A 143596-nucleotide genomic window follows, 5' to 3' on the forward strand; every position below is an offset into this window, starting at 1 on the left:
TGGGTCCCACCAACCCTACTAGCACTGAATATACTAGTGTGTGAGGGCAGGCTGGGGGGTGGGGGGGGTGGGCTTGAGTATGAGAGGAGCGTTGAGGAGAAGGGTTTGTGGGAAGAGGAGGCACAGTGCTTGCCGTGGGCCAGATCAAATGTTTCTGGGCTGGACGTTCCCCACCCCTGCTTTAAGCATTCCAGACCCCACTGTGACGACACCGCGGCCCCCCAGGGGTCTGCAGACCGCAGGTGGAGAACCACTGCTTTAAGCTACACAAGAAGATTAAGACCCTTCTCAGGTAACCTTTCCTCATGAGAGGAGTATTTTTACTCTTGCCACAGAACAGCTGAAATCACATGAGTCACCTCCATGAGTAGGGATTGCAAGACCAACCCTAACAGGAGATAAAATTGCACGTGTAAGTGCACGAGCACTCAGAGAGTTGCAAGTACAGGGACAGTCATGGATACTGAACTCAGGTGTCCAGGCATTCCCTCCCCGAAGACAGAATAAGGGCTAAGTTTCCCACACTGACAGTAGAGGAACATGCTGAACAAAATCTGCAAAAAACCCTGGGAAATGCACTGTTTTGCATTCCCAGTTGTAATATTACATTATATTCTGACATTTGAAGATTTCCTAAAAGTTCTGTACGTTGTTGCTGGGTTTTCTGTTGTTATGTACTGTGTGAAGTCAGCTTTTTCTACTCCAGTGCCCGCTAGCAGAAACAAGTGTTTTCAAAAGAGGCTTTATGTCGAACCTTGCAAGACAAAAGCCCTGGCGGTTTTATGGATCAGTTTTAAAAACAGTCTATTATAAATTGTTAGCTACTTTATGCTTCAATGGGGTGTATTATCTTTCTATTCTAGTCTGTCAGAGCATAGAAAGTAATATAAAAAACCACTGTAAATAAAATCATCTCTTTCATGAAAAAAATTACATATCCGAGTGTTATGATATACAGCAATTTGGAAGAACAAAATATATCCTGAGCCAAATTCAGCTTACCATTTATATGAATGGACATCAAAAGTAGTCCTACTGAGTTAGTCCTAATTTATATCAATATAAGCAAAAGGGAAATTTAGCCCATTAATTACCACATGCACTGATTTAAGATGCAATACACTACTGTGTGTTTTCTTACACTTCAAGTACAAATATCACAGCCCTGGAACTTTTGAGTGAAGAAGAGAAGGAGGAAGGAAATAAGACAAACAAGGAGGAAGACCAAGGTCCACCAAGGCCGGGTCATTCTAGACCAGGTATTAAAACCAGTTCTAAAAAGAACCCCAGAAGAGTCATTGCAGTGGGTGACTCCATTCTGAGGGGTACCGAAGGCCCCATATGCAGAGCAGACCCGTTTCATAGGGAAGTCTGCTGCCTCCCTGGGGCCCGCGTCAAGGACCTCAAGGCAAAACTCCCCGCTCTAGTGAGACCCAAGGACTACTACCCTCTCCTGGTTTTTCAGGTCGGTAGTGACGACATTACAAGGAGAAGTCCTAGAGCAATGAAGAGAGATTTCAGGTCCTTGGGGAAACTGATTAAGGGGTCGGGGGCACAAATTGTGTTCTCCTCCATCCCTTCAGTTGGGGGGATGGATGAAGAAGAATACCGGAGAAGTCAACAGATGAACTTGTGGATCCAAGACTGATGTTACCTTCAGGGCTTTGGATTCTTCAATCATGGGTTGGTATACAGGGCACCAGACCTTTTGGCATTAGATGGAATGCACCTGTCCCAGAGGGGGAAGAGGATCTTGGGGCAGGAGTTAGCTGGGCTCATTGACAGAGCTTTAAACTAGATTTGAAGGGGGAAGGGGACAAAACATCAGCCCATCTGAAGTGCATGTATACCAATTCACACAGCATGGGTAACAAACAGGAGGAGCTTGAAGCCATGATGAAACAGGAAAAATATCATGTTGTGGCTATTACAGAAACATGGTGGGATGTCTCCCATGACTGGAGTGCACCTGTTGACGGCTACAAGCTCTTTAGGAGGGACAGACAAGGTAGGAGAGGTGGTGGGGTGGCGCTGTATGTTAGGGACTGTTACGATTGCTTTGAGCACAAGTGTAGTGAAGACAGGGTAAAGTGTCTTTGCGTTAGAATCAGGGGGAAGGCCAACAGTGCTGATGTTGTAGTAGGAATCTACTATAGGCCACCCAACCAGGACAGAGAGGTGGATGGAATATTCTGTAGGCATTTAGGAGAAATCTCACGATTGCTTGCCCTTGTTCTTGTGGGAGACTTTAACTTCCCAGACATCTGCTGGAAATACAACACAGCAGAGCGGGACCAGTCCCGGAGATTCCTGGAATGTGTGGGAGACAACTTCCTGACGCAACTGGTGAGAGAACCAACCAGAGAAGGTGCCCTACTGGATCTCCTCCTTGTGAACAGAGAAGGACTGGTGGATGATGTGGCGGTCGGAGGACGACTAGGGCACAGCGATCATGAAATATAATAGAGTTCTCTATTGTTAGAGAGGCCAGTAGAGGGCTAAGCAGAACCGACATCCTGGACTTCCAAAGGGCTGACTTTGTCTTGTTTAGGCACCTGCTTGAAAGGATACCTTGGGAGACGATCCTGAAGGGTATAGGGGTCCAGGAAGGCTGGGCACTCTTTAAGAAGGAAGTGTTAATGGCTCAGGAACAGGCAGTCCCCAGGTGCTGTAAGAGAAACCGGCGACAGAGAAGACCACCCTGGCTGAACAGGGAGCTTTGGCTGGAACTCAGGGAGAAAAGGAAAGTTTACCTCCTTTGGAAGAAGGGACTAGCCACTCACAGTGATTACAAAGATGCTGTGAGGCTATGCAGGGCAGAAATCAGGAGGTCTAAAGCCCAGCTGGAAATTACCCTGGCTTCAGCAATCAAGGATAACAAGAAATGTTTCTGTAAGTATATGAGCAGCAAAAGAAAGACCAGGGAGAGTATCCATCCCCTGCTAGACACAGGTTGAAACATGTTAACAAGTGACAAGGAAAAGGCTGAGGTGCTTAATGCCTTCTTTGCCTCAGTCTTTAATAACAAGACTAGTTGTACTGAGGGAACCCAGCCTCCTCAGCCAGAAGACAGAGACTGGGAGAACGACCCCCCCCGCAATCCAGGAGACAGCCAGTGACCTACTGCATCACATAGACATACACAAGTCTATGGGACCTGATGGGATACACCCGAGGGTGCTGAAGGAGCTGGCTGGGGTGCTCACCAAGCCGCTTTCCATCATTTACCAGCAGTCCTGGCTGACCGGGGAGGTCCCGACAGATTGGAAACTGGCCAATGTGACGCCCATATATAAGAAGGGTCGGAAGGATGATCCAGGAAATTACAGGCCTGTCAGCTTGACGTCGGTGCCTGGGAAGCTGATGGAGCAGCTCATCCAGAGTACCATCATACAACACATGCGGGACAACCAGATGATCAGGCCCAGTCAGCATGGGTTTATGAAAGGCAGGTCCTGCTTGACAAACCTGATCTCCTTCTACGACAGGGTGACCTGCTTATTGGATGAGGGAAAGGCTGTGGATGTAGTTTACCTCCACTTCAGTAAGGCCTTTGACACCGTTTCCCACAGCATTCTCCTGGCGAAACTGGCTGCTCGAGGCTTGGATGATCGCACGCTTTGCTGGGTAAAAAACTGGCTGGATGGCCGGGCCCAAAGAGTTGTGGTGAATGGAGTTAAATCCAGTTGGCGGCCGGTCATGAGTGGTGTCCCCCAGGGCTCAGTTTTGGGGCCACTCCTGTTTAACATCTTTATTGATGATCTAGATGAGGAGATCGAGTGCACCCTCAGTAAGTTTGCAGACGACACCAAGTTGGGTGGGAGTGTTGATCTGCTCAAGGGTAGGGAGGCTCTGCAGAGAGACCTGGACAGGCTGGAGCGATGGGCTAAGGCCAACTGGATGAGCTTCAATAAGGCCAAATGCCGGGTGCTGCAGTTCGGCCACAACAACCCCCAGCAGCGCTACAGGCTTGGGGAGGAGTGGCTGGAGAGCTGCCAGTCAGAGAGGGACCTGGGGGTGTTGATTGACAGCCAGCTGAACATGAGCCAGCAGTGTGCCCAGGTGGCCAAGAAGGCCAATGGAATCCTGGCTTGTGTCAGAAATAGCGTGGCCAGCAGGGACAGGGAAGGGATCTTACCCCTGTACTCGGCACTGGTGAGGCTGCACCTCGATGACTGTGTTCAGTTTTGGGCCCCTCACTACAAAAAGGACATTGAATTACTCGAGCGTGTCCAGAGAAGGGCAACGAAGCTGGTGCAGGGTCTGGAGCACATGTCGTACGAGGAGCGGCTGAGGGAACTGGGGTTGTTTAGTCTGGAGATGAGGAGGCTGAGGGGAGACCTCATCGCTCTCTACAACTACCTGAAAGGAGGTTGCAGAGAGCTGGGGATGAGTCTCTTTAACCAAGTAATAAGTGATAGGACAAGAGGTAATGGCCTCAATTTGCGCCAGGGAAGGTTTAGACTAGATATTAGGAAGTATTTCTTTACAGAACGGGTTGTTAGGCGTTGGAATGGGCTGCCCAGGGAGGTGGTGTGGTCCCCATCCCTGGAGGTGTTCAAGAGTCGGGTTGACATAGCACTTAGGGATATGGTGTAGTTGGGATCTGTCAGTGCTTGGTTAACGGTTGGACTAGATGATCTTCAAGGTCCCTTCCAATCTAGATGACTCTGTGATTCTGTGATCTCCTTGCGATGGGGTATGGCTGCCGCAGCCTCGCAGGCCACTTGCCAACATTGAAAAAATTGCAATTTTTGGGAAGCTGTTAATAAGGTTTGTATAATCATGCACACGTCATACAGAGTCAATAAGTGTGCTGTAAAAATATGCTGAATGACTGAATTAGTATATGGTGATTTTAACCCATATTGTGCTACTGCTAATTTTGCCTCCTTAATCATTTTCCAATCCCAGGCCTCCCACTCATTGCTGTATGGGGTTACTATTACCGGAAACACCATTGGTCCAAGCTCGTTAAACTGCCCCTCAATTATTGCATCCCGAATAACTCCCTGCCATCAGTGTGCTGGATTACCATTACCACCTGCGCCTCCCAGTGTCGCCCTCCCATTTGAGCCAGCAGCCCGATTGCCACTGTTTCCCCCTGACCAACCACCCTCCCCCCCAGTGTCATGAAAAAAGGTGTTAATAGGAAGAGGGGGTGGCGGCGGTGCCGTAGGAATAGGCTGAGCTGATTCCTTCATTCACATTTCAAGTTGCTCTAGTTTTCTCGTTAGTTCTCACAAGTGTGGATTTTGTAAGCCAGAACGAGATTGTTCATGCACCAATCGGGGTGATGGAGGCGAGGACGGGGGCAGGGGTGGGTCGGCGCCTTCCTCTGGCGAGGCGGCAGCGCGCGCGGGGTCGGGCAGGAGGCGGCGGGAGTGGGGTGGGGTGCTCAGGTGATTGTTCCCTTGAGCTTGAAAGGGGGGACTCAAGCGGTGGTGAATCTGTTGATTTTTGCTCTTGACTTTCCTGACGCACAGGTGCTGCGCGTGAAGCGTCCCCGTCCCTCCTTTTAGGAGCCGCCTTGGGGAACAGGGATCCCGCGAACGTCACAGCAGTAGCGGAATCCTGAGCGCCAGCGCTTTCTGCCTCTGCTGACAAGGCAGCGAAAGCAGAGGCGGGGGTCTGCCGTTCTGCTTTCAGTTCTGTCAGAGTCTCTAGGATCAATCTCCACAGGGTGGAAAATTTCCCACTGTCTTTAGAGCCTGAGCTAATGTCGTCCCACAGTGCCGCGCCGATCTTTTCCCAAGTAGCTAATTCAAAGGCTGCGCTCACTGAGGGGATTAATCCATGCTGCCGAGCCCATGACAACAACTTCCTCAGGTTTCCCTCATCATCCCTCTTAGAGAGTATATGTTGGAGGAGCTTAACCACTGCCGCTTCTTCTTTGCTTAGCCTGGACCCCATCTCCTCCCCAGCCGCTCACCTGATCAGGGCGAGATACCCGACGATTGCACGTGCGTCTTCCCAGGCGCCGGGGCAGCACCTGCTACGGCTGCTTCTGCCCCCTCTGGGCCGTCTTCTCTTGCTCGGGCGAGCACCGACAGGAGGGTCCCTGTTCAAGTACCACTTGCTGATGTGGAAGTCCCGGACACAATTTATACAACCAATGTGATCGAGTTAATGCCACTTTATTAAAGGACACACAGCCCTTTATACAATAGCATAAAGTAGACATGTTGCTATTTTATCGCGATATAGACAATTTCCAGCCATTCCACATCTCTCCATCAGCTCCCTGGAGCACACCAAGTCTTCACCCGATATTCAGGCCGAAAACGTTCCAGAGGTTCTTTGCCACATGCTGAGGCTGAGTGGCGGCGTGGTCCCTCAGGCTCAAGCCCATCACTTGGTTGAGGGTCTTTGCAAGCTTGGCAACCACAGCCCTGACAAGCTTCCGACAGGCAGGGCTCTGTTTCCCAGGAAGGACCAGAGTATGGGCAGGGCATAGTGCTTGACAGCTTGGGGTTTCGAGGGATAAAGAGATGCCACGAGCACTGCCAAGTGAGAGAGACAAGCTTCTTAACAACCTTAATGCAAACAAGAACCTACCTTTATTTTTGGCTCTTGGAAGCCTTTTCTGGCTAATATCAGCAAGCACAAAGAGCCCGATGATCCAGAAACAGGCAACAGTGGTTGATCATCCACTGAACAGAACAACCAACTGCTGAGGACCTTTAATTTTTCCAAATCAGAGGCTTTGCATCCGTGACAGACTTAGTAAAGTGAATCACACACATTTTGTAAATCATTTCACTATCCACTTCTGCATTACAAATGACAAAAATGTCAAATCGCTGTTTCCTTCCATTCAGAAGTTGTCTAAACCAGCTGCTGAAGATTCTGAAATGCAGCTTAGAGAGGTAATTGAAAGATTTCTAATAAAAAGGATGATTACTCTTTTGGTGACCTTTGATGAAAAATGCCAACAGTCTAATCTGGCAGTTCCCTTTGCTCAGTGGCACACAGTAAACGGCAGTGTAATAACACACTTCAAAACTCCAGCCCACAAAAGATGTGTGCCACTTGACAGTTTTATTAGAAACATCAGTGACTAACTGATGTCTTTGGCACAATGGTCTAACCTGAGGTTTTTTCCCTTCATACTTGGTGGTTTCTAATGAACAGCTGTTTCAAACGTCAGGATGTCTTAGATAATTACCCAGACCCCATTGCCATGGCATTTGGACATCTCGCAATTTTAATGGCATTTACCCTCACAATGTTCCCTGAAATAGGGATATAGAGATAGAAAAAAATCTTACGCAGGGAGCTGAAATCTAACAAAAACCAAGCGTTCCCTCTCATTCTCTCTGAAGTCTGCTCTCAGCTCATTTTCTGAACTGAACTATATTGAATACAAACAAAAATTTACGACCAATAGGCTCCTTGCACGGCAGATTTTGCTGAGAGATCAAAATCTGAAATGGTCTGGAGACAGAGTTCTTATTTTCTTTTCAGTGGAAATGTTAATGTGATTCTGTTATAAAGTAACCATTTCTTATTCTGTAGTGGAAGGACCGCAATTTTCTCTATGCTGTTAATCTAGCATAAGTCATCAACATTTAAACAGCTCCTGAAAGTACCTAAAAACAATTCTGCTAAGAAGGGTTATGGTACCTATTTTAAAATGGGAGTTAATTTGAGTTTAAATGCTATTAAACACAGCGGTCACTATGGAGCTTCAGAAGAGACAGAGCTCTCTGTTTCCAGTAAATCGTAGAGAGAACATCTGCTCCCTCTAAAGCAGTCCCAATTTATGTTCAGATGCTTTATTTGAAAAAAGATTAAAATAACTGTAAAACTAATTCGATGTTTATGGAGATTTACTTTATGCAAATGATCTTTAAAGGCCCTTCCACATTCGCTATGGCTAAGCATGCCCTTTTGAGATTCATAATGAAGAAGCAAAGTGTATTAAACCTTGGATTAAAAGATGCTGGCATAATTAGCAGTGGATTCAGCCCTAACTGAAGCAAGGGTATAAATAGTCTTTTCTAGTATATATTGAGATTATCATTTTTTCCATTCCCTGGCTATTGCTGACATAGCAAGCTACTATTCTAAATCAATTATCAGCTGCCTTTGTAGTGTGTCGGGCACCACTGATATAGAAATAGACTGTTTGCACACCCTGAAATGCTCGGAGTCCAATGTCATATCTGCAACACGGGCAGGGAGCCTCAGTGGGTTGGGCTAAATGGGTTGGGCTTCTGCCCCTCCGTCCCCAAATTCTGCCTTGCGCAAAATCCTTGCCTGTAACATGTGTGTTGAGTTTTCACCTACGCTATGACCCCCAGGCTCTGCAGAACTCAGCGTCAAAAGTTTCCGACAGAAAAATGAGAATCCCGTGATGACAAACCAAACTGATTGTCAGAAATACCAGTGACCACAATTTTTTCTGAAGGATGGTTGTTCACGTTAGAAAAGGGACCTCTTCCAGGTCCACGACATTTACGGTACTGTCCTTCAAAGAGAGGAGCCAGCCAGGGTATTTTTAGCCCCTCTTTTTCCTGGAGGCAGCTCCTGAGATGCCCCAGTGAGAGCTCAGCGCCGGAGCCCGAGTGCTGTCCTCATCTCACATGCTGCACACCTCTGCAGCAGCCAGGCAAACCCCTGCCAAATACACCTATTACGTGTATCTCACAGGAGAGACAAGCTCAGAACCTTCCAGTGTTTGATGAGCTACTGCACCGTCTATTCAGAGGCTTTCCCTCTAAATGTTCCCTCTGAAGACTTCTTCATTTAGAAGTGGAGATTAGCTGAAGCAGGCAATACCTGAGAGATGTTCTGTGACATCCAGCAGAGCCTGGCCGCTGAGGAAACGCACTCGGTGGCCAAAAGCTTGCAGCATCAGTCTGTTATCTGAAAGAGAAACATTTCTTTCTGCTCACACTGCTGAGGTTACAAGAAAAAAAAGAAAGAGGGAGGGGGAAGGGCAGAGGTAACTGCATTTTGTAAAATAAAGTAAATTTCAATCATTTTCTGAGTTCTTTTCTTCTTCTCTCCTTCCAGCTTTACTTGGGGGGATTTTAAATTCAAAAAGAAAAGCTTTCATTTCACATTTGTAAATACAAAGTTGGCCGCTGTACAAGGAGCTATGTTAAACATTTCACATCAGGGCCCTCAAAATTTAAGTCCCAAGTAAGCAGTGAAAAGGTTTTGTGTCCCGGAGCTTTGCAGAAGTGACCTCCTCCCTCCTCTAAGGAGAAGGGTGAGAAGGCTCAGAAGTCCACACATCCATTCACACTTTAAAGATAAGCTGGTGTTAAAGATTTAAGTTACCTGTTGGGATCTATGGACAAGACTCCCAAGTTACTCTTACAACAGAGAATTACTGCTTATTGCCAACACCATCCACTCTCAGGGGCTCCTGTAACATCTCTCAAATCAGATCTTGGCAGAGAGACTGGAAAACAAACTCATTTTCCAATACTTGACTATCATATGTATTTTAGTTTTCCTATGCTGCCTGTTGTTGATTTGGGGTCTTGTTTGAATTTATGAACTGTTGCCCGGATTGGTCTGCAAGCCTCCCATCTTACTGCTTCGATAAGCCAAGCAAAGCTTTTCTTGGAGGCAGAACGCACGTGGGATGCGCTACGATACCTCGCAGTGTCACCAGGAGTGGCACCGATAAAGTGAGCAACCTACTTCTTTGTGAACCGCTACAGAGACAAATCCCAAAGTGGTTTTAAGTAGCACTGTGCTATTAAGTGCTCCTTTCTGCATGAGATATAAAAAGGAAGACCCTAATGATCTTCTTGCAAGCATGCAGTAAAGAAGTGATCCCGCTATCCTAATTAAGCTTCTGCTTTGGTAATTACCCTCTTCTCATTCACCTTTTTAAACACTTCACTTTTTGCTTCACACACTTGCAGCATTGGCAGACACAGTTTCATACTTGCTGTTCCTCCCCAGAAAGTTACCTTACAGCTGCTGCTTTGAAAAAAACACCCTGACATCTGGAGATCTTGAAGGAGCACAAAATGTTAATTAGTCGTTAATATCAGGATCTACACAGATTTTCAGGGGAACACTTGGGTTTTGGGCGGGGGAGGGGGAACTGTTTGTTTCCTTGGTTTTTAGGAATCTAAGCGTATAGGCACTATTGACCTTTCAATTTAAGGGTTTCAAATGCCCCATGCATTTTGAAACACTAAAGCTCGAGTCAATAACAAATTTACCCAACCATTACTTTCGCTGCCTTGAGAGACCTAAAGACAGAGCAGCTTTTAATGGCTGTTAGAGAAAACAAGGCAGCAGGCAGTTCAATTCTTATTAACTCAGCTTTAATTCTCTGCGCTACGTAGTAGCTAAACCTGCTGGCTACAGGACAGGCAGCCCAGCATTTGCAATAAAAGCAAAAGAAGAATCTGCTTCTCCACACTCTCACTTTCACTGTGTCCCCCTCTTTGCTACCTTAACACCTACAGGAGAAACATCCTTCCCCTCTTGTAGAGGGCTGGTTCCTCCGGGAGCTACTCGGGCTGCTGGCCTGATTCCGCACCCTGGGGTCAGGCAGTGGCCATCTGAAGGGCATTTCTCTCATGACAGAGAACAGGGTAAGACAGATGTCAGAGCAGAGCAAGATCTACGTCATGGTCCCATTGCAGTTGGGCTTGATTTGCTGATTTGCCCCCATCTACAAGGTGGCTCCCTTGAGTGGGAATAGGTTCCCAAGTCACAGCTAAGGAATGTGTGTGGCCTTCAGCTGCAGACATTCAAGCCAATGTCACAGTCAAGCTAAACAAATTATTCAGGAGTTATTTGGAAGCAAATTAGTGTGTTTGTAGGTAGAATTTTGGTCTTGGGGATGGGGGGTTTTGTTTTGGGTTTTTTATTGGGTTTTTGGTTTTGTTTTTACATCAAGTGATCAAGGCATTTTCTAATCAGCTTGCATTTTTGCATGGATGATTAAAGGTGATAAATGAGGAAGCCTCAGAATCTGAGGCATGACAACCCAGTCTCAAAGCAATAGCTGGGCTCTTAGCTATGAAACTCAGTGGAGCAACAGGACAAGACATTGCGCTCACTTATTCTAAGCTACGAGCGCTGCACAATCCTTTAGAGTTCTGGGGGGGGGGGGGTGTCATTTGCCACTTGATTTTCAATTGTAAAGGCAGACAATTTTAAAGCATATGGGAAGGTTTCGCTTGTGCATTTTTCCAGTAGAGCCTTCTTTCCACCACTAACTGAATTTTGAATTATTTGAGATTCAGCTGCCTGTTTGAATTTTTGCAAACATTCACAAAAATGAGCAGAACCAAAAAAATCTATCCCACCTTGTTTGCTTGAACGTGTCTCTGGGTAAAGGCAGTGTGATGCGAGACAGATGTGCCTTGCTCCTGTTCTGACATCTACCAGCACGGAAAATTTACAGTGCTCTCTCAGAATTGGTGAGAAGGGAATGACAGAAAGCTCCATACAAAACCCTGAAGGGATCTGTTTGCCACAACCTCTGTTAGCAGGATTCTGCAACTTTTCCCCAACCTTCTACCAGGCACCACAAAAAATGGGTAAGGGCCAAAAGCAGTACAGATCTCACACCCTTCTCCCCGCTTCATGATTGGGAACAAACCTATACTTGGGACACAGAAAGGCGGTGGGTCAGCAAATTCACTGAGTTCACAAAGCAGCTGGTGTGGAGGAAGTTGTTCATTCCCCTTTAAGACCTGCCTCTTCAACACTAAATTTTTCAGGCATATTCACCCAGTGCTGCATTTTCACAGCTGACATAAATCTGCGTGGCAAGGGAATTTACAGCAGACCTTGGCTATGTAGTTATTGGCTATAGCAATCTTGCCCCATGCAGAACAACATGTGGAACAAGCCATCATTTACAGCTGGATTTATACCTGTTTGTTCTAAAGAAATGAACTTGGCAAATCATAAATTCCCTTTTATAAAAAGAAGACAAAGAAGAAAGGTGGGAAATAGATGGGACCAGCTAATGCCTGTAATGTAAAGCCTTCCAGAAAGCAGTTCTGCAGAAGCTCTGATGGGTCAGTGTCCCTTCATGCCAACAGCAAAGCAGTTCATTTGGGAAGTCAAATTGGGGCCAAACAACCTCCAAAAATCCCTTCGTCCCTGAATTCCAGCAAAGTTGTACTCCAGGATTTATTGTTCAGCTCCTTCTGCACCAAAGCAGACAAGCAGCGTAGAGCCGAAGGCTCCTGGGACTTTGGGGAAACGCTGGCACACAGTCAAGCCTGTCTGGGAACTGGTGCATAAGGACTGCATCACCACAGTTGCTGGTTACCCAGCTCACCAGTTACAGCTGGCAGGAATTCAGGTCCTTTGAAATATGGCATAAATGACACGAGTGAGTCGCAAACCTGTCATCAACCATAGAACCCAAACACTTCATGTGGAACCTGCTTGTCTATAGTAGATCTTAATCAGTGTAAAAACACTCCTGGTGAACACTTCTATTGATGGCATTCATCTTTCCAAAACCAAATTCCTTGCATGCCTAGGTATGCACACACCAGCTCTCATCTCACATTTCAACAGAAGTTAGAGCTGGAGTAAACAGCACATGAAGAGCCCCAGGGACCACAAACTTCTGGTCACAGCTGCAGCGATGACAGTGGTAACACAAGTATTGCCAGTGTGCTGCTGAATCTACACCAGAAGATCAAAAGGGAAATTCAGGCCTGGATTCCTCTCACCAAACGTTAAACACTTCACTGGGGTTTCAGTGGGCAGACGTAAACACCTCCAGCAAGCTACACAGAGCAGTCTGAGTCTCCCTACACAATGGAAATGTGTGCGAAAAGAAAACCAGTGAATGTCAACACCTCTCCACTACATCCTTGCAGCTGGATTCTCCAGGGGATCCAGCTGCCTAAAACAAAGTGCCTAAGAATAACCTACGAGTCACAGAGAACACCACTTGCTACACACTTGGGTCCGGTTTTCAACCGTGTCCCCTGGCTGCAACCAACCCCATCAGACCCTTCTGTACTCACTGTTGTGAATCATCAATATCAACCATAAAACTGGTGTGAGAGAAAAAAATCTTAGTATAATCCCGTTCTAGTTTACTCCTGTTCTTTCATTTCTGCTTTTCTGACTCCCTTCTTTTTAGGTTACTGCCTCCAAATCAAGGCAAATTGAAACCTGTGGCAGGTGAGGGAAAGCAGGGAGCTAACTTCAGGATAGCTTCTAAGAAATACATCCTACCCACATGCGTACAATCAGTTTCTAGAGCAGATCACAAGGGAACAATTCCAAATACACTGACCAAAAAGTAGCTGTTAAAAACTCTTTTGATGAACTATGAAGACACCAACGTAGACTTCTGTAGTACTACCCATGAAGGTGTTACTGAAAATCCGGAATAAAGAATTTATCAACACCAATTTGATGCAGATAAGCAGACACTTCTTTATTGATGGCCGGGCGCGCAGGGGAGTATTCTCACCAACAACGCGCACCAAGCACTGAAATCACACATCTTATATAGAACTTACTCATATACAATTCCCAAGGACACAGTTTCATACACAAACACAATTCCCAAGGACACAGTTTCATACACAAACATAATTCCCAAGGACACGGTTTCCTTGGCAGGTACTTGTAAACTGTTACCGTTGTTTCCCCCAGTTCCTGTTAATCCTAAACTTTGACAACTACTTGTATTCTCCTGGTCCTATATATATATATTATAAATCAACTTACAGATCAGTTTGTATTTGGTTACCTAGGTCCCAAACGTTTCTACTAAATGATTATGACCAATCTCTTCGGCCTTGGTATGGGACTGTATAGGTGATTTTAAAGCAGCAATTGGTTGCTAATACAAACCACAACAAGTAAAAAATTTACTAACTATTTCTTATGATTTTATATTTCTATTAAATCAAACACAATTTCTTCTACTTATTGGTAAATCGATAACATTTCCCCCCTTTGAAAGTGTTGAAAATTATTTCAATACTTTCACATTTTATTCATTTTCATTTTCAAAGTTAGTATTTGTTTCACCATATTTTGGTGGCGGACTGTATTCAGGTGGCATATGTGGTACTTCTCTCATAATCCTTCGGTGGGCTGCAAGTCTATTAATAAACTGTCTTTTAAGACAGGCATAAATTAACATGATCATCACAAAGACAATTAACAGCAAAAACAAGGTCTTGATTAGGGATTTCAGCCAAGAGCTCAGGTTCTATCCTAATCCACTAAAAATCTTTCCCAACCAATCTTCGGACATATCTTCTCGAATTGTTTCTGTTTCTTTTTCAATTTTGCCTAAGAGATCTAAATCATGCTCTACATCCTGAGTGACATTAGGAATATGAATGCAGCAATGATCTAAGCTATCCTTGAGAGATCCACACGCTCCATGCTCCTTTGGCAGAAGCATGTCTAATGCCATCCTATTCTGAAGTGTCATTCGGGAAGTTGCCTGTAATTGAATGTTTAATTCTTTAAATCCTTTCCTTGTGACGTTGGCCAATTTTTCTACTTGTCCTGTTAACTGATAGAGCCGTTCCCTGTTTCTATATGAAGCTATTGGGTTCAAAAGGGACTCTAAGGCCCAGCCAATTTTCACTCCTGTTGATGGTTCATTCCATGTGTCATCATCTGTTTCAGACCTCTTGGTTCGTTTTAATCTTAAATCTTCTAAGGGTCCTTTGAATGGTGATTTCTTCCAACTTGGACACAATGTTGACAGGCCTAAAGTAACTTGTTTCACCTTACCGTCTACTGGTAAGTGAGTTCTCCAGGTTCCATCACTTAATGCCCAAACTAAATGTCCTGGACTCTGAATGGTAGATTTCTTACAACTAAAAAGGTATCCTCTCCTGGGTATAAATATACTTGTCAAAGTGAGGTTATTATGAAAACCTCGACAGTAACAACCAAACTTCAAAGCAGCTGCTAAGGGAGGAATTCTTTGAATTATTGAGTCTGCGTTGCTGCAATCATACACCTTTTCACACTTCCACCATGGTACTACATGTTCCTTTTCTATTTGTGTAGTACCTTTATCTACTACTGAAGGAAGAATTGCGAGTACACCTTTAATCCAAGTACCATCCCAAGTAAAACACCAGGGAGTTCTTATGTTCCAGGTTGGTCAAATTCACAGTTGAAATTCCCCAAGGAATAGATTCACCTACTGCTCTTGGTATTGGTAAACAAGCAGTAATCTGTGTAACATTCTGCAAATTGGCAAATCCCTTAATCAATCCTAACATCAAATTTTCTTCAGACATTTCTTTGGGAATGTTAATCAATTGTTCTGTGTCTTGTCTTTTGTTTCTCACCACCAAATCAGTCCACACCAGTGTCACCTGCCTAGCTAACACAAAGAGAATAATCACAAACTGATATAAATAAGTCTTTGGATCACGGCTAATAATCTTCCATGAAGTGGGCGCCTTCTTCACCCGGGTTTAGTGTATCCAAGCATCTGATTCTGCAATCTTGATAGCCGTAAAGGTGGTTAACAGTATCTGGAAAGGTCCCTTCCAGCGTTCTTGCAGAGGTTCGGAAGTCCACGTCTTCACATAGACATAGTCTCCTGGTTGAAAGTCATACACAGGGTTTTCCAGGGATAATGGTCTGTTCCACAGTATTGCGCTCCGAATTGCAGTCAAAGTTTTTCCTAAAGAAAGTAAATAGTTATACACATCTTGCTTCCCTTTCACATGCATATTTGGATTTGGTTCTGGGGATTCATAAGGTTTCCCATACAATAATTCATAAGGACTGACTGAGGTTCCACCTTTTGGTTGTACTCTAATTCGTAACAATGCCAGTGGAAGCGCTTGAGGCCATTTTAAATTAGTTTCTTGACAGATTTTGCTTATTTGTCTCTTTAAAGTTTGATTCATTCTTTCTACTTTCCCACTGGATTGTGGCCTCCATGAAGTATGTAAGTCCCAAGTGATACCCAAAATTTTGCTAATATTTTGGACTACTTCTGCAACAAAGTGTGGACCTCTGTCAGAGGTAATTCCAATAGGAACTCCAAATCTTGGAATTATTTCTTGTAGTAACCACTTTACTACTTCTTTTGCTTGTGTGGTGCGACAGGGAAAAGCTTCTGGCCATCCTGTAAAAGTATCAACCCCCACCAGGATGTATCGATACCCATTTTGTCTAGGTAATTCTGAAAAATCTGCTTGCCAATAATCTCCAGGTTCCGTACCAGATTTTAACCTACCCATTTGAACTCTTTTCTTGATCACTGGATTATTTTTCAAACATACTTCACATTTTGCAGTTATTAATTTAGCCATGTCCATCATTTTCACTGATATAACTTGTTTTTGTAAAGATGTTACTAGAGCTTCTGCTCCCCAATGACATTCTTGATGTTTGGTTTGTATTATTTCTCTCATTAATGAAGGTGGAACTACTACTCGTCCATGAGGAGTTATCCACCATCCAGCTAAATTTTTTCTTGGCATTCAAAAATTGACCTAGTTTCTCATCTTCCTCCGAATATTTTGGCTTTTCTCTAGGAAGGGTTACTGTCTTGGAGGGAATTAATGCCATTTGGAATGCTCGTCCCTTTGCTATTTTCTTTGCCATTCAGTCAGCCAAATTATTTCCAACAATTTCTTTTGTGTTCCCAATTTGATGTGCTTTACAGTGCATGATTGCTACTTGATCTGGTGTTTGAACTGCTTGTAATAATTGTAAAATTTCATTTTGATGCTTAATATTTGATCCCTGGGAGGACAATAATCCTCTTTCTTTCCACAAAGCTCCATGGACATGTACTACCCCAAAAGCATACTTTGAGTCTGTCCAAATATTTACTTTCTTCTTTTCACTTAGTTCTAAGGCTCGAATTAAAGCAATAAGTTCTGCTTTCTGAGCTGATGTGGTACCCGTCAATGCCTTTGCTTCTATAACTGTGGTGTCTGTTCTTACCGCATATCCAGCGTATCGGACCCCTTGCTCCATAAAGCTGCTACCATCTGTATACAGTTCCCAGTCTGGTCGCTCCAATGGTACGTCCTTCAAATCGTCTCGACTGGGATAAACATACTCAATAGTAGCCAAGCAGTCATGTTCCAGTTGTCCTTCTTCCTGTATGGAACTTAAAAACACTGCAGGATTTACCAGGTTAGTTGTTTTTAGAATCACATCATCTTGTTCAGTCAGTATTACCTGGTACTTCATCATCCGGCTCGGAGACAGCCAATGTCCCCCCTTTTGTTCTAAAACAGTTATCACCATGTGTGGGACATAGACTGTTATTGTTCTTCCCAAAGTCAATTTCCGAGCTTCTTGTTTGAGCATCACTGTTGCAGCCACTGCTCGAAGGCAGTTCGGCCACCCTTTACTCACTGTGACCAGTTGTTTGGAGAAGTATCCGACCGGTCGTTTCCAGCTTCCTATTCGCTGCGTCAGCACACCCAACGCCAGACGTTGTCTCTTATGGACAAACAACTGAAAATCTTTGGTTAAATCCGGAAGTCCTAAAGCAGGTGCAGACATTAAGGCGCGTTTTAATTCCATAAAAGCCTTTTGCTGTTGTGGGCCCCATACGAAAGGAAAGTTTTTCTGGGCCTCATACAATGGTTTAGCTATCAGACCGTAGTTCATGATCCAAAGGCGACACCACCCCACCATTCCCAAGAACGCTCTGAGTTCATGAATATTTTTCGGCTCAGGTATACTACAAATAGTTTCTTTGGGATCTTTTCCTAATTGTCGCTGCCCTTTTGAAATTTCAAAGCCCAGATAAATCACAGTCTGGCAGGCTATTTGGGCTTTCTTCCGAGACACCTTGTACCCATTCAGTCCCAGAAAATTTAAAAGGGCTGTTGTTACCTGTATGCAGGTAAATCTTTCTTCTGTGGCAATCAGTATGTCATCCACATATTGTAAAAGTAAATGTCCAGGCCTTGGTTTATCCTGTTTCCAAATTTCAAGCTCTTTTGCCAGCTGATTTCCAAAAATCGTTGGGCTATTTTTAAATCCTTGGGGTAGTCTTGTCCATGTCAACTGCATTTTTCGTCCCGTTTGTGGATTTTCCCACTCAAAAGCAAGCAATTTTCTGCTTTCCTTTTCCAAAGGTATACAAAAGAAAGCATCTTTTAAATCAAGCACTGTAAACCACTGATGAGTCTCCTTTAACGCTGTTAACAATGCTTAAGGATTTGCCACCACAGGATATATGTCCTTGACTATTTGATTTACTGCTCTCAAGTCTTGCACTAACCTATATTCACCCGAGGGGTTTCTAACTGGTAGAATAAGAGTATTATACTCAAATTCACACTCTCCTAAAATTTTGTACTCCAAAAATTTATCAATTAATTTCTTCAGCTCCTGTCTAACTTCTGGTTTGATTGGATATTGCTTAATTTTTACTGTCCCTGCACCTTCTTTTAAATCTATTTTCACAGGCTCTGCCAATTTTGATTTGCCAGGAATATCTGTTTCCCATACTGTAGGAATCACTGCAGAATCCACCTCTGGTGGAATTTCCTGCTCTTTCACTTTTTCCTGTATCATCAGGATTTCTCCTGTTTTTGATTCAGGTATTTTCAAGAAAAGTTCTCCTTCTTCAAAAACAATCTGTGCATTTAATTTGGATAACAAATCCCTTCCTAACAAGGGTATCGGACATTCTGGTACATACAAAAATTCATGTGTAATTATTTTATTTCCAAATTTTAAATCCAGGGGTTGCAGAAATGGCCTATTTTCCTCCTTCCCTGTTGCTCCTATTATGTTTGCTGGTTTTGTTCCAATTTTTCCTTTACAAGTATTCAATACCGAAAATGTTGCTCCCGTATCCACTAAAAATTTAACTTCTTTATCTCCCAGCTTAATTACAACCAGAGGCTCAGCTGGGTTCCCCTCCAGTCCCCTTCGGTCATCTAAAACCATCAATTTGGCTATTTCTTGCTGAGCATTCCCGTTTCTTGGGCAGTCTCTCTTCCAATGTCCTTCTTGTTTACAAAAGGCACACTGATTCACTCCTAAGGGGGTATTAAAGTTTTGATTACCATAGTTCATAAATCCTCCCCTTCCACCAATTCCTCGTCCTCTTCCTCTGCCCCTTCCTCTGCCTGCTGTCCCTGTCATTACAGCCAACAATCCACTTTCTCTGGTCTTCCTTTCCTCTTTTTCCCTGTTGTTATATACTTTCCATGCTGCTTCTAGCATTTTATTCAAACTCCTTGAATCCTCCCCTTCAAGTTTCTGGAGTTTCTTTCTTATATCTGGTGCCGATTGTCCCATAAAAATCAAAGCCAATTGTATCTGAGCCGCCTCTGTTTCTACTCTTAAGTCAGTATATTTTCGGGCTGCTTCCTTCAATCTCTCCAGAAACGCTGAGGGAGATTCATTCTTATCTTGTCTCACCTCATATAATTTAGACCAATTCAGAGACTTAGGCATGGCATGTTTAACTCCATACAAAATCCATTTCTGGTATCGATTCAGTCTTTCTCTGTGCTCTACATTATTTGGATCCCACTGCGGATCCCCAGATGGAAAATTCTGCTCTACTGTTCCACCTGTTGTCCCACTCAATACAGCCACTTCTACCTGTGCTTTGCCAGTCTTTAATACCATCTGCTTTTCTGTATCATCCAGTAAATTATCCAAGATCACCTGTAAATCACTCCAGTCCGGATTCTGTGTTCTGATTATAGTATCTACCACTCTGCCTACTCTTTCAGGATCTTCTCTATATATATACCTGCTGCCTGTTTCCAAGCCATCAAATCCGTAACTGAAAAAGCCACTTTTACATACACTGGCCCATCATTACCAACGCCCTGCCGTAGAGGAGCTATTGTTTGCACCTGCTGCCGAGTTCTTCGGGAGACAGGAGTATGAATTACAATCTCAGACGGCCCTTCCTCCACATCCTCTATTCCACTACTCTCTGGTTCCTCCACCTGTTCCCTATATTCTCGCCCCCAATGTCTTTCTCTCCGCGGAGGGGATATATCTAATTCTGGCCCTTCATCCTTTTCAACAGAAGCAATTCTTTTCTTTAAACAATCTTTTCCCAACTCACATGTTGAACAACACTTTTTCACCTTTTTATCGTCAGAAGTCATAGCCATTACTAAATTATCCCTACTAATCAACTTAAATTCTTTTTGCCAATCTTTCCTCTGTCTTAAATAGAAAAATAAATCAACATATGGCACTTCACTCCATTTCCCTTCCCTTCTACAGAACAGCATTAACTGCAGAATGGTGTTATAATTCAGTGTCCCATTCATAGGCCATTTTTCCTGATCTTCCAAAATATACAGAGGCCACCACTGATTGCGATATTCAATCATCTGACTCTTTCGCAAATCATCATGCAAATCTCCCCAATGTGCTAACAAACATCCTAACGGAGAAGTTTTCGGAACTTTGTCACTTACGGCCAGATTACCCATGCTTTTACTTTTAAACAAATGAGTCAGCTTAGATGCCATAATAAATCACTTTACAATACAATATACAATCAATCACTCAAATCTGTCGCTTCGTTCTTCTCCGGCTGCACCCCTCGCAGAGTAACAGAAACGTGGATCCAAACTCCGCACTCTCTTCGTGCTCAATTGCACGTCTCACACTTACAAGCACACTCACACTCACACCTTTCCACAACTGTTACTATATACAAAGGTATATAACACAATATTATACAATTCTTAAATTCTTATACAATACTCTACAAAAAAATAAACAATTTTACAATATAACACATGTAAAACTTCTAACTTCTTGTTAGAGGCACTTCCTTTGAGAACACTATAGCATATAGGTTCTCTTGTTTCCCAATCCACAATTGTCCAACCCTGCAATAGCTTTCGCTTATGTCTTACGGGCAGACGCCTAGGCTTCCAATACACGAGGATCCTCTAGCCCAACCCTGCGCAGCTTTCGCCGCGTCTGACAGGCAGGCTTATACAGTGGGACTCTAACCCACTGTGGGGGACTCTAACCCACTTTCCAAGGGTGAGACTCTAACCCACTCCTAAGTGGGACTCTAACCCACTTTACAGGGTGGGACTCTAACCCACTCCTAGTACAAAAAAGAAGTGTCTTACCAAAATCCAGGGAACGTCGCGAAGAGCCTTATGGATCGGGGATTGATGGGTATCCCCGAGAAATCCTTGGTGCCGGCTGGAACCGATCAGGTCCCCAACTCCTCCGGTCTCTCTCAGCGAGGTCCCATCTGGGTCGCCAGAAACTGTTACCGAAAATCCGGAATAAAGAACTTATCAACACCAATTTGATGCAGATAAGCAGACACTTCTTTATTGACGGCCGGGCGCGCAGGGGAGTATTCTCACCAACAACGCGCACCAAGCACTGAAATCACACATCTTATATAGATCTTACTCATATACAATTCCCAAGGACACAGTTTCATACACAAACACAATTCCCAAGGACACAGTTTCATACACAAACATAAATCCCAAGGACACGGTTTCCTTGGCAGGTACTTGTAAACTGTTACCGTTGTTTCCCCCAGTTCCTGTTAATCCTAAACTTTGACAACTACTTGTATTCTCCTGGTCCTATATATATATATTATAAATCAACTTACAGATCAGTTTGTATTTGGTTACCTAGGTCCCAAACGTTTCTACTAAATGATTATGACCAATCTCTTCGGCCTTGGTATGGGACTGTATAGGTGATTTTAAAGCAGCAATCGGTTGCTAATACAAACCACAACAAGTAAAAAATTTACTAACTATTTCTTATGATTTTATATTTCTATTAAATCAAACACAATTTCTTCTACTTATTGGTAAATCAATAATGAAGGAACATGCCACTGTATTTACCAGTCCAAGGCATGCAAACACATAGCTTTTGGACAGCGATAGGGGATGGGCTGGAGGTGCACTCTGCAGGGTAGGTGCTCCCAGCCAAAGCAAGCCTGACGATCCCCAAGAGCTTCAGCATGACCCTGGCAGGCAGCAGAAGACATGGTTCAGGACACAGGGCAGATTGGGACCTCACCCTGTCCCTACTGCAGGTACATATTTTACATCAGCAGGTATATATGTGGCCCCATGCTCAAGCATCCTGAAAAGGGGACGATAATGGGCTGCTTACACTTCTGGAAGAAGGAAGTCAAGGCATTTCTAACCCCACACACGTGGAGACCTCCAGGCTGACTATGGAACAAGCATTTCATCCTTCATCTGATCTCTGCTATGATCTTTCATAACAGCATTGTACTAAATTCAAGGTCTCAATCTTTGAATTCCAAAGGACATCTTCATTTGGGCTTTACATGGCTAAACTGCTACCTAAAACTGCAAAATTAGTAACTGAGTTCAAAACTTTTCATATTGAGGTCAGCAGGGGCCAGACACATCTGCTCAGGAGAGCTGCCACTGCCACGGTGTGGAACAAAGTCCAGCAAGAGCAAAGAACCTCCACCACCCTTCCCACCATGCGTTCCAAGGAAAAAGCACATTCCTTTCATCTTGTTTTAGTGGATATAAACTTAATAGAAAGCACATCATAGAAATCCAATTCAATAAAAACAAAATGCATGCAGTTTCCCAGGAGGAAGGAAGAAAAATAATCATGACTGATGTTAGTCACTTCCCTCAAGCTCTTCTGGCAGGAACTTAAAATAATCCCTATAATGTCCTCTCTACTGAATTAATAATCAGACACATGATCCAGGTGATAAGCAGCATCCATTCAGCCGCACATCACAACATCGTACAACAGATTGGGATAGAGAGAATGCAGGCAGGACTTCATAATCATCTTGCAGCAGCTGGATACTTCCACAGATGACAACAGCTATCAACAGACTCAGTGTTCACTTAACTCCAAGGTGGAGAAAGCTGCAGTTGAGGAGAGCCAATGTCAGAGGTCAGCCTTACCTAGGTGAGCAATGGCTGCTTCCAGTGCTTTCACAGCTGCAGCATAAATCCCCGAGTGCTTGGAGTTCAGGTTGTCGATGACTGCTGATACCAGAGAGAATAGCACTGGGTGTAAGGCATCTTTGAGCACGGGTATTATCAAAGCCAGCACCTCCAGCGCCTGCTGGTTCACTTTCTTGTTGCAATCCTGAAGTCTCAGGACAAAAACATCAAAAATCTGTTAAGAAAACAAACTACATGAAAGTCTTTGTTTCAAGAAAGGATGTAGAAACAAGTACCCAGCAATGCAAAAGATGAATGTAATCCTTTCTGTCAGGTCAGCGCTTGCCAGCACGATTTCATTGTTCTCCTGTAGTGGTTGCACAACCTCATGCTGGTTGAAAAGATTTTCATCTTTTATTAAGAGGTTTGGGTGGGGACAGGATAGTTCATGTGGTGTTTCTCTTTACCTATAAATCACTAAATTAATCCCATTTTAATAATGCAAAATAGTATCTTTGGTATAGAGGTATGAAACCAGGTATTTCTGATGCCCAGCTTCCTATAAAATTGTCTCAAGTACTGAGGATAGTTTTGATTTTGCCAAAACTGTGGCTGGATGAGATCCCAGTTTTGTTTTACCTGTCTCAGAACCTGCATCTGGAGGAGTGCAGGGCTCTGATGAACTCTTCAGGATCCAGACCATTTGCCTAGCTAACAGGTAGACTTCTGAAGTTTAATGGGCTGTGCAGTTCTCGTTAGAGCAGGTTCAGTCCCTTGGCAGCCACATTATCAGGCACCATTTCCTGAAAAAGGGGAAAAAAGCAGCTGCTAGGAGAAGAAGGAAGAGAAGATCTGTCTCTAGCCATTTTCCTCCTCTTTCCAAAGAGAAAAAAGGACCCCCAGGAAGAATAACAATCCCAAGCAGGAAAGGGATGAGGACAGAACTCAATAGGCAGAGTTGTGTCTGCACAAGACAAGATAAAGTTTACAGGAGCATCCTTTAAAAACAAATATTTTTTTTTTTTTTAAATCAACCCACCCTGATAGTTCTATCTCCCATCCCAACCCATTTTAGTTCTAGAGAATAATTGCCAAGCTTTCAGAGGCTGGATTTCCTTTATTTCAATCTAACTGGTTGTAGGAGACAGCAGAAGCTACAGCAACAGTACATTCTGTCATCATCTCATGAACAGCACCAATAGGCACCTGCCATCTGGACTGAAATTCCTTGCCCTGAAGCCTGGAGTTGAATTAAATTATTCTGGGTAAGAAGGGACCAGCCTGTCCCAAGCAACATGTAGTGCCAAGACACACTGAGTTAACTTTACTGGTACAGGCTTGGGAAGGGAGCTAACAGGAAAGGAGCAATAGAGAGGCTCTACATACCTGGAAAATGTTAGTGGAGACGAACTGGGGGCTGCTTTTGCAGTGATCTAGGAGGAGCACCACTCCCTCCCTTCGTGCCTGAAAGTCCTTGGCTGTCAGGAGATTGCAAAGCTCATTGAGCTGGTCAGCTTCTTCCACAGCCCGAAGAGACGTGCGACCTACTGTCTGATGGGGTAAACTGAGTACATCAAGTCAGACTTCAAACTGAAAAACAAACACAAGGGAAGACCTTTTGATAATATCTTCAGTTTTTTGTGAGGAAAATATCTCAAGAAGACTTCCTAATGATGTGATCTCAGCTACATCCTGACCTGAAAAACAACTTGATCTCATGACAATCATTACGGGAGGTAATCTGCAAGTAACATTATTGCTAGTGCTTACTCAGAGAAACCAAGGCACCGAGGATGGGATTCATCTCATTTGTCTTCAGATGTCTTCCCAGGTACTCGTCTAGCATCCCTTTGTGGGGAAAAATAGGCACTACTTCAAAGTTTAAATGCCTCATCTTATGGGAGGTGTCTGTATTATAAGGAAATTAGTTACTCTGGAGAAGTCTCTCTACAACAGGTATGGGAATCTGGATAAACAGCTCAGATGCATCTGAACAGATGAATCCTGCCCTGAGAGATTAAGGGCCATATCTGAAAGGATCCAGAGGATCAGTAAGAGTACGTGCTGGGTTTGGCTGGGATAGAATTAATTTTTTTTATAGTAGCTAGTATGGGGCTGTGTTTTGGATTTGTGCTGAAACCAGTGTTGATAATTCAGGGATGTTTTCGCTATTGCTGAGCAGTGCTTACACAGAGTCAAGGCCTTTTCTGCTTCTCACCCCACCCTGCCAGCGAGCAGGCTGGGGGTACACAAGAAGTGCGGAGGGGACACAGCTGGGACAGCTGACCCCAACTGACCACAGGGATGTCCCACACCATATGGCATCACGCTCAGCATATAAGCCAGTGGGAAGAAGGAGGAAGGAGGGGACGTTTGAAGTGATGGTGTTTTGTCTTCCCAAGTAACTGTTACACATGATGGAGCCCTGCTTTGCTGGGGATGGCTGAGCACCTGCCTGTCGATGGGAACCAGTGAATGAATTCCTTTTTTTTCTTTGCTTGCACGTGCGGCTTTTGCTTTACCTACTAAACTGTCTGTATCCCAACTCACAAGTTTTCTCTTTTAACCTTCTGATTCTCTTCCCCATCCCACCTGGGGGGGAGTGAGCAGATGGCTGTGTGGGGCTTAGTTGGGGTTAAACCACAACACAGAGATAAAAATAGAAGCCAGACATCCCACCACTGCGCTCACATTATTGCTTCCCCAGGTACTGTATCCAGAGCTTAACAAACCCAGTGGGAACAATTCTCTTGGATCAACCTCTCTCTGACATGAGCATGGGGAGGTCCCAACTATGCTAGTGAGGCATGTGGTCACCTTCCTGCCACCACTGAGCGCAACAGAGCTAAATAAATCCACTCTGTTATCAGAGGAGAACAGGTACAAGTAGATCTCCCTCTGGCATGGGCAGACAGCAAGTACCACATTCCTATCTTGAATGCTGATTGCAGCACAGGGGAAAAAAACATGCTGTCCACCAGACAACTAGTAATGGGTCTGAATGACATGAATAGCTACAGAAAAAGTCCACGTTGAGATGTCTTTTGACCAGAACTACTCAGGAATTGTCTTGCTGGTACTGTTTGAGGGTCACAAAGCCATGATTCAGCCAAGGCAAGCCACATGCATGGAAAGTGCTACTTTGGGGAATGGCATCTTTGTTCTAGACTGGGACTTCTCATGAAACCACCCATCTAAAAAAGACTCCACTCAGGTAAGAACAGCCTGATTGAAATTACTTGTCCCAAGTCAAAGAGGACAGACGTGACCCTCTCACAGCCTCCACAACACTGTGCTGGCCACTGCATTGGATCTTCTGAGCTGCAATCAGTGGCTGTCTCTTCCTCTCTCTCACTTTTTGTGGAAAGCCAGACAACTTGTGTTCAGCCTAATGCAGAAGTAGACATTTTTTATCCTAGAAGATTGTGAGACTCTGAAATGTCAAATGACTGTCTCAAAGCTTGCTTGAGTCTGTGCAAACCTCAAGGACAAGCTGCGGCCTTTGGATTAGTCTAAGGAACGTCACCCAAGGAAGCAGGAGTGTATCGAAGGATGCACCCCCCACTCCCTTGCAGTTGCATTGTCAAACTCCTTACATAAGCCTCAAAGGGGGAGACACCAAATGTTTATCACTGACTCCATCCTGTAGCCATTTGTGACTCTATTGTTTACGCCAGACACCATGCATGCATTGCTAACGGACTGATAAGAGGCGAGCATTTCATGCCCATGAAGCATAAAGTCAGCAAAAACCTGTGGGACCAGAGGAAAAACTAAAGGTGGGCAGATATGCTAATCATCTGAGACGATGAACTTCAAAGGCAACAGAAAACTCTGCTGCGTGCGCACCCACCACCGAAGAACTGAAGACTGAGGACCAACGGGACACCGCTGGGTACACGGTGGTGACTATTCTTGCAACTCTATTCCAGATGCTTGCCTGATTTCTGTCTTTTCCTTCCATTCTGTCCTATCGCTACCACTCTTCACTTTTAATAATAGAAACGGTTTGGGTGTACGGCATGTGACCTCGTTTGTGTCTTAATCTCACTCTTGGGATCATATCGAAACCTCCCCTGACACTGGATTGGGACAAAGATTTGTAGGGCAAGGAAGCAATCTCTGGCACAGCTCCTCTCCACCAGATTTTACTGAGGAAGAGACATGTAAAGCTTGTCATGTGCTTTGTCAGATATAACACAAGTGCTCAGTACCTTTCATTAGAAGACAGGTTTTGCTGGGCCGTCATCAAGCTGCTCTTCCTAGACTTCTTGGGGGCCTTCACAGATGGAAGGTCACATTTATGGTCTTCTCCGCCCTACATATATATAAAAACCCATGAATTTATAGAAGATAAAACAAGAAATTACTTGTTTAAAACACAAATTATAACCAGGACCACTGCTACCAAGAAAGGCTTAGGAAAACACTTCGTAACTTAGACAGGGAGACAGGTCAGAGATTCAGTGACGTCTACTATTTGTTTTCAATAACCCAAGGCTTTGGTGCTACCATAATGGGCAGCCATGTAAAATCCTGAATTCATGAGTCTTGAGCACAAATGGGAATAATGCGAACTGGTGGGGAACAAGCCTCCTGAAAGGGAATAGCGAGAAACTTTTGGACTGTCTGGAGGGTGGCCCATTGCGTTGCAAGTGGATTTGGTTCTCACTCACTCTCCCTGTTCCTGCACAAAGGCACATTCCTTTCTCAAATGTAAATGGAGAGGAATGGAAAAAAAAGGGATGATTTTCCACTGGATGCTGAATTCACAAAGCTTCTTCCAGCTCCACAGTGCGTGACAGCAGGGCAGTGTTGCCAGAATACAGACAATAGATGTACTAACTGTGATTGCCTTGTGCATCTTTTGTATATTTGGAAATTTTCTTGGCACTACTACTTCTTTGTTGCTAAGACTCTATTAGCTTATCAGAAGCACTATTCTCACTGCCTTGCTTCATTTGGGGAGGGTGTAGTGTTGGGTTTTTTACGCTTGAAGGTAAAACCATTTTCTCCTACTTCCCTTTCCTGTTTGTGGCTGATATTCAAAATACACCCACTTTATTTCTAATGATACTACTTCCTTCACTGTCTGCAAATAAACAGGCTGAGGATCAACAGTTCATTCCCAGAAGCAAAATGATTCAGTGGAAGAAGAGTGAGATTGGTATATTTAGATTAGGTACATTTAATCTCATATTAGCGATGTCAGCACTTACATAAAGGAGACATTTCTCCTGCCAAGCACTTACTTTCTGCTTAAGTCTTGCCATAACATCTATCAAGTCACGTGAGGGGACAGACTGTTTCAAATACGTATCAAAATTTTTATGACTCATCAATACAGTCAGCATCTTCCGACCATAAGACCTAACACAGGAAAGAGAGAAATGAATACAGACTATTACTGTCTTTTCTCCCTTGGGAATAAACAAAGGAAACGTGTTAAGAGAATAAGCTGGTATTTTAAATTCATCATTGTGCAATACCTTCATGGGAAGGTTATTACCTATTCAGCAAAGAGAGATTATTTGCCTTCACTTGGAGTCACTGCACAATGCTGCCAGCTGACCACAAGAGGAAAGAGGAGAACACAGGGCAACAGGAAAATTCAATTTCACTCAGAAATTGTAATTTATCTTCCTTTAACTGGCAGAAAAGCCAGGGCAAATCACCTCATGCTTACTATTTATTATTCTATACTACATGTATGCACACAGGCAACTGGTTGCTCATGTGTTCTTGCCATCTATTAATGGGAATTTAATAATCAAAATAAGGATTTTGGTTTGGTTTTGCTACTATGAAACTACACCTATCTTAAAGAAGAAATTTGGAGGTCATTCAGCCACAAGATGACAACATCATACAATGATTGGCAAGAACAATTTGTGACTATCATCGGTAACTAAATCTGCAGAAAGGGGGTAGAAAGACTGAATACGTTGGTTAAAGACAGCTGGAATTTTTCTAGGACAGTCTTAACCTTATCAGAAATAAATGCTTGGGGTCCTTCAGTGATGAACATCAGCCAACGCTTCAGCTTTGCATTGTGCACATAAGACCAAGCAAAATTGTTTGACTGAGTAATCTGAGCTCAGCTGATCTGCATAAAGAATCATTCAAGTCACAGGAATTTGGCAATGGTCCTCCTTGCTGGACAACCTCATCTTATCCAGTACAGTCATTTCCTGACAGATATCAAACAGTTTTCATATTTTAGGAGGTGAAATGAAGATCATCACCTTGTGTCCGGGTGACAGTCCTGAGCAAACCTCACCACTGTGCACACCAGCAGCTCAGTCCTGTCACGTGCACCCGACAGGAGCTTCCCAGCTCCAATTCGCTCCACCGCAGTCAGTAGGTGTTTGGCCGCACACCTCCGCACCAAGACGTTGCAGTGCCTGGAAACAAGAGAACAGACAGTGGAGCAGAGGAAAAAGGAGGGCCAGAAGCACAGGCCTCAGCCATAGCATGCTCCCCCTCATTGCTGGGGGAAGGAGCCGTCTGTTCTCCCTGCACTTTTAGCCACCTGTAGAAGATCCTGTCCTCAGATAAAACCAAAATTGGCATCGTACAGAGGGACTACCTGCAAGGAAGAGGGAGGAATTCAATCTCCCTGGACTATCTGATACTCAATTTCTTTCCCAAAATTAACTCTGACAAAGAGGGAAATGAAAGATAATTCATGCTGACTCGTCAGAGGGCTCCCACTACACAGACAGAGCTGCAGCAGGATTGAAGCTTATTCCACCTGTTTATCTCCAAAATCTGAAGACCCTTGAAAAAAAAAAAATGGGGCTGAAAACCCTGTGGGGTATGAAGCTGCAGAATATCCAGCAATGCAGCCAGTTTGTTCTTTCAGGCTTGGCAAGAGGTACATTTGAGTGTTCTACCCTTTTCAAAAGGATAGCAGTCATTTTAGCCAGGTTGTCCTTTCTAGAGGGTGCGTGTCTGAAACTATCAAGCACAGCACGAATATTTTAAAGCAGCATTTGCTTCAGCTGTCCCATGGGAGTCGGCCTGTGAAGGCGCCTGTAAAGTGACTCACCATCTCAAGGCTAACATGCAGCGTGAATCTGTATAGAAAGTGGAGCTCTAAGGGCACCACAGTCAGACAGACTCCTCTCATCAGGAGCTGCGCCTCCTGTGCAAACTGTGCTGCACCCAGCAGGTTCTCCCTGATCTGCTCCGTGTCCCAGCAATTAGCCTCCTCATTTCTCAAGTTAATTGCATAATGATGATGCATGGGTTTTCCCAGTGCCTCTGTGGTTAGCGTTGTGAAATATCAAAGGGCGCTCACTGCTGGAATTGCCACTGTCCCTCTTCCCGCAAAGCCACAGGCTATGTCACCACCCTTTGCAGGGACTTTCACTTCCCCATCATTCACCACGTCTAGGCAGTGTTGACTGAGGAAAAATAGGCTGTAGTAGGACAGAAGTAGATGTCAAGAAGAAAGGAGCAAGGTTGATCAGAGAATCTAAGTGCTGAGTTCACAGAAGATGCAGGAGAAAGGACCCTTCCCTCCCATCATTCCCCTTCTGCCTCCCATCCCTTCCCTCTGCCCACACAATTTAAGGGGAAGGATATCACTAAGAGAAGAACAACATACTGGACTCCACTAGCCATGAGAGCAGTCATTGCTCGTGCAGCAGTCACACTCTTCACCATGATATCCAGGGATTGGTCGGCTGCTTTCTGAATGAACTTGCTGGAGTCCCCCATCCTCTGGAGCAAGACCTGAGCAATCCCATCCACCTCATGGTCCATGTGCTTCTTCATGGTCCTGAAGAGCTCTCCAAGAGTGCTGATGGCAAATTGAGACACCTTCGAGCGGAGGTTGTTCACCTGGGCAAGTCATGAAGGGAAATGTAAGAATCACCTTGTAAAGAAAATATGTTCCCCTAGACAAAGGTCCCAGGAAGCAACAAGACTTCTTGCTGTGTACAGCTGGAACATAAGAGCATGGTAAGCGCAGAAGACCACAAGCACAGAAACACGCTTACTCTGATAGCAACTTCTTCTCTGGCCTCAGGACCACTTCTAAAATACAGATATCAGGAAACACTGGAAAATAAATACCTGCAGTCAATCCCCCAGGATGCTGAGGAGGAGGCAGTGGGAGGAAGCTGGGAGGCAAAAGCTGCCGTGTTTAATTACAACTTGGGCAGAGACCTGGGCTGTTGCAAATCACCTGATCAGTGTCTCAGACTCTGCATTTGTATATGGCATAGCTCAAAGAGGAGAGAGACAGATGTCCAGTGGATATAGCTGTATGTACAGACAGATCATAGAGATAGGTGACATAACTATTAGAAAAATGAGTAATGAAGGCAGACACTGAGCACACATGTAGATGAACAAGCACATATCTACTCTACAACCCATGTACAAGGTACAAGGGACGCAACTGAACACAACATTCTCACCTCTTTGGTAACTGCCAAGGAAACAGCATGAAGCTTAGAAAGAAGGACTTCTGAGTGGCAGACAGCCAGGCATCTGATGCTGAAGAGTCCCTTTGCCTTCTGCTCCCTGAAAGGCAATTACCAAAAAGATTGATTTTTCTCACCACCCAAGAACTAGGCAGCACCCTCTGAAATTACCAGAGTGTCAGCTCAAACAAACAAAGGGAGGTGCTTCTCATACAGCACTTAATTCAGTCGTGGAACTCGTTGCCACAGGATGCTGTGGCAGTCAAAAGCACACATAAATCCAAAAGGCAAATAGATGCTTTCAGAGGGGATGGGTTAATTTGTGACCGTTAAACAAGACAGCCTTTCTGAAATCCCTGGCACATGAAGTCCCGATGTTGCTGCTTCCTAGAAGCTGGCAGACTACGCCGTGTTTCTGCTGCTTGCACCCTCCCTGTACCCCGTCCCTGAGATACAGTCCCATCTGGCTGTTACTGGGGCATTTTCCCTCTCCGCCATCCCCAGAGGGCAGTTCAGGAGTGAGAGTCTGCACTGCCACTCCAGAGATGAGTCTGCACTCTGCAATCTAGTCCACACGCCGTACACACACACCTGCCCCACCCCATCCCATCCCACAAAAAAAAGGCAGTATGTCCTAAAAGATTGCACACCTGGGCAAGAAGAGCCAAAATGCTGGATTTTCCCTGCTTAAAATAACACCCACAACAGCAACATGTTATTTAAAAGTCGTAAAAACCCACCTCTTTCAGCACTTCCTTTGTGAAAGACCTGAGCTGCATGAAGGCACGTGATGCAGTCACTGGTTCACCAGGGCTGCAGGCAAGGACTGGGAACCCATCCCCACCGGGGTCCCTGAGTGTAACCCAGACCCCCCACACCTGCAGCAGCTCTCTGTACCTCACAGGTCACCACACAGGAACAGGGAAGAGAAAGGGGAGAGGGGCAAAACAAAGCAACCGTGGAAGATTGTTCATGGTTATCCCAGTATGAACGGAGCCCTAGTGTGTGCTGACCCAGAAATCAAAAAGACAACCAATACTATCTGAAATTTGTAGAGCCTCCTCCTGTCTACGTCTAATTTCAGGACACACTGTGATTGTCAACAAAACATCTTTGGCCCATATTAAGCAGTGAGAAGGCAGAAGTTGAATTCTTAAAGTGCAAGATTCTGAAAGGATTGTTTTTTCTTTTGCCTTGTCTTCTGCCATGAGGTCTTCAGAAGAAATGACAGGCTGAGCAACTCTGCACCACATCTAAGTTCATCCCCAGAAACAGGAACTCCCTGTAAGCACTCCTGGGACTCACATGCAGGAGGTCACAGGCAAGCCCCATCTCCTGCTGCTGCTGCCAACAACAGGACCAGAGATAAATCCTTACTCAGTCCCACCTGGGCCAGTGACCTGAGGCCCCCAAGACTCTAAACTCAAGACCACTTCTGTCCTGCTTCTGGCTTCAGCCAGCAAATCACATTGTTCCATAACTTTCCCTCTTCCCTGAAGATTTTGTTTGCAGTTACGTGGACCAGAAGGCAAAGCCAGGAAACAGCACGGACCTGCTGCAGCTGTAGCACTGCTATTAGGACCAAGGCAAGTAAAAGGCTGCTCTCGCGCCTTCATACTGTGACTGCTTTGGAGTAGTTTCACCAGTTCCCTTTGGACATCTGGGCTCAGAGGCACTAGGAAAAAACCTTTCCAGTTTAGCTTTACACTGAGAGGGAGAAAGAGTGAACAGGGGTCTATCTTACCAATCGTCGCTGCTGAGCCCTGTGAGTGCTTTGAGCAGCTCCTGCTGTGGCTTAGGGACGGGTCTGGCTTCCCAGGTGTCCCCACACTCCAGGAAGTCCAGATCATTGGCCAGCAGCGAGTTTGCTGTAAGGAGAGGGTTAGACATCAGCATCGCATACCCCAAGGCAAGGCACCCCACCATCGAGCAGACCGCAAGCCAGTCTCCCAGCCAAGACTACAAACGGGTGCAAACTGGCATTGGTTCAGAGACTTCCCTGCTGTCTGGCTCATTGCTTTCCCCAGCACCCAACCATCTCCCAGTCACCCCCAGCTGGGCACCAGCTCCTTGTTTAATCCTGAAAATTGCACACACAGAGCCAGCTCCCAAGTCCATAGAGGTACCACAGCCAGCCTGCAGATTCATAGTGCCACAGAGCTCAAGCTCACTGCTGCCCAGTGAAACTTGCTACCCTGGGAGTAAGCTCCTGAGATGTGCACATACCTCCCTCTATCACCTCCCTGTAACCTGGAGCACTGGGAACAGAGACACGCTGTAACTTTCCGAGGAAGCATCTCCAGATGCCCTCAGTGAGCACCAAGCCTGAACAACTGAGTCCTGTTGGGCTCGGGCGAAACCCCAAGGAGCAACCACCAGGCAACAGTGAAACCTGACCCTCTAAATCTGACAGTGCCTCTGTTTCCATTTACTTCAAATATTCTAGACAGAAGGCAGCTGAGTGCACGTACATTTTAGCATACTGTTGGGAAAGTAGTAGTTTATGGATTTTGCTATTTTCCGAGTGTTATGAATATTTACTATTTCAGAGGTACCCACTAGCTGTATTTCGAAGATGCTGAGGTGAAATTTATTTGTTATCAAATGTACTTGTTTGCAAACTGCAGTGCCTAAGCTTTCTCTTGTGGAAAAATGCAATTTCTAGTCGAGATAGTTGTGACAAAAAAGCCTTCCAAATGTGAACTGAGAATAAAAATATGTAAATATAAATGCAAATTGTTGGCAAACACATTCTCTTGATGATAAATATACAAGGTATAAGAAAATTCAGATGACAAATGCATTTGTTATGAAACCTATTTGTCATCAGAAGCACCACAGGTCAAAAATTTCATGTCTTGCACTCAAAAGCTCATTTTCTAAAGTGTAAATGAAAACACCTGAGCTGTCTAAAAGTATTGAGTATAAATATTGCACAGAATCTAGATGAACTGCTATGGACTCTGTAGGGTTTTATGCTACCTTGCATGTTCTACAAAGTACAGAGGATGGAGAAACTGTAAAATCAAAACTATTCAGGTGGGGCCTAATTTGGGTGTCACCAATATCCCTGTCAATGACATCAGTGATGTCACTGCACAAGTATGTAGATATACACAACTATATTCAATATGAATGGAGAGCCACGTCAGGATAGTTCTGGTCAATTTTGAAAAGCAGAGTAGCATCACTAGAAAAGAACATTCAAAGTATCATTCCTAGCTCCCTTTTTCTTAACTCATGCTACTCAGGATCATAACACAAGGTAGGCTACCCACAAAGGAGAGACAAGAATCACTGCAGACTCACTATCTGCTGTATATTTACTGCACGTAGCAAGAAGCCTGGGACGACTGGACAGCCTCTCCTGTATGTTGTCTGCTACACACAGCCACCGTATTTGGGTGGGGGGACAGAAGAGGCACTGCTTCTTCCCAGCTTGCGTGGCAGGCGGTAGGATGGGAGAGCCTAGAAGCCGTTAGGCACTTGTAGGTCCAACAACAGGATTGTACCAAGTCACTAACTTCCATGCAGAGACAACCCTTGCTGTGACAGCAGAAAAGCTGGCTGGAGAGCCAGACAGCAGCACAGGCGGAGGGCCAAGATGGTGAGTGGCTAACTGATCACAGTGGTACATGTATGTGCACAGTGAGCACCTTGCCAGGCTGCACCGGAGCTCAGCCCTGCAGTTACAGCTGCCTCCCGGCAGCAGTGTTATATTTTGGTATGGACAAAAGCTAGAGCTTAAGGCTTTACCACTACTTCATTCAGCTCAACTTTCCAACGGATCTGTAAGCACCAACTGCTCCAGTATCACTAAGCTGGAATGGATCCAAAGCAGGTTTGCTGTCAATCCTCAGAACAGTCTTTGGACCTAAGATCCTACCTGTGGTTAAAGAATGAGGTAGTTTGTGCTCCTTGTCCTCACCTGAGGATTTGCGCGGGAAGCTGTCACCCTGGCTGATGACAGGGATGCTGGGAAGTGGCGGCCCGTTGACCCGCTTCCTCAAGGCAGTACCAGCGCGCTCTCCGTGTGCGTTGCTCGTGCTGGGAGACATGAAATCTGTCCCATTGACAGGCTGTGGGCCAAAGCCTGCAGAGACCGAAAAGGACCTTGTAAAATGGAGAGTGACAGCTGTGGGCTGGGAAAGGTCTAGAACTCTTGCTGGAGCGGGGAAACATCCCTTTGTTGTCCCAAACAACTCCCAGCATAACAGTTGCACACTAAAGTGGGACAGTGATCATAGAATGATGGAATCGTGTGGGTTGGAAGGGATCCTTAGAGGTCATCTAGTCCAATCCCCCTGCAATGAGCAACAAGATCAGGTTGCTCAGAGCCCCATGCAACGTGACACTGAATGCCTCCAATGATGGGGCATCGACAGCTTCTCTGGGCAACCTGTTCCGGTGTTTCATCACCCTTATTGTAAAAATATCTAGTCTAAATCTACCCTCGTTTAGTTTAAAAGCGAATGCAGTGATGCTTTCCCTAAGAAATGAGGAAAACTCAGTACTGCTTTTCTTTTGCTTTCCTGTTTCAGAGGCTGGATAGGGAAGTTACATTTCTGGGGCTCCCACCTCAGCACTCCTCACCAGTATACAAAATAATAGCAAGAAAAAGAGCAGGGAACCTCGTCCAATGCCCTTGGGCTGAGTGCTGACTCTGTGACATGGTAGCACATGCAGCAGTCCAATCAGAGCCCACCAGCTGTGATGAAGTCAGTAACACTGCTGGCTCATGGGGTAAGACATAAGCACTGCCTAAGGGCTCCAGCGCAGCTCTGCAACGTGAGATCCTCAGCAGGGAGTGGTGTGAGCAGCATAATCTGTCCTATCATGTGATCAAGATCGTTTGTGGTTTAATTAGAAATAGTTTAATTTGTTTCTTCCACCTTGGTGTGCACCTTGGTTGAAAAGCATTCTTTTGGACTCACCCATTCACCTTTCCCGGAGGCTAGACTCAGAGAGTCTGAAGCCCCGATGTAGTTTGCAATACAGAATTATCTAGTCTGAAAGATAGGAGAAGGGGGGAAGGTGATATTCTGTGACTGCCTCAGTGTGGGCCATGGGCAAGATGCTTCATGCCTCTGTATTTTTCTTTGGAAAATGGAAATAAATCCTATTCTAACTTTCACTCAGATGCAACTGTAACAGCCTTCCAGTGTGATTTCATAGACATTTGCAACACTATTTAAAGAGCAAGCAAGTGAACAAAAAGGCCCACAACTATAGTAACCACTTACTTTCTTTGGCTGTATCCCCAGGGTCAACACTCTGTGTAGGAAGCTGCAAGGACTTCTCCTTTTCTCTCTCTTTCTCCCTCTCTCTACGCAAAATCTCCATCTGTCTCATTCGCTTCTCGTCTATTTTCTTTTGAACTGACTTGGACAAGGTAACATGGATCTAGTTGCAATGAAAATACATCATGGAGCATAAAGATTGATACACGAACCATATAAAACACCTCATCAGGAACACGGTGGTAGAGTGTCATAGTCTTTAATGCAGCTCCATATACATCCCCATAGTTTCAGAAGAATTTCTCCTGTCCTCACCTTGGCATACAGTTACACCCAGTGATGTATAACACTTCAGTGCCATAACCTTCCACTGGCCCAAGGTACTGTTTCTCAATCTATGTCAGGAAGCCCTGCTTGAACCAAGAGCGTCAGAGGAGTGCTTCCAGACATATGAAGAGCTCACGTTACCAGTGAACAGGCAGTTCAGTTCCTACAGGCCAGGGCCGGGGAATAAAAACCATCTGCAATAACCAGCAGTGAGAGGTAATTTGCTGTTTCTTAACACTCACAGACAGTAATCGCAGCTGCTTCTCATGGACTCAAACGCTCTCTGAGAACATGAGTCCAAAAACGGAGTCATGTGAAAACAAGTTGGAGAAACATTGGTCTTAATGAATACAAAAATGAGAATGAGAGAGCTGCGAGATACAGCAAGAAGGTAACCAAGAAAAAGCAAGCTCTTCCATTTTAGTTTGCAGCCTTGCTTATTACACTCAACATTATAATCTTTGCTTCGGTGCTTCCGAGCATGCACTTTGCACATGTTCACTGATGTGTAACTTGCTCTGCCGTTCAGATCTGCTCTAAATTGGCCTTCGTACATAAAGAATACTTCTCATGTAACTTTACCACCATGTCCCAACCAGTGACTTCTGCACCAGTGAAAATACTCAAGCAATTGCTCTGTAGCTGTCAAATGTATTCCCAGGAGAAGCTGCTCCCCAAGAGGGGAAGATACTGATTTTCAGTGACATTTTGTGCTAAGCACTGAGCAGTCACTGAAGAGGAAGGCTGCTCACCCCTGTCCTTAGCCCTTACCCTTCCATTGCTGTACTTCAAGTCGTCATCACTCAGAAGGGAAGGGTTCATGAGATGATCCACCTCCTTGATCTGCCTGAGTGGGGGGCCTGTTAACGGGGACAACACAGTTTCACATAAATGTCCAGAAGACTTCAGGCCACCATCAACACGATGCTGGAGAACAGGCATGATGGGTTCCAGAGTCTGGAGCTCTGATAAGACATGGATATAGATTGTGTGTGAGAACAGCAAGGTACATGTAACCTCTCCAAAGAGATGGGGTACTACCATGGTGCACTGGCAGCAGAAATGACATTACTTTGTTGGCCATCAGACTCAGAACTACTGCATGATACAGGCCTCAGCCCTTGGCTTCTCGTGAGCAGCTTTGCTTGACAGAGAAGAGCAAAAAGAAGGAGATTGCTCTTGACAAAAGGGTTCTTATCTGTTCCTATCCATTTTGATTTTAGTAAACATCCTCATTTTCCCAGTTACCCCTGTTTTTTAATAGCTATATGCCTTTGTAGAGAGGAAGAATCAACATTCTCTCTTCTTTGCTGGAATATTTTAGAGGGCATTTAAAGAAAAGCTTAGGATTGCTAGAGTGTTACCAAAACCAGAATTGTGTTCTTGAAGCTAGCGAATTCATTTTCCCCAAGGAGTTTCATTCTAAAATGTAGCAGATCAGCCCACCTTCCAGGCAGCCTGACTAAAGGCTGATTTTCTTAATGGGAATAGCACAATGCAGCTCATTCTGAAATACTTTCCAAGACTGCTGTTAAAACTCAGAGAACTAATGATTCCTTACATGGCTTCACAGATGATAAAATCATGTGATAGCCAAGCAGTAAAAAAGGAATAACTTTCTTAAATCGGGAGGTTTTATCCCTGCAGAATGGTCAGGTCAATACGAAGAGAGAAAAATGGTTTCATGATATAGCTCATTTCTAGTCCAGAATGTATCCAGCAAAAATGTCACCTTACTTACTCAGCAATAATTCTCCCTAGTTGTACTCAGCTTCCTAGCTGCATATCAGCAATAAAGGAATCATTCCTATGGGGCGTGCCCAGTATTTGGCAGAACTAACACTGAGCTCAGGGACCAGTGGATCTTATCCCTTTTTTCACATCAGCAAAATTATTTGTTAAATTCTCATCTTTCCTATTGCTACAAACCCACAGATGACAAAGGAACAGCAACGGTGTCATTGAGGTTTTCAGCTTACAAGTACTGGCTGACACAGATCCGCCAGACACTGCATTTTGCCTTGCAGAACTCTTATCGCTAGTGATAATGTGAGGCGGGGAGGGGAGAGAAGCCAGTAGGCATCTCCTACCGCAGCCTCAGTTTGCAATACTGACATATGCAGATAGAGTAGGGGAAGAGATTGGTAATCATAAAACTAGCAGATGTGGCTTGAGGCACATGAGTTGCACAAAGGAAACCTCAGTTCATTACTCAGCATTTAATTTAGGCTTGTGCTTTAAGAGGACGGAAAGCTCAGATCCTGCATAGGCTGGATCCTTTTTTAAGTCTCTTTCTCTGTAAATGGAAAATTCACAAGGACTTCCTATCACGCAAGGTTCCACTATTTCTCCCAGAGCAAAAATAGGCAATGTTGATTAATCTACCTCATATCTCAAAGACCTTGGTTCAGAAACTGCACCAAGGGAAGGTTTTCTCCTTCAAGTGTAGGAGGAAGGAGTGGGAACATTTCTCATTTCATGTGAAATGCCTTGTTTTTCTCTAATCTTTGTGACATTAGAGACTGTGCAGGGACGTTTTCTTTTCCTGCTGTGCATTTCCAGGGCCTCAAGGTACCCGCTCCAGCTCCTGCCATTCATAACCCCATGCTGGAGTCATTTTCACTGAATCACCAGAGCACATTTCCCAGTGACTGGGTTCTGGGGGAGCCATCTGAGCATATGAAGGAATTGAAAAAAGTGACAAGATGGTTTTCAACCAAACTTTCACAGTGCCACCCATGGGTCAGGACTCCTATGGTCATTTTAGGACAGCCATGCCCTGTACCTACCTTGAAATTTAACGGTCTTCTCTTCAATTCTGCTGCCTGATCTTGGCCTTAAGAAAAACAATAAAAGAATATATGAGGAGATAGAAAGAGAAGGAGGGGTAGCGTTAAAGGCGGCAAACTTTCTTAGCGTGGTCGTCCTGATGAAGGAGGACATGCAACTCATAAACCCAAGAATATGCAAAGCTGATTAATTGTTATTAAACTTTCGGTTGCTGGAGTCACACAGAGCTCATCAAGCTCTAGTTGAAACACAGAAGTCATTCTTCAGTTTGGGCCAATTCTATCCAATTCTGCTGTCTCTCCTTTTGGAGCTACGTGGCTCTCACTGTTACATACGTCCTTTCTGACTCAGCAAGAGAGGTTAAGCCGGCTGCCTTTACTCTGCTGCAGAAGCCTAACTTTGCCCGGTCATGACTTCAGCTGATGACAGAATCTTGCTATACATGGTAATACCACTGCTGTCTCCTTAGAATAATATTACACCTCCCTGCTCTCCCAAGGAAAAGAAAGGTTTTTCCCACTCAACTGGGAGGTAAGTATATTCAGATTGCATTTTAAAAGTCATGCTGAAGCATGGAACTATATTTCTATGTCTCCTTATTTATTGCTATAACTAGGATAAGGTTGACAGCTAGATTTCCCCACGCATATCCAAGCAAATATCTTTTCATCAGTTACAGCCCTATAACTGTTCTCTAGTACCTTGTCCCCTTTGATCTTAAAACCATATGTAAATATTAAATATCTATAGGATTATACATCTATAAACCAAGATTTATCTGGGCTCTCATTTCACAGTGAAGACCCAGACACAGAGAAGCTACAACTGACACTTACAGAAGCAGCATCTGAATTTGCAGACAGCTATACAACAGCCAATACTTGCCCTAACATACTCTTGCAGGTACAGAAAGATCACACACAAAACCAGATGCTGTATTCAGATCTATGCAATACAGTTGCCAAATGGCACACAAAGATTACAGGATGAATCGGTATCAGAGTTCAGCAGAGGACCTGCTTTTAAGGTTCTCTTAAGTCTTGCCTCCTCCTCCCCACCACCACTCTTAGAGTGTATGATGTCAGTTTTGATATTGTGCTGGATCATCACAGACACACAAAATGGTGAATGCACAGAAGTTTGCCTAAATATATTGGAGAGCTGACTGAGCAAAAAAAGACAAGAAGTGCAAGGTGAATGGCATATTGGAGAAGCAGACACCTTGGCTTACCTCATTTCCAGGGCCTTTTGGAAAACCAGGTGCGGAGAGCTTGGGGGAGGCACTGCGCTTCTGCCAGGAGCCTCATCAGATGGTTTTGCAGTCTTGGGGATAGGGGGAATCAAAGCCAATCCCAGTGACTTCACTGCGCTTCTGCCAGGAGCCTCATCAGATGGTTTTGCAGTCTTAGGAATAGGGGGAATCAAAGCAAATCCCAGTGACTTCTTCCTATCCCCACCGTTGCAATACAAGGGCAGCAGGGAAGCCTGGAAATAGAAGAACACAGTGCTCAGCTTGAGCATCCAACCTTCCCCCTCTGATGCCACAAGAAGTTTAGCCATGCTCTCAGCTAGGACTTGGCAGGAAAAGTCAAGCGGATGGAGTAGCTTGGCCTAGAATGGGCAATGGAAAGGGAAGTGGTGAGGGAGAGACTGTGTCCCACACTGTTGCCAACTCTCTTCCCCTCTCTCACCTCTCTGGTAGTGGCTGCATTACCACCTGGCATCCATCTGCTTGGCATAAGGATGTTCTAGGGTGCCATTGCCTCTGTTAGCCTTTCTGAGGGTACAGGAACGGGTTTAGATCACTGTCCTCTCACAGTCCCTGAAGCGCCTACCAGCCATTACTGAACTCTGGCCAAGTCCCCACAAAGTCATTTTGCATGCTGTCAAAACCTGCTTTTCTCAAGCCCCTAATTTTTGTCTGCTTCTACCCTTCCTACAGTCCCCCACCAGCCTTCAGCCCAGATGCTAATGTGCTTTCTGGATGCTCAGTGCTCTCCAGCTCCCACACAATTCATCATCTCAGGCTCACTGTCATTTACGAAGTTCAGCAGAGCTCCCTACCCTGCTGTTCTGCGTAAGGTCTCTCTGCCTGCTGAAATTACTTCAGGCTCCCCAATGACATGGCTAGGAAGGGGGATGGAGGGAGCGGGGGCAGACACACACCCTTTCTTAGTATCCCATCATTCTTGTCACAGCTAAAGAGCCAGATCAAGACCTGTTCAAACTCCAGTGAAACCAACAGAGTTAATGTCAAGCATACATTCCCCCCTGTATCTGTAAGACTGAAATAAAGTACACTATAGCCTTTTATTGGTTATCCTGTTCACAAAAGCTGTTATTCATCTGCCTTCTCCTGTCCACCACGGCAAAACCAAATCAGCTGCAGCTTCTGCCCCTCCTGCAAAGGCAATCGAGTGGATGGGGTCTGGACTTCATTCCCCGTGGCCAGAATTGCCAGTTTCCATCACTTACCCATGGGCAGACCCATGGGGGAGGATGAAGCTGCACAGAAGCCCCTGAACTCCAGAAATATTGTTAGAGATAACTGCGCAGGAGAACATGACTGTACAACTCAAAAGCTGAGACAACCTCAAGTTGAGTTTACAGGACTGCCTGCTCCAGCAATGATACCTTTTTCTATCTAAACCAGACAGAGCTGAATTAAAAAGCCACCAGGACACTGGTGTGTCTGCACTGGTGTCACAGACGCCTGTATTTTACTAACTGTAGAAGGATATGCTTGACCAGATTAGACACATTTAGTTGCTCCAACTGGTTGCTGGAGTTTTCTCAGTCATAAAACACAGCAGGAGCCACCAGAGAGCACAGAAACTATTTAGACACCTCTTCTCCTATTGATGTACACTGAGGACATGAAGTCTGTGGTATGCATGTTGCAAAGACATCTTGCAGCACAACGTCCAGCTGAGCTCTTCCTTGGATCAGCTGCTTCCCTGGACTCGCACCACAGGGAAAGAAGATCTCAGAGCTCTGCCTACGGGCAATAAACTGAGGAGGCACCACATGTGATTTGGCTTGGTTTCCTTACTTGAGCTCCTTTTGCCTCTGACGTCAGCTTCTTGTTATCCCCATCACTGTCGTCACAGCCTGTGCCATTTTCCCCATGCTCCTGCTCTCCGTTGCTCATACTGCTGAGCTCAGAGGGAGGAAGGCTGTTCTGGATGGGAGGCAGGGGCTTGGAGGTTGCCAGGAACCTCTGGGAAGCTGACGTGGAAACTAGTGGCTTCAGGGGAACCCCCCCAGGGTCACTGCCGTTAGTCAGGCCTGCAAAGTAGAGACACAAAGTGTAATAGAAACAGCACTGCAAACATAAAGCACTCACCGCTAGATATTTCATTGGACAGATTTCTTGGAAACTTCTAAATAACTGCACAGGGAAACATGCTCATGCTGGCAGCCACTTGAAGCAGGCCAGTGGACAACACTTACCCACTTCCACAGAGCCATCAGAGAAACACCTGTTAGACAACAGGGAGCCCACGGACCTGTGCTTACCCTGAATGTCACCTGCACACACAACCTCCCACTCCTCTCCCTGCCCCCCAGTTATGCACTCCTACAGCAACAGGAGGGCTACACAGGGAACTGAGAGCAGGGCAGGTTATTTCAGGGGGGCACATGCAGGGGAGAACTGTTCAGTGGGAATGGCAGCTAGCTCTCTAGGCTGGGAAAAGACCCTTCTTCCCACAAGAGAGTGGGCAGGCTCCCGCCTTACCTCTATGTGAGGCTAAGAGATCCTCAGATATCCTCCTCATCTTCAGCTTGTCCTTGATCGGAACAGTTTTTCGGGCAGCTCTGCTCACCTCCCTCTCTTGGAGTTGCTGGGTCAAGGGTCGGTGAGAATGGTGGGAGAGATCACCACCATCCCCAGTACTGAGGATGTCCAAACTAGCCTTCATCCAGCCATCCAGGGGAGGAATGGCCCTTGGGTACGGATGTTCCCCATCCCATAAATTAGGCTTCTCTTCCATCTCGGTTGTTAATATGGACTGAAAAGAAGCTGTAGATCAGGTAAAAGAGAAGTGAGTTAGAGCTGACCTCACACCTTTACAATCAACTCATCTAATGAGTGAGGCATTCAAGGGCTTTTTTAATCATTCAGAAGATCGGTTTATTTGTATTTTTCATAAAACTAGCATCAGTTTAATTCTTCTGAACAGCATTGAGTTAGCAAGCCAGGAGAGAGAGGTTGAAGGCCCCACTGGTAAGAGGGAAAAAAAAATTCCCATTTCAGGACCTGGCTTCTGTGAAGACTACCAGTAAAGACCCACTCAGTGCTACTGATATTTCTGGAAAGCATAAAGACATCTCAGCAAGCAGGCAGACCATGCCAGCATTTCTACAGCATCTGAGGGGCAAGCAGAGGAAGAACTGGGAATTTACCTACAGCGAGACCATACATCAATAGCAAGAATAGAAACAGAACTCACATCTCATTACCATGCCTGATTCACGGCCAGTTGGGCCACAGTCTCTGTACTGTACACCGTGATCTGGCTACTGTTGATAAAGGAGAAAGCATAATGAACTAGTAGAGAGATGTGATGCCATGCACACCACTGGAGGAGGGCAAGATCATCTGCAGCTCTCTGTCAGCCACCTACTCTGACACAGAGTCAGCACATGAGGACTGACTTCCAATGAACATTTCTCTCTGAAATCAGCTTTTTTTTTCATTTGGCTGAGGACACCTATGCACATTCAACCCCTTTCCATCCTCACCTTCTTCTTCAGTGGTCCACTTGCTGCCACAAAACTGCAAGTTTGAATCAATGCTTCCGCCTCGCAGAGCTATGTATCTGGGTTTGAATTTGGGAATGCTCCCACAGTAGACAGCAACCGGGGTGCGGTACTTAGCTTTAAAAGAAGGACAGTACAAATTACTCAAATTTGCAATACAGAATCGTAGAGTCATAGAATGGTTTGGGTTGGAAGGGACCTTAAAGATCACCCAGTTCCAACCCTGCCCTGCCATGGGCAGGGACACCTTCCACTAGACCAGGCTGCTCAAAGCCCCGTCCAACCTGGCCTTGAACACTGCCAGGGAGGGGGAAGCCACAGCTTCTCTGGGCAACCTGTTCCAGTGTCTCACCACCCTCTCAGTAAAGAATTTCTTCTCACAGCTAATCCAAATCTATCCTCTTTCAGTTTAAAATCATCACCCCTTGTCCTATCACTATACTCCCTTATAAAAAACCCCTCGTCATCTGCCCTGTAGGCCCCCTTTTGTGGCTTGGCCACTTCATCTGACAGTTCCCTCACGACCCATAGATGCATCTCATCAGATCCCATGGACCTGTGCACCTTCAGGTTCCTTAGATGGTCTCAAACCTGATCTCCTCCTACAGTGGGCAGTTATTCATTCTCCCAGTCTCCACCTTTGCCTTTTTTGACTTGGGCAGTGTGGCTGCAGCCCTTGCCACTGGAGACTGAGGCAAAACTGTCGCTGTGTACCTCTGCCCTCTCCGTATCCATGGGAACCAGGTGTCCCATTTCCTTCCAAAGAGGGCCCACATTTTCCCTAGTCTTCCTTTTATCACCAAGGTATTTATAGAAGCTTTTCTTGTTGCCCTTGATGTCTCTGGCCAGATTTAATTCTATCAGGGCTTTGGCCTTCCTAACCTGATCCCTGGCTGCTTGGACAGTTCCTCTGTATTCCTCCCAGGCTACCTGTCCTTGCTTCCACCCTCTGTAGGTTTCCTTTTTGTGTTTGATTTTGCATTTGATACGGAGAGGAAAAAACAGACACCCCTTCTCCATAGAAGACTAACACACTGTGATGGTTTTGGCTGGGATAGAATTAATTTTTTTTATAGTAGCTAGTATGGGGCTGTGTTTTGGTTTTGTGCTGAAACCAGTGTTGATAATTCAGGGATGTTTTCGCTATTGCTGAGCAGTGCTTACACAGAGTCAAGGCCTTTTGTGCTTCTCACTCCACCCCACCAGCGAGCACAAGAAGAGCACAAGGCTGGGAGCGCACAAGAAGTTTGGAGGGGACACAGCTGGGACAGCTGACCCCAACTGACCACAGGAATATCCCACACCAATGGCATCACACTCAGCATATAAACTAGGGCGAAGATAAGAAAGAGGGGGATGTTCAGAGTGATGGTGTTTTGTCTTCTCAAGTCACCGTTACGCATGATGGAGCCCTGCTTTGCTGGAGATGGCTGAGCACCTGCCTGTCAATGGGAACCAGTGAATGAATTCCTTGCTTTGCTTTGCTTGCATGCACGGCTTTTGCTTTACCTAGTAAACTGTCTTTATCTCAACCCACAAGTTTTCTTACTTTTACCCTTCCGATTCCCTCCCCATCCCACCAGGAGGGAGTGAGCGAGCGGCTGTGTGGAGCTTAGTTGCCAGCTGGGGTTAAACTACAAGACATACCAAGTAGCGACCTGCAGTCCTGGCGTCCACAGCGATCTGTTTGCCCTCATGCTATTCTGCTTTGTGATGCGCTTGCATTCCAGCACTGTGACAGACTGCTGAACATTCTATAAATTTGCATATGTCTGGCAGTTGCGCATCCATGGCTACAGGATTCCTTCCCTCTCCTTTTAAAGGGTAGGCAACACACCATGGTCTCTAGAATTTGACAATGTCTAGTAAGTAGATGTTTTCAAAAGCTAGTTTGAAAGTGCTTTGTTTCTTTAATTTCCACTCAATTTTGAGTTGGGTTTTGTTGGTTTTCTTATTTCCCTTCACAACACAGAAAGTACGAGGACACAGTTAATTACCAGGTGTTATAACTAAAAGGTTTGCCCTCTGCATTACATGTCCCCAATATTCAGTGGGCTAATTTGATTACTCTATATGTAGGATCAGATTGTCCATCCAACCATTCTCCTTTGTTCTGCGTCACTGTTACAGGGGTTTATTCTGTGCTTTCTTCACTGCAGAGACACACAACCCCAACATAAACAGGGCCTGCCTCAAAAAATTTCTAATCTTGGCTGTTCCTGAAAATTCAAAATTGTACACAGCTTGTTTCCCTGCCCCTTGTCTTGGCCAATATCTTGCCCATTACCCAGCCCCTAAGGCTGGGCCCTCACTTGTACAGCATGAAGAATAGTTGCTGCACTGGCCAGCATCTCCAGGCTCTCATGATCAGCGCTTTGAATGCAGCTTTTGTACACGCTCTGCCTCCCTGAGCTGAGCAGCATTCCTGGGCACTGTCACTGCTGCTGCAGGCGAACATCCTCCAGGAAAAGGCTGCAGGAACAGGATTGCAACAAGCCCTGGCTGAAGAAGTCTCCAGTCTGCTGCAGCCCTTTACCTGCTGCAAAATCATCTTGCGTTGCCATGGTGGCGGGGGGGCATTGGGCTCTCTGCAGAGGAGAGTCTGCTCGATGTGCTGCTGGTCGCTGGGCCTGATACAGCTGCTGGTGGGTTCCTCTGCAGCATCGGGAGCCTACATGGAAAAATAACACAGCTAGTGCAAGTCACAGCCACCAATCCCTGGCATTACCCTGCCTACTGAGGTTCCTGTGTACAAAGCTGCTCAAGTCAGGTGGTGTTAAAACAACATAAAAATACATTCAAGCTATGCTTTCAGCAAAATCATGGCCATAAATTCCAAATGCTGGAGGAAGATCGCTGTTGACATAATGGGGGAAACATAACTCCACCCCAGCAGCTGCTCTCCCCATGGCTGTATGAGCACGGCAGTAGAGGCACGTCTCTCACCGTGGCCGCTGCTGTTGGGCCCAGCGCAGCACACTGGAGTGGTTCCCGCTGAACTCAGCACTGCCGCTGCAGCAGGAGCATCGTTTCACATATTTGACAACAAAGAGCTGTAACGCCACTCTGGACTTGCTCCAACAACAACTGAAAAAATGAGGGATATAATAGTTTGCTCATTTTTAATACAAATGTACAGGGATTTAAAGGGGGGGGGGCACTGGGCTAACAATACTGGAAACTGGTTGGTGTAACCCCTATGTCTAGCACTTTCTACCAGTCTGTAAGATTTTTTCTGTAGAAAGGGATAGATAAGATTTTATGACACATCCATGAGTAATTCTGAGCCACAACTCAAACCACAAGCCAAATACTTCAAATCTGCCACCCATTGGGAAAGGAGGGAGAAAAGCAGTTGAAAAAAACTGCTGTTGTAGATAAATTGCCTACATTTATAGTGTTGCTGAGGTACCTATAGCACTTGCAGCACCTCAGAAAGCCTGAGGCTACAGCATAACCCTTATTTAGGGATGCCAGCTACCCAGAAACTATCCACCATGCTCACATCAGCAAATGCACATCCCACAGGACTAGTGGAGATGTAGACAGCGTTATAGTTCGCAGGGCATATGAGGGTAAAGGAGGTTTATGCTTAGCCCTTCAGGTTAGGGCTACAGCAAAACGTGACACTTTTCGGCTTCAGTCCCTGCAGTTCGTTTCCTTACCAGTTTGGTTGCTTTCACTTCGAAACTCTATAGAAATTTGTTTTCACCTTCTGACTGACTTGCGGAAAACAGACTCTACAACTCGAATAGAGTTATAAGGCAGGTATGTTTACTCTGGCGCCGGGGTGCAAGGGGATTTCTCCACAAAGCTTGCACAACCCCAGCACATTTTACCAAAAACTTACAGAGTGTGGATACACATACTCACTGGATTACATAACACAAACATACACATGCATGAGTAAGGCTGGGTTAGTTCGAAAGGCTGATGCCAACAGTTTATGTTCTCTTTGCACCTGTGCACTCCCTCCTGGTGGTCGTCTTCGGGGATCTTTGGGAGGAAGGCTCGTAGTCTTTCTCGCCTTGTTTCTTCCCCGGAGCATGCGCAGATTCTCCTAGCCAATTTCTTGAACAACAAAAATGTTTTTCAGCTGGTTTACTCATCCTATCTTATTTAAGGGAACCAATGAAACTTCTACAACCCGTATATGGCTATCTTTACTCATTACCGAGGCCCAACTAGTTAGAGCACACCTGTTCCTCAAGGACAAAGCCATGATATTTTGCTGAACACTGCAGTTCTTGGTAGATTTTCACAGTAAACTGCTTTGTTTTGATGGACACAGTAGTCCTTGGTAAAATTCCACAGAACAGTCTGGGCAAGCAGGCTTCTTAGCAATATTTAAAAAATACTATAAGTAATACTATAACTTGCTAGAAGTAAGTAAATAAGTTGCTAAGCAGTTTTCTATAAGTAAATAAGTCTTAAAACAAGTAATCATTTCTCTGTATCAGTAGGAAAGAGCTGAGCTTCAGTAACAAGTACAAGCTGTGCTCCAATGCCTCCTCCACTGATAAAAATTAATGTGAACCGAAATACCAACATACAGAAGAGGTGTGTATGAAGGCCTTTTATTTTTAAAATGTTCATTTTCATCAATCGTGAATACACAGTAATAGAAAAAGAGACAAAAAAGCTGGACAGACAACAGGAAGAGTACAATACTGCTGTATCTGCTTCTCTCTATCTACCTCTGTTTTGCCCAGCCCTGAGGAGCATCAAGACCTTCCTGGCTTTTCCTTATTCATTAGACACTGTCCCCTAACTAGCAGAGGCCGAGGCCTTTGAGAGGGATACCACCTTCTAAAACCCTTCCTCCACCAAGTGCTGTCATGAAGAATAAATCAAATCATCAAGGAGTGACAAGAGAAGTGTGCAAGGCACACACCTCAAGGCCATGAAAGGCAAGCAGAGAGGAGCTGTTACGATACAAAAACATGCAAGGTAGAAAAACCTGCAGCTTCAGCATCTCCATATTGAGAAACCTCTGTTGCAGTGGAAGACTTCTGCACCGCTGCGTGCTGAGGCCAACACCTGAAACAAAACTCTCAAAAAACCAGTGCTTCAGTTTCCTTAAAGGACATGTGTTCTCTGAACAAAGCTCATGAAAGAAAACAGGAAAGGAAATGACAACTTTACACTTGAAAGCATAAAAACACAGAAATACTGAGGTCAGGGAAACTTATGACAGTAATACTTTGGACTTGTAATTAATTATATTGCAATTTACCTCTAATGAGCCCAGAGCAGTTTGCATTGCCACAAATGCAAATGAAGGAGCTGGCTGGGGTGCTCGCCAAGCCGCTTTCCATCATTTACCAGCAGTCCTGGCTGACCGGGGAGGTCCCGACAGATTGGAAACTGGCCAGTGTGACGCCCATATATAAGAAGGGTCGGAAGGATGATCCAGGAAATTACAGGCCTGTCAGCTTCATGTTGGTGCCCGGGAGGCTGATGGAGCAGCTCATCCAGAGTACCATCACACAACACATGTGGGACAACCAGATGATCAGGCCCAGTCAGCATGGGTTTATGAAAGGCAGGTCCTGCTTGACAAACCTGATCTCCTTCTACGACAGGGTGACCTGCTTATTGGATGAGGGAAAGGCTGTGGATGTAGTTTACCTCCACTTCAGTAAGGCCTTTGACACCGTTTCCCACAGCATTCTCCTGGCGAAACTGGCTGCTCGAGGCTTGGATGATCGCACGCTTTGCTGGGTAAAAAACTGGCTGGATGGCCGGGCCCAAAGAGTTGTGGTGAACGGAGTTAAATCCAGTTGGCGGCCGGTCACGAGTGGTGTCCCCCAGGGCTCGGTTTTGGGGCCACTCCTGTTTAACATCGTTATTGATGATCTGGACGAGGGGATCGAGTGCACCCTCAGTAAGTTTGCAGACGACACCAAGTTGGGTGGGAGTGTTGATCTGCTCAAGGGTAAGGAGGCTCTGCAGAGAGACCTGGACAGGCTGGAGCGATGGGCTGAGGCCAACTGGAAGAGTTTCAATAAGGCCAAATGCCGGGTGCTGCAGTTCGGCCACAACAACCCCCAGCAGCGCTACAGGCTTGGGGAGGAGTGGCTGGAGAGCTGCCAGTCAGAGAGGGACCTGGGGGTGTTGATTGACAGCCGGCTGAACAGGAGCCAGCAGTGTGCCCGGGTGGCCAAGAAGGCCAATGGCATCCTGGCTTGTGTCAGAAATAGCGTGGCCAGCAGGGACAGGGAAGGGATCTTGCCCCTGTACTCGGCACTGGTAAGGCCGCACCTCGATGACTGTGTTCAGTTTTGGGCCCCTCACTACAAAAAGGACATTGAATGACTCGAGCGTGTCCAGAGAAGGGCAACGAAGCTGGTGCAGGGTCTGGAGCACATGTCGTACGAGGAGCAGCTGAGGGAACTGGGGTTGTTTAGTCTGGAGAAGAGGAGGCTGAGGGGAGACCTCATCACCTCTACAACTACCTGAAAGGAGGTTGCAGAGAGCTGGGGATGAGTCTCTTTAGCCAAGTAATGAGTGATAGGACAAGAGGTAATGGCCTCAAGTTGCACCAGGGAAGGTTTAGACTAGATATTAGGAAGTATTTCTTTACATAACGGGTAGTCAGGCGTTGGAATGGGCTGCCCAGGTCCCCATCCCTGGAGGTGTTCAAGAGGCAGGTTGACATAGCACTTAGGGATATGGTGTAGTTGGGAACTGTCAGTGCTAGGTTAATGGATGGACTAGATGATCTTCAAGGTCCCTTCCAACCTAGATGATTCTGTGATCTCCTTGCTGAGGGGGTGTGGCTGTGCAGCTTCGCAGGCCACTTGCCAACATTGAAAAAATTGCAATTGTTGGGAAGCTGTTAATAAGGTTTGTATAATCATGCACACATCATACGGAGTCAATAAATTTGCTGTAAAAATATGCTGAATGACTGAATTAGTATATGGTGATTTTAACCCATATTGTGCTACTGCTAATTTTGCCTCCTTAATCATTTTCCAATCTCAGGCCTCCCACTCATTGCCGTGTGGGGTTACTGTTACCGGAAACACCATTGGTCCCAGCTCTTTAAACTGCCCCTCAATTATTGCATCCCGAATAACTCCCTGCCATCAGTGTGCTGGATTACCATTACCTCCCATGCCTCCCAGTGCCCCCTCTCCCATGCGAGCTGATGATGGCAGTGGCCCGATTGCCACTGTTTCCCCCTGACCAGCCCCCCACCCCCCCGTCATGAAAAAAGGTGTTAATAGGAAGAGGGGGAGGTGGCGGTGCCATAGGAATAGGCTGAGCCAACTAGTTTTCTCCTTAGTGCTCACAAGTGTGGATCTTGTGAACCGTAACAAGATTGTTCATGCACCAATCGGGGTGATGGAGGCGAGGACGGGGGCAGGGGTGGATCGGCGCCTTCCTCTGGCGAGGCGGCAGCGCGCGTGGGGTCGGGCAGGAGGCGGCGGGAGCGGGGTGGGGTGCTCCGGTGATTGTTCCCTTGAGCTTGAAAGGGGGGACTCAAGCGGTGGTGAATCTGTTGATTTTTGCTCTTGACTTTCCTGACGCACAGGTGCTGCGCGTGAAGCGTCCCCGTCCCTCCTTTTAGGAGCCGCCTTGGGGAACAGGGATCCCGCGAACGTCACAGCAGTGGCGGAATCCTGAGCGCCAGCGCTTTCTGCCTCTGCTGACAAGGCAGCGAAAGCAGAGGCGGGGGTCTGCCGTTCTGCTTTCAGTTCTGTCAGTCTCTAGGATCAATCTCCACAGGGTGGAAAATTTCCCACTGTCTTTAGAGCCTGAGCTAATGTCGTCCCACAGTGCCGCGCCGATCTTTTCCCAAGTAGCTAATTCAAAGGCTGCGCTCACTGAGGGGATTAATCCATGCTGCCGAGCCCATGACAACAACTTCCTCAGGTTTCCCTCATCATAAGATGATCCTCTCTCAGAGAGTATATGTTGGAGGAGCTTAACCACTGTTACTTCTTCTTTGCTTAGAGTAGACCCCATCTCCTCCCCAGCCGCTCACCTGATCAGGGCGAGATACCCAACGATTGCGCGCGCGTCTTCCCAGGCGCCGGGGCAGCACCTGCTATGGCTGCTTCTGCCCCCTCTGGGCCGTCTTCTCTTGCTCGGGCGAGCACCGACGGGAGGGTCCCTGTTCAAGTACCACTTGCTGATGTGGAAGTCCCGGACACAATTTATACAACCAATGTGATCGAGTTAATGCCACTTTATTAAAGGACACACAGCCCTTTATACAATAGCATAAAGTAGACATGTTACTATTTTATCACTATATAGACAATTTCCAGCCATTCCACATCTCTCCATCGGCTTCCTGGAGCACACCAAGTCTTCAACCGACATTCAGGCCCAAAACGTTCCAGAGGTTCTTCACCACATGCTGAGGCCGAGTGGCGGCGTGGTCCCCTTCCTAGACTTCCTGGGGGCCTTCACAGATGGAAGGTCACATTTATGGTCTTCTCCGCCCTACATATATATAAAAACCCATGAATTTATAGAAGATAAAACAAGAAATTACTTGTTTAAAACACAAGTTATAACCAGGACCACTGCTACCAAGAAAGGCTTAGGAAAACACTTCGTAACTTAGACAGGGAGACAGGTCAGAGATTCAGTGACGTCTACTATTTGTTTTCAATAACCCAAGGCTTTGGTGCTACCATAATGGGCAGCCATGTAAAATCCTGAATTCATGAGTCTTGAGCACAAATGGGAATAATGCGAACTGGTGGGGAACAAGCCTCCTGAAAGGGAATAGCGAGAAACTTTTGGACTGTCTGGAGGGTGGCCCATTGCGTTGCAAGTGGATTTGGTTCTCACTCACTCTCCCTGTTCCTGCACAAAGGCACATTCCTTTCTCAAATGTAAATGGAGAGGAATGGAAAAAAAAGGGATGATTTTCCACTGGATGCTGAATTCACAAAGCTTCTTCCAGCTCCACAGTGCGTGACAGCAGGGCAGTGTTGCCAGAATACAGACAATAGATGTACTAACTGTGATTGCCTTGTGCATCTTTTGTATATTTGGAAATTTTCTTGGCACTACTACTTCTTTGTTGCTAAGACTCTATTAGCTTATCAGAAGCACTATTCTCACTGCCTTGCTTCATTTGGGGAGGGTGTAGTGTTGGGTTTTTTATGCTTGAAGGTAAAACCATTTTCTCCTACTTCCCTTTCCTGTTTGTGGCTGATATTCAAAATACACCCACTTTATTTCTAATGATACTACTTCCTTCACTGTCTGCAGATAAACAGGCTGAGGATCAACAGTTCATTCCCAGGAGCAAAATGATTCAGTGGAAGAAGAGTGAGATTGGTATATTTAGATTAGGTACATTTAATCTCATATTAGCGATGTCAGCACTTACATAAAGGAGACATTTCTCCTGCCAAGCACTTACTTTCTGCTTAAGTCTTGCCATAACATCTATCAAGTCACGTGAGGGGATGGACTGTTTCAAATACGTATCAAAATTTTTATGACTCATCAATACAGTCAGCATCTTCCGACCATAAGACCTAACACAGGAAAGAGAGAAATGAATACAGACTATTACTGTCTTTTCTCCCTTGGGAATAAACAAAGGAAACGTGTTAAGAGAATAAGCTGGTATTTTAAATTCATCATTGTGCAATACCTTCATGAGAAGGTTATTACCTATTCAGCAAAGAGAGATTATTTGCCTTCACTTGGAGTCACTGCACAATGCTGCCAGCTGACCACAAGAGGAAAGAGGAGAACACAGGGCAACAGGAAAATTCAATTTCACTCAGAAATTGTAATTTATCTTCCTTTAACTGGCAGAAAAGCCAGGGCAAATCACCTCATGCTTACTATTTATTATTCTATACTACATGTATGCACACAGGCAACTGGTTGCTCATGTGTTCTTGCCATCTATTAATGGGAATTTAACAATCAAAATAAGGTTTTTTGGTTTGGTTTTGCTACTATGAAACTACACCTATCTTAAAGAAGAAATTTGGAGGTCATTCAGCCACAAGATGACAACATCATACAATGATTGGCAAGAACAATTTGTGACTATCATCGGTAACTAAATCTGCAGAAAGGGGGTAGAAAGACTGAATACGTTGGTTAAAGACAGCTGGAATTTTTCTAGGACAGTCTTAACCTTATCAGAAATAAATGCTTGGGGTCCTTCAGTGATGAACATCAGCCAACACTTCAGCTTTGCATTGTGCACGTAAGACCAAGCAAAATTGTTTGACTGAGTAATCTGAGCTCAGCTGATCTGCATAAAGAATCATTCAAGTCACAGGAATTTGGCAATGGTCCTCCTTGCTGGACAACCTCATCTTATCCAGTACAGTCATTTCCTGACAGATATCAAACAGTTTTCATATTTTAGGAGGTGAAATGAAGATCATCACCTTGTGTCCGGGTGACAGTCCTGAGCAAACCTCACCACTGTGCACACCAGCAGCTCAGTCCTGTCACGTGCACCCGACAGGAGCTTCTCAGCTCCAGTTTGCTCCACCGCAGTCAGTAGGTGTTTGGCCGCACACCTCCGCACCAAGACGTTGCAGTGCCTGGAAACAAGAGAACAGACAGTGGAGCAGAGGAAAAAGGAGGGCCAGAAGCACAGGCCTCAGCCATAGCATGCTCCCCCTCATTGCTGGGGGAAGGAGCCGTGTGTTCTCCCTGCACTTTTAGCCACCTGTAGAAGATCCTGTCCTCAGATAAAACCAAAATTGGCATCGTACAGAGGGACTACCTGCAAGGAAGAGGGAGGAATTCAATCTCCCTGGACTATCTGATACTCAATTTCTTTCCCAAAATTAACTCTGACAAAGAGGGAAATGAAAGATAATTCATGCTGACTCGTCAGAGGGCTCCCACTACACAGACAGAGCTGCAGCAGGATTGAAGCTTATTCCACCTGTTTATCTCCAAAATCTGAAGACCCTTGAAAAAAAAAAAATGGGGCTGAAAACCCTGTGGGGTATGAAGCTGCAGAATATCCAGCAATGCAGCCAGTTTGTTCTTTCAGGCTTGGCAAGAGGTACATTTGAGTGTTCTACCCTTTTCAAAAGGATAGCAGTCATTTTAGCCAGGTTGTCCTTTCTAGAGGGTGCGTGTCTGAAACTATCAAGCACAGCACGAATATTTTAAAGCAGCATTTGCTTCAGCTGTCCCATGGGAGTCGGCCTGTGAAGGCGCCTGTAAAGTGACTCACCATCTCAAGGCTAACATGCAGCGTGAATCTGTATAGAAAGTGGAGCTCTAAGGGCACCACAGTCAGACAGACTCCTCTCATCAGGAGCTGCGCCTGCTGTGCAAACTGTGCCGCACCCAGCAGGTTCTCCCTGATCTGCTCCGTGTCCCAGCAATTAGCCTCCTCATTTCTCAAGTTAATTGCATAATGATGATGCATGGGTTTTCCCAGTGCCTCTGTGGTTAGCGTTGTGAAATATCAAAGGGCGCTCACTGCTGGAATTGCCACTGTCCCTCTTCCCACAAAGCCACAGGCTACGTCACCACCCTTTGCAGGGACTTTCACTTCCCCATCATTCACCACGTCTAGGCAGTGTTGACTGAGGAAAAATAGGCTGTAGTAGGACAGAAGTAGATGTCAAGAAGGAAGGAGCAAGGTTGATCAGAGAATCTAAGTGCTGAGTTCACAGAAGATGCAGGAGAAAGGACCCTTCCCTCCCATCATTCCCCTTCTGCCTCCCATCCCTTCCCCTTCTGCCTCCCATCCCTTCCCCTTCTGCCCACACAATTTAAGGGGAAGGATATCACTAAGAGAAGAACAACATACTGGACTCCACTAGCCATGAGAGCAGTCATTGCTCGTGCAGCAGTCACACTCTTCACCATGATATCCAGGGATTGGTCGGCTGCTTTCTGAATGAACTTGCTGGAGTCCCCCATCCTCTGGAGCAAGACCTGAGCAATCCCATCCACCTCATGGTCCATGTGCTTCTTCATGGTCCTGAAGAGCTCTCCAAGAGTGCTGATGGCAAATTGAGACACCTTCGAGCGGAGGTTGTTCACCTGGGCAAGTCATGAAGGGAAATGTAAGAATCACCTTGTAAAGAAAATATGTTCCCCTAGACAAAGGTCCCAGGAAGCAACAAGACTTCTTGCTGTGTACAGCTGGAACATAAGAGCATGGTAAGCGCAGAAGACCACAAGCACAGAAACACGCTTACTCTGATAGCAACTTCTTCTCTGGCCTCAGGACCACTTCTAAAATACAGATATCAGGAAACACTGGAAAATAAATACCTGCAGTCAATCCCCCAGGATGCTGAGGAGGAGGCAGTGGGAGGAAGCTGGGAGGCAAAAGCTGCCGTGTTTAATTACAACTTGGGCAGAGACCTGGGCTGTTGCAAATCACCTGATCAGTGTCTCAGATTCTGCATTTGTATATGGCATAGCTCAAAGAGGAGAGAGACAGATGTCCAGTGGATATAGCTGTATGTACAGACAGATCATAGAGATAGGTGACATAACTATTAGAAAAATGAGTAATGAAGGCAGACACTGAGCACACATGTAGATGAACAAGCACATATCTACTCTGTAACCCATGTACAAGGTACAAGGGACGCAACTGAACACAACATTCTTACCTCTTTGGTAACTGCCAAGGAAACAGCATGAAGCTTAGAAAGAAGGACTTCTGAGTGGCAGACAGCCAGGCATCTGATGCTGAAGAGTCCCTTTGCCTTCTGCTCCCTGAAAGGCAATTACCAAAAAGATTGATTTTTCTCACCACCCAAGAACTAGGCAGCACCCTCTGAAATTACCAGAGTGTCAGCTCAAACAAACAAAGGGAGGTGCTTCTCATACAGCACTTAATTCAGTCGTGGAACTCGTTGCCACAGGATGCTGTGGCAGTCAGAAGCACACATAAATCCAAAAGGCAAATAGATGCTTTCAGAGGGGATGGGTTAATTTGTGACCGTTAAACAAGACAGCCTTTCTGAAATCCCTGGCACATGAAGTCCCGATGTTGCTGCTTCCTAGAAGCTGGCAGACTACGCCGTGTTTCTGCTGCTTGCACCCTCCCTGTACCCCGTCCCTGAGATACAGTCCCATCTGGCTGTTACTGGGGCATTTTCCCTCTCCGCCATCCCCAGAGGGCAGTTCAGGAGTGAGAGTCTGCACTGCCACTCCAGAGATGAGTCTGCACTCTGCAATCTAGTCCACACGCCGTACACACACACCTGCCCCACCCCATCCCATCCCACAAAAAAAAGGCAGTATGTCCTAAAAGATTGCACACCTGGGCAAGAAGAGCCAAAATGCTGGATTTTCCCTGCTTAAAATAACACCCACAACACAGGTTTTATTTTGTGTACTGCAAATCCTAAATGAGTTGTCTGCGCCAATATTCCTTTTATTCTTAATTCTTTTAGTTTTTTCCCAATGTTTTAATATACTGATGTATCATCATGTCTTCTATTAATGGATGCCCTAAAGGCATACCTTGGGAATATGGCATCCCATAGAACATTTCAAAAGCTGAAAGTCCTGTCTCTGAATTTGGCATAGTCCTAATATGAAGTAAGGCTAAGGGTAAGCATTTAATCCATGAGTATTTGGTTTCTATCATTAGTTTAGGTAACTGTTGTTTCAAGGTCTGATTCATTTGTTCTACCCGTCCAGAACTTTGTGGATGCCACAGAGTGTGATATTCCCAAGTGATGCCCAGAGGTTCTGTAATTAACTTTATGATCTTAGATGTAAAATGAGTACCTTGATCTAAATCGAGTACTTTTACAATTCCAAATTGTGGTATAATTTGCTCCAATAAATTTGGTGCTAGGAAAGGCTTCTACCCAGTAAGTTAATTGATTTACCCTTACCAGTAAATAGTTGTATTTCCCAACTTTCGATAGTTCTGTGAAACCTATTTGGATCCTTTCATTCACTGCAGAAATTATTCTGCTGGTAGAAATACATGACATACTTTTAGTTTTCTCAAACATATTGATTTTAGGATCACATTCATTAACATTTTTGTCACCAGGTAAAAGATCAGAGTGCCTGCTTTTTATCCATGATGTGCCATTAATGGTATGCACTGCACAGCCATCAAGATCTTTCTTCTTGTTTGTGGCTTGAATTCTTAACTGGTTTTCATTAATCTCTTTTACACTGTACCCATCACCCAGAAGTTTCACTTCAATTCTGGTCTGGTTTGCAGAGTCTTCTGCAATTCTCCCTGTATCCCTATTGTCTAGAAGGATCCATTTCCCATTCACCACAGTGGCCCCCAATTTCTCAATCTCTGTTAACCAGATCTTTTCCTTGAGTATTAATCATTCCCCTTTCTTCCCAGATTTTTCCAAAGGTGTGAACCACCCCAAAGGCATTATTTAGAATCGGTGTATACAGTGCCTTTCGAGTCTTTGAAAATTTCAAGAGCTCGATATAAAGCACATAGTTCACATGCTCGAGCTGACCATGCAGGACTGGGAGGGCCTGATTCTTTAACCACCAACTTGGTTCCATCAACTATTGCATACCCCGATTTTCGTTTCCCATCTACAACCCTAGAGGACCCATCTATAAACAACTTTTTGCCTTCAGATAATTCAGTTTCTTCTAGATCAGGTCTTACTTTCATGTGTAATTCCATTACTTCAAGACGATTGTGACTTAATTCACCCCTAGGATCCCCATATAAAAACTGAGCAGGGTTTTGAGCACCGGTTACCCTCAGTTCCAATCCTGGTGCTCTCATTAAGATAGTCTCATACTTCAATAGCCGACTATCAGTGAGCCATTTCTCAGCCTTTTGCTGCAGTACCCCACGCACATCATGAGGGGAAAACACTGTGATAATAGCTCCAAAAGTTACCCTTCATGCCTCTTCAATTAGTAAGACTGCTGCCACTAAAGATTGTAGGCATGCTGGCCAGCCCCTGCTTACGGCATCTAATAATTTTGAAAAATATCCAACTGGTTTCTTACTTCCAGCCCAATCTTGGGTCAGAACCCCATAAGCAGTTTGATCTGAGGTAGTTACAAACAACTGAAAAGGCCTTTTAACGCCCATCAAACTTAACACTGGAGGCTCAGCCAGTGTTTCTTTTTAGTTTCTGAAACCTATTCTCCTCTCTTCTAACACGCACCTCCTGCGCTTCCCTTAACAATTCCTGTAGACCCCGCTCTTGCCAATCATCGAATTCTTCTAACTTCTTTCTAATATCTCCCCACAATTCGGCCGCGAATCGAGTTTTTAACAAAGCCTCCCCCACCGGGGATGCAGGGTCTACTCCCGAATACATCTGTGAAGTTTTTTACTCGCTCGCCGCTTTATTCCCCGGCCGGGCTCCTCCAGCAGCGCGCTCAGACCAGAGCGCTCGGCGCAGCCCCCGCGGGGGTGCAGCCGCGGCCGGGCCCCCTCCCTGCGGTGCCGCGGGGGGGCCGCGTCCTGGTGCGGGGTCGTGCCGCGGTCCTAGGGGCCGCCCGCCGCCGCCAACACCTCCCCAAACCTCTGCCCCACTATTTTCTAATTGTTTGTTTTTCTCGGTTACGGGTTCGGCTGCTGGTGGAGGGGAAGGAGCGCTAGGTTTCGGTTCCTCGTCCTCTGAGCTTCCCTCATAAGGAGGAGGAGGATTTTCTAAAGGTTGCCATTCTTTATCTTTAGAAGTTTTCTTACCTGCATTCTTATTTTTCAACAGTAGGGTTTTTGATATTGTCCGGGAACCTTTCCACATGTGTGCATAGTCACATTCCTCTTGGTTGTAGGGTTTTTTATTACTTACATATAAATTTAATGCCTGACATGCCCAATCGCCAGTAGTTCCAAATTTCGGCCAAAATAAATGATCAGATCTGATAGGTTCTTTGGTCCATTCGACCATACAGTATTGAATCATTTTTTCTTTACTTTTTCCTTTTGTTTCAGACCAATTAGACCGATTTTTTAACATACCGCCCAGGGGACTGTCCTGGGGAATGTCCGCTAAATCGCTCCCTTTCTTGGAACCTCTCCGTGGGTTCCCCGAGCCGCGGGATTTACTCCCTTTCTGGCCCAGACTAGTCACCCTGGTTCCGTATCACCCTGGGATAAAACCAGTCCCGTATCAACCCTGGGATAAAACCTATCCCGAATCTCCTGCCGGCAACCCTGGGACAAAACTAATCCCGTATCGACCCTGGGATAAAACCTATCCCGAATCCCTTGCCTGAGACCTTCCAAACTTCTCCTTTCGCTTCACCCTGTCACCAGCCAAGCTCCTCGCGGACCTCTGGAACCGCGGCTAGAAGGGCTCCGCACTCGCTTCGTGACACTGTCACGTCTCAGTCACACCGCACTCACTCAGGCAGAAAACCCTCCCGCACCAGGCGTCACTCACAGTCCGAGGTCTTCGCCTGGATCCTTCGCGGGGAAATCTCCGGGAGCTTCTTCTGGGATCTCGCTTCTCTTTTGCGTGTTCTTATTGCCCTTTGTTCGTGATACTGCCGGTCCGAGGGAGCACCGGAGTCCAGGGGACACCTAAAAGGTGGGGCGCCTCCCCTGAAAACCAACACTCCACGGGTTCCGCAGTGTCACGCCGGGGTCACCAAATTGTTATAAATGCAGAAGCAGAACCAGAAAATAGTTTTATAAATTGAAATAAGAACGAACAAAAAAAAAAAAAAAAAAAAAAGCTTGGTACGGCGGGTGAAGCATTTCCCGCTCCACACCAACGCACACTAGGGGGAGCTGTGCCACCCCTCTTATAGTCTACCCTCATGCATATTCACAAAATGGGCGTAATTCTCCCCAAAAAGTTTCCACCTCCTGGCTGCGCAAGCGCAATAGAGTTTCTCGAACCTTCCCCAGTCCGCACACGCGCAGCAGAGCTTCTCGAACGTTCCCGGGTCTTTCTGGTGTTGCTGGGGGCTCCTGGCAGGGGTCCCTCCAGTACTTTTCCACTTGCGCAATAGCAGTCCATAGGAGTCTGTGTTTACAGAGGGGAAAAAAAAAAACCTCCAAACCATTTTAACAACAAAACCACGGTAAATCCCCTTTAACTTATATACATTGCAAAATACCAGTAGCACACCTGCTCCTCATATTAAAGTCACTATATTTTTTAACATGAATCACCACCATATTCTTCACAGCTGGCATGCAAAAGCAGGAGCATATCCTCTAACGAGACCAGTTTAATTATCCATTTTATTACTCTTACATCTATTCCACTAAAGTCCCTGTACTATTCTTAGTGCTGTATTAACCTTGAAATACAACAGTTACCACTGCTCTGAATTTATTCCCATAAATTCCCATATTATATCATCTAATTCCACAGGCATTTAAATCCTTAGAGTGCCCAAGTGTCCACGTGCTGATGCCTGCTAAACACAGGGGCTGTCTTGCATCTGACCTGTTGCTCAGAGCCCCACACTGTAGTGCACGGAGGGCCCAGTGCAGGATCTTCAGTCAAGGTGGACAAACACCTATTTTCTAATACCTACCAGCTGGCAGCATCTACCTTGGGTGAGCCAGGTGCCAGTAAGAGGTAAAGGAGTAACACGCTGTCTCTGCAACAAACTGCAGTGCTTACAGGGAGGGGTACAAAAAAGAGCTGCCAGATTTGGACACACAGCACAGTAGAGCTGGCTGACAAAACCTTGCAACAATTTGGCTCACTGACCTGACAGAAAACACCACGTTGCCCCACTGCCATCACTTCCAACGTCCAAAAGTGAACATAGCCAAAGAACAGCATGAAAAGTGGAAGACTGCAGAAGCAGGGCTAGCTCTGCTGCTGATTCGTTGCCTGGTCTGCAGAGAAATAGAAATATAAATCTTAAGGCCAGAAATATAAATCTTAAGGCCAGAAAAAAGTTGGGAGCATATAAATGTGACCTCTGCAGGCCACAGATTTTGAACAGGTCAACTTTAGTTTCTTACAGGTCAGTATCTCCAACTGAAAAATGCAGATGATGCTTAGAAGCTTTGCAAAGCTCTCAAAGGCCCTGGCATGACAGATATTGCACAAATACACGTGGTTACCATTGTCATTACAGCAGTGGTCTCTGCAGCAGAGCCCCAGCTTGCTGAATTGTTAGGGGTGAGGGAGCATGGATATTACCAGGAAGAAAGGGAATGAAAAAAAGTGAAGCAAAGGCATTCTCTCCAGAAAGAAGGAGAGAAACAGGACAAAGTAACCAGCAAACACCCCTGATAATGAGCAGAGTCCCTGTATCTCAGCCCTTCAGAGAGTTCGGTTTGTCCTCCCTCTGCTGCTGTGGCAGGTCAGCATCTCCACAACCCAAAAGAAATTCAAGATGCGTTAGACTGTGGATCTTCCCTCCTCATACTCCCCAGATCCAGTTTTCAGAGATTCATACTTTTAGTAATAAACCCCTTTGAAAACAGAGGCTAAGCTGCAGGCAAGTATGTTCATCAGAGTGGTGTTGCTTTGCGACTAGACATTTACGTATCGGAGAGCCTGTGAGCTCACTGGAGTTCACTTCTCCTCTCTTTGCTTGGAGTAGAATTATTCCACTTGTCCCCCACATCCTTTGGAGTGAGGTGTCAATGTCAAACTTAGCGAAACATAGCAATTTAAGCCATTGACAAGAGCAGACTTGATTACCATCCTGCAGTGGTGAACCATCACCCCTAGGAGCCATATAACATTGACCTAAACCTCGGCAGGGGACAATTCAGAACGGTGATTTGAGTTTGACCTTCCTAGATTGTACCTGGAAAATAACAGTGTGAGCCCAGGAAGGACCAAAGGTGTACTTTTTGCTTTTTGGCCCCAGTCAGAGCAAGGAAAGTTTGAGCAGGAGCTGAGCACAGACTTGCCCGTTGGCCCACACACAGCAGCAAAGGCAGCCTGAGGGCAGCAGCTGAGCCAGGGTGGGAGCTCTCATTCTGGCATGACAGAGGCTCTCACTCTTCTTATGAAGAGGAGCTCCCCTGTCAACAAACCACCCCGTCTGTTCTGCAGTTCCTGCCTGTCCTCCTCTCCCCTCCTTCCATCCACCACCCCAATCATTGCTCTTCTTCCACACCTCCCAGGACCGTGTCTCTTTTAAATGACACCCAAGATGTCCGGTACACAGCTGGAGTCACCCAGCAGAAGCTTCCCTTGTGTGGCTTTAAGACTTTTCAAAACAACTTTTTGAACAGAGAAAAATAAAAGGAAAAATCATCAAATCTTTCTCCCAGATTTTATTGCCTTCTGAGAGAGGACGCTTGCACCAAGCAACCTCCACCAGAGCACAGTAAAAGCAACCCCTCTCCTGGCTCCTGCCAGCCCCTGCCAGAGCACCACCTTGCTGAGAAAGCAACAGCACACGAGACAGGCTATCCACCAACCTCCTTCACAAACACGCGTGTTCTTCACTTTGGAAATCTAGCTCCACGTTGTTAAGCTCGTAATCTCCCCAGGAGCTGTAAAGCTCCGCTGTGGGTTGCCTCCCACAGGGCAGTGAGGATTTCTTCTGCTCCAGACCCGGTGTTTCCAAAACTGGAAGCAGGGACAGCCATTTGTCAAGCCAGACCCCTTCTCCAGGAGGACAACAGGTTCCCCCTTCCAGGTGTACAAGCTCAGCAAGCACACAGTGTCACATACCAGGAATAAACAAGGCTGCATAGCAACCACTTCTCTGAAGAAATCTTGAGCGTGAGATGCAAGGATTGTCATTTGCCACTTGATTTTCAATTGTAAAGGCAGACAATTTTAAAGCATATGGGAAGGTTTCGCTTGTGCATTTTTCCAGTAGAGCCTTCTTTCCACCACTAACTGAATTTTGAATTATTTGAGATTCAGCTGCCTGTTTGAATCTTTGCAAACATTCACAAAAATGAGCAGAACCAAAAAAATCTATCCCACCTTGTTTGCTTGAACGTGTCTCTGGGTAAAGTCAGTGTGATGCGAGACAGATGTGCCTTGCTCCTGTTCTGACATCTACCAGCACGGAAAATTTACAGTGCTCTCTCAGAATTGGTGAGAAGGGAATGACAGAAAGCTCCATACAAAACCCTGAAGGGATCTGTTTGCCACAACCTCTGTTAGCAGGATTCTGCAACTTTTCCCCAACCTTCTACCAGGCACCACAAAAAATGGGTAAGGGCCAAAAGCAGTACAGATCTCACACCCTTCTCCCCGCTTCATGATTGGGAACAAACCTATACTTGGGACACGGAAAGGCGGTGGGTCAGCAAATTCACTGAGTTCACAAAGCAGCTGGTGTGGAGGAAGTTGTTCATTCCCCTTTAAGACCTGCCTCTTCAACACTAAATTTTTCAGGCATATTCACCCAGTGCTGCATTTTCACAGCTGACATAAATCTGCGTGGCAAGGGAATTTACAGCAGACCTTGGCTATGTAGTTATTGGCTATAGCAATCTTGCCCCATGCAGAACAACATGTGGAACAAGCCATCATTTACAGCTGGATTTATACCTGTTTGTTCTAAAGAAATGAACTTGGCAAATCATAAATTCCCTTTTATAAAAAGAAGACAAAGAAGAAAGGCGGGAAATAGATGGGACCAGCTAATGCCTGTAATGTAAAGCCTTCCAGAAAGCAGTTCTGCAGAAGCTCTGATGGGTCAGTGTCCCTTCACGCCAACAGCAAAGCAGTTCATTTGGGAAGTCAAATTGGGGCCAAACAACCTCCAAAAATCCCTTCGTCCCTGAATTCTAGCAAAGTTGTACTCCAGGATTTATTGTTCAGCTCCTTCTGCACCAAAGCAGACAAGCAGCGTAGAGCCGAAGGCTCCTGGGACTTTGGGGAAACGCTGGCACACAGTCCCCTGTCTGGGAACTGGTGCATAAGGACTGCATCACCACAGTTGCTGGTTACCCAGCTCACCAGTTACAGCTGGCAGGAATTCAGGTCCTTTGAAATATGGCATAAATGACATGAGTGAGTCGCAAACCTGTCATCAACCATAGAACCCAAACACTTCATGTGGAACCTGCTTGTCTATAGTAGATCTTAATCAGTGTAAAAACACTCCTGGTGAACACTTCTACTGATGGCATTCATCTTTCCAAAACCAAATTCCTTGCATGCCTAGGTATGCACACACCAGCTCTCATCTCACATTTCAACAGAAGTCAGAGCTGGAGTAAACAGCACATGAAGAGCCCCAGGGACCACAAACTTCTGGTCACAGCTGCAGCGATGACAGTGGTAACACAAGTATTGCCAGTGTGCTGCTGAATCTACACCAGAAGATCAAAAGGGAAATTCAGGCCTGGATTCCTCTCACCAAACGTTAAACACTTCACTGGGGTTTCAGTGGGCAGACGTAAACACCTCCAGCAAGCTACACAGAGCAGTCTGAGTCTCCCTACACAATGGAAATGTGTGCGAAAAGAAAACCAGTGAATGTCAACACCTCTCCACTACATCCTTGCAGCTGGATTCTCCAGGGGATCCAGCTGCCTAAAACAAAGTGCCTAAGAATAACCTACGAGTCACAGAGAACACCACTTGCTACACACTTGGGTCCGGTTTTCAACCATGTCCCCTGGCTGCAACCAACCCCATCAGACCCTTCTGTACTCACTGTTGTGAATCATCAATATCAACCATAAAACTGGTGTGAGAGAAAAAAATCTTAGTATAATCCCGTTCTAGTTTACTCCTGTTCTTTCATTTCTGCTTTTCTGACTCCCTTCTTTTTAGGTTACTGCCTCCAAATCAAGGCAAATTGAAACCTGTGGCAGGTGAGGGAAAGCAGGGAGCTGACTTCAGGATAGCTTCTAAGAAATACATCCTACCCACATGCGTACAATCAGTTTCTAGAGCAGATCACAAGGGAACAATTCCAAATACACTGACCAAAAAGTAGCTGTTAAAAAACTCTTTTGATGAACTACGAAGACACCAACGTAGACTTCTGTAGTACTACCCATGAAGATGTTACCGAAAATCCGGAATAAAGAACTTATCAACACCAATTTGATGCAGATAAGCAGACACTTCTTTATTGACGGCCGGGCGCGCAGGGGAGTATTCTCACCAACAACGCGCACCAAGCACTGAAATCACACATCTTATATAGAACTTACTCATATACAATTCCCAAGGACACAGTTTCATACACAAACACAATTCCCAAGGACACAGTTTCATACACAAACATAATTCCCAAGGACACGGTTTCCTTGGCAGGTACTTGTAAACTGTTACCGTTGTTTCCCCCAGTTCCTGTTAATCCTAAACTTTGACAACTACTTGTATTCTCCTGGTCCTATATATATATATTACAAATCAACTTACAGATCAGTTTGTATTTGGTTACCTAGGTCCCAAACGTTTCTACTAAATGATTATGACCAATCTCTTTGGCCTCGGTATGGGACTGTATAGGTGATTTTAAAGCAGCAATCGGTTGCTAATACAAACCACAACAAGTAAAAATTTTACTAACTATTTCTTATGATTTTATATTTCTATTAAATCAAACACAATTTCTTCTACTTATTGGTAAATCGATAACATTTCCCGCCTTTGAAAGTGTTGAAAATTATTTCAATACTTTCACATTTTATTCATTTTCATTTTCAAAGTTAGTATTTGTTTCACCATATTTTGGTGGCGGACTGTATTCAGGTGGCATATGTGGTACTTCTCTCATAATCCTTCGGTGGGCTGCAAGTCTATTAATAAACTGTCTTTTAAGACAGGCATAAATTAACATGATCATCACAAAGACAATTAACAGCAAAAACAAGGTCTTGATTAGGGATTTCAGCCAAGAGCTCAGGTTCTATCCTAATCCACTAAAAATCTTTCCCAACCAATCTTCGGACATATCTTCTCGAATTGTTTCTGTTTCTTTTTCAATTTTGCCTAAGAGATCTAGATCATGCTCTACATCCTGAGTGACATTAGGAATATGAATGCAGCAATGATCTAAGCTATCCTTGAGAGATCCACACGCTCCATGCTCCTTTGGCAGAAGCATGTCTAATGCCATCCTATTCTGAAGCGTCATTCGGGAAGTTGCCTGTAATTGAATGTTTAATTCTTTAAATCCTTTCCTTGTGACGTTGGCCAATTTTTCTACTTGTCCTGTTAACTGATAGAGCCATTCCCTGTTTCTATATGAAGCTATTGGGTTCAAAAGGGACTCTAAGGCCCAGCCAATTTTCACTCCTGTTGATGATTCATTCCATGTGTCATCATCTGTTTCAGACCTCTTGGTTCGTTTTAATCTTAAATCTTCTAAGGGTCCTTTGAATGGTGATTTCTTCCAACTTGGACACAATGTTGGCAGGCCTAAAGTAACTTGTTTCACCTTACCGTCTACTGGTAAGTGAGTTGTCCAGGTTCCATCACTTAATGCCCAAACTAAATGTCCTGGACTCTGAATGGTAGATTTCTTACAACTAAAAAGGTATCCTCTCCTGGGTATAAATATACTTGTCAAAGTGAGGTTATTATGAAAACCTCGACAGTAACAACCAAACTTCAAAGCAGCTGCTAAGGGAGGAATTCTTTGAATTATTGAGTCTGCGTTGCTGCAATCATACACCTTTTCACACTTCCACCATGGTACTACATGTTCCTTTTCTATTTGTGTAGTACCTTTATCTACTACTGAAGGAAGAATTGCGAGTACACCTTTAATCCAAGTACCATCCCAAGTAAAACACCAGGGAGTTCTTATGTTCCAGGTTGGTCAAATTCACAGTTGAAATTCCCCAAGGAATAGATTCACCTACTGCTCTTGGTATTGGTAAACAAGCAGTAATCTGTGTAACATTCTGCAAATTGGCAAATCCCTTAATCAATCCTAACATCAAATTTTCTTCAGACATTTCTTTGGGAATGTTAATCAATTGTTCTGTGTCTTGTCTTTTGTTTCTCACCACCAAATCAGTCCACACCAGTGTCACCTGCCTAGCTAACACAAAGAGAAGAATCACAAACTGATATAAATAAGTCTTTGGATCACGGCTAATAATCTTCCATGAAGTATCCAAGCATCTGATTCTGCAATCTTGATAGCCGTAAAGGTGGTTAACAGTATCTGGAAAGGTCCCTTCCAGCGTTCTTGCAGAGGTTCGGAAGTCCACGTCTTCACATAGACATAGTCTCCTGGTTGAAAGTCATACACAGGGTTTTCCAGGGATAATGGTCTGTTCCACAGTATTGCGCTCCGAATTGCAGTCAAAGTTTTTCCTAAAGAAAGTAAATAGTTATACACATCTTGCTTCCCTTTCACATGCATATTTGGATTTGGTTCTGGGGATTCATAAGGTTTCCCATACAATAATTCATAAGGACTGACTGAGGTTCCACCTTTTGGTTGTACTCTAATTCGTAACAATGCCAGTGGAAGCGCTTGAGGCCATTTTAAATTAGTTTCTTGACAGATTTTGCTTATTTGTCTCTTTAAAGTTTGATTCATTCTTTCTACTTTCCCACTGGATTGTGGCCTCCATGAAGTATGTAAGTCCCAAGTGATACCCAAAATTTTGCTAATATTTTGGACTACTTCTGCAACAAAGTGTGGACCTCTGTCAGAGGTAATTCCAATAGGAACTCCAAATCTTGGAATTATTTCTTGTAGTAACCACTTTACTACTTCTTTTGCTTGTGTGGTGCGACAGGGAAAAGCTTCTGGCCATCCTGTAAAAGTATCAACCCCCACCAGGATGTATCGATACCCATTTTGTCTAGGTAATTCTGAAAAATCTGCTTGCCAATAATCTCCAGGTTCCGTACCAGATTTTAACCTACCCATTTGAACTCTTTTCTTGATCACTGGATTATTTTTCAAACATACTTCACATTTTGCAGTTATTAATTTAGCCATGTCCATCATTTTCACTGATATAACTTGTTTTTGTAAAGATGTTACTAGAGCTTCTGCTCCCCAATGACATTCTTGATGTTTGGTTTGTATTATTTCTCTCATTAATGAAGGTGGAACTACTACTCGTCCATGAGGAGTTATCCACCATCCAGCTAAATTTTTTCTTGGCATTCAAAAATTGACCTAGTTTCTCATCTTCCTCCGAATATTTTGGCTTTTCTCTAGGAAGGGTTACTGTCTTGGAGGGAATTAATGCCATTTGGAATGCTCGTCCCTTTGCTATTTTCTTTGCCATTCAGTCAGCCAAATTATTTCCAACAATTTCTTTTGTGTTCCCAATTTGATGTGCTTTACAGTGCATGATTGCTACTTGATCTGGTGTTTGAACTGCTTGTAATAATTGTAAAATTTCATTTTGATGCTTAATATTTGATCCCTGGGAGGACAATAATCCTCTTTCTTTCCACAAAGCTCCATGGACATGTACTACCCCAAAAGCATACTTTGAGTCTGTCCAAATATTTACTTTCTTCTTTTCACTTAGTTCTAAGGCTCGAATTAAAGCAATAAGTTCTGCTTTCTGAGCTGATGTGGTACCCGTCAATGCCTTTGCTTCTGTAACTGTGGTGTCTGTTCTTACCGCATATCCAGCGTATCGGACCCCTTGCTCCATAAAGCTGCTACCATCTGTATACAGTTCCCAGTCTGGTCGCTCCAATGGTACGTCCTTCAAATCGTCTCGACTGGGATAAACATACTCAATAGTAGCCAAGCAGTCATGTTCCAGTTGTCCTTCTTCCTGTATGGAACTTAAAAACACTGCAGGATTTACCAGGTTAGTTGTTTTTAGAATCACATCATCTTGTTCAGTCAGTATTACCTGGTACTTCATCATCCGGCTCGGAGACAGCCAATGTCCCCCCTTTTGTTCTAAAACAGTTATCACCATGTGTGGGACATAGACTGTTATTGTTCTTCCCAAAGTCAATTTCCGAGCTTCTTGTATGAGCATCACTGTTGCAGCCACTGCTCGAAGGCAGTTCGGCCACCCTTTACTCACTGTGACCAGTTGTTTGGAGAAGTATCCGACCGGTCGTTTCCAGCTTCCTATTCGCTGCGTCAGCACACCCAACGCCAGACGTTGTCTCTTATGGACAAACAACTGAAAATCTTTGGTTAAATCCGGAAGTCCTAAAGCAGGTGCAGACATTAAGGCGCGTTTTAATTCCATAAAAGCCTTTTGCTGTTGTGGGCCCCATACGAAAGGAAAGTTTTTCTGGGCCTCATACAATGGTTTAGCTATCAGACCGTAGTTCATGATCCAAAGGCGACACCACCCCACCATTCCCAAGAACGCTCTGAGTTCATGAATATTTTTCGGCTCAGGTATACTACAAATAGTTTCTTTGGGATCTTTTCCTAATTGTCGCTGCCCTTTTGAAATTTCAAAGCCCAGATAAATCACAGTCTGGCAGGCTATTTGGGCTTTCTTCCGAGACACCTTGTACCCATTCAGTCCCAGAAAATTTAAAAGGGCTGTTGTTACCTGTATGCAGGTAAATCTTTCTTCTGTGGCAATCAGTATGTCATCCACATATTGTAAAAGTAAATGTCCAGGCCTTGGTTTATCCTGTTTCCAAATTTCAAGCTCTTTTGCCAGCTGATTTCCAAAAATCGTTGGGCTATTTTTAAATCCTTGGGGTAGTCTTGTCCATGTCAACTGCATTTTTCGTCCCGTTTGTGGATTTTCCCACTCAAAAGCAAGCAATTTTCTGCTTTCCTTTTCCAAAGGTATACAAAAGAAAGCATCTTTTAAATCAAGCACTGTAAACCACTGATGAGTCTCCTTTAACGCTGTTAACAATGCTTAAGGATTTGCCACCACAGGATATATGTCCTTGACTATTTGATTTACTGCTCTCAAGTCTTGCACTAACCTATATTCACCCGAGGGGTTTCTAACTGGTAGAATAAGAGTATTATACTCAAATTCACACTCTCCTAAAATTTTGTACTCCAAAAATTTATCAATTAATTTCTTCAGCTCCTGTCTAACTTCTGGTTTGATTGGATATTGCTTAATTTTTACTGTCCCTGCACCTTCTTTTAAATCTATTTTCACAGGCTCTGCCAATTTTGATTTGCCAGGAATATCTGTTTCCCATACTGTAGGAATCACTGCAGAATCCACCTCTGGTGGAATTTCCTGCTCTTTCACTTTTTCCTGTATCATCAGGATTTCTCCTGTTTTTGATTCAGGTATTTTCAAGAAAAGTTCTCCTTCTTCAAAAACAATCTGTGCATTTAATTTGGATAACAAATCCCTTCCTAACAAGGGTATCGGACATTCTGGTACATACAAAAATTCATGTGTAATTATTTTATTTCCAAATTTTAAATCCAGGGGTTGCAGAAATGGCCTATTTTCCTCCTTCCCTGTTGCTCCTATTATGTTTGCTGGTTTTGTTCCAATTTTTCCTTTACAAGTATTCAATACCGAAAATGTTGCTCCCGTATCCACTAAAAATTTAACTTCTTTATCTCCCAGCTTAATTACAACCAGAGGCTCAGCTGGGTTCCCCTCCAGTCCCCTTCGGTCATCTAAAACCATCAATTTGGCTATTTCTTGCTGAGCATTCCCGTTTCTTGGGCAGTCTCTCTTCCAATGTCCTTCTTGTTTACAAAAGGCACACTGATTCACTCCTAAGGGGGTATTAAAGTTTTGATTACCATAGTTCATAAATCCTCCCCTTCCACCAATTCCTCGTCCTCTTCCTCTGCCCCTTCCTCTGCCTGCTGTCCCTGTCATTACAGCCAACAATCCACTTTCTCTGGTCTTCCTTTCCTCTTTTTCCCTGTTGTTATATACTTTCCATGCTGCTTCTAGCATTTTATTCAAACTCCTTGAATCCTCCCCTTCAAGTTTCTGGAGTTTCTTTCTTATATCTGGTGCCGATTGTCCCATAAAAATCAAAGCCAATTGTATCTGAGCCGCCTCTGTTTCTACTCTTAAGTCAGTATATTTTCGGGCTGCTTCCTTCAATCTCTCCAGAAACGCTGAGGGAGATTCATTCTTATCTTGTCTCACCTCATATAATTTAGACCAATTCAGAGACTTAGGCATGGCATGTTTAACTCCATACAAAATCCATTTCTGGTATCGATTCAGTCTTTCTCTGTGCTCTACATTATTTGGATCCCACTGCGGATCCCCAGATGGAAAATTCTGCTCTACTGTTCCACCTGTTGTCCCACTCAATACAGCCACTTCTACCTGTGCTTTGCCAGTCTTTAATACCATCTGCTTTTCTGTATCATCCAGTAAATTATCCAAGATCACCTGTAAATCACTCCAGTCCGGATTCTGTGTTCTGATTATAGTATCTACCACTCTGCCTACTCTTTCAGGATCTTCTCTATATATATACCTGCTGCCTGTTTCCAAGCCATCAAATCCGTAACTGAAAAAGCCACTTTTACATACACTGGCCCATCATTACCAACGCCCTGCCGTAGAGGAGCTATTGTTTGCACCTGCTGCCGAGTTCTTCGGGAGACAGGAGTATGAATTACAATCTCAGACGGCCCTTCCTCCACATCCTCTATTCCACTACTCTCTGGTTCCTCCACCTGTTCCCTATATTCTCGCCCCCAATGTCTTTCTCTCCGCGGAGGGGATATATCTAATTCTGGCCCTTCATCCTTTTCAACAGAAGCAATTCTTTTCTTTAAACAATCTTTTCCCAACTCACATGTTGAACAACACTTTTTCACCTTTTTATCGTCAGAAGTCATAGCCATTACTAAATTATCCCTACTAATCAACTTAAATTCTTTTTGCCAATCTTTCCTCTGTCTTAAATAGAAAAATAAATCAACATATGGCACTTCACTCCATTTCCCTTCCCTTCTACAGAACAGCATTAACTGCAGAATGGTGTTATAATTCAGTGTCCCATTCATAGGCCATTTTTCCTGATCTTCCAAAATATACAGAGGCCACCACTGATTGCGATATTCAATCATCTGACTCTTTCGCAAATCATCATGCAAATCTCCCCAATGTGCTAACAAACATCCTAACGGAGAAGTTTTCGGAACTTTGTCACTTACGGCCAGATTACCCATGCTTTTACTTTTAAACAAATGAGTCAGCTTAGATGCCATAATAAATCACTTTACAATACAATATACAATCAATCACTCAAATCTGTCGCTTCGTTCTTCTCCGGCTGCACCCCTCGCAGAGTAACAGAAACGTGGATCCAAACTCCGCACTCTCTTCGTGCTCAATTGCACGTCTCACACTTACAAGCACACTCACACTCACACCTTTCCACAACTGTTACTATATACAAAGGTATATAACACAATATTATACAATTCTTAAATTCTTATACAATACTCTACAAAAAAATAAACAATTTTACAATATAACACATGTAAAACTTCTAACTTCTTGTTAGAGGCACTTCCTTTGAGAACACTATAGCATATAGGTTCTCTTGTTTCCCAATCCACAATTGTCCAACCCTGCAATAGCTTTCGCTTATGTCTTACGGGCAGACGCCTAGGCTTCCAATACACGAGGATCCTCTAGCCCAACCCTGCGCAGCTTTCGCCGCGTCTGACAGGCAGGCTTATACAGTGGGACTCTAACCCACTGTGGGGGACTCTAACCCACTTTCCAAGGGTGAGACTCTAACCCACTCCTAAGTGGGACTCTAACCCACTTTACAGGGTGGGACTCTAACCCACTCCTAGTACAAAAAAGAAGTGTCTTACCAAAATCCAGGGAACGTCGCGAAGAGCCTTACGGATCGGGGATTGATGGGTATCCCCGAGAAATCCTTGGTGCCGGCTGGAACCGATCAGGTCCCCAACTCCTCCGGTCTCTCTCAGCGAGGTCCCATCTGGGTCGCCAGAAACTGTTACCGAAAATCCGGAATAAAGAACTTATCAACACCAATTTGATGCAGATAAGCAGACACTTCTTTATTGACGGCCGGGCGCGCAGGGGAGTATTCTCACCAACAACGCGCACCAAGCACTGAAATCACACATCTTATATAGAACTTACTCATATACAATTCCCAAGGACACAGTTTCATACACAAACACAATTCCCAAGGACACAGTTTCATACACAAACATAATTCCCAAGGACACGGTTTCCTTGGCAGGTACTTGTAAACTGTTACCGTTGTTTCCCCCAGTTCCTGTTAATCCTAAACTTTGACAACTACTTGTATTCTCCTGGTCCTATATATATATATTATAAATCAACTTACAGATCAGTTTGTATTTGGTTACCTAGGTCCCAAACGTTTCTACTAAATGATTATGACCAATCTCTTCGGCCTTGGTATGGGACTGTATAGGTGATTTTAAAGCAGCAATTGGTTGCTAATACAAACCACAACAAGTAAAAAATTTACTAACTATTTCTTATGATTTTATATTTCTATTAAATCAAACACAATTTCTTCTACTTATTGGTAAATCAATAATGAAGGAACATGCCACTGTATTTACCAGTCCAAGGCATGCAAACACATAGCTTTTGGACAGCCATAGGGGATGGGCTGGAGGTGCACTCTGCAGGGTAGGTGCTCCCAGCCAAAGCAAGCCTGACGATCCCCAAGAGCTTCAGCATGACCCTGGCAGGCAGCAGAAGACATGGTTCAGGACACAGGGCAGATTGGGACCTCACCCTGTCCCTACTGCAGGTACATATTTTACATCAGCAGGTATATATGTGGCCCCATGCTCAAGCATCCTGAAAAGGGGACGATAATGGGCTGCTTACACTTCTGGAAGAAGGAAGTCAAGGCATTTCTAACCCCACACACGTGGAGACCTCCAGGCTGACTATGGAACAAGCATTTCATCCTTCATCTGATCTCTGCTATGATCTTTCATAACAGCATTGTACTAAATTCAAGGTCTCAATCTTTGAATTCCAAAGGACATCTTCATTTGGGCTTTACATGGCTAAACTGCTACCTAAAACTGCAAAATTAGTAACTGAGTTCAAAACTTTTCATATTGAGGTCAGCAGGGGCCAGACGCATCTGCTCAGGAGAGCTGCCACTGCCACGGTGTGGAACAAAGTCCAGCAAGAGCAAAGAACCTCCACCACCCTTCCCACCATGCGTTCCAAGGAAAAAGCACATTCCTTTCATCTTGTTTTCGTGGATATAAACTTAATAGAAAGCACATCATAGAAATCCAATTCAATAAAAACAAAATGCATGCAGTTTCCCAGGAGGAAGGGAGAAAAATAATCATGACTGATGTTAGTCACTTCCCTCAAGCTCTTCTGGCAGGAACTTAAAATAATCCCTATAATGTCCTCTCTACTGAATTAATAATCAGACACATGATCCAGGTGATAAGCAGCATCCATTCAGCCGCACATCACAACATCGTACAACAGATTGGGATAGAGAGAATGCAGGCAGGACTTCATAATCATCTTGCAGCAGCTGGATACTTCCACAGATGACAACAGCTATCAACAGACTCAGTGTTCACTTAACTCCAAGGTGGAGAAAGCTGCAGTTGAGGAGAGCCAATGTCAGAGGTCAGCCTTACCTAGGTGAGCAATGGCTGCTTCCAGTGCTTTCACAGCTGCAGCATAAATCCCCGAGTGCTTGGAGTTCAGGTTGTCGATGACTGCTGATACCAGAGAGAATAGCACTGGGTGTAAGGCATCTTTGAGCACGGGTATTATCAAAGCCAGCACCTCCAGCGCCTGCTGGTTCACTTTCTTGTTGCAATCCTGAAGTCTCAGGACAAAAACATCAAAAATCTGTTAAGAAAACAAACTACATGAAAGTCTTTGTTTCAAGAAAGGATGTAGAAACAAGTACCCAGCAATGCAAAAGAGGAATGTAATCCTTTCTGTCAGGTCAGCGCTTGCCAGCACGATTTCATTGTTCTCCTGTAGTGGTTGCACAACCTCATGCTGGTTGAAAAGATTTTCATCTTTTATTAAGAGGTTTGGGTGGGGACAGGATAGTTCATGTGGTGTTTCTCTTTACCTATAAATCACTAAATTAATCCCATTTTAATAATGCAAAATAGTATCTTTGGTATAGAGGTATGAAACCAGGTATTTCTGATGCCCAGTTTTCTATAAAATTGTCTCAAGTACTGAGGATAGTTTTGATTTTGCCAAAACTGTGGCTGGATGAGATCCCAGTTTTGTTTTACCTGTCTCAGAACCTGCATCTGGAGGAGTGCAGGGCTCTGATGAACTCTTCAGGATCCAGACCATTTGCCTAGCTAACAGGTAGACTTCTGAAATTTAATGGGCTGTGCAGTTCTCATTAGAGCAGGTTCAGTCCCTTGGCAGCCACATTATCAGGCACCATTTCCTGAAAAAGGGGAAAAAAGCAGCTGCTAGGAGAAGAAGGAAGAGAAGATCTGTCTCTAGCCATTTTCCTCCTCTTTCCAAAGAGAAAAAAGGACCCCCAGGAAGAATAACAATCCCAAGCAGGAAAGGGATGAGGACAGAACTCAATAAGCAGAGTTGTGTCTGCACAAGACAAGATAAAGTTTACAGGAGCATCCTTTAAAAACAAATATTTTTTTTTTTTTAAATCAACCCACCCTGATAGTTCTATCTCCCATCCCAACCCATTTTAGTTCTAGAGAATAATTGCCAAGCTTTCAGAGGCTGGATTTCCTTTATTTCAATCTAACTGGTTGTAGGAGACAGCAGAAGCTACAGCAACAGTACATTCTGTCATCATCTCATGAACAGCACCAATAGGCACCTGCCATCTGGACTGAAATTCCTTGCCCTGAAGCCTGGAGTTGAATTAAATTATTCTGGGTAAGAAGGGACCAGCCTGTCCCAAGCAACATGTAGTGCCAAGACACACTGAGTTAACTTTACTGGTACAGGCTTGGGAAGGGAGCTAACAGGAAAGGAGCAATAGAGAGGCTCTACATACCTGGAAAATGTTAGTGGAGACGAACTGGGGGCTGCTTTTGCAGTGATCTAGGAGGAGCACCACTCCCTCCCTTCGTGCCTGAAAGTCCTTGGCTGTCAGGAGATTGCAAAGCTCATTGAGCTGGTCAGCTTCTTCCACAGCCCGAAGAGACGTGCGACCTACTGTCTGATGGGGTAAACTGAGTACATCAAGTCAGACTTCAAACTGAAAAACAAACACAAGGGAAGACCTTTTGATAATATCTTCAGTTTTTTGTGAGGAAAATATCTCAAGAAGACCTCCTAATGATGTGATCTCAGCTACATCCTGACCTGAAAAACAACTTGATCTCATGACAATCATTACGGGAGGTAATCTGCAAGTAACATTATTGCTAGTGCTTACTCAGAGAAACCAAGGCACCGAGGATGGGATTCATCTCATTTGTCTTCAGATGTCTTCCCAGGTACTCGTCTAGCATCCCTTTGTGGGGAAAAATAGGCACTACTTCAAAGTTTAAATGCCTCATCTTATGGGAGGTGTCTGTATTATAAGGAAATTAGTTACTCTGGAGAAGTCTCTCTACAACAGGTATGGGAATCTGGATAAACAGCTCAGATGCATCTGAACAGATGAATCCTGCCCTGAGAGATTAAGGGCCATATCTGAAAGGATCCAGAGGATCAGTAAGAGTACGTGCTGGGTTTGGCTGGGATAGAATTAATTTTTTTTATAGTAGCTAGTATGGGGCTGTGTTTTGGATTTGTGCTGAAACCAGTGTTGATAATTCAGGGATGTTTTCGCTATTGCTGAGCAGTGCTTACACAGAGTCAAGGCCTTTTCTGCTTCTCACCCCACCCTGCCAGAGAGCAGGCTGGGGGTACACAAGAAGTGCGGAGGGGACACAGCTGGGACAGCCGACCCCAACTGACCACAGGGATGTCCCACACCATATGGCATCACGCTCAGCATATAAGCCAGTGGGAAGAAGGAGGAAGGAGGGGACGTTTGAAGTGATGGTGTTTTGTCTTCCCAAGTAACTGTTACACATGATGGAGCCCTGCTTTGCTGGGGATGGCTGAGCACCTGCCTGTCGATGGGAACCAGTGAATGAATTCCTTTTTTTTCTTTGCTTGCACGTGCGGCTTTTGCTTTACCTACTAAACTGTCTGTATCCCAACTCACAAGTTTTCTCTTTTAACCTTCTGATTCTCTTCCCCATCCCACCTGGGGGGGAGTGAGCAGATGGCTGTGTGGGGCTTAGTTGGGGTTAAACCACAACACAGAGATAAAAATAGAAGCCAGACATCCCACCACTGCGCTCACATTATTGCTTCCCCAGGTACTGTATCCAGAGCTTAACAAACCCAGTGGGAACAATTCTCTTGGATCAACCTCTCTCTGACATGAGCATGGGGAGGTCCCAACTATGCTAGTGAGGCATGTGGTCACCTTCCTGCCACCACTGAGCGCAACAGAGCTAAATAAATCCACTCTGTTATCAGAGGAGAACAGGTACAAGTAGATCTCCCTCTGGCATGGGCAGACAGCAAGTACCACATTCCTATCTTGAATGCTGATTGCAGCACAGGGGAAAAAAACATGCTGTCCACCAGACAACTAGTAATGGGTCTGAATGACATGAATAGCTACAGAAAAAGTCCACGTTGAGATGTCTTTTGACCAGAACTACTCAGGAATTGTCTTGCTGGTACTGTTTGAGGGTCACAAAGCCATGATTCAGCCAAGGCAAGCCACATGCATGGAAAGTGCTACTTTGGGGAATGGCATCTTTGTTCTAGACTGGGACTTCTCATGAAACCACCCATCTAAAAAAGACTCCACTCAGGTAAGAACAGCCTGATTGAAATTACTTGTCCCAAGTCAAAGAGGACAGACGTGACCCTCTCACAGCCTCCACAACACTGTGCTGGCCACTGCATTGGATCTTCTGAGCTGCAATCAGTGGCTGTCTCTTCCTCTCTCTCACTTTTTGTGGAAAGCCAGACAACTTGTGTTCAGCCTAATGCAGAAGTAGACATTTTTTATCCTAGAAGATTGTGAGACTCTGAAATGTCAAATGACTGTCTCAAAGCTTGCTTGAGTCTGTGCAAACCTCAAGGACAAGCTGCGGCCTTTGGATTAGTCTAAGGAACGTCACCCAAGGAAGCAGGAGTGTATCGAAGGATGCACCCCCCACTCCCTTGCAGTTGCATTGTCAAACTCCTTACATAAGCCTCAAAGGGGGAGACACCAAATGTTTATCACTGACTCCATCCTGTAGCCATTTGTGACTCTATTGTTTACGCCAGACACCATGCATGCATTGCTAACGGACTGATAAGAGGCGAGCATTTCATGCCCATGAAGCATAAAGTCAGCAAAAACCTGTGGGACCAGAGGAAAAACTAAAGGTGGGCAGATATGCTAATCATCTGAGACGATGAACTTCAAAGGCAACAGAAAACTCTGCTGCGTGCGCACCCACCACCGAAGAACTGAAGACTGAGGACCAACGGGACACCGCTGGGTACACGGTGGTGACTATTCTTGCAGCTCTATTCCAGATGCTTGCCTGATTTCTGTCTTTTCCTTCCATTCTGTCCTATCGCTACCACTCTTCACTAATAGAAATGGTTTGGGTGTACAGCATGTGACCTCGTTTGTGTCTTAATCTCACTCTTGGGATCATATCGAAACCTCCCCTGACACTGGATTGGGACAAAGATTTGTAGGGCAAGGAAGCAATCTCTGGCACAGCTCCTCTCCACCAGATTTTACTGAGGAAGAGACATGTAAAGCTTGTCATGTGCTTTGTCAGATATAACACAAGTGCTCAGTACCTTTCATTAGAAGACAGGTTTTGCTGGGCCGTCATCAAGCTGCTCTTCCTAGACTTCCTGGGGGCCTTCACAGATGGAAGGTCACATTTATGGTCTTCTCCGCCCTACATATATATAAAAACCCATGAATTTATAGAAGATAAAACAAGAAATTACTTGTTTAAAACACAAGTTATAACCAGGACCACTGCTACCAAGAAAGCCTTAGGAAAACACTTCGTAACTTAGACAGGGAGACAGGTCAGAGATTCAGTGACGTCTACTATTTGTTTTCAATAACCCAAGGCTTTGGTGCTACCATAATGGGCAGCCGTGTAAAATCCTGAATTCATTAGTCTTGAGCACAAATGGGAATAATGCGAACTGGTGGGGAACAAGCATCCTTAAAGGGAATAGCGAGAAACTTTTGGACTGTCTGGAGGGTGGCCCATTGCGTTGCAAGTGGATTTGGTTCTCACTCACTCTCCCTGTTCCTGCACAAAGGCACATTCCTTTCTTGAATGTGAATGGAGAGGAATGGAAAAAAAAGGGTTGATTTTCCACTGGATGCTGAATTCACAAAGCTTCTTCCAGCTCCACAGTGCGTGACAGCAGGGCAGTGTTGCCAGAATACAGACAATAGATGTACTAACTGTGATTGCCTTGTGCATCTTTTGTATATTTGGAAATTTTCTTGGCACTACTACTTCTTTGTTGCTAAGACTCTATTAGCTTATCAGAAGCACTATTCTCACTGCCTTGCTTCATTTGGGGAGGGTGTAGTGTTGGGTTTTTTATGCTTGAAGGTAAAACCATTTTCTCCTACTTCCCTTTCCTGTTTGTGGCTGATATTCAAAATACACCCACTTTATTTCTAATGATACTACTTCCTTCACTGTCTGCAGATAAACAGGCTGAGGATCAACAGTTCATTCCCAGGAGCAAAATGATTCAGTGGAAGAAGAGTGAGATTGGTATATTTAGATTAGGTACATTTAATCTCATATTAGCGATGTCAGCACTTACATAAAGGAGACATTTCTCCTGCCAAGCACTTACTTTCTGCTTAAGTCTTGTCATAACATCTATCAAGTCACGTGAGGGGACAGACTGTTTCAAATACGTATCAAAATTTTTATGACTCATCAATACAGTCAGCATCTTCCGACCATAAGACCTAACACAGGAAAGAGAGAAATGAATACAGACTATTACTGTCTTTTCTCCCTTGGGAATAAACAAAGGAAACGTGTTAAGAGAATAAGCTGGTATTTTAAATTCATCATTGTGCAATACCTTCATGAGAAGGTTATTACCTATTCAGCAAAGAGAGATTATTTGCCTTCACTTGGAGTCACTGCACAATGCTGCCAGCTGACCACAAGAGGAAAGAGGAGAACACAGGGCAACAGGAAAATTCAATTTCACTCAGAAATTGTAATTTATCTTCCTTTAACTGGCAGAAAAGCCAGGGCAAATCACCTCATGCTTACTATTTATTATTCTATACTACATGTATGCACACAGGCAACTGGTTGCTCATGTGTTCTTGCCATCTATTAATGGGAATTTAATAATCAAAATAGGGATTTTTGGTTTGGTTTTGCTACTATGAAACTACACCTATCTTAAAGAAGAAATTTGGAGGTCATTCAGCCACAAGATGACAACATCATACAATGATTGGCAAGAACAATTTGTGACTATCATCGGTAACTAAATCTGCAGAAAGGGGGTAGAAAGACTGAATACGTTGGTTAAAGACAGCTGGAATTTTTCTAGGACAGTCTTAACCTTATCAGAAATAAATGCTTGGGGTCCTTCAGTGATGAACATCAGCCAACGCTTCAGCTTTGCATTGTGCACATAAGACCAAGCAAAATTGTTTGACTGAGTAATCTGAGCTCAGCTGATCTGCATAAAGAATCATTCAAGTCACAGGAATTTGGCAATGGTCCTCCTTGCTGGACAACCTCATCTTATCCAGTACAGTCATTTCCTGACAGATATCAAACAGTTTTCATATTTTAGGAGGTGAAATGAAGATCATCACCTTGTGTCCGGGTGACAGTCCTGAGCAAACCTCACCACTGTGCACACCAGCAGCTCAGTCCTGTCACGTGCACCCGACAGGAGCTTCCCAGCTCCAATTCGCTCCACCGCAGTCAGTAGGTGTTTGGCCGCACACCTCCGCACCAAGACGTTGCAGTGCCTGGAAACAAGAGAACAGACAGTGGAGCAGAGGAAAAAGGAGGGCCAGAAGCACAGGCCTCAGCCATAGCATGCTCCCCCTCATTGCTGGGGGAAGGAGCCGTGTGTTCTCCCTGCAATTTTAGCCACCTGTAGAAGATCCTGTCCTCAGATAAAACCAAAATTGGCATCGTACAGAGGGACTACCTGCAAGGAAGAGGGAGGAATTCAATCTCCCTGGACTATCTGATACTCAATTTCTTTTCCCAAATTAACTCTGACAAAGAGGGAAATGAAAGATAATTCATGCTGACTCGTCAGAGGGCTCCCACTACACAGACAGAGCTGCAGCAGGATTGAAGCTTATTCCACCTGTTTATCTCCAAAATCTGAAGACCCTTGAAAAAAAAAAAATGGGGCTGAAAACCCTGTGGGGTATGAAGCTGCAGAATATCCAGCAATGCAGCCAGTTTGTTCTTTCAGGCTTGGCAAGAGGTACATTTGAGTGTTCTACCCTTTTCAAAAGGATAGCAGTCATTTTAGCCAGGTTGTCCTTTCTAGAGGGTGCGTGTCTGAAACTATCAAGCACAGCACGAATATTTTAAAGCAGCATTTGCTTCAGCTGTCCCATGGGAGTCGGCCTGTGAAGGCGCCTGTAAAGTGACTCACCATCTCAAGGCGAACATGCAGCGTGAATCTGTATAGAAAGTGGAGCTCTAAGGGCACCACAGTCAGACAGACTCCTCTCATCAGGAGCTGTGCCTGCTGTGCAAACTGTGCCGCACCCAGCAGGTTCTCCCTGATCTGCTCCGTGTCCCAGCAATTAGCCTCCTCATTTCTCAAGTTAATTGCATAATGATGATGCATGGGTTTTCCCAGTGCCTCTGTGGTTAGCGTTGTGAAATATCAAAGGGCGCTCACTGCTGGAATTGCCACTGTCCCTCTTCCCACAAAGCCACAGGCTACGTCACCACCCTTTGCAGGGACTTTCACTTCCCCATCATTCACCACGTCTAGGCAGTGTTGACTGAGGAAAAATAGGCTGTAGTAGGACAGAAGTAGATGTCAAGAAGGAAGGAGCAAGGTTGATCAGAGAATCTAAGTGCTGAGTTCACAGAAGATGCAGGAGAAAGGACCCTTCCCTCCAATCATTCCCCTTCTGCCTCCCATCCCTTCCCCTTCTGCCTCCCATCCCTTCCCTCTGCCCACACAATTTAAGGGGAAGGATATCACTAAGAGAAGAACAACATACTGGACTCCACTAGCCATGAGAGCAGTCATTGCTCGTGCAGCAGTCACACTCTTCACCATGATATCCAGGGATTGGTCGGCTGCTTTCTGAATGAACTTGCTGGAGTCCCCCATCCTCTGGAGCAAGACCTGAGCAATCCCATCCACCTCATGGTCCATGTGCTTCTTCATGGTCCTGAAGAGCTCTCCAAGAGTGCTGATGGCAAATTGAGACACCTTCGAGCGGAGGTTGTTCACCTGGGCAAGTCATGAAGGGAAATGTAAGAATCACCTTGTAAAGAAAATATGTTCCCCTAGACAAAGGTCCCAGGAAGCAACAAGACTTCTTGCTGTGTACAGCTGGAACATAAGAGCATGGTAAGCGCAGAAGACCACAAGCACAGAAACACGCTTACTCTGATAGCAACTTCTTCTCTGGCCTCAGGACCACTTCTAAAATACAGATATCAGGAAACACTGGAAAATAAATACCTGCAGTCAATCCCCCAGGATGCTGAGGAGGAGGCAGTGGGAGGAAGCTGGGAGGCAAAAGCTGCCGTGTTTAATTACAGCTTGGGCAGAGACCTGGGCTGTTGCAAATCACCTGATCAGTGTCTCAGATTCTGCATTTGTATATGGCATAGCTCAAAGAGGAGAGAGACAGATGTCCAGTGGATATAGCTGTATGTACAGACAGATCATAGAGATAGGTGACATAACTATTAGAAAAATGAGTAATGAAGGCAGACACTGAGCACACATGTAGATGAACAAGCACATATCTACTCTACAACCCATGTACAAGGTACAAGGGACGCAACTGAACACAACATTCTCACCTCTTTGGTAACTGCCAAGGAAACAGCATGAAGCTTAGAAAGAAGGACTTCTGAGTGGCAGACAGCCAGGCATCTGATGCTGAAGAGTCCCTTTGCCTTCTGCTCCCTGAAAGGCAATTACCAAAAAGATTGATTTTTCTCACCACCCAAGAACTAGGCAGCACCCTCTGAAATTACCAGAGTGTCAGCTCAAACAAACAAAGGGAGGTGCTTCTCATACAGCACTTAATTCAGTCGTGGAACTCGTTGCCACAGGATGCTGTGGCAGTCAAAAGCACACATAAATCCAAAAGGCAAATAGATGCTTTCAGAGGGGATGGGTTAATTTGTGACCGTTAAACAAGACAGCCTTTCTGAAATCCCTGGCACATGAAGTCCCGATGTTGCTGCTTCCTAGAAGCTGGCAGACTACGCCGTGTTTCTGCTGCTTGCACCCTCCCTGTACCCCGTCCCTGAGATACAGTCCCATCTGGCTGTTACTGGGGCATTTTCCCTCTCCGCCATCCCCAGAGGGCAGTTCAGGAGTGAGAGTCTGCACTGCCACTCCAGAGATGAGTCTGCACTCTGCAATCTAGTCCACACGCCGTACACACACACCTGCCCCACCCCATCCCATCCCACAAAAAAAAGGCAGTATGTCCTAAAAGATTGCACACCTGGGCAAGAAGAGCCAAAATGCTGGATTTTCCCTGCTTAAAATAACACCCACAACAGCAACATGTTATTTAAAAGTCGTAAAAACCCACCTCTTTCAGCACTACCTTTGTGAAAGACCTGAGCTGCATGAAGGCACGTGATGCAGTCACTGGTTCACCAGGGCTGCAGGCAAGGACTGGGAACCCATCCCCACCGGGGTCTCTGAGTGTAACCCAGACCCCCCACACCTGCAGCAGCTCTCTGTACCTCACAGGTCACCACACAGGAACAGGGAAGAGAAAGGGGAGAGGGGCAAAACAAAGCAACCGTGGAAGATTGTTCATGGTTATCCCAGTATGAACGGAGCCCTAGTGTGTGCTGACCCAGAAATCAAAAAGACAACCAATACTATCTGAAATTTGTAGAGCCTCCTCCTGTCTACGTCTAATTTCAGGACACACTGTGATTGTCAACAAAACATCTTTGGCCCATATTAAGCAGTGAGAAGGCAGAAGTTGAATTCTTAAAGTGCAAGATTCTGAAAGGATTGTTTTTTCTTTTGCCTTGTCTTCTGCCATGAGGTCTTCAGAAGAAATGACAGGCTGAGCAACTCTGCACCACATCTAAGTTCATCCCCAGAAACAGGAACTCCCTGTAAGCACTCCTGGGACTCACATGCAGGAGGTCACAGGCAAGCCCCATCTCCTGCTGCTGCTGCCAACAACAGGACCAGAGATAAATCCTTACTCAGTCCCACCTGGGCCAGTGACCTGAGGCCCCCAAGACTCTAAACTCAAGACCACTTCTGTCCTGCTTCTGGCTTCAGCCAGCAAATCACATTGTTCCATAACTTTCCCTCTTCCCTGAAGATTTTGTTTGCAGTTACGTGGACCAGAAGGCAAAGCCAGGAAACAGCATGGACCTGCTGCAGCTGTAGCACTGCTATTAGGACCAAGGCAAGTAAAAGGCTGCTCTCGCACCTTCATACTGTGACTGCTTTGGAGTAGTTTCACCAGTTCCCTTTGGACATCTGGGCTCAGAGGCACTAGGAAAAAACCTTTCCAGTTTAGCTTTACACTGAGAGGGAGAAAGAGTGAACAGGGGTCTATCTTACCAATCGTCGCTGCTGAGCCCTGTGAGTGCTTTGAGCAGCTCCTGCTGTGGCTTAGGGACGGGTCTGGCTTCCCAGGTGTCCCCACACTCCAGGAAGTCCAGATCATTGGCCAGCAGCGAGTTTGCTGTAAGGAGAGGGTTAGACATCAGCATCGCATACCCCAAGGCAAGGCACCCCACCATCGAGCAGACCGCAAGCCAGTCTCCCAGCCAAGACTACAAACGGGTGCAAACTGGCATTGGTTCAGAGACTTCCCTGCTGTCTGGCTCATTGCTTTCCCCAGCACCCAACCATCTCCCAGTCACCCCCAGCTGGGCACCAGCTCCTTGTTTAATCCTGAAAATTGCACACACAGAGCCAGCTCCCAAGTCCATAGAGGTACCACAGCCAGCCTGCAGATTCATAGTGCCACAGAGCTCAAGCTCACTGCTGCCCAGTGAAACTTGCTACCCTGGGAGTAAGCTCCTGAGATGTGCACATACCTCCCTCTATCACCTCCCTGTAACCTGGAGCACTGGGAACAGAGACACGCTGTAACTTTCCGAGGAAGCATCTCCAGATGCCCTCAGTGAGCACCAAGCCTGAACAACTGAGTCCTGTTGGGCTCGGGCGAAACCCCAAGGAGCAACCACCAGGCAACAGTGAAACCTGACCCTCTAAATCTGACAGTGCCTCTGTTTCCATTTACTTCAAATATTCTAGACAGAAGGCAGCTGAGTGCACGTACATTTTAGCATACTGTTGGGAAAGTAGTAGTTTATGGATTTTTCTATTTTCCGAGTGTTATGAATATTTACTATTTCAGAGGTACCCACTAGCTGTATTTCGAAGATGCTGAGGTGAAATTTATTTGTTATCAAATGTACTTGTTTGCAAACTGCAGTGCCTAAGCTTTCTCTTGTGGAAAAATGCAATTTCTAGTCGAGATAGTTGTGACAAAAAAGCCTTCCAAATGTGAACTGAGAATAAAAATATGTAAATATAAATGCAAATTGTCGGCAAACACATTCCCTTGATGATAAATATACAAGGTATAAGAAAATTCAGATGACAAATGCATTTGTTATGAAACCTATTTGTCATCAGAAGCACCACAGGTCAAAAATTTCATGTCTTGCACTCAAAAGCTCATTTTCTAAAGTGTAAATGAAAACACCTGAGCTGTCTAAAAGTATTGAGTATAAATATTGCACAGAATCTAGATGAACTGCTATGGACTCTGTAGGGTTTTTATGCTACCTTGCATGTTCTACAAAGTACAGAGGATGGAGAAACTGTAAAATCAAAACTATTCAGGTGGGGCCTAATTTGGGTGTCACCGATATCCCTGTCAATGACATCAGTGATGTCACTGCACAAGTATGTAGATATACACAACTATATTCAATATGAATGGAGAGCCACGTCAGGATAGTTCTGGTCAATTTTGAAAAGCAGAGTAGCATCACTAGAAAAGAACATTCAAAGTATCATTCCTAGCTCCCTTTTTCTTAACTCATGCTACTCAGGATCATAACACAAGGTAGGCTACCCACAAAGGAGAGACAAGAATCACTGCAGACTCACTATCTGCTGTATATTTACTGCACGTAGCAAGAAGCCTGGGACGACCGGACAGCCTCTCCTGTATGTTGTCTGCTACACACAGCCACCGTATTTGGGTGGGGGGACAGAAGAGGCACTGCTTCTTCCCAGCTTGCGTGGCAGGCGGTAGGATGGGAGAGCCTAGAAGCCGTTAGGCACTTGTAGGTCCAACAACAGGATTGTACCAAGTCACTAACTTCCATGCAGAGACAACCCTTGCTGTGACAGCAGAAAAGCTGGCTGGAGAGCCAGACAGCAGCACAGGCAGAGGGCCAAGATGGTGAGTGGCTAACTGATCACAGTGGTACATGTATGTGCACAGTGAGCACCTTGCCAGGCTGCACCGGAGCTCAGCCCTGCAGTTACAGCTGCCTCCCGGCAGCAGTGTTATATTTTGGTATGGACAGAAGCTAGAGCTTAAGGCTTTACCACTACTTCATTCAGCTCAACTTTCCAACGGATCTGTAAGCACCAACTGCTCCAGTATCACTAAGCTGGAATGGATCCAAAGCAGGTTTGCTGTCAATCCTCAGAACAGTCTTTGGACCTAAGATCCTACCTGTGGTTAAAGAATGAGGTAGTTTGTGCTCCTTGTCCTCACCTGAGGATTTGCGCGGGAAGCTGTCACCCTGGCTGATGACAGGGATGCTGGGAAGTGGCGGCCCGTTGACCCGCTTCCTCAAGGCAGTACCAGCGCGCTCTCCGTGTGCGTTGCTCGTGCTGGGAGACATGAAATCTGTCCCATTGACAGGCGGTGGGCCAAAGCCTGCAGAGACCGAAAAGGACCTTGTAAAATGGAGAGTGACAGCTATGGGCTGGGAAAGGGCTAGAACTCTTGCTGGAGCGGGGAAACATCCCTTTGTTGTCCCAAACAACTCCCAGCATAACAGTTGCACACTAAAGTGGGACAGTGATCATAGAATGATGGAATCGTGTGGGTTGGAAGGGATCCTTAGAGGTCATCTAGTCTAATCCCCCTGCAATGAGCAACAAGATCAGGTTGCTCAGAGCCCCATGCAACGTGACACTGAATGCCTCCAATGATGGGGCATCGACAGCTTCTCTGGGCAACCTGTTCCGGTGTTTCATCACCCTTATTGTAAAAATATCTAGTCTAAATCTACCCTCGTTTAGTTTAAAAGCGAATGCAGTGATGCTTTCCCTAAGAAATGAGGAAAACTCAGTACTGCTTTTCTTTTGCTTTCCTGTTTCAGAGGCTGGATAGGGAAGTTACATTTCTGGGGCTCCCACCTCAGCACTCCTCACCAGTATACAAAATAATAGCAAGAAAAAGAGCAGGGAACCTCGTCCAATGCCCTTGGGCTGAGTGCTGACTCTGTGACATGGTAGCACATGCAGCAGTCCAATCAGAGCCCACCAGCTGTGATGAAGTCAGTAACACTGCTGGCTCATGGGGTAAGACATAAGCACTGCCTAAGGGCTCCAGCGCAGCTCTGCAACGTGAGATCCTCGGCAGGGAGTGGTGTGAGCAGCATAATCTGTCCTATCATGTGATCAAGATCGTTTGTGGTTTAATTAGAAATAGTTTAATTTGTTTCTTCCACCTTGGTGTGCACCTTGGTTGAAAAGCATTCTTTTGGACTCACCCATTCACCTTTCCCGGAGGCTAGACTCAGAGAGTCTGAAGCCCCGATGTAGTTTGCAATACAGAATTATCTAGTCTGAAAGATAGGAGAAGGGGGGAAGGTGATATTCTGTGACTGCCTCAGTGTGGGCCATGGGCAAGATGCTTCATGCCTCTGTATTTTTCTTTGGAAAATGGAAATAAATCCTATTCTAACTTTCACTCAGATGCAACTGTAACAGCCTTCCAGTGTGATTTCATAGACATTTGCAACACTATTTAAAGAGCAAGCAAGTGAACAAAAAGGCCCACAACTATAGTAACCACTTACTTTCTTTGGCTGTATCCCCAGGGTCAACACTCTGTGTAGGAAGCTGCAAGGACTTCTCCTTTTCTCTCTCTTTCTCCCTCTCTCTACGCAAAATCTCCATCTGTCTCATTCGCTTCTCGTCTATTTTCTTTTGAACTGACTTGGACAAGGTAACATGGATCTAGTTGCAATGAAAATACATCATGGAGCATAAAGATTGATACACGAACCATATAAAACACCTCATCAGGAACACGGTGGTAGAGTGTCATAGTCTTTAATGCAGCTCCATATACATCCCCATAGTTTCAGAAGAATTTCTCCTGTCCTCACCTTGGCATACAGTTACACCCAGTGATGTATAACACTTCAGTGCCATAACCTTCCACTGGCCCAAGGTACTGTTTCTCAATCTATGTCAGGAAGCCCTGCTTGAACCAAGAGCGTCAGAGGAGTGCTTCCAGACATATGAAGAGCTCACGTTACCAGTGAACAGGCAGTTCAGTTCCTACAGGCCAGGGCCGGGGAATAAAAACCATCTGCAATAACCAGCAGTGAGAGGTAATTTGCTGTTTCTTAACACTCACAGACAGTAATCGCAGCTGCTTCTCACGGACTCAAACGCTCTCTGAGAACATGAGTCCAAAAACGGAGTCATGTGAAAACAAGTTGGAGAAACATTGGTCTTAATGAATACAAAAATGAGAATGAGAGAGCTGCGAGATACAGCAAGAAGGTAACCAAGAAAAAGCAAGCTCTTCCATTTTAGTTTGCAGCCTTGCTTATTACACTCAACATTATAATCTTTGCTTCGGTGCTTCCGAGCATGCACTTTGCACATGTTCACTGATGTGTAACTTGCTCTGCCGTTCAGATCTGCTCTAAATTGGCCTTCGTACATAAAGAATACTTCTCATGTAACTTTACCACCATGTCCCAACCAGTGACTTCTGCACCAGTGAAAATACTCAAGCAATTGCTCTGTAGCTGTCAAATGTATTCCCAGGAGAAGCTGCTCCCCAAGAGGGGAAGATACTGATTTTCAGTGACATTTTGTGCTAAGCACTGAGCAGTCACTGAAGAGGAAGGCTGCTCACCCCTGTCCTTAGCCCTTACCCTTCCATTGCTGTACTTCAAGTCGTCATCACTCAGAAGGGAAGGGTTCATGAGATGATCCACCTCCTTGATCTGCCTGAGTGGGGGGCCTGTTAACGGGGACAACACAGTTTCACATAAATGTCCAGAAGACTTCAGGCCACCATCAACACGATGCTGGAGAACAGGCATGATGGGTTCCAGAGTCTGGAGCTCTGATAAGACATGGATATAGATTGTGTGTGAGAACAGCAAGGTACATGTAACCTCTCCAAAGAGATGGGGTACTACCATGGTGCACTGGCAGCAGAAATGACATTACTTTGTTGGCCATCAGACTCAGAACTACTGCATGATACAGGCCTCAGCCCTTGGCTTCTGGTGAGCAGCTTTGCTTGACAGAGAAGAGCAAAAAGAAGGAGATTGCTCTTGACAAAAGGGTTCTTATCTGTTCCTATCCATTTTGATTTTAGTAAACATCCTCATTTTCCCAGTTACCCCTGTTTTTTAATAGCTATATGCCTTTGTAGAGAGGAAGAATCAACATTCTCTCTTCTTTGCTGGAATATTTTAGAGGGCATTTAAAGAAAAGCTTAGGATTGCTAGAGTGTTACCAAAACCAGAATTGTGTTCTTGAAGCTAGCGAATTCATTTTCCCCAAGGAGTTTCATTCTAAAATGTAGCAGATCAGCCCACCTTCCAGGCAGCCTGACTAAAGGCTGATTTTCTTAATGGGAATAGCACAATGCAGCTCATTCTGAAATACTTTCCAACACTGCTGTTAAAACTCAGAGAACTAATGATTCCTTACATGGCTTCACAGATGATAAAATCATGTGATAGCCAAGCAGTAAAAAAGGAATAACTTTCTTAAATCGGGAGGTTTTATCCCTGCAGAATGGTCAGGTCAATACGAAGAGAGAAAAATGGTTTCATGATATAGCTCATTTCTAGTCCAGAATGTATCCAGCAAAAATGTCACCTTACTTACTCAGCAATAATTCTCCCTAGTTGTACTCAGCTTCCTAGCTGCATATCAGCAATAAAGGAATCATTCCTATGGGGCGTGCCCAGTATTTGGCAGAACTAACACTGAGCTCAGGGACCAGTGGATCTTATCCCTTTTTTCACATCAGCAAAATTATTTGTTAAATTCTCATCTTTCCTATTGCTACAAACCCACAGATGACAAAGGAACAGCAACGGTGTCATTGAGGTTTTCAGCTTACAAGTACTGGCTGACACAGATCCACCAGACACTGCATTTTGCCTTGCAGAACTCTTATCGCTAGTGATAATGTGAGGCGGGGAGGGGAGAGAAGCCAGTAGGCATCTCCTACCGCAGCCTCAGTTTGCAATACTGACATATGCAGATAGAGTAGGGGAAGAGATTGGTAATCATAAAACTAGCAGATGTGGCTTGAGGCACATGAGTTGCACAAAGGAAACCTCAGTTCATTACTCAGCATTTAATTTAGGCTTGTGCTTTAAGAGGACGGAAAGCTCAGATCCTGCATAGGCTGGATCCTTTTTTAAGTCTCTTTCTCTGTAAATGGAAAATTCACAAGGACTTCCTATCATGCAAGGTTCCACTATTTCTCCCAGAGCAAAAATAGGCAATGTTGATTAATCTACCTCATATCTCAAAGACCTTGGTTCAGAAACTGCACCAAGGGAAGGTTTTCTCCTTCAAGTGTAGGAGGAAGGAGTGGGAACATTTCTCATTTCATGTGAAATGCCTTGTTTTTCTCTAATCTTTGTGACATTAGAGACTGTGCAGGGATGTTTTCTTTTCCTGCTGTGCATTTCCAGGGCCTCAAGGTACCCGCTCCAGCTCCTGCCATTCATAACCCCATGCTGGAGTCATTTTCACTGAATCACCAGAGCACATTTCCCAGTGACTGGGTTCTGGGGGAGCCATCTGAGCATATGAAGGAATTGAAAAAAGTGACAAGATGGTTTTCAACCAAACTTTCACAGTGCCACCCATGGGTCAGGACTCCTATGGTCATTTTAGGACAGCCATGCCCTGTACCTACCTTGAAATTTAACGGTCTTCTCTTCAATTCTGCTGCCTGATCTTGGCCTTAAGAAAAACAATAAAAGAATATATGAGGAGATAGAAAGAGAAGGAGGGGTAGCGTTAAAGGCGGCAAACTTTCTTAGCGTGGTCGTCCTGATGAAGGAGGACATGCAACTCATAAACCCAAGAATATGCAAAGCTGATTAATTGTTATTAAACTTTCGGTTGCTGGAGTCACACAGAGCTCATCAAGCTCTAGTTGAAACACAGAAGTCATTCTTCAGTTTGGGCCAATTCTATCCAATTCTGCTGTCTCTCCTTTTGGAGCTACGTGGCTCTCACTGTTACATACGTCCTTTCTGACTCAGCAAGAGAGGTTAAGCCGGCTGCCTTTACTCTGCTGCAGAAGCCTAACTTTGCCCGGTCATGACTTCAGCTGATGACAGAATCTTGCTATACATGGTAATACCACTGCTGTCTCCTTAGAATAATATTACACCTCCCTGCTCTCCCAAGGAAAAGAAAGGTTTTTCCCACTCAACTGGGAGGTAAGTATATTCAGATTGCATTTTAAAAGTCATGCTGAAGCATGGAACTATATTTCTATGTCTCCTTATTTATTGCTATAACTAGGATAAGGTTGACAGCTAGATTTCCCCACGCATATCCAAGCAAATATCTTTTCATCAGTTACAGCCCTATAACTGTTCTCTAGTACCTTGTCCCCTTTGATCTTAAAACCATATGTAAATATTAAATATCTATAGGATTATACATCTATAAACCAAGATTTATCTGGGCTCTCATTTCACAGTGAAGACCCAGACACAGAGAAGCTACAACTGACACTTACAGAAGCAGCATCTGAATTTGCAGACAGCTATACAACAGCCAATACTTGCCCTAACATACTCTTGCAGGTACAGAAAGATCACACACAAAACCAGATGCTGTATTCAGATCTATGCAATACAGTTGCCAAATGGCACACAAAGATTACAGGATGAATCGGTATCAGAGTTCAGCAGAGGACCTGCTTTTAAGGTTCTCTTAAGTCTTGCCTCCTCCTCCCCACCACCACTCTTAGAGTGTATGATGTCAGTTTTGATATTGTGCTGGATCATCACAGACACACAAAATGGTGAATGCACAGAAGTTTGCCTAAATATATTGGAGAGCTGACTGAGCAATAAAAGACAAGAAGTGCAAGGTGAATGGCATATTGGAGAAGCAGACACCTTGGCTTACCTCATTTCCAGGGCCTTTTGGAAAACCAGGTGCGGAGAGCTTGGGGGAGGCACTGCGCTTCTGCCAGGAGCCTCATCAGATGGTTTTGCAGTCTTGGGGATAGGGGGAATCAAAGCCAATCCCAGTGACTTCACTGCGCTTCTGCCAGGAGCCTCATCAGATGGTTTTGCAGTCTTAGGAATAGGGGGAATCAAAGCAAATCCCAGTGACTTCTTCCTATCCCCACCATTGCAATACAAGGGCAGCAGGGAAGCCTGGAAATAGAAGAACACAGTGCTCAGCTTGAGCATCCAACCTTCCCCCTCTGATGCCACAAGAAGTTTAGCCATGCTCTCAGCTAGGACTTGGCAGGAAAAGTCAAGCGGATGGAGTAGCTTGGCCTAGAATGGGCAATGGAAAGGGAAGTGGTGAGGGAGAGACTGTGTCCCACACTGTTGCCAACTCTCTTCCCCTCTCTCACCTCTCTGGTAGTGGCTGCATTACCACCTGGCATCCATCTGCTTGGCATAAGGATGTTCTAGGGTGCCATTGCCTCTGTTAGCCTTTCTGAGGGTACAGGAACGGGTTTAGATCACTGTCCTCTCACAGTCCCTGAAGCGCCTACCAGCCATTACTGAACTCTGGCCAAGTCCCCACAAAGTCATTTTGCATGCTGTCAAAACCTGCTTTTCTCAAGCCCCTAATTTTTGTCTGCTTCTACCCTTCCTACAGTCCCCCACCAGCCTTCAGCCCAGATGCTAATGTGCTTTCTGGATGCTCAGTGCTCTCCAGCTCCCACACAATTCATCATCTCAGGCTCACTGTCATTTACGAAGTTCAGCAGAGCTCCCTACCCTGCTGTTCTGCGTAAGGTCTCTCTGCCTGCTGAAATTACTTCAGGCTCCCCAATGACATGGCTAGGAAGGGGGATGGAGGGAGCGGGGGCAGACACACACCCTTTCTTAGTATCCCATCATTCTTGTCACAGCTAAAGAGCCAGATCAAGACCTGTTCAAACTCCAGTGAAACCAACAGAGTTAATGTCAAGCATACATTCCCCCCTGTATCTGTAAGACTGAAATAAAGTACACTATAGCCTTTTATTGGTTATCCTGTTCACAAAAGCTGTTATTCATCTGCCTTCTCCTGTCCACCACGGCAAAACCAAATCAGCTGCAGCTTCTGCCCCTCCTGCAAAGGCAATCGAGTGGATGGGGTCTGGACTTCATTCCCCGTGGCCAGAATTGCCAGTTTCCATCACTTACCCATGGGCAGACCCATGGGGGAGGATGAAGCTGCACAGAAGCCCCTGAACTCCAGAAATATTGTTAGAGATAACTGCGCAGGAGAACATGACTGTACAACTCAAAAGCTGAGACAACCTCAAGTTGAGTTTACAGGACTGCCTGCTCCAGCAATGATACCTTTTTCTATCTAAACCAGACAGAGCTGAATTAAAAAGCCACCAGGACACTGGTGTGTCTGCACTGGTGTCACAGACGCCTGTATTTTACTAACTGTAGAAGGATATGCTTGACCAGATTAGACACATTTAGTTGCTCCAACTGGTTGCTGGAGTTTTCTCAGTCATAAAACACAGCAGGAGCCACCAGAGAGCACAGAAACTATTTAGACACCTCTTCTCCTATTGATGTACACTGAGGACATGAAGTCTGTGGTATGCATGTTGCAAAGACATCTTGCAGCACAACGTCCAGCTGAGCTCTTCCTTGGATCAGCTGCTTCCCTGGACTCGCACCACAGGGAAAGAAGATCTCAGAGCTCTGCCTACGGGCAATAAACTGAGGAGGCACCACATGTGATTTGGCTTGGTTTCCTTACTTGAGCTCCTTTTGCCTCTGACGTCAGCTTCTTGTTATCCCCATCACTGTCGTCACAGCCTGTGCCATTTTCCCCATGCTCCTGCTCTCCGTTGCTCATACTGCTGAGCTCAGAGGGAGGAAGGCTGTTCTGGATGGGAGGCAGGGGCTTGGAGGTTGCCAGGAACCTCTGGGAAGCTGACATGGAAACTAGTGGCTTCAGGGGAACCCCCCCAGGGTCACTGCCGTTAGTCAGGCCTGCAAAGTAGAGACACAAAGTGTAATAGAAACAGCACTGCAAACATAAAGCACTCACCGCTAGATATTTCATTGGACAGATTTCTTGGAAACTTCTAAATAACTGCACAGGGAAACATGCTCATGCTGGCAGCCACTTGAAGCAGGCCAGTGGACAACACTTACCCACTTCCACAGAGCCATCAGAGAAACACCTGTTAGACAACAGGGAGCCCACGGACCTGTGCTTACCCTGAATGTCACCTGCACACACAACCTCCCACTCCTCTCCCTGCCCCCCAGTTATGCACTCCTACAGCAACAGGAGGGCTACACAGGGAACTGAGAGCAGGGCAGGTTATTTCAGGGGGGCACATGCAGGGGAGAACTGTTCAGTGGGAATGGCAGCTAGCTCTCTAGGCTGGGAAAAGACCCTTCTTCCCACAAGAGAGTGGGCAGGCTCCCGCCTTACCTCTATGTGAGGCTAAGAGATCCTCAGATATCCTCCTCATCTTCAGCTTGTCCTTGATCGGAACAGTTTTTCGGGCAGCTCTGCTCACCTCCCTCTCTTGGAGTTGCTGGGTCAAGGGTCGGTGAGAATGGTGGGAGAGATCACCACCATCCCCAGTACTGAGGATGTCCAAACTAGCCTTCATCCAGCCATCCAGGGGAGGAATGGCCCTTGGGTACGGATGTTCCCCATCCCATAAATTAGGCTTCTCTTCCATCTCGGTTGTTAATATGGACTGAAAAGAAGCTGTAGATCAGGTAAAAGAGAAGTGAGTTAGAGCTGACCTCACACCTTTACAATCAACTCATCTAATGAGTGAGGCATTCAAGGGCTTTTTTAATCATTCAGAAGATCGGTTTATTTGTATTTTTCATAAAACTAGCATCAGTTTAATTCTTCTGAACAGCATTGAGTTAGCAAGCCAGGAGAGAGAGGTTGAAGGCCCCACTGGTAAGAGGGAAAAAAAAATTCCCATTTCAGGACCTGGCTTCTGTGAAGACTACCAGTAAAGACCCACTCAGTGCTACTGATATTTCTGGAAAGCATAAAGACATCTCAGCAAGCAGGCAGACCATGCCAGCATTTCTACAGCATCTGAGGGGCAAGCAGAGGAAGAACTGGGAATTTACCTACAGCGAGACCATACATCAATAGCAAGAATAGAAACAGAACTCACATCTCATTACCATGCCTGATTCACGGCCAGTTGGGCCACAGTCTCTGTACTGTACACCGTGATCTGGCTACTGTTGATAAAGGAGAAAGCATAATGAACTAGTAGAGAGATGTGATGCCATGCACACCACTGGAGGAGGGCAAGATCATCTGCAGCTCTCTGTCAGCCACCTACTCTGACACAGAGTCAGCACATGAGGACTGACTTCCAATGAACATTTCTCTCTGAAATCAGCTTTTTTTTTCATTTGGCTGAGGACACCTATGCACATTCAACCCCTTTCCATCCTCACCTTCTTCTTCAGTGGTCCACTTGCTGCCACAAAACTGCAAGTTTGAATCAATGCTTCCGCCTCGCAGAGCTATGTATCTGGGTTTGAATTTGGGAATGCTCCCACAGTAGACAGCAACCGGGGTGCGGTACTTAGCTTTAAAAGAAGGACAGTACAAATTACTCAAATTTGCAATACAGAATCGTAGAGTCATAGAATGGTTTGGGTTGGAAGGGACCTTAAAGATCACCCAGTTCCAACCCTGCCCTGCCATGGGCAGGGACACCTTCCACTAGACCAGGCTGCTCAAAGCCCCGTCCAACCTGGCCTTGAACACTGCCAGGGAGGGGGAAGCCACAGCTTCTCTGGGCAACCTGTTCCAGTGTCTCACCACCCTCTCAGTAAAGAATTTCTTCTCACAGCTAATCCAAATCTATCCTCTTTCAGTTTAAAATCATCACCCCTTGTCCTATCACTATACTCCCTTATAAAAAACCCCTCGTCATCTGCCCTGTAGGCCCCCTTTTGTGGCTTGGCCACTTCATCTGACAGTTCCCTCACGACCCATAGATGCATCTCATCAGATCCCATGGACCTGTGCACCTTCAGGTTCCTTAGATGGTCTCAAACCTGATCTCCTCCTACAGTGGGCAGTTATTCATTCTCCCAGTCTCCACCTTTGCCTTTTTTGACTTGGGCAGTGTGGCTGCAGCCCTTGCCACTGGAGACTGAGGCAAAACTGTCGCTGTGTACCTCTGCCCTCTCCGTATCCATGGGAACCAGGTGTCCCATTTCCTTCCAAAGAGGGCCCACATTTTCCCTAGTCTTCCTTTTATCACCAAGGTATTTATAGAAGCTTTTCTTGTTGCCCTTGATGTGTCTGGCCAGATTTAATTCTATCAGGGCTTTGGCCTTCCTAACCTGATCCCTGGCTGCTTGGACAGTTCCTCTGTATTCCTCCCAGGCTACCTGTCCTTGCTTCCACCCTCTGTAGGTTTCCTTTTTGTGTTTGATTTTGCATTTGATACGGAGAGGAAAAAACAGACACCCCTTCTCCATAGAAGACTAACACACTGTGATGGTTTTGGCTGGGATAGAATTAATTTTTTTTATAGTAGCTAGTATGGGGCTGTGTTTTGGTTTTGTGCTGAAACCAGTGTTGATAATTCAGGGATGTTTTCGCTATTGCTGAGCAGTGCTTACACAGAGTCAAGGCCTTTTGTGCTTCTCACTCCACCCCACCAGCGAGCACAAGAAGAGCACAAGGCTGGGAGCGCACAAGAAGTTTGGAGGGGACACAGCTGGGACAGCTGACCCCAACTGACCACAGGAATATCCCACACCAATGGCATCACACTCAGCATATAAACTAGGGCGAAGATAAGAAAGAGGGGGATGTTCAGAGTGATGGTGTTTTGTCTTCTCAAGTCACCGTTACGCATGATGGAGCCCTGCTTTGCTGGAGATGGCTGAGCACCTGCCTGTCAATGGGAACCAGTGAATGAATTCCTTGCTTTGCTTTGCTTGCATGCACGGCTTTTGCTTTACCTAGTAAACTGTCTTTATCTCAACCCACAAGTTTTCTTACTTTTACCCTTCCGATTCCCTCCCCATCCCACCAGGAGGGAGTGAGCGAGCGGCTGTGTGGAGCTTAGTTGCCAGCTGGGGTTAAACTACAAGACATACCAAGTAGCGACCTGCAGTCCTGGCGTCCACAGCGATCTGTTTGCCCTCATGCTATTCTGCTTTGTGATGCGCTTGCATTCCAGCACTGTGACAGACTGCTGAACATTCTATAAATTTGCATATGTCTGGCAGTTGCGCATCCATGGCTACAGGATTCCTTCCCTCTCCTTTTAAAGGGTAGGCAACACACCATGGTCTCTAGAATTTGACAATGTCTAGTAAGTAGATGTTTTCAAAAGCTAGTTTGAAAGTGCTTTGTTTCTTTAATTTCCACTCAATTTTGAGTTGGGTTTTGTTGGTTTTCTTATTTCCCTTCACAACACAGAAAGTACGAGGACACAGTTAATTACCAGGTGTTATAACTAAAAGGTTTGCCCTCTGCATTACATGTCCCCAATATTCAGTGGGCTAATTTGATTACTCTATATGTAGGATCAGATTGTCCATCCAACCATTCTCCTTTGTTCTGCGTCACTGTTACAGGGGTTTATTCTGTGCTTTCTTCACTGCAGAGACACACAACCCCAACATAAACAGGGCCTGCCTCAAAAAATTTCTAATCTTGGCTGTTCCTGAAAATTCAAAATTGTACACAGCTTGTTTCCCTGCCCCTTGTCTTGGCCAATATCTTGCCCATTACCCAGCCCCTAAGGCTGGGCCCTCACTTGTACAGCATGAAGAATAGTTGCTGCACTGGCCAGCATCTCCAGGCTCTCATGATCAGCGCTTTGAATGCAGCTTTTGTACACGCTCTGCCTCCCTGAGCTGAGCAGCATTCCTGGGCACTGTCACTGCTGCTGCAGGCGAACATCCTCCAGGAAAAGGCTGCAGGAACAGGATTGCAACAAGCCCTGGCTGAAGAAGTCTCCAGTCTGCTGCAGTCCTTTACCTGCTGCAAAATCATCTTGCGTTGCCATGGTGGCGGGGGGGCATTGGGCTCTCTGCAGAGGAGAGTCTGCTCGATGTGCTGCTGGTCGCTGGGCCTGATACAGCTGCTGGTGGGTTCCTCTGCAGCATCGGGAGCCTACATGGAAAAATAACACAGCTAGTGCAAGTCACAGCCACCAATCCCTGGCATTACCCTGCCTACTGAGGTTCCTGTGTACAAAGCTGCTCAAGTCAGGTGGTGTTAAAACAACATAAAAATACATTCAAGCTATGCTTTCAGCAAAATCATGGCCATAAATTCCAAATGCTGGAGGAAGATCGCTGTTGACATAATGGGGGAAACATAACTCCACCCCAGCAGCTGCTCTCCCCATGGCTGTATGAGCACGGCAGTAGAGGCACGTCTCTCACCGTGGCCGCTGCTGTTGGGCCCAGCGCAGCACACTGGAGTGGTTCCCGCTGAACTCAGCACTGCCGCTGCAGCAGGAGCATCGTTTCACATATTTGACAACAAAGAGCTGTAACGCCACTCTGGACTTGCTCCAACAACAACTGAAAAAATGAGGGATATAATAGTTTGCTCATTTTTAATACAAATGTACAGGGATTTAAAGGGGGGGGGGCACTGGGCTAACAATACTGGAAACTGGTTGGTGTAACCCCTATGTCTAGCACTTTCTACCAGTCTGTAAGATTTTTTCTGTAGAAAGGGATAGATAAGATTTTATGACACATCCATGAGTAATTCTGAGCCACAACTCAAACCACAAGCCAAATACTTCAAATCTGCCACCCATTGGGAAAGGAGGGAGAAAAGCAGTTGAAAAAAACTGCTGTTGTAGATAAATTGCCTACATTTATAGTGTTGCTGAGGTACCTATAGCACTTGCAGCACCTCAGAAAGCCTGAGGCTACAGCATAACCCTTATTTAGGGATGCCAGCTACCCAGAAACTATCCACCATGCTCACATCAGCAAATGCACATCCCACAGGACTAGTGGAGATGTAGACAGCGTTATAGTTCGCAGGGCATATGAGGGTAAAGGAGGTTTATGCTTAGCCCTTCAGGTTAGGGCTACAGCAAAACGTGACACTTTTCGGCTTCAGTCCCTGCAGTTCGTTTCCTTACCAGTTTGGTTGCTTTCATTTCGAAACTCTATAGAAATTTGTTTTCACCTTCTGACTGACTTGCGGAAAACAGACTCTACAACTCGAATAGAGTTATAAGGCAGGTATGTTTACTCTGGCGCCGGGGTGCAAGGGGATTTCTCCACAAAGCTTGCACAACCCCAGCACATTTTACCAAAAACTTACAGAGTGTGGATACACATACTCACTGGATTACATAACACAAACATACACATGCATGAGTAAGGCTGGGTTAGTTCGAAAGGCTGATGCCAACAGTTTATGTTCTCTTTGCACCTGTGCACTCCCTCCTGGTGGTCGTCTTCGGGGATCTTTGGGAGGAAGGCTCGTAGTCTTTCTCGCCTTGTTTCTTCCCCGGAGCATGCGCAGATTCTCCTAGCCAATTTCTTGAACAACAAAAATGTTTTTCAGCTGGTTTACTCATCCTATCTTATTTAAGGGAACCAATGAAACTTCTACAACCCGTATATGGCTATCTTTACTCATTACCGAGGCCCAACTAGTTAGAGCACACCTGTTCCTCAAGGACAAAGCCATGATATTTTGCTGAACACTGCAGTTCTTGGTAGATTTTCACAGTAAACTGCTTTGTTTTGATGGACACAGTAGTCCTTGGTAAAATTCCACAGAACAGTCTGGGCAAGCAGGCTTCTTAGCAATATTTAAAAAATACTATAAGTAATACTATAACTTGCTAGAAGTAAGTAAATAAGTTGCTAAGCAGTTTTCTATAAGTAAATAAGTCTTCAAACAAGTAATCATTTCTCTGTATCAGTAGGAAAGAGCTGAGCTTCAGTAACAAGTACAAGCTGTGCTCCAATGCCTCCTCCACTGATAAAAATTAATGTGAACCGAAATACCAACATACAGAAGAGGTGTGTATGAAGGCCTTTTATTTTTAAAATGTTCATTTTCATCAATCGTGAATACACAGTAATAGAAAAAGAGACAAAAAAGCTGGACAGACAACAGGAAGAGTACAATACTGCTGTATCTGCTTCTCTCTATCTACCTCTGTTTTGCCCAGCCCTGAGGAGCATCAAGACCTTCCTGGCTTTTCCTTATTCATTAGACACTGTCCCCTAACTAGCAGAGGCCGAGGCCTTTGAGAGGGATACCACCTTCTAAAACCCTTCCTCCACCAAGTGCTGTCATGAAGAATAAATCAAATCATCAAGGAGTGACAAGAGAAGTGTGCAAGGCACACACCTCAAGGCCATGAAAGGCAAGCAGAGAGGAGCTGTTACGATACAAAAACATGCAAGGTAGAAAAACCTGCAGCTTCAGCATCTCCATATTGAGAAACCTCTGTTGCAGTGGAAGACTTCTGCACCGCTGCGTGCTGAGGCCAACACCTGAAACAAAACTCTCAAAAAACCAGTGCTTCAGTTTCCTTAAAGGACATGTGTTCTCTGAACAAAGCTCATGAAAGAAAACAGGAAAGGAAATGACAACTTTACACTTGAAAGCATAAAAACACAGAAATACTGAGGTCAGGGAAACTTATGACAGTAATACTTTGGACTTGTAATTAATTATATTGCAATTTACCTCTAATGAGCCCAGAGCAGTTTGCATTGCCACAAATGCAAATGAAGGAGCTGGCTGGGGTGCTCGCCAAGCCGCTTTCCATCATTTACCAGCAGTCCTGGCTGACCGGGGAGGTCCCGACAGATTGGAAACTGGCCAGTGTGACGCCCATATATAAGAAGGGTCGGAAGGATGATCCAGGAAATTACAGGCCTGTCAGCTTCATGTTGGTGCCCGGGAGGCTGATGGAGCAGCTCATCCAGAGTACCATCACACAACACATGTGGGACAACCAGATGATCAGGCCCAGTCAGCATGGGTTTATGAAAGGCAGGTCCTGCTTGACAAACCTGATCTCCTTCTACGACAGGGTGACCTGCTTATTGGATGAGGGAAAGGCTGTGGATGTAGTTTACCTCCACTTCAGTAAGGCCTTTGACACCGTTTCCCACAGCATTCTCCTGGCGAAACTGGCTGCTCGAGGCTTGGATGATCGCACGCTTTGCTGGGTAAAAAACTGGCTGGATGGCCGGGCCCAAAGAGTTGTGGTGAACGGAGTTAAATCCAGTTGGCGGCCGGTCACGAGTGGTGTCCCCCAGGGCTCGGTTTTGGGGCCACTCCTGTTTAACATCGTTATTGATGATCTGGACGAGGGGATCGAGTGCACCCTCAGTAAGTTTGCAGACGACACCAAGTTGGGTGGGAGTGTTGATCTGCTCAAGGGTAAGGAGGCTCTGCAGAGAGACCTGGACAGGCTGGAGCGATGGGCTGAGGCCAACTGGAAGAGTTTCAATAAGGCCAAATGCCGGGTGCTGCAGTTCGGCCACAACAACCCCCAGCAGCGCTACAGGCTTGGGGAGGAGTGGCTGGAGAGCTGCCAGTCAGAGAGGGACCTGGGGGTGTTGATTGACAGCCGGCTGAACAGGAGCCAGCAGTGTGCCCGGGTGGCCAAGAAGGCCAATGGCATCCTGGCTTGTGTCAGAAATAGCGTGGCCAGCAGGGACAGGGAAGGGATCTTGCCCCTGTACTCGGCACTGGTAAGGCCGCACCTCGATGACTGTGTTCAGTTTTGGGCCCCTCACTACAAAAAGGACATTGAATGACTCGAGCGTGTCCAGAGAAGGGCAACGAAGCTGGTGCAGGGTCTGGAGCACATGTCGTACGAGGAGCAGCTGAGGGAACTGGGGTTGTTTAGTCTGGAGAAGAGGAGGCTGAGGGGAGACCTCATCGCCCTCTACAACTACCTGAAAGGAGGTTGCAGAGAGCTGGGGATGAGTCTCTTTAGCCAAGTAATGAGTGATAGGACAAGAGGTAATGGCCTCAAGTTGCACCAGGGAAGGTTTAGACTAGATATTAGGAAGTATTTCTTTACATAACGGGTAGTCAGGCGTTGGAATGGGCTGCCCAGGTCCCCATCCCTGGAGGTGTTCAAGAGGCAGGTTGACATAGCACTTAGGGATATGGTGTAGTTGGGAACTGTCAGTGCTAGGTTAATGGATGGACTAGATGATCTTCAAGGTCCCTTCCAACCTAGATGATTCTGTGATCTCCTTGCTGAGGGGGTGTGGCTGTGCAGCTTCGCAGGCCACTTGCCAACATTGAAAAAATTGCAATTGTTGGGAAGCTGTTAATAAGGTTTGTATAATCATGCACACATCATACGGAGTCAATAAATTTGCTGTAAAAATATGCTGAATGACTGAATTAGTATATGGTGATTTTAACCCATATTGTGCTACTGCTAATTTTGCCTCCTTAATCATTTTCCAATCTCAGGCCTCCCACTCATTGCCGTGTGGGGTTACTGTTACCGGAAACACCATTGGTCCCAGCTCTTTAAACTGCCCCTCAATTATTGCATCCCGAATAACTCCCTGCCATCAGTGTGCTGGATTACCATTACCTCCCATGCCTCCCAGTGCCCCCTCTCCCATGCGAGCTGATGATGGCAGTGGCCCGATTGCCACTGTTTCCCCCTGACCAGTCCCCCACCCCCCCGTCATGAAAAAAGGTGTTAATAGGAAGAGGGGGAGGTGGCGGTGCCATAGGAATAGGCTGAGCCAACTAGTTTTCTCCTTAGTGCTCACAAGTGTGGATCTTGTGAACCGTAACAAGATTGTTCATGCACCAATCGGGGTGATGGAGGCGAGGACGGGGGCAGGGGTGGATCGGCGCCTTCCTCTGGCGAGGCGGCAGCGCGCGTGGGGTCGGGCAGGAGGCGGCGGGAGCGGGGTGGGGTGCTCCGGTGATTGTTCCCTTGAGCTTGAAAGGGGGGACTCAAGCGGTGGTGAATCTGTTGATTTTTGCTCGACTTTCCTGACGCACAGGTGCTGCGCGTGAAGCGTCCCCGTCCCTCCTTTTAGGAGCCGCCTTGGGGAACAGGGATCCCGCGAACGTCACAGCAGTGGCGGAATCCTGAGCGCCAGCGCTTTCTGCCTCTGCTGACAAGGCAGCGAAAGCAGAGGCAGGGGTCTGCCGTTCTGCTTTCAGTTCTGTCAGTCTCTAGGATCAATCTCCACAGGGTGGAAAATTTCCCACTGTCTTTAGAGCCTGAGCTAATGTCGTCCCACAGTGCCGCGCCGATCTTTTCCCAAGTAGCTAATTCAAAGGCTGCGCTCACTGAGGGGATTAATCCATGCTGCCGAGCCCATGACAACAACTTCCTCAGGTTTCCCTCATCATAAGATGATCCTCTCTCAGAGAGTATATGTTGGAGGAGCTTAACCACTGTTACTTCTTCTTTGCTTAGAGTAGACCCCATCTCCTCCCCAGCCGCTCACCTGATCAGGGCGAGATACCCAACGATTGCGCGCGCGTCTTCCCAGGCGCCGGGGCAGCACCTGCTATGGCTGCTTCTGCCCCCTCTGGGCCGTCTTCTCTTGCTCGGGCGAGCACCGACGGGAGGGTCCCTGTTCAAGTACCACTTGCTGATGTGGAAGTCCCGGACACAATTTATACAACCAATGTGATCGAGTTAATGCCACTTTATTAAAGGACACACAGCCCTTTATACAATAGCATAAAGTAGACATGTTACTATTTTATCACTATATAGACAATTTCCAGCCATTCCACATCTCTCCATCGGCTTCCTGGAGCACACCAAGTCTTCAACCGACACTCAGGCCCAAAACGTTCCAGAGGTTCTTCACCACATGCTGAGGCCGAGTGGCGGCGTGGTCCCCTTCCTAGACTTCCTGGGGGCCTTCACAGATGGAAGGTCACATTTATGGTCTTCTCCGCCCTACATATATATAAAAACCCATGAATTTATAGAAGATAAAACAAGAAATTACTTGTTTAAAACACAAGTTATAACCAGGACCACTGCTACCAAGAAAGGCTTAGGAAAACACTTCGTAACTTAGACAGGGAGACAGGTCAGAGATTCAGTGACGTCTACTATTTGTTTTCAATAACCCAAGGCTTTGGTGCTACCATAATGGGCAGCCATGTAAAATCCTGAATTCATGAGTCTTGAGCACAAATGGGAATAATGCGAACTGGTGGGGAACAAGCATCCTTAAAGGGAATAGCGAGAAACTTTTGGACTGTCTGGAGGGTGGCCCATTGCGTTGCAAGTGGATTTGGTTCTCACTCACTCTCCCTGTTCCTGCACAAAGGCACATTCCTTTCTCAAATGTAAATGGAGAGGAATGGAAAAAAAAGGGATGATTTTCCACTGGATGCTGAATTCACAAAGCTTCTTCCAGCTCCACAGTGCGTGACAGCAGGGCAGTGTTGCCAGAATACAGACAATAGATGTACTAACTGTGATTGCCTTGTGCATCTTTTGTATATTTGGAAATTTTCTTGGCACTACTACTTCTTTGTTGCTAAGACTCTATTAGCTTATCAGAAGCACTATTCTCACTGCCTTGCTTCATTTGGGGAGGGTGTAGTGTTGGGTTTTTTATGCTTGAAGGTAAAACCATTTTCTCCTACTTCCCTTTCCTGTTTGTGGCTGATATTCAAAATACACCCACTTTATTTCTAATGATACTACTTCCTTCACTGTCTGCAGATAAACAGGCTGAGGATCAACAGTTCATTCCCAGGAGCAAAATGATTCAGTGGAAGAAGAGTGAGATTGGTATATTTAGATTAGGTACATTTAATCTCCTATTAGCGATGTCAGCACTTACATAAAGGAGACATTTCTCCTGCCAAGCACTTACTTTCTGCTTAAGTCTTGCCATAACATCTATCAAGTCACGTGAGGGGATGGACTGTTTCAAATACGTATCAAAATTTTTATGACTCATCAATACAGTCAGCATCTTCCGACCATAAGACCTAACACAGGAAAGAGAGAAATGAATACAGACTATTACTGTCTTTTCTCCCTTGGGAATAAACAAAGGAAACGTGTTAAGAGAATAAGCTGGTATTTTAAATTCATCATTGTGCAATACCTTCATGAGAAGGTTATTACCTATTCAGCAAAGAGAGATTATTTGCCTTCACTTGGAGTCACTGCACAATGCTGCCAGCTGACCACAAGAGGAAAGAGGAGAACACAGGGCAACAGGAAAATTCAATTTCACTCAGAAATTGTAATTTATCTTCCTTTAACTGGCAGAAAAGCCAGGGCAAATCACCTCATGCTTACTATTTATTATTCTATACTACATGTATGCACACAGGCAACTGGTTGCTCATGTGTTCTTGCCATCTATTAATGGGAATTTAACAATCAAAATAAGGTTTTTTGGTTTGGTTTTGCTACTATGAAACTACACCTATCTTAAAGAAGAAATTTGGAGGTCATTCAGCCACAAGATGACAACATCATACAATGATTGGCAAGAACAATTTGTGACTATCATCGGTAACTAAATCTGCAGAAAGGGGGTAGAAAGACTGAATACGTTGGTTAAAGACAGCTGGAATTTTTCTAGGACAGTCTTAACCTTATCAGAAATAAATGCTTGGGATCCTTCAGCGATGAACATCAGCCAACGCTTCAGCTTTGCATTGTGCACGTAAGACCAAGCAAAATTGTTTGACTGAGTAATCTGAGCTCAGCTGATCTGCATAAAGAATCATTCAAGTCACAGGAATTTGGCAATGGTCCTCCTTGCTGGACAACCTCATCTTATCCAGTACAGTCATTTCCTGACAGATATCAAACAGTTTTCATATTTTAGGAGGTGAAATGAAGATCATCACCTTGTGTCCGGGTGACAGTCCTGAGCAAACCTCACCACTGTGCACACCAGCAGCTCAGTCCTGTCACGTGCACCCGACAGGAGCTTCTCAGCTCCAGTTTGCTCCACCGCAGTCAGTAGGTGTTTGGCCGCACACCTCCGCACCAAGACGTTGCAGTGCCTGGAAACAAGAGAACAGACAGTGGAGCAGAGGAAAAAGGAGGGCCAGAAGCACAGGCCTCAGCCATAGCATGCTCCCCCTCATTGCTGGGGGAAGGAGCCGTGTGTTCTCCCTGCACTTTTAGCCACCTGTAGAAGATCCTGTCCTCAGATAAAACCAAAATTGGCATCGTACAGAGGGACTACCTGCAAGGAAGAGGGAGGAATTCAATCTCCCTGGACTATCTGATACTCAATTTCTTTCCCAAAATTAACTCTGACAAAGAGGGAAATGAAAGATAATTCATGCTGACTCGTCAGAGGGCTCCCACTACACAGACAGAGCTGCAGCAGGATTGAAGCTTATTCCACCTGTTTATCTCCAAAATCTGAAGACCCTTGAAAAAAAAAAAATGGGGCTGAAAACCCTGTGGGGTATGAAGCTGCAGAATATCCAGCAATGCAGCCAGTTTGTTCTTTCAGGCTTGGCAAGAGGTACATTTGAGTGTTCTACCCTTTTCAAAAGGATAGCAGTCATTTTAGCCAGGTTGTCCTTTCTAGAGGGTGCGTGTCTGAAACTATCAAGCACAGCACGAATATTTTAAAGCAGCATTTGCTTCAGCTGTCCCATGGGAGTCGGCCTGTGAAGGCGCCTGTAAAGTGACTCACCATCTCAAGGCGAACATGCAGCGTGAATCTGTATAGAAAGTGGAGCTCTAAGGGCACCACAGTCAGACAGACTCCTCTCATCAGGAGCTGCGCCTCCTGTGCAAACTGTGCTGCACCCAGCAGGTTCTCCCTGATCTGCTCCGTGTCCCAGCAATTAGCCTCCTCATTTCTCAAGTTAATTGCATAATGATGATGCATGGGTTTTCCCAGTGCCTCTGTGGTTAGCGTTGTGAAATATCAAAGGGCGCTCACTGCTGGAATTGCCACTGTCCCTCTTCCCGCAAAGCCACAGGCTATGTCACCACCCTTTGCAGGGACTTTCACTTCCCCATCATTCACCACGTCTAGGCAGTGTTGACTGAGGAAAAATAGGCTGTAGTAGGACAGAAGTAGATGTCAAGAAGAAAGGAGCAAGGTTGATCAGAGAATCTAAGTGCTGAGTTCACAGAAGATGCAGGAGAAAGGACCCTTCCCTCCCATCATTCCCCTTCTGCCTCCCATCCCTTCCCTCTGCCCACACAATTTAAGGGGAAGGATATCACTAAGAGAAGAACAACATACTGGACTCCACTAGCCATGAGAGCAGTCATTGCTCGTGCAGCAGTCACACTCTTCACCATGATATCCAGGGATTGGTCGGCTGCTTTCTGAATGAACTTGCTGGAGTCCCCCATCCTCTGGAGCAAGACCTGAGCAATCCCATCCACCTCATGGTCCATGTGCTTCTTCATGGTCCTGAAGAGCTCTCCAAGAGTGCTGATGGCAAATTGAGACACCTTCGAGCGGAGGTTGTTCACCTGGGCAAGTCATGAAGGGAAATGTAAGAATCACCTTGTAAAGAAAATATGTTCCCCTAGACAAAGGTCCCAGGAAGCAACAAGACTTCTTGCTGTGTACAGCTGGAACATAAGAGCATGGTAAGCGCAGAAGACCACAAGCACAGAAACACGCTTACTCTGATAGCAACTTCTTCTCTGGCCTCAGGACCACTTCTAAAATACAGATATCAGGAAACACTGGAAAATAAATACCTGCAGTCAATCCCCCAGGATGCTGAGGAGGAGGCAGTGGGAGGAAGCTGGGAGGCAAAAGCTGCCGTGTTTAATTACAGCTTGGGCAGAGACCTGGGCTGTTGCAAATCACCTGATCAGTGTCTCAGATTCTGCATTTGTATATGGCATAGCTCAAAGAGGAGAGAGACAGATGTCCAGTGGATATAGCTGTATGTACAGACAGATCATAGAGATAGGTGACATAACTATTAGAAAAATGAGTAATGAAGGCAGACACTGAGCACACATGTAGATGAACAAGCACATATCTACTCTGTAACCCATGTACAAGGTACAAGGGACGCAACTGAACACAACATTCTTACCTCTTTGGTAACTGCCAAGGAAACAGCATGAAGCTTAGAAAGAAGGACTTCTGAGTGGCAGACAGCCAGGCATCTGATGCTGAAGAGTCCCTTTGCCTTCTGCTCCCTGAAAGGCAATTACCAAAAAGATTGATTTTTCTCACCACCCAAGAACTAGGCAGCACCCTCTGAAATTACCAGAGTGTCAGCTCAAACAAACAAAGGGAGGTGCTTCTCATACAGCACTTAATTCAGTCGTGGAACTCGTTGCCACAGGATGCTGTGGCAGTCAGAAGCACACATAAATCCAAAAGGCAAATAGATGCTTTCAGAGGGGATGGGTTAATTTGTGACCGTTAAACAAGACAGCCTTTCTGAAATCCCTGGCACATGAAGTCCCGATGTTGCTGCTTCCTAGAAGCTGGCAGACTACGCCGTGTTTCTGCTGCTTGCACCCTCCCTGTACCCCGTCCCTGAGATACAGTCCCATCTGGCTGTTACTGGGGCATTTTCCCTCTCCGCCATCCCCAGAGGGCAGTTCAGGAGTGAGAGTCTGCACTGCCACTCCAGAGATGAGTCTGCACTCTGCAATCTAGTCCACACGCCGTACACACACACCTGCCCCACCCCATCCCATCCCACAAAAAAAAGGCAGTATGTCCTAAAAGATTGCACACCTGGGCAAGAAGAGCCAAAATGCTGGATTTTCCCTGCTTAAAATAACACCCACAACACAGGTTTTATTTTGTGTACTGCAAATCCTAAATGAGTTGTCTGCGCCAATATTCCTTTTATTCTTAATTCTTTTAGTTTTTTCCCAATGTTTTAATATACTGATGTATCATCATGTCTTCTATTAATGGATGCCCTAAAGGCATACCTTGGGAATATGGCATCCCATAGAACATTTCAAAAGCTGAAAGTCCTGTCTCTGAATTTGGCATAGTCCTAATATGAAGTAAGGCTAAGGGTAAGCATTTAATCCATGAGTATTTGGTTTCTATCATTAGTTTAGGTAACTGTTGTTTCAAGGTCTGATTCATTTGTTCTACCCGTCCAGAACTTTGTGGATGCCACAGAGTGTGATATTCCCAAGTGATGCCCAGAGGTTCTGTAATTAACTTTATGATCTTAGATGTAAAATGAGTACCTTGATCTAAATCGAGTACTTTTACAATTCCAAATTGTGGTATAATTTGCTCCAATAAATTTGGTGCTAGGAAAGGCTTCTACCCAGTAAGTTAATTGATTTACCCTTACCAGTAAATAGTTGTATTTCCCAACTTTCGATAGTTCTGTGAAACCTATTTGGATCCTTTCATTCACTGCAGAAATTATTCTGCTGGTAGAAATACATGACATACTTTTAGTTTTCTCAAACATATTGATTTTAGGATCACATTCATTAACATTTTTGTCACCAGGTAAAAGATCAGAGTGCCTGCTTTTTATCCATGATGTGCCATTAATGGTATGCACTGCACAGCCATCAAGATCTTTCTTCTTGTTTGTGGCTTGAATTCTTAACTGGTTTTCATTAATCTCTTTTACACTGTACCCATCACCCAGAAGTTTCACTTCAATTCTGGTCTGGTTTGCAGAGTCTTCTGCAATTCTCCCTGTATCCCTATTGTCTAGAAGGATCCATTTCCCATTCACCACAGTGGCCCCCAATTTCTCAATCTCTGTTAACCAGATCTTTTCCTTGAGTATTAATCATTCCCCTTTCTTCCCAGATTTTTCCAAAGGTGTGAACCACCCCAAAGGCATTATTTAGAATCGGTGTATACAGTGCCTTTCGAGTCTTTGAAAATTTCAAGAGCTCGATATAAAGCACATAGTTCACATGCTCGAGCTGACCATGCAGGACTGGGAGGGCCTGATTCTTTAACCACCAACTTGGTTCCATCAACTATTGCATACCCCGATTTTCGTTTCCCATCTACAACCCTAGAGGACCCATCTATAAACAACTTTTTGCCTTCAGATAATTCAGTTTCTTCTAGATCAGGTCTTACTTTCATGTGTAATTCCATTACTTCAAGACGATTGTGACTTAATTCACCCCTAGGATCCCCATATAAAAACTGAGCAGGGTTTTGAGCACCGGTTACCCTCAGTTCCAATCCTGGTGCTCTCATTAAGATAGTCTCATACTTCAATAGCCGACTATCAGTGAGCCATTTCTCAGCCTTTTGCTGCAGTACCCCACGCACATCATGAGGGGAAAACACTGTGATAATAGCTCCAAAAGTTACCCTTCATGCCTCTTCAATTAGTAAGACTGCTGCCACTAAAGATTGTAGGCATGCTGGCCAGCCCCTGCTTACGGCATCTAATAATTTTGAAAAATATCCAACTGGTTTCTTACTTCCAGCCCAATCTTGGGTCAGAACCCCATAAGCAGTTTGATCTGAGGTAGTTACAAACAACTGAAAAGGCCTTTTAACGCCCATCAAACTTAACACTGGAGGCTCAGCCAGTGTTTCTTTTTAGTTTCTGAAACCTATTCTCCTCTCTTCTAACACGCACCTCCTGCGCTTCCCTTAACAATTCCTGTAGACCCCGCTCTTGCCAATCATCGAATTCTTCTAACTTCTTTCTAATATCTCCCCACAATTCGGCCGCGAATCGAGTTTTTAACAAAGCCTCCCCCACCGGGGATGCAGGGTCTACTCCCGAATACATCTGTGAAGTTTTTTACTCGCTCGCCGCTTTATTCCCCGGCCGGGCTCCTCCAGCAGCGCGCTCAGACCAGAGCGCTCGGCGCAGCCCCCGCGGGGGTGCAGCCGCGGCCGGGCCCCCTCCCTGCGGTGCCGCGGGGGGGCCGCGTCCTGGTGCGGGGTCGTGCCGCGGTCCTAGGGGCCGCCCGCCGCCGCCAACACCTCCCCAAACCTCTGCCCCACTATTTTCTAATTGTTTGTTTTTCTCGGTTACGGGTTCGGCTGCTGGTGGAGGGGAAGGAGCGCTAGGTTTCGGTTCCTCATCCTCTGAGCTTCCCTCATAAGGAGGAGGAGGATTTTCTAAAGGTTGCCATTCTTTATCTTTAGAAGTTTTCTTACCTGCATTCTTATTTTTCAACAGTAGGGTTTTTGATATTGTCCGGGAACCTTTCCACATGTGTGCATAGTCACATTCCTCTTGGTTGTAGGGTTTTTTATTACTTACATATAAATTTAATGCCTGACATGCCCAATCGCCAGTAGTTCCAAATTTCGGCCAAAATAAATGATCAGATCTGATAGGTTCTTTGGTCCATTCGACCATACAGTATTGAATCATTTTTTCTTTACTTTTTCCTTTTGTTTCAGACCAATTAGACCGATTTTTTAACATACCGCCCAGGGGACTGTCCTGGGGAATGTCCGCTAAATCGCTCCCTTTCTTGGAACCTCTCCGTGGGTTCCCCGAGCCGCGGGATTTACTCCCTTTCTGACCCAGACTAGTCACCCTGGTTCCGTATCACCCTGGGATAAAACCAGTCCCGTATCAACCCTGGGATAAAACCTATCCCGAATCTCCTGCCGGCAACCCTGGGACAAAACTAATCCCGTATCGACCCTGGGATAAAACCTATCCCGAATCCCTTGCCTGAGACCTTCCAAACTTCTCCTTTCGCTTCACCCTGTCACCAGCCAAGCTCCTCGCGGAACTCTGGAACCGCGGCTAGAAGGGCTCCGCACTCGCTTCGTGACACTGTCACGTCTCAGTCACACCGCACTCACTCAGGCAGAAAACCCTCCCGCACCAGGCGTCACTCACAGTCCGAGGTCTTCGCCTGGATCCTTCGCGGGGAAATCTCCGGGAGCTTCTTCTGCGATCTCGCTTCTCTTTTGCGTGTTCTTATTGCCCTTTGTTCGTGATACTGCCGGTCCGAGGGAGCACCGGAGTCCAGGGGACACCTAAAAGGTGGGGCGCCTCCCCTGAAAACCAACACTCCACGGGTTCCGCAGTGTCACGCCGGGGTCACCAAATTGTTATAAATGCAGAAGCAGAACCAGAAAATAGTTTTATAAATTGAAATAAGAACGAACAAACAAAAAAAAAAAAAAAAAAAAAAAAAAGCTTGGTACGGCGGGTGAAGCATTTCCCGCTCCACACCAACGCACACTAGGGGGAGCTGTGCCACCCCTCTTATAGTCTACCCTCATGCATATTCACAAAATGGGCGTAATTCTCCCCAAAAAGTTTCCACCTCCTGGCTGCGCAAGCGCAATAGAGTTTCTCGAACCTTCCCCAGTCCGCACACGCGCAGCAGAGCTTCTCGAACGTTCCCGGGTCTTTCTGGTGTTGCTGGGGGCTCCTGGCAGGGGTCCCTCCAGTACTTTTCCACTTGCGCAATAGCAGTCCATAGGAGTCTGTGTTTACAGAGGGGAAAAAAAAAAACCTCCAAACCATTTTAACAACAAAACCACGGTAAATCCCCTTTAACTTATATACATTGCAAAATACCAGTAGCACACCTGCTCCTCATATTAAAGTCACTATATTTTTTAACATGAATCACCACCATATTCTTCACAGCTGGCATGCAAAAGCAGGAGCATATCCTCTAACGAGACCAGTTTAATTATCCATTTTATTACTCTTACATCTATTCCACTAAAGTCCCTGTACTATTCTTAGTGCTGTATTAACCTTGAAATACAACAGTTACCACTGCTCTGAATTTATTCCCATAAATTCCCATATTATATCATCTAATTCCACAGGCATTTAAATCCTTAGAGTGCCCAAGTGTCCACGTGCTGATGCCTGCTAAACACAGGGGCTGTCTTGCATCTGACCTGTTGCTCAGAGCCCCACACTGTAGTGCACGGAGGGCCCAGTGCAGGATCTTCAGTCAAGGTGGACAAACACCTATTTTCTAATACCTACCAGCTGGCAGCATCTACCTTGGGTGAGCCAGGTGCCAGTAAGAGGTAAAGGAGTAACACGCTGTCTCTGCAACAAACTGCAGTGCTTACAGGGAGGGGTACAAAAAAGAGCTGCCAGATTTGGACACACAGCACAGTAGAGCTGGCTGACAAAACCTTGCAACAATTTGGCTCACTGACCTGACAGAAAACACCACGTTGCCCCACTGCCATCACTTCCAACGTCCAAAAGTGAACATAGCCAAAGAACAGCATGAAAAGTGGAAGACTGCAGAAGCAGGGCTAGCTCTGCTGCTGATTCGTTGCCTGGTCTGCAGAGAAATAGAAATATAAATCTTAAGGCCAGAAATATAAATCTTAAGGCCAGAAAAAAGTTGGGAGCATATAAATGTGACCTCTGCAGGCCACAGATTTTGAACAGGTCAACTTTAGTTTCTTACAGGTCAGTATCTCCAACTGAAAAATGCAGATGATGCTTAGAAGCTTTGCAAAGCTCTCAAAGGCCCTGGCATGACAGATATTGCACAAATACACGTGGTTACCATTGTCATTACAGCAGTGGTCTCTGCAGCAGAGCCCCAGCTTGCTGAATTGTTAGGGGTGAGGGAGCATGGATATTACCAGGAAGAAAGGGAATGAAAAAAAGTGAAGCAAAGGCATTCTCTCCAGAAAGAAGGAGAGAAACAGGACAAAGTAACCAGCAAACACCCCTGATAATGAGCAGAGTCCCTGTATCTCAGCCCTTCAGAGAGTTCGGTTTGTCCTCCCTCTGCTGCTGTGGCAGGTCAGCATCTCCACAACCCAAAAGAAATTCAAGATGCGTTAGACTGTGGATCTTCCCTCCTCATACTCCCCAGATCCAGTTTTCAGAGATTCATACTTTTAGTAATAAACCCCTTTGAAAACAGAGGCTAAGCTGCAGGCAAGTATGTTCATCAGAGTGGTATTGCTTTGCGACTAGACATTTACGTATCGGAGAGCCTGTGAGCTCACTGGAGTTCACTTCTCCTCTCTTTGCTTGGAGTAGAATTATTCCACTTGTCCCCCACATCCTTTGGAGTGAGGTGTCAATGTCAAACTTAGCGAAACATAGCAATTTAAGCCATTGACAAGAGCAGACTTGATTACCATCCTGCAGTGGTGAACCATCACCCCTAGGAGCCATATAACATTGACCTAAACCTCGGCAGGGGACAATTCAGAACGGTGATTTGAGTTTGACCTTCCTAGATTGTACCTGGAAAATAACAGTGTGAGCCCAGGAAGGACCAAAGGTGTACTTTTTGCTTTTTGGCCCCAGTCAGAGCAAGGAAAGTTTGAGCAGGAGCTGAGCACAGACTTGCCCGTTGGCCCACACACAGCAGCAAAGGCAGCCTGAGGGCAGCAGCTGAGCCAGGGTGGGAGCTCTCATTCTGGCATGACAGAGGCTCTCACTCTTCTTATGAAGAGGAGCTCCCCTGTCAACAAACCACTCCGTCTGTTCTGCAGTTCCTGCCTGTCCTCCTCTCCCCTCCTTCCATCCACCACCCCAATCATTGCTCTTCTTCCACACCTCCCAGGACCGTGTCTCTTTTAAATGACACCCAAGATGTCCGGTACACAGCTGGAGTCACCCAGCAGAAGCTTCCTTTGTGTGGCTTTAAGACTTTTCAAAACAACTTTTTGAACAGAGAAAAATAAAAGGAAAAATCATCAAATCTTTCTCCCAGATTTTATTGCCTTCTGAGAGAGGACGCTTGCACCAAGCAACCTCCACCAGAGCACAGTAAAAGCAACCCCTCTCCTGGCTCCTGCCAGCCCCTGCCAGAGCACCACCTTGCTGAGAAAGCAACAGCACACGAGACAGGCTATCCACCAACCTCCTTCACAAACACGCGTGTTCTTCACTTTGGAAATCTAGCTCCACGTTGTTAAGCTCGTAATCTCCCCAGGAGCTGTAAAGCTCCGCTGTGGGTTGCCTCCCACAGGGCAGTGAGGATTTCTTCTGCTCCAGACCCCGTGTTTCCAAAACTGGAAGCAGGGACAGCCATTTGTCAAGCCAGACCCCTTCTCCAGGAGGACAACAGGTTCCCCCTTCCAGGTGTACAAGCTCAGCAAGCACACAGTGTCACATACCAGGAATAAACAAGGCTGCATAGCAACCACTTCTCTGAAGAAATCTTGAGCGTGAGATGCAAGGATTGTCATTTGCCACTTGATTTTCAATTGTAAAGGCAGACAATTTTAAAGCATATGGGAAGGTTTCGCTTGTGCATTTTTCCAGTAGAGCCTTCTTTCCACCACTAACTGAATTTTGAATTATTTGAGATTCAGCTGCCTGTTTGAATCTTTGCAAACATTCACAAAAATGAGCAGAACCAAAAAAATCTATCCCACCTTGTTTGCTTGAACGTGTCTCTGGGTAAAGTCAGTGTGATGCGAGACAGATGTGCCTTGCTCCTGTTCTGACATCTACCAGCACGGAAAATTTACAGTGCTCTCTCAGAATTGGTGAGAAGGGAATGACAGAAAGCTCCATACAAAACCCTGAAGGGATCTGTTTGCCACAACCTCTGTTAGCAGGATTCTGCAACTTTTCCCCAACCTTCTACCAGGCACCACAAAAAATGGGTAAGGGCCAAAAGCAGTACAGATCTCACACCCTTCTCCCCGCTTCATGATTGGGAACAAACCTATACTTGGGACACGGAAAGGCGGTGGGTCAGCAAATTCACTGAGTTCACAAAGCAGCTGGTGTGGAGGAAGTTGTTCATTCCCCTTTAAGACCTGCCTCTTCAACACTAAATTTTTCAGGCATATTCACCCAGTGCTGCCTTTTCACAGCTGACATAAATCTGTGTGGCAAGGGAATTTACAGCAGACCTTGGCTATGTAGTTATTGGCTATAGCAATCTTGCCCCATGCAGAACAACATGTGGAACAAGCCATCATTTACAGCTGGATTTATACCTGTTTGTTCTAAAGAAATGAACTTGGCAAATCATAAATTCCCTTTTATAAAAAGAAGACAAAGAAGAAAGGCGGGAAATAGATGGGACCAGCTAATGCCTGTAATGTAAAGCCTTCCAGAAAGCAGTTCTGCAGAAGCTCTGATGGGTCAGTGTCCCTTCACGCCAACAGCAAAGCAGTTCATTTGGGAAGTCAAATTGGGGCCAAACAACCTCCAAAAATCCCTTCGTCCCTGAATTCTAGCAAAGTTGTACTCCAGGATTTATTGTTCAGCTCCTTCTGCACCAAAGCAGACAAGCAGCGTAGAGCCGAAGGCTCCTGGGACTTTGGGGAAACGCTGGCACACAGTCCCCTGTCTGGGAACTGGTGCATAAGGACTGCATCACCACAGTTGCTGGTTACCCAGCTCACCAGTTACAGCTGGCAGGAATTCAGGTCCTTTGAAATATGGCATAAATGACATGAGTGAGTCGCAAACCTGTCATCAACCATAGAACCCAAACACTTCATGTGGAACCTGCTTGTCTATAGTAGATCTTAATCAGTGTAAAAACACTCCTGGTGAACACTTCTACTGATGGCATTCATCTTTCCAAAACCAAATTCCTTGCATGCCTAGGTATGCACACACCAGCTCTCATCTCACATTTCAACAGAAGTCAGAGCTGGAGTAAACAGCACATGAAGAGCCCCAGGGACCACAAACTTCTGGTCACAGCTGCAGCGATGACAGTGGTAACACAAGTATTGCCAGTGTGCTGCTGAATCTACACCAGAAGATCAAAAGGGAAATTCAGGCCTGGATTCCTCTCACCAAACGTTAAACACTTCACTGGGGTTTCAGTGGGCAGACGTAAACACCTCCAGCAAGCTACACAGAGCAGTCTGAGTCTCCCTACACAATGGAAATGTGTGCAAAAAGAAAACCAGTGAATGTCAACACCTCTCCACTACATCCTTGCAGCTGGATTCTCCAGGGGATCCAGCTGCCTAAAACAAAGTGCCTAAGAATAACCTACGAGTCACAGAGAACACCACTTGCTACACACTTGGGTCCGGTTTTCAACCATGTCCCCTGGCTGCAACCAACCCCATCAGACCCTTCTGTACTCACTGTTGTGAATCATCAATATCAACCATAAAACTGGTGTGAGAGAAAAAAATCTTAGTATAATCCCGTTCTAGTTTACTCCTGTTCTTTCATTTCTGCTTTTCTGACTCCCTTCTTTTTAGGTTACTGCCTCCAAATCAAGGCAAATTGAAACCTGTGGCAGGTGAGGGAAAGCAGGGAGCTGACTTCAGGATAGCTTCTAAGAAATACATCCTACCCACATGCGTACAATCAGTTTCTAGAGCAGATCACAAGGGAACAATTCCAAATACACTGACCAAAAAGTAGCTGTTAAAAAACTCTTTTGATGAACTACGAAGACACCAACGTAGACTTCTGTAGTACTACCCATGAAGATGTTACCGAAAATCCGGAATAAAGAACTTATCAACACCAATTTGATGCAGATAAGCAGACACTTCTTTATTGACGGCCGGGCGCGCAGGGGAGTATTCTCACCAACAACGCGCACCAAGCACTGAAATCACACATCTTATATAGAACTTACTCATATACAATTCCCAAGGACACAGTTTCATACACAAACACAATTCCCAAGGACACAGTTTCATACACAAACATAATTCCCAAGGACACAGTTTCCTTGGCAGGTACTTGTAAACTGTTACCGTTGTTTCCCCCAGTTCCTGTTAATCCTAAACTTTGACAACTACTTGTATTCTCCTGGTCCTATATATATATATTATAAATCAACTTACAGATCAGTTTGTATTTGGTTACCTAGGTCCCAAACGTTTCTACTAAATGATTATGACCAATCTCTTTGGCCTCGGTATGGGACTGTATAGGTGATTTTAAAGCAGCAATCGGTTGCTAATACAAACCACAACAAGTAAAAATTTTACTAACTATTTCTTATGATTTTATATTTCTATTAAATCAAACACAATTTCTTCTACTTATTGGTAAATCGATAACATTTCCCCCCTTTGAAAGTGTTGAAAATTATTTCAATACTTTCACATTTTATTCATTTTCATTTTCAAAGTTAGTATTTGTTTCACCATATTTTGGTGGCGGACTGTATTCAGGTGGCATATGTGGTACTTCTCTCATAATCCTTCGGTGGGCTGCAAGTCTATTAATAAACTGTCTTTTAAGACAGGCATAAATTAACATGATCATCACAAAGACAATTAACAGCAAAAACAAGGTCTTGATTAGGGATTTCAGCCAAGAGCTCAGGTTCTATCCTAATCCACTAAAAATCTTTCCCAACCAATCTTCGGACATATCTTCTCGAATTGTTTCTGTTTCTTTTTCAATTTTGCCTAAGAGATCTAGATCATGCTCTACATCCTGAGTGACATTAGGAATATGAATGCAGCAATGATCTAAGCTATCCTTGAGAGATCCACACGCTCCATGCTCCTTTGGCAGAAGCATGTCTAATGCCATCCTATTCTGAAGCGTCATTCGGGAAGTTGCCTGTAATTGAATGTTTAATTCTTTAAATCCTTTCCTTGTGACGTTGGCCAATTTTTCTACTTGTCCTGTTAACTGATAGAGCCATTCCCTGTTTCTATATGAAGCTATTGGGTTCAAAAGGGACTCTAAGGCCCAGCCAATTTTCACTCCTGTTGATGATTCATTCCATGTGTCATCATCTGTTTCAGACCTCTTGGTTCGTTTTAATCTTAAATCTTCTAAGGGTCCTTTGAATGGTGATTTCTTCCAACTTGGACACAATGTTGGCAGGCCTAAAGTAACTTGTTTCACCTTACCGTCTACTGGTAAGTGAGTTGTCCAGGTTCCATCACTTAATGCCCAAACTAAATGTCCTGGACTCTGAATGGTAGATTTCTTACAACTAAAAAGGTATCCTCTCCTGGGTATAAATATACTTGTCAAAGTGAGGTTATTATGAAAACCTCGACAGTAACAACCAAACTTCAAAGCAGCTGCTAAGGGAGGAATTCTTTGAATTATTGAGTCTGCGTTGCTGCAATCATACACCTTTTCACACTTCCACCATGGTACTACATGTTCCTTTTCTATTTGTGTAGTACCTTTATCTACTACTGAAGGAAGAATTGCGAGTACACCTTTAATCCAAGTACCATCCCAAGTAAAACACCAGGGAGTTCTTATGTTCCAGGTTGGTCAAATTCACAGTTGAAATTCCCCAAGGAATAGATTCACCTACTGCTCTTGGTATTGGTAAACAAGCAGTAATCTGTGTAACATTCTGCAAATTGGCAAATCCCTTAATCAATCCTAACATCAAATTTTCTTCAGACATTTCTTTGGGAATGTTAATCAATTGTTCTGTGTCTTGTCTTTTGTTTCTCACCACCAAATCAGTCCACACCAGTGTCACCTGCCTAGCTAACACAAAGAGAATAATCACAAACTGATATAAATAAGTCTTTGGATCACGGCTAATAATCTTCCATGAAGTATCCAAGCATCTGATTCTGCAATCTTGATAGCCGTAAAGGTGGTTAACAGTATCTGGAAAGGTCCCTTCCAGCGTTCTTGCAGAGGTTCGGAAGTCCACGTCTTCACATAGACATAGTCTCCTGGTTGAAAGTCATACACAGGGTTTTCCAGGGATAATGGTCTGTTCCACAGTATTGCGCTCCGAATTGCAGTCAAAGTTTTTCCTAAAGAAAGTAAATAGTTATACACATCTTGCTTCCCTTTCACATGCATATTTGGATTTGGTTCTGGGGATTCATAAGGTTTCCCATACAATAATTCATAAGGACTGACTGAGGTTCCACCTTTTGGTTGTACTCTAATTCGTAACAATGCCAGTGGAAGCGCTTGAGGCCATTTTAAATTAGTTTCTTGACAGATTTTGCTTATTTGTCTCTTTAAAGTTTGATTCATTCTTTCTACTTTCCCACTGGATTGTGGCCTCCATGAAGTATGTAAGTCCCAAGTGATACCCAAAATTTTGCTAATATTTTGGACTACTTCTGCAACAAAGTGTGGACCTCTGTCAGAGGTAATTCCAATAGGAACTCCAAATCTTGGAATTATTTCTCGTAGTAACCACTTTACTACTTCTTTTGCTTGTGTGGTGCGACAGGGAAAAGCTTCTGGCCATCCTGTAAAAGTATCAACCCCCACCAGGATGTATCGATACCCATTTTGTCTAGGTAATTCTGAAAAATCTGCTTGCCAATAATCTCCAGGTTCCGTACCAGATTTTAACCTACCCATTTGAACTCTTTTCTTGATCACTGGATTATTTTTCAAACATACTTCACATTTTGCAGTTATTAATTTAGCCATGTCCATCATTTTCACTGATATAACTTGTTTTTGTAAAGATGTTACTAGAGCTTCTGCTCCCCAATGACATTCTTGATGTTTGGTTTGTATTATTTCTCTCATTAATGAAGGTGGAACTACTACTCGTCCATGAGGAGTTATCCACCATCCAGCTAAATTTTTTCTTGGCATTCAAAAATTGACCTAGTTTCTCATCTTCCTCCGAATATTTTGGCTTTTCTCTAGGAAGGGTTACTGTCTTGGAGGGAATTAATGCCATTTGGAATGCTCGTCCCTTTGCTATTTTCTTTGCCATTCAGTCAGCCAAATTATTTCCAACAATTTCTTTTGTGTTCCCAATTTGATGTGCTTTACAGTGCATGATTGCTACTTGATCTGGTGTTTGAACTGCTTGTAATAATTGTAAAATTTCATTTTGATGCTTAATATTTGATCCCTGGGAGGACAATAATCCTCTTTCTTTCCACAAAGCTCCATGGACATGTACTACCCCAAAAGCATACTTTGAGTCTGTCCAAATATTTACTTTCTTCTTTTCACTTAGTTCTAAGGCTCGAATTAAAGCAATAAGTTCTGCTTTCTGAGCTGATGTGGTACCCGTCAATGCCTTTGCTTCTATAACTGTGGTGTCTGTTCTTACCGCATATCCAGCGTATCGGACCCCTTGCTCCATAAAGCTGCTACCATCTGTATACAGTTCCCAGTCTGGTCGCTCCAATGGTACGTCCTTCAAATCGTCTCGACTGGGATAAACATACTCAATAGTAGCCAAGCAGTCATGTTCCAGTTGTCCTTCTTCCTGTATGGAACTTAAAAACACTGCAGGATTTACCAGGTTAGTTGTTTTTAGAATCACATCATCTTGTTCAGTCAGTATTACCTGGTACTTCATCATCCGGCTCGGAGACAGCCAATGTCCCCCCTTTTGTTCTAAAACAGTTATCACCATGTGTGGGACATAGACTGTTATTGTTCTTCCCAAAGTCAATTTCCGAGCTTCTTGTATGAGCATCACTGTTGCAGCCACTGCTCGAAGGCAGTTCGGCCACCCTTTACTCACTGTGACCAGTTGTTTGGAGAAGTATCCGACCGGTCGTTTCCAGCTTCCTATTCGCTGCGTCAGCACACCCAACGCCAGACGTTGTCTCTTATGGACAAACAACTGAAAATCTTTGGTTAAATCCGGAAGTCCTAAAGCAGGTGCAGACATTAAGGCGCGTTTTAATTCCATAAAAGCCTTTTGCTGTTGTGGGCCCCATACGAAAGGAAAGTTTTTCTGGGCCTCATACAATGGTTTAGCTATCAGACCGTAGTTCATGATCCAAAGGCGACACCACCCCACCATTCCCAAGAACGCTCTGAGTTCATGAATATTTTTCGGCTCAGGTATACTACAAATAGTTTCTTTGGGATCTTTTCCTAATTGTCGCTGCCCTTTTGAAATTTCAAAGCCCAGATAAATCACAGTCTGGCAGGCTATTTGGGCTTTCTTCCGAGACACCTTGTACCCATTCAGTCCCAGAAAATTTAAAAGGGCTGTTGTTACCTGTATGCAGGTAAATCTTTCTTCTGTGGCAATCAGTATGTCATCCACATATTGTAAAAGTAAATGTCCAGGCCTTGGTTTATCCTGTTTCCAAATTTCAAGCTCTTTTGCCAGCTGATTTCCAAAAATCGTTGGGCTATTTTTAAATCCTTGGGGTAGTCTTGTCCATGTCAACTGCATTTTTCGTCCCGTTTGTGGATTTTCCCACTCAAAAGCAAGCAATTTTCTGCTTTCCTTTTCCAAAGGTATACAAAAGAAAGCATCTTTTAAATCAAGCACTGTAAACCACTGATGAGTCTCCTTTAACGCTGTTAACAATGCTTAAGGATTTGCCACCACAGGATATATGTCCTTGACTATTTGATTTACTGCTCTCAAGTCTTGCACTAACCTATATTCACCCGAGGGGTTTCTAACTGGTAGAATAAGAGTATTATACTCAAATTCACACTCTCCTAAAATTTTGTACTCCAAAAATTTATCAATTAATTTCTTCAGCTCCTGTCTAACTTCTGGTTTGATTGGATATTGCTTAATTTTTACTGTCCCTGCACCTTCTTTTAAATCTATTTTCACAGGCTCTGCCAATTTTGATTTGCCAGGAATATCTGTTTCCCATACTGTAGGAATCACTGCAGAATCCACCTCTGGTGGAATTTCCTGCTCTTTCACTTTTTCCTGTATCATCAGGATTTCTCCTGTTTTTGATTCAGGTATTTTCAAGAAAAGTTCTCCTTCTTCAAAAACAATCTGTGCATTTAATTTGGATAACAAATCCCTTCCTAACAAGGGTATCGGACATTCTGGTACATACAAAAATTCATGTGTAATTATTTTATTTCCAAATTTTAAATCCAGGGGTTGCAGAAATGGCCTATTTTCCTCCTTCCCTGTTGCTCCTGTTATGTTTGCTGGTTTTGTTCCAATTTTTCCTTTACAAGTATTCAATACCGAAAATGTTGCTCCCGTATCCACTAAAAATTTAACTTCTTTATCTCCCAGCTTAATTACAACCAGAGGCTCAGCTGGGTTCCCCTCCAGTCCCCTTCGGTCATCTAAAACCATCAATTTGGCTATTTCTTGCTGAGCATTCCCGTTTCTTGGGCAGTCTCTCTTCCAATGTCCTTCTTGTTTACAAAAGGCACACTGATTCACTCCTAAGGGGGTATTAAAGTTTTGATTACCATAGTTCATAAATCCTCCCCTTCCACCAATTCCTCGTCCTCTTCCTCTGCCCCTTCCTCTGCCTGCTGTCCCTGTCATTACAGCCAACAATCCACTTTCTCTGGTCTTCCTTTCCTCTTTTTCCCTGTTGTTATATACTTTCCATGCTGCTTCTAGCATTTTATTCAAACTCCTTGAATCCTCCCCTTCAAGTTTCTGGAGTTTCTTTCTTATATCTGGTGCCGATTGTCCCATAAAAATCAAAGCCAATTGTATCTGAGCCGCCTCTGTTTCTACTCTTAAGTCAGTATATTTTCGGGCTGCTTCCTTCAATCTCTCCAGAAACGCTGAGGGAGATTCATTCTTATCTTGTCTCACCTCATATAATTTAGACCAATTCAGAGACTTAGGCATGGCATGTTTAACTCCATACAAAATCCATTTCTGGTATCGATTCAGTCTTTCTCTGTGCTCTACATTATTTGGATCCCACTGCGGATCCCCAGATGGAAAATTCTGCTCTGCTGTTCCACCTGTTGTCCCACTCAATACAGCCACTTCTACCTGTGCTTTGCCAGTCTTTAATACCATCTGCTTTTCTGTATCATCCAGTAAATTATCCAAGATCACCTGTAAATCACTCCAGTCCGGATTCTGTGTTCTGATTATAGTATCTACCACTCTGCCTACTCTTTCAGGATCTTCTCTATATATATACCTGCTGCCTGTTTCCAAGCCATCAAATCCGTAACTGAAAAAGCCACTTTTACATACACTGGCCCATCATTACCAACGCCCTGCCGTAGAGGAGCTATTGTTTGCACCTGCTGCCGAGTTCTTCGGGAGACAGGAGTATGAATTACAATCTCAGACGGCCCTTCCTCCACATCCTCTATTCCACTACTCTCTGGTTCCTCCACCTGTTCCCTATATTCTCGCCCCCAATGTCTTTCTCTCCGCGGAGGGGATATATCTAATTCTGGCCCTTCATCCTTTTCAACAGAAGCAATTCTTTTCTTTAAACAATCTTTTCCCAACTCACATGTTGAACAACACTTTTTCACCTTTTTATCGTCAGAAGTCATAGCCATTACTAAATTATCCCTACTAATCAACTTAAATTCTTTTTGCCAATCTTTCCTCTGTCTTAAATAGAAAAATAAATCAACATATGGCACTTCACTCCATTTCCCTTCCCTTCTACAGAACAGCATTAACTGCAGAATGGTGTTATAATTCAGTGTCCCATTCATAGGCCATTTTTCCTGATCTTCCAAAATATACAGAGGCCACCACTGATTGCGATATTCAATCATCTGACTCTTTCGCAAATCATCATGCAAATCTCCCCAATGTGCTAACAAACATCCTAACGGAGAAGTTTTCGGAACTTTGTCACTTACGGCCAGATTACCCATGCTTTTACTTTTAAACAAATGAGTCAGCTTAGATGCCATAATAAATCACTTTACAATACAATATACAATCAATCACTCAAATCTGTCGCTTCGTTCTTCTCCGGCTGCACCCCTCGCAGAGTAACAGAAACGTGGATCCAAACTCCGCACTCTCTTCGTGCTCAATTGCACGTCTCACACTTACAAGCACACTCACACTCACACCTTTCCACAAATGTTACTATATACAAAGGTATATAACACAATATTATACAATTCTTAAATTCTTATACAATACTCTACAAAAAAATAAACAATTTTACAATATAACACATGTAAAACTTCTAACTTCTTGTTAGAGGCACTTCCTTTGAGAACACTATAGCATATAGGTTCTCTTGTTTCCCAATCCACAATTGTCCAACCCTGCAATAGCTTTCGCTTATGTCTTACGGGCAGACGCCTAGGCTTCCAATACACGAGGATCCTCTAGCCCAACCCTGCGCAGCTTTCGCCGCGTCTGAAAGGCAGGCTTATACAGTGGGACTCTAACCCACTGTGGGGGACTCTAACCCACTTTCCAAGGGTGAGACTCTAACCCACTCCTAAGTGGGACTCTAACCCACTTTACAGGGTGGGACTCTAACCCACTCCTAGTACAAAAAAGAAGTGTCTTACCAAAATCCAGGGAACGTCGCGAAGAGCCTTATGGATCGGGGATTGATGGGTATCCCCGAGAAATCCTTGGTGCCGGCTGGAACCGATCAGGTCCCCAACTCCTCCGGTCTCTCTCAGCGAGGTCCCATCTGGGTCGCCAGAAACTGTTACCGAAAATCCGGAATAAAGAACTTATCAACACCAATTTGATGCAGATAAGCAGACACTTCTTTATTGACGGCCGGGCGCGCAGGGGAGTATTCTCACCAACAACGCGCACCAAGCACTGAAATCACACATCTTATATAGATCTTACTCATATACAATTCCCAAGGACACAGTTTCATACACAAACACAATTCCCAAGGACACAGTTTCATACACAAACATAAATCCCAAGGACACGGTTTCCTTGGCAGGTACTTGTAAACTGTTACCGTTGTTTCCCCCAGTTCCTGTTAATCCTAAACTTTGACAACTACTTGTATTCTCCTAGTCCTATATATATATATTATAAATCAACTTACAGATCAGTTTGTATTTGGTTACCTAGGTCCCAAACGTTTCTACTAAATGATTATGACCAATCTCTTCGGCCTTGGTATGGGACTGTATAGGTGATTTTAAAGCAGCAATCAGTTGCTAATACAAACCACAACAAGTAAAAAATTTACTAACTATTTCTTATGATTTTATATTTCTATTAAATCAAACACAATTTCTTCTACTTATTGGTAAATCAATAATGAAGGAACATGCCACTGTATTTACCAGTCCAAGGCATGCAAACACATAGCTTTTGGACAGCCATAGGGGATGGGCTGGAGGTGCACTCTGCAGGGTAGGTGCTCCCAGCCAAAGCAAGCCTGACGATCCCCAAGAGCTTTAGCATGACCCTGGCAGGCAGCAGAAGACATGGTTCAGGACACAGGGCAGATTGGGACCTCACCCTGTCCCTACTGCAGGTACATATTTTACATCAGCAGGTATATATGTGGCCCCATGCTCAAGCATCCTGAAAAGGGGACGATAATGGGCTGCTTACACTTCTGGAAGAAGGAAGTCAAGGCATTTCTAACCCCACACACGTGGAGACCTCCAGGCTGACTATGGAACAAGCATTTCATCCTTCATCTGATCTCTGCTATGATCTTTCATAACAGCATTGTACTAAATTCAAGGTCTCAATCTTTGAATTCCAAAGGACATCTTCATTTGGGCTTTACATGGCTAAACTGCTACCTAAAACTGCAAAATTAGTAACTGAGTTCAAAACTTTTCATATTGAGGTCAGCAGGGGCCAGACGCATCTGCTCAGGAGAGCTGCCACTGCCACGGTGTGGAACAAAGTCCAGCAAGAGCAAAGAACCTCCACCACCCTTCCCACCATGCGTTCCAAGGAAAAAGCACATTCCTTTCATCTTGTTTTAGTGGATATAAACTTAATAGAAAGCACATCATAGAAATCCAATTCAATAAAAACAAAATGCATGCAGTTTCCCAGGAGGAAGGAAGAAAAATAATCATGACTGATGTTAGTCACTTCCCTCAAGCTCTTCTGGCAGGAACTTAAAATAATCCCTATAATGTCCTCTCTACTGAATTAATAATCAGACACATGATCCAGGTGATAAGCAGCATCCATTCAGCCGCACATCACAACATCGTACAACAGATTGGGATAGAGAGAATGCAGGCAGGACTTCATAATCATCTTGCAGCAGCTGGATACTTCCACAGATGACAACAGCTATCAACAGACTCAGTGTTCACTTAACTCCAAGGTGGAGAAAGCTGCAGTTGAGGAGAGCCAATGTCAGAGGTCAGCCTTACCTAGGTGAGCAATGGCTGCTTCCAGTGCTTTCACAGCTGCAGCATAAATCCCCGAGTGCTTGGAGTTCAGGTTGTCGATGACTGCTGATACCAGAGAGAATAGCACTGGGTGTAAGGCATCTTTGAGCACGGGTATTATCAAAGCCAGCACCTCCAGCGCCTGCTGGTTCACTTTCTTGTTGCAATCCTGAAGTCTCAGGACAAAAACATCAAAAATCTGTTAAGAAAACAAACGACATGAAAGTCTTTGTTTCAAGAAAGGATGTAGAAACAAGTACCCAGCAATGCAAAAGATGAATGTAATCCTTTCTGTCAGGTCAGCGCTTGCCAGCACGATTTCATTGTTCTCCTGTAGTGGTTGCACAACCTCATGCTGGTTGAAAAGATTTTCATCTTTTATTAAGAGGTTTGGGTGGGGACAGGATAGTTCATGTGGTGTTTCTCTTTACCTATAAATCACTAAATTAATCCCATTTTAATAATGCAAAATAGTATCTTTGGTATAGAGGTATGAAACCAGGTATTTCTGATGCCCAGTTTTCTATAAAATTGTCTCAAGTACTGAGGATAGTTTTGATTTTGCCAAAACTGTGGCTGGATGAGATCCCAGTTTTGTTTTACCTGTCTCAGAACCTGCATCTGGAGGAGTGCAGGGCTCTGATGAACTCTTCAGGATCCAGACCATTTGCCTAGCTAACAGGTAGACTTCTGAAGTTTAATGGGCTGTGCAGTTCTCGTTAGAGCAGGTTCAGTCCCTTGGCAGCCACATTATCAGGCACCATTTCCTGAAAAAGGGGAAAAAAGCAGCTGCTAGGAGAAGAAGGAAGAGAAGATCTGTCTCTAGCCATTTTCCTCCTCTTTCCAAAGAGAAAAAAGGACCCCCAGGAAGAATAACAATCCCAAGCAGGAAAGGGATGAGGACAGAACTCAATAGGCAGAGTTGTGTCTGCACAAGACAAGATAAAGTTTACAGGAGCATCCTTTAAAAACAAATATTTTTTTTTTTTTTAAATCAACCCACCCTGATAGTTCTATCTCCCATCCCAACCCATTTTAGTTCTAGAGAATAATTGCCAAGCTTTCAGAGGCTGGATTTCCTTTATTTCAATCTAACTGGTTGTAGGAGACAGCAGAAGCTACAGCAACAGTACATTCTGTCATCATCTCATGAACAGCACCAATAGGCACCTGCCATCTGGACTGAAATTCCTTGCCCTGAAGCCTGGAGTTGAATTAAATTATTCTGGGTAAGAAGGGACCAGCCTGTCCCAAGCAACATGTAGTGCCAAGACACACTGAGTTAACTTTACTGGTACAGGCTTGGGAAGGGAGCTAACAGGAAAGGAGCAATAGAGAGGCTCTACATACCTGGAAAATGTTAGTGGAGACGAACTGGGGGCTGCTTTTGCAGTGATCTAGGAGGAGCACCACTCCCTCCCTTCGTGCCTGAAAGTCCTTGGCTGTCAGGAGATTGCAAAGCTCATTGAGCTGGTCAGCTTCTTCCACAGCCCGAAGAGACGTGCGACCTACTGTCTGATGGGGTAAACTGAGTACATCAAGTCAGACTTCAAACTGAAAAACAAACACAAGGGAAGACCTTTTGATAATATCTTCAGTTTTTTGTGAGGAAAATATCTCAAGAAGACTTCCTAATGATGTGATCTCAGCTACATCCTGACCTGAAAAACAACTTGATCTCATGACAATCATTACGGGAGGTAATCTGCAAGTAACATTATTGCTAGTGCTTACTCAGAGAAACCAAGGCACCGAGGATGGGATTCATCTCATTTGTCTTCAGATGTCTTCCCAGGTACTCGTCTAGCATCCCTTTGTGGGGAAAAATAGGCACTACTTCAAAGTTTAAATGCCTCATCTTATGGGAGGTGTCTGTATTATAAGGAAATTAGTTACTCTGGAGAAGTCTCTCTACAACAGGTATGGGAATCTGGATAAACAGCTCAGATGCATCTGAACAGATGAATCCTGCCCTGAGAGATTAAGGGCCATATCTGAAAGGATCCAGAGGATCAGTAAGAGTACGTGCTGGGTTTGGCTGGGATAGAATTAATTTTTTTTATAGTAGCTAGTATGGGGCTGTGTTTTGGATTTGTGCTGAAACCAGTGTTGATAATTCAGGGATGTTTTCGCTATTGCTGAGCAGTGCTTACACAGAGTCAAGGCCTTTTCTGCTTCTCACCCCACCCTGCCAGCGAGCAGGCTGGGGGTACACAAGAAGTGCGGAGGGGACACAGCTGGGACAGCTGACCCCAACTGACCACAGGGATGTCCCACACCATATGGCATCACGCTCAGCATATAAGCCAGTGGGAAGAAGGAGGAAGGAGGGGACGTTTGAAGTGATGGTGTTTTGTCTTCCCAAGTAACTGTTACACATGATGGAGCCCTGCTTTGCTGGGGATGGCTGAGCACCTGCCTGTCGATGGGAACCAGTGAATGAATTCCTTTTTTTTCTTTGCTTGCACGTGCGGCTTTTGCTTTACCTACTAAACTGTCTGTATCCCAACTCACAAGTTTTCTCTTTTAACCTTCTGATTCTCTTCCCCATCCCACCTGGGGGGGAGTGAGCAGATGGCTGTGTGGGGCTTAGTTGGGGTTAAACCACAACACAGAGATAAAAATAGAAGCCAGACATCCCACCACTGCACTCACATTATTGCTTCCCCAGGTACTGTATCCAGAGCTTAACAAACCCAGTGGGAACAATTCTCTTGGATCAACCTCTCTCTGACATGAGCATGGGGAGGTCCCAACTATGCTAGTGAGGCATGTGGTCACCTTCCTGCCACCACTGAGCGCAACAGAGCTAAATAAATCCACTCTGTTATCAGAGGAGAACAGGTACAAGTAGATCTCCCTCTGGCATGGGCAGACAGCAAGTACCACATTCCTATCTTGAATGCTGATTGCAGCACAGGGGAAAAAAACATGCTGTCCACCAGACAACTAGTAATGGGTCTGAATGACATGAATAGCTACAGAAAAAGTCCACGTTGAGATGTCTTTTGACCAGAACTACTCAGGAATTGTCTTGCTGGTACTGTTTGAGGGTCACAAAGCCATGATTCAGCCAAGGCAAGCCACATGCATGGAAAGTGCTACTTTGGGGAATGGCATCTTTGTTCTAGACTGGGACTTCTCATGAAACCACCCATCTAAAAAAGACTCCACTCAGGTAAGAACAGCCTGATTGAAATTACTTGTCCCAAGTCAAAGAGGACAGACGTGACCCTCTCACAGCCTCCACAACACTGTGCTGGCCACTGCATTGGATCTTCTGAGCTGCAATCAGTGGCTGTCTCTTCCTCTCTCTCACTTTTTGTGGAAAGCCAGACAACTTGTGTTCAGCCTAATGCAGAAGTAGACATTTTTTATCCTAGAAGATTGTGAGACTCTGAAATGTCAAATGACTGTCTCAAAGCTTGCTTGAGTCTGTGCAAACCTCAAGGACAAGCTGCGGCCTTTGGATTAGTCTAAGGAACGTCACCCAAGGAAGCAGGAGTGTATCGAAGGATGCACCCCCCACTCCCTTGCAGTTGCATTGTCAAACTCCTTACATAAGCCTCAAAGGGGGAGACACCAAATGTTTATCACTGACTCCATCCTGTAGCCATTTGTGACTCTATTGTTTACGCCAGACACCATGCATGCATTGCTAACGGACTGATAAGAGGCGAGCATTTCATGCCCATGAAGCATAAAGTCAGCAAAAACCTGTGGGACCAGAGGAAAAACTAAAGGTGGGCAGATATGCTAATCATCTGAGACGATGAACTTCAAAGGCAACAGAAAACTCTGCTGCGTGCGCACCCACCACCGAAGAACTGAAGACTGAGGACCAACGGGACACCGCTGGGTACACGGTGGTGACTATTCTTGCAACTCTATTCCAGATGCTTGCCTGATTTCTGTCTTTTCCTTCCATTCTGTCCTATCGCTACCACTCTTCACTTTTAATAATAGAAACGGTTTGGGTGTACGGCATGTGACCTCGTTTGTGTCTTAATCTCACTCTTGGGATCATATCGAAACCTCCCCTGACACTGGATTGGGACAAAGATTTGTAGGGCAAGGAAGCAATCTCTGGCACAGCTCCTCTCCACCAGATTTTACTGAGGAAGAGACATGTAAAGCTTGTCATGTGCTTTGTCAGATATAACACAAGTGCTCAGTACCTTTCATTAGAAGACAGGTTTTGCTGGGCCGTCATCAAGCTGCTCTTCCTAGACTTCTTGGGGGCCTTCACAGATGGAAGGTCACATTTATGGTCTTCTCCGCCCTACATATATATAAAAACCCATGAATTTATAGAAGATAAAACAAGAAATTACTTGTTTAAAACACAAGTTATAACCAGGACCACTGCTACCAAGAAAGGCTTAGGAAAACACTTCGTAACTTAGACAGGGAGACAGGTCAGAGATTCAGTGACGTCTACTATTTGTTTTCAATAACCCAAGGCTTTGGTGCTACCATAATGGGCAGCCATGTAAAATCCTGAATTCATGAGTCTTGAGCACAAATGGGAATAATGCGAACTGGTGGGGAACAAGCCTCCTGAAAGGGAATAGCGAGAAACCTTTGGACTGTCTGGAGGGTGGCCCATTGCGTTGCAAGTGGATTTGGTTCTCACTCACTCTCCCTGTTCCTGCACAAAGGCACATTCCTTTCTCAAATGTAAATGGAGAGGAATGGAAAAAAAAGGGATGACTTTCCACTGGATGCTGAATTCACAAAGCTTCTTCCAGCTCCACAGTGCGTGACAGCAGGGCAGTGTTGCCAGAATACAGACAATAGATGTACTAACTGTGATTGCCTTGTGCATCTTTTGTATATTTGGAAATTTTCTTGGCACTACTACTTCTTTGTTGCTAAGACTCTGTTAGCTTATCAGAAGCACTATTCTCACTGCCTTGCTTCATTTGGGGAGGGTGTAGTGTTGGTTTTTTTATGCTTGAAGGTAAAACCATTTTCTCCTACTTCCCTTTCCTGTTTGTGGCTGATATTCAAAATACACCCACTTTATTTCTAATGATACTACTTCCTTCACTGTCTGCAGATAAACAGGCTGAGGATCAACAGTTCATTCCCAGGAGCAAAATGATTCAGTGGAAGAAGAGTGAGATTGGTATATTTAGATTAGGTACATTTAATCTCATATTAGCGATGTCAGCACTTACATAAAGGAGACATTTCTCCTGCCAAGCACTTACTTTCTGCTTAAGTCTTGTCATAACATCTATCAAGTCACGTGAGGGGACAGACTGTTTCAAATACGTATCAAAATTTTTATGACTCATCAATACAGTCAGCATCTTCCGACCATAAGACCTAACACAGGAAAGAGAGAAATGAATACAGACTATTACTGTCTTTTCTCCCTTGGGAATAAACAAAGGAAACGTGTTAAGAGAATAAGCTGGTATTTTAAATTCATCATTGTGCAATACCTTCATGAGAAGGTTATTACCTATTCAGCAAAGAGAGATTATTTGCCTTCACTTGGAGTCACTGCACAATGCTGCCAGCTGACCACAAGAGGAAAGAGGAGAACACAGGGCAACAGGAAAATTCAATTTCACTCAGAAATTGTAATTTATCTTCCTTTAACTGGCAGAAAAGCCAGGGCAAATCACCTCATGCTTACTATTTATTATTCTATACTACATGTATGCACACAGGCAACTGGTTGCTCATGTGTTCTTGCCATCTATTAATGGGAATTTAATAATCAAAATAAGGATTTTTGGTTTGGTTTTGCTACTATGAAACTACACCTATCTTAAAGAAGAAATTTGGAGGTCATTCAGCCACAAGATGACAACATCATACAATGATTGGCAAGAACAATTTGTGACTATCATCGGTAACTAAATCTGCAGAAAGGGGGTAGAAAGACTGAATACGTTGGTTAAAGACAGCTGGAATTTTTCTAGGACAGTCTTAACCTTATCAGAAATAAATGCTTGGGGTCCTTCAGTGATGAACATCAGCCAACGCTTCAGCTTTGCATTGTGCACATAAGACCAAGCAAAATTGTTTGACTGAGTAATCTGAGCTCAGCTGATCTGCATAAAGAATCATTCAAGTCACAGGAATTTGGCAATGGTCCTCCTTGCTGGACAACCTCATCTTATCCAGTACAGTCATTTCCTGACAGATATCAAACAGTTTTCATATTTTAGGAGGTGAAATGAAGATCATCACCTTGTGTCCGGGTGACAGTCCTGAGCAAACCTCACCACTGTGCACACCAGCAGCTCAGTCCTGTCACGTGCACCCGACAGGAGCTTCCCAGCTCCAATTCGCTCCACCGCAGTCAGTAGGTGTTTGGCCGCACACCTCCGCACCAAGACGTTGCAGTGCCTGGAAACAAGAGAACAGACAGTGGAGCAGAGGAAAAAGGAGGGCCAGAAGCACAGGCCTCAGCCATAGCATGCTCCCCCTCATTGCTGGGGGAAGGAGCCGTGTGTTCTCCCTGCACTTTTAGCCACCTGTAGAAGATCCTGTCCTCAGATAAAACCAAAATTGGCATCGTACAGAGGGACTACCTGCAAGGAAGAGGGAGGAATTCAATCTCCCTGGACTATCTGATACTCAATTTCTTTTCCCAAATTAACTCTGACAAAGAGGGAAATGAAAGATAATTCATGCTGACTCATCAGAGGGCTCCCACTACACAGACAGAGCTGCAGCAGGATTGAAGCTTATTCCACCTGTTTATCTCCAAAATCTGAAGACCCTTGAAAAAAAAAAAATGGGGCTGAAAACCCTGTGGGATATGAAGCTGCAGAATATCCAGCAATGCAGCCAGTTTGTTCTTTCAGGCTTGGCAAGAGGTACATTTGAGTGTTCTACCCTTTTCAAAAGGATAGCAGTCATTTTAGCCAGGTTGTCCTTTCTAGAGGGTGCGTGTCTGAAACTATCAAGCACAGCACGAATATTTTAAAGCAGCATTTGCTTCAGCTGTCCCATGGGAGTCGGCCTGTGAAGGCGCCTGTAAAGTGACTCACCATCTCAAGGCTAACATGCAGCGTGAATCTGTATAGAAAGTGGAGCTCTAAGGGCACCACAGTCAGACAGACTCCTCTCATCAGGAGCTGCGCCTCCTGTGCAAACTGTGCTGCACCCAGCAGGTTCTCCCTGATCTGCTCCGTGTCCCAGCAATTAGCCTCCTCATTTCTCAAGTTAATTGCATAATGATGATGCATGGGTTTTCCCAGTGCCTCTGTGGTTAGCGTTGTGAAATATCAAAGGGCGCTCACTGCTGGAATTGCCACTGTCCCTCTTCCCGCAAAGCCACAGGCTATGTCACCACCCTTTGCAGGGACTTTCACTTCCCCATCATTCACCACGTCTAGGCAGTGTTGACTGAGGAAAAATAGGCTGTAGTAGGACAGAAGTAGATGTCAAGAAGAAAGGAGCAAGGTTGATCAGAGAATCTAAGTGCTGAGTTCACAGAAGATGCAGGAGAAAGGACCCTTCCCTCCCATCATTCCCCTTCTACCTCCCATCCCTTCCCCTTCTGCCTCCCATCCCTTCCCCTTCTGCCTCCCATCCCTTCCCTCTGCCCACACAATTTAAGGGGAAGGATATCACTAAGAGAAGAACAACATACTGGACTCCACTAGCCATGAGAGCAGTCATTGCTCGTGCAGCAGTCACACTCTTCACCATGATATCCAGGGATTGGTCGGCTGCTTTCTGAATGAACTTGCTGGAGTCCCCCATCCTCTGGAGCAAGACCTGAGCAATCCCATCCACCTCATGGTCCATGTGCTTCTTCATGGTCCTGAAGAGCTCTCCAAGAGTGCTGATGGCAAATTGAGACACCTTCGAGCGGAGGTTGTTCACCTGGGCAAGTCATGAAGGGAAATGTAAGAATCACCTTGTAAAGAAAATATGTTCCCCTAGACAAAGGTCCCAGGAAGCAACAAGACTTCTTGCTGTGTACAGCTGGAACATAAGAGCATGGTAAGCGCAGAAGACCACAAGCACAGAAACACGCTTACTCTGATAGCAACTTCTTCTCTGGCCTCAGGACCACTTCTAAAATACAGATATCAGGAAACACTGGAAAATAAATACCTGCAGTCAATCCCCCAGGATGCTGAGGAGGAGGCAGTGGGAGGAAGCTGGGAGGCAAAAGCTGCCGTGTTTAATTACAACTTGGGCAGAGACCTGGGCTGTTGCAAATCACCTGATCAGTGTCTCAGACTCTGCATTTGTATATGGCATAGCTCAAAGAGGAGAGAGACAGATGTCCAGTGGATATAGCTGTATGTACAGACAGATCATAGAGATAGGTGACATAACTATTAGAAAAATGAGTAATGAAGGCAGACACTGAGCACACATGTAGATGAACAAGCACATATCTACTCTACAACCCATGTACAAGGTACAAGGGACGCAATTGAACACAACATTCTTACCTCTTTGGTAACTGCCAAGGAAACAGCATGAAGCTTAGAAAGAAGGACTTCTGAGTGGCAGACAGCCAGGCATCTGATGCTGAAGAGTCCCTTTGCCTTCTGCTCCCTGAAAGGCAATTACCAAAAAGATTGATTTTTCTCACCACCCAAGAACTAGGCAGCACCCTCTGAAATTACCAGAGTGTCAGCTCAAACAAACAAAGGGAGGTGCTTCTCATACAGCACTTAATTCAGTCGTGGAACTCGTTGCCACAGGATGCTGTGGCAGTCAAAAGCACACATAAATCCAAAAGGCAAATAGATGCTTTCAGAGGGGATGGGTTAATTTGTGACCGTTAAACAAGACAGCCTTTCTGAAATCCCTGGCACATGAAGTCCCGATGTTGCTGCTTCCTAGAAGCTGGCAGACTACGCCGTGTTTCTGCTGCTTGCACCCTCCCTGTACCCCGTCCCTGAGATACAGTCCCATCTGGCTGTTACTGGGGCATTTTCCCTCTCCGCCATCCCCAGAGGGCAGTTCAGGAGTGAGAGTCTGCACTGCCACTCCAGAGATGAGTCTGCACTCTGCAATCTAGTCCACACGCCGTACACACACACCTGCCCCACCCCATCCCATCCCACAAAAAAAAGGCAGTATGTCCTAAAAGATTGCACACCTGGGCAAGAAGAGCCAAAATGCTGGATTTTCCCTGCTTAAAATAACACCCACAACAGCAACATGTTATTTAAAAGTCGTAAAAACCCACCTCTTTCAGCACTTCCTTTGTGAAAGACCTGAGCTGCATGAAGGCACGTGATGCAGTCACTGGTTCACCAGGGCTGCAGGCAAGGACTGGGAACCCATCCCCACCGGGGTCCCTGAGTGTAACCCAGACCCCCCACACCTGCAGCAGCTCTCTGTACCTCACAGGTCACCACACAGGAACAGGGAAGAGAAAGGGGAGAGGGGCAAAACAAAGCAACCGTGGAAGATTGTTCATGGTTATCCCAGTATGAACGGAGCCCTAGTGTGTGCTGACCCAGAAATCAAAAAGACAACCAATACTATCTGAAATTTGTAGAGCCTCCTCCTGTCTACGTCTAATTTCAGGACACACTGTGATTGTCAACAAAACATCTTTGGCCCATATTAAGCAGTGAGAAGGCAGAAGTTGAATTCTTAAAGTGCAAGATTCTGAAAGGATTGTTTTTTCTTTTGCCTTGTCTTCTGCCATGAGGTCTTCAGAAGAAATGACAGGCTGAGCAACTCTGCACCACATCTAAGTTCATCCCCAGAAACAGGAACTCCCTGTAAGCACTCCTGGGACTCACATGCAGGAGGTCACAGGCAAGCCCCATCTCCTGCTGCTGCTGCCAACAACAGGACCAGAGATAAATCCTTACTCAGTCCCACCTGGGCCAGTGACCTGAGGCCCCCAAGACTCTAAACTCAAGACCACTTCTGTCCTGCTTCTGGCTTCAGCCAGCAAATCACATTGTTCCATAACTTTCCCTCTTCCCTGAAGATTTTGTTTGCAGTTACGTGGACCAGAAGGCAAAGCCAGGAAACAGCATGGACCTGCTGCAGCTGTAGCACTGCTATTAGGACCAAGGCAAGTAAAAGGCTGCTCTCGCACCTTCATACTGTGACTGCTTTGGAGTAGTTTCACCAGTTCCCTTTGGACATCTGGGCTCAGAGGCACTAGGAAAAAACCTTTCCAGTTTAGCTTTACACTGAGAGGGAGAAAGAGTGAACAGGGGTCTATCTTACCAATCGTCGCTGCTGAGCCCTGTGAGTGCTTTGAGCAGCTCCTGCTGTGGCTTAGGGACGGGTCTGGCTTCCCAGGTGTCCCCACACTCCAGGAAGTCCAGATCATTGGCCAGCAGCGAGTTTGCTGTAAGGAGAGGGTTAGACATCAGCATCGCATACCCCAAGGCAAGGCACCCCACCATCGAGCAGACCGCAAGCCAGTCTCCCAGCCAAGACTACAAACGGGTGCAAACTGGCATTGGTTCAGAGACTTCCCTGCTGTCTGGCTCATTGCTTTCCCCAGCACCCAACCATCTCCCAGTCACCCCCAGCTGGGCACCAGCTCCTTGTTTAATCCTGAAAATTGCACACACAGAGCCAGCTCCCAAGTCCATAGAGGTACCACAGCCAGCCTGCAGATTCATAGTGCCACAGAGCTCAAGCTCACTGCTGCCCAGTGAAACTTGCTACCCTGGGAGTAAGCTCCTGAGATGTGCACATACCTCCCTCTATCACCTCCCTGTAACCTGGAGCACTGGGAACAGAGACACGCTGTAACTTTCCGAGGAAGCATCTCCAGATGCCCTCAGTGAGCACCAAGCCTGAACAACTGAGTCCTGTTGGGCTCGGGCGAAACCCCAAGGAGCAACCACCAGGCAACAGTGAAACCTGACCCTCTAAATCTGACAGTGCCTCTGTTTCCATTTACTTCAAATATTCTAGACAGAAGGCAGCTGAGTGCACGTACATTTTAGCATACTGTTGGGAAAGTAGTAGTTTATGGATTTTTCTATTTTCCGAGTGTTATGAATATTTACTATTTCAGAGGTACCCACTAGCTGTATTTCGAAGATGCTGAGGTGAAATTTATTTGTTATCAAATGTACTTGTTTGCAAACTGCAGTGCCTAAGCTTTCTCTTGTGGAAAAATGCAATTTCTAGTCGAGATAGTTGTGACAAAAAAGCCTTCCAAATGTGAACTGAGAATAAAAATATGTAAATATAAATGCAAATTGTCGGCAAACACATTCCCTTGATGATAAATATACAAGGTATAAGAAAATTCAGATGACAAATGCATTTGTTATGAAACCTATTTGTCATCAGAAGCACCACAGGTCAAAAATTTCATGTCTTGCACTCAAAAGCTCATTTTCTAAAGTGTAAATGAAAACACCTGAGCTGTCTAAAAGTATTGAGTATAAATATTGCACAGAATCTAGATGAACTGCTATGGACTCTGTAGGGTTTTTATGCTACCTTGCATGTTCTACAAAGTACAGAGGATGGAGAAACTGTAAAATCAAAACTATTCAGGTGGGGCCTAATTTGGGTGTCACCGATATCCCTGTCAATGACATCAGTGATGTCACTGCACAAGTATGTAGATATACACAACTATATTCAATATGAATGGAGAGCCACGTCAGGATAGTTCTGGTCAATTTTGAAAAGCAGAGTAGCATCACTAGAAAAGAACATTCAAAGTATCATTCCTAGCTCCCTTTTTCTTAACTCATGCTACTCAGGATCATAACACAAGGTAGGCTACCCACAAAGGAGAGACAAGAATCACTGCAGACTCACTATCTGCTGTATATTTACTGCACGTAGCAAGAAGCCTGGGACGACCGGACAGCCTCTCCTGTATGTTGTCTGCTACACACAGCCACCGTATTTGGGTGGGGGGACAGAAGAGGCACTGCTTCTTCCCAGCTTGCGTGGCAGGCGGTAGGATGGGAGAGCCTAGAAGCCGTTAGGCACTTGTAGGTCCAACAACAGGATTGTACCAAGTCACTAACTTCCATGCAGAGACAACCCTTGCTGTGACAGCAGAAAAGCTGGCTGGAGAGCCAGACAGCAGCACAGGCAGAGGGCCAAGATGGTGAGTGGCTAACTGATCACAGTGGTACATGTATGTGCACAGTGAGCACCTTGCCAGGCTGCACCGGAGCTCAGCCCTGCAGTTACAGCTGCCTCCCGGCAGCAGTGTTATATTTTGGTATGGACAGAAGCTAGAGCTTAAGGCTTTACCACTACTTCATTCAGCTCAACTTTCCAACGGATCTGTAAGCACCAACTGCTCCAGTATCACTAAGCTGGAATGGATCCAAAGCAGGTTTGCTGTCAATCCTCAGAACAGTCTTTGGACCTAAGATCCTACCTGTGGTTAAAGAATGAGGTAGTTTGTGCTCCTTGTCCTCACCTGAGGATTTGCGCGGGAAGCTGTCACCCTGGCTGATGACAGGGATGCTGGGAAGTGGCGGCCCGTTGACCCGCTTCCTCAAGGCAGTACCAGCGCGCTCTCCGTGTGCGTTGCTCGTGCTGGGAGACATGAAATCTGTCCCATTGACAGGCGGTGGGCCAAAGCCTGCAGAGACCGAAAAGGACCTTGTAAAATGGAGAGTGACAGCTATGGGCTGGGAAAGGGCTAGAACTCTTGCTGGAGCGGGGAAACATCCCTTTGTTGTCCCAAACAACTCCCAGCATAACAGTTGCACACTAAAGTGGGACAGTGATCATAGAATGATGGAATCGTGTGGGTTGGAAGGGATCCTTAGAGGTCATCTAGTCTAATCCCCCTGCAATGAGCAACAAGATCAGGTTGCTCAGAGCCCCATGCAACGTGACACTGAATGCCTCCAATGATGGGGCATCGACAGCTTCTCTGGGCAACCTGTTCCGGTGTTTCATCACCCTTATTGTAAAAATATCTAGTCTAAATCTACCCTCGTTTAGTTTAAAAGCGAATGCAGTGATGCTTTCCCTAAGAAATGAGGAAAACTCAGTACTGCTTTTCTTTTGCTTTCCTGTTTCAGAGGCTGGATAGGGAAGTTACATTTCTGGGGCTCCCACCTCAGCACTCCTCACCAGTATACAAAATAATAGCAAGAAAAAGAGCAGGGAACCTCGTCCAATGCCCTTGGGCTGAGTGCTGACTCTGTGACATGGTAGCACATGCAGCAGTCCAATCAGAGCCCACCAGCTGTGATGAAGTCAGTAACACTGCTGGCTCATGGGGTAAGACATAAGCACTGCCTAAGGGCTCCAGCGCAGCTCTGCAACGTGAGATCCTCGGCAGGGAGTGGTGTGAGCAGCATAATCTGTCCTATCATGTGATCAAGATCGTTTGTGGTTTAATTAGAAATAGTTTAATTTGTTTCTTCCACCTTGGTGTGCACCTTGGTTGAAAAGCATTCTTTTGGACTCACCCATTCACCTTTCCCGGAGGCTAGACTCAGAGAGTCTGAAGCCCCGATGTAGTTTGCAATACAGAATTATCTAGTCTGAAAGATAGGAGAAGGGGGGAAGGTGATATTCTGTGACTGCCTCAGTGTGGGCCATGGGCAAGATGCTTCATGCCTCTGTATTTTTCTTTGGAAAATGGAAATAAATCCTATTCTAACTTTCACTCAGATGCAACTGTAACAGCCTTCCAGTGTGATTTCATAGACATTTGCAACACTATTTAAAGAGCAAGCAAGTGAACAAAAAGGCCCACAACTATAGTAACCACTTACTTTCTTTGGCTGTATCCCCAGGGTCAACACTCTGTGTAGGAAGCTGCAAGGACTTCTCCTTTTCTCTCTCTTTCTCCCTCTCTCTACGCAAAATCTCCATCTGTCTCATTCGCTTCTCGTCTATTTTCTTTTGAACTGACTTGGACAAGGTAACATGGATCTAGTTGCAATGAAAATACATCATGGAGCATAAAGATTGATACACGAACCATATAAAACACCTCATCAGGAACACGGTGGTAGAGTGTCATAGTCTTTAATGCAGCTCCATATACATCCCCATAGTTTCAGAAGAATTTCTCCTGTCCTCACCTTGGCATACAGTTACACCCAGTGATGTATAACACTTCAGTGCCATAACCTTCCACTGGCCCAAGGTACTGTTTCTCAATCTATGTCAGGAAGCCCTGCTTGAACCAAGAGCGTCAGAGGAGTGCTTCCAGACATATGAAGAGCTCACGTTACCAGTGAACAGGCAGTTCAGTTCCTACAGGCCAGGGCCGGGGAATAAAAACCATCTGCAATAACCAGCAGTGAGAGGTAATTTGCTGTTTCTTAACACTCACAGACAGTAATCGCAGCTGCTTCTCACGGACTCAAACGCTCTCTGAGAACATGAGTCCAAAAACGGAGTCATGTGAAAACAAGTTGGAGAAACATTGGTCTTAATGAATACAAAAATGAGAATGAGAGAGCTGCGAGATACAGCAAGAAGGTAACCAAGAAAAAGCAAGCTCTTCCATTTTAGTTTGCAGCCTTGCTTATTACACTCAACATTATAATCTTTGCTTCGGTGCTTCCGAGCATGCACTTTGCACATGTTCACTGATGTGTAACTTGCTCTGCCGTTCAGATCTGCTCTAAATTGGCCTTCGTACATAAAGAATACTTCTCATGTAACTTTACCACCATGTCCCAACCAGTGACTTCTGCACCAGTGAAAATACTCAAGCAATTGCTCTGTAGCTGTCAAATGTATTCCCAGGAGAAGCTGCTCCCCAAGAGGGGAAGATACTGATTTTCAGTGACATTTTGTGCTAAGCACTGAGCAGTCACTGAAGAGGAAGGCTGCTCACCCCTGTCCTTAGCCCTTACCCTTCCATTGCTGTACTTCAAGTCGTCATCACTCAGAAGGGAAGGGTTCATGAGATGATCCACCTCCTTGATCTGCCTGAGTGGGGGGCCTGTTAACGGGGACAACACAGTTTCACATAAATGT

General features: G+C 45.1%; 4 protein-coding genes and 1 pseudogene across 9 annotated transcripts; all 5 read right to left on the bottom strand.

Annotated features, from left to right (window-relative positions):
• Positions 1-6131: 6131 nt before the first annotated feature.
• On the bottom strand, positions 6132-72966 carry LOC141941657 (TOG array regulator of axonemal microtubules protein 2-like). Its single transcript, XM_074864627.1, is given in 33 exon segments — positions 6132-6399; positions 6402-6503; positions 8785-8871; positions 22866-23082; positions 24234-24411; positions 27062-27165; positions 28100-28217; positions 29093-29251; positions 30460-30695; positions 31277-31382; positions 33027-33150; positions 35211-35375; positions 36526-36685; positions 37621-37814; positions 43379-43663; positions 44386-44520; positions 46940-46970; positions 46972-47136; positions 51343-51358; positions 62033-62158; positions 62841-62899; positions 63447-63505; positions 63720-63857; positions 65009-65173; positions 65503-65563; positions 66186-66219; positions 67148-67606; positions 67989-68116; positions 69698-69970; positions 70232-70362; positions 71109-71133; positions 71669-71874; positions 72672-72966. Coding segments are annotated over 33 exon segments (4878 nt in total). The 3' UTR covers positions 6132-6262.
• On the bottom strand, positions 52589-60968 carry LOC141941894 (TOG array regulator of axonemal microtubules protein 2-like). 3 transcript variants are annotated; one of them, XM_074864870.1, is made up of 6 exons: positions 60741-60968; positions 57000-57105; positions 56183-56418; positions 54792-54950; positions 53798-53915; positions 52589-52863 (listed from the first exon to the last, which is right to left on the bottom strand). In XM_074864870.1, the coding sequence occupies exons 3-6, from the start codon at positions 56350-56352 to the stop codon at positions 52768-52770; spliced, it is 543 nt and encodes a 180-aa protein (XP_074720971.1). In that variant the 5' UTR covers positions 56353-56418; positions 57000-57105; positions 60741-60968; the 3' UTR covers positions 52589-52767. The 3 variants fall into 3 exon arrangements, with proteins under 3 accessions (XP_074720971.1, XP_074720972.1, XP_074720973.1); XM_074864871.1 differs by lacking the exon at positions 60741-60968 and having other exon boundaries at positions 57000-57328; XM_074864872.1 differs by lacking the exons at positions 57000-57105; positions 60741-60968 and adding an exon at positions 56653-56727.
• A 4188-nt stretch (positions 72967-77154) lies between the features above and the next one.
• LOC141941658 (TOG array regulator of axonemal microtubules protein 2-like) lies at positions 77155-94119 on the bottom strand. Its single transcript, XM_074864628.1, has 12 exons — positions 93791-94119; positions 92559-92605; positions 90541-90734; positions 89446-89605; positions 88131-88295; positions 85946-86069; positions 84196-84301; positions 83379-83614; positions 81990-82148; positions 80996-81113; positions 79958-80061; positions 77155-77339 (listed from the first exon to the last, which is right to left on the bottom strand). The coding sequence occupies exons 1-12, from the start codon at positions 94117-94119 to the stop codon at positions 77294-77296; spliced, it is 1788 nt and encodes a 595-aa protein (XP_074720729.1). The 3' UTR covers positions 77155-77293.
• Positions 94120-105506: 11387 nt separating this feature from the next.
• Positions 105507-113785, bottom strand: LOC141941895 (TOG array regulator of axonemal microtubules protein 2-like). 4 transcript variants are annotated; one of them, XM_074864873.1, is made up of 7 exons: positions 113636-113784; positions 109895-110000; positions 109548-109736; positions 109078-109313; positions 107711-107869; positions 106717-106834; positions 105507-105782 (listed from the first exon to the last, which is right to left on the bottom strand). In XM_074864873.1, the coding sequence occupies exons 4-7, from the start codon at positions 109245-109247 to the stop codon at positions 105687-105689; spliced, it is 543 nt and encodes a 180-aa protein (XP_074720974.1). In that variant the 5' UTR covers positions 109248-109313; positions 109548-109736; positions 109895-110000; positions 113636-113784; the 3' UTR covers positions 105507-105686. The 4 variants fall into 4 exon arrangements, with proteins under 4 accessions (XP_074720974.1, XP_074720976.1, XP_074720975.1 ...); XM_074864875.1 differs by lacking the exon at positions 109548-109736 and having other exon boundaries at positions 113636-113785; XM_074864874.1 differs by lacking the exon at positions 113636-113784 and having other exon boundaries at positions 109895-110223.
• A 14236-nt stretch (positions 113786-128021) lies between these two features.
• The window catches only part of LOC141941659 (TOG array regulator of axonemal microtubules protein 2-like), a 24657-nt pseudogene continuing 9082 nt past the window's right edge, over positions 128022-143596 (bottom strand).

Source organism: Strix uralensis, chromosome 3 (assembly GCF_047716275.1).
Source record: "Strix uralensis isolate ZFMK-TIS-50842 chromosome 3, bStrUra1, whole genome shotgun sequence".
Taxonomy (NCBI): domain Eukaryota; kingdom Metazoa; phylum Chordata; class Aves; order Strigiformes; family Strigidae; genus Strix; species Strix uralensis.

Bases quoted from the DNA above. Each gene is read 5' to 3' on its own strand.
- LOC141941894 (XM_074864870.1), bottom strand. From the start codon at position 56,352: ATGAAGAAGCACATGGACCATGAGGTGGATGGGATTGCTCAGGTCTTG. The intron at 54,951-56,182 runs GTATGTTGTTCT...TCTTGTTTCCAG, and splicing joins CTCATGGCTAGTGGAGTCCA to GCACTGCAACGTCTTGGTGC. The intron at 52,864-53,797 runs GTAAGTGCTTGG...ATATATATGTAG, and splicing joins TGGCAAGACTTAAGCAGAAA to GGCGGAGAAGACCATAAATG.
- LOC141941895 (XM_074864875.1), bottom strand. From the start codon at position 109,247: ATGAAGAAGCACATGGACCATGAGGTGGATGGGATTGCTCAGGTCTTG. The intron at 107,870-109,077 runs GTATGTTGTTCT...TCTTGTTTCCAG, and splicing joins CTCATGGCTAGTGGAGTCCA to GCACTGCAACGTCTTGGTGC. The intron at 105,783-106,716 runs GTAAGTGCTTGG...ATATATATGTAG, and splicing joins TGGCAAGACTTAAGCAGAAA to GGCGGAGAAGACCATAAATG.
- LOC141941658 (XM_074864628.1), bottom strand. From the start codon at position 94,119: ATGGCTAAACTTCTTGTGGCATCAGAGGGGGAAGGTTGGATGCTCAAG. The intron at 83,615-84,195 runs GTGAGAATGTTG...TGACTTGCCCAG, and splicing joins CCTTGGCAGTTACCAAAGAG to GTGAACAACCTCCGCTCGAA. The intron at 81,114-81,989 runs GTGATGATCTTC...TTCCTGTGTTAG, and splicing joins GACTGTCACCCGGACACAAG to GTCTTATGGTCGGAAGATGC.